The following is a 144,179-nucleotide window of genomic DNA, read 5'->3' as shown; positions in this document are numbered from 1 at the left end:
ACTGACTGGGGATCATTATTCAACTTTGTTATTTATATAATAGGCTGGGGCATTTGGGGTTAAACATGTTTTCGTAGGTAAATAATATTGTGGAACTTTTTTTTGTTCATGAGAGTGTAATAATAGTATATAGAGTATTTACTATTACTTTCTGTTTGGTGGAATAGTGAAATAGAAGTCAATACGTTCTTGCTCAATCCTGTGTCGCTTTGAAGGTTTCCTGATTGTCATGACATCCTCAGCCTAAGCAATGTGTATTACTGTTATTTGAATTTCAAAATGACCGAGTGCCGTTTTTTCAACGCACTGGTCAACTCCACCATAGCAAATCACATGACTTTGACAATCAGTAAATACCAGCGAAAAATATCTTTATAAGTAAAGAATTGTCGTATAAAAATTAAATACTCGGAAAATGGCAAAGTTCACGAAGTCTAGTCTGATTAATCATTTTACAAAAAAAAAAAAAATCCGAGCAAAGGGGGGGCGTACGCCCTCTACGCCCCCCTCTGAATCCGCCACTGAGCACACTGTGTAACTTAATTACAGTATATCTAATCAGTCATCATAATAATTATGTTGGTTTCTATTGTCAAATAAATTAGCCTGCTACAGAAAAATGTAAAGTATAATTACTCCTTGTGCATTCTCGACATAACACAAACAGATGCGTGTTTTGACATACAACAACTAGACATAGTTCATCATCGGGAAATTATCTAAGATAATAAAGTATACATAACGTAAGTACTTAGTCTATACTGATCTACTAAACAACGGGTATAACAGGATTAAGTGCAATGTACGTCCATGCCGATCTTAACTAGTATGGGGTTAGGGTTAGAATCGCCCTTCATTGAAACTTTTGTGGATTGTTGTCTTACTGTCTTGTTTGAAAGTTTGAGCTATTTTCTTTTATGCTTGCAATGAAAAATTATGTGAAATGTTGTCTATATCTGATTAAGCCTTGCTCATGAAACAGATAAATTCTGAAAAGTGCAAGGTCAAGAAAGACTATACTTGAGGAAAATCAATGGTGTTACACCACAATGGTAGTGTGCCTGATAAATACTGAATTAACAAATATATCTATATAGTATATACTCATATACGTTACAAATCTCCCCATTAAATAAATATTGAATATTAGTCTATATGTACAACTGTCATTTATAATTATCTATATAAGGACCAGACCAGAAGTTAGAATGGCTTGTTTCGTAATGCTACATCCCAATAGACCTCACAATTGTGACATTTAGAAATTATTCCAGACATCTGCCTTAAAGATGTTTTCAAAAAGCATTAATATTAATCAAATAAATGTTTTGGTAATGGACAACTTAGTTTGAAATCGTATGCTACATTTAAATATCGGTATTTTATTTGATGTATCAGATCCAGACACTAAATATAAGTTCTTCATGCAGCAGAAAACTATTATCATGCATGGTCATTGTTTATTGTTCTACTTCTATTTACTTAAATGTTTGACATGCGTAACATTTCTCAGAAATCTCGCGAGAGTTGTGGTTGATACGTGACCTGTCTACGAAGAGCACTATTTCCTGACAAAAGATCCACAATTAGTACTACGTTAAAGTGGAGCATTACATAATTATGTTATATTTCGTACATGAACCAGGCAGCTATTGTCTTTTAACCGTTTAAGCCGGCTGCTCAATACTTCTCGACTTTTGTACAAATTCAATTTTAGATATTGCGAAAAATTTTGTCCAAAATCAATTAAGATATTATCCAAAATGAATTAAGATATTGTTCAAAATCAATTTAGATATTGTCCAAAATCAATTTAGATATTGTCCAAAATCAATTAAGATAGATATAACATATTTTACTGCGTATCTAGGATCAAAGGTAATATAGAACCGTAAACATTGCACTGGTATTCATTATCATTTGTAATTCTCAGATTTGCATGTTTGACATGCGTAACATTTCTCAGAAATCTCGTGAGACTTGGAGTTGATGCATGACCTGTCTACGGAGAGCACTGTTTCCTGACAAAATTATCTGATAAAATTACATAACGTTATACTATAGATATATGCAGGGCTATTATATCTATGATTATATAAATACTATAGAAGGAAAATTGATGAATATTTCAACTAAATACTATCTTGTCCTATCTTACCCTAGCATCTTGAACTAATTTACCCAATATTAAAGCTTGTTTCAAAAACTATTCTCTTCTATAGCCACTTTCATCGAAATAAAGTCCGATCGAAGTAACAGGGGAGGGGAGGGCTGGCGCTAGGTCATACAACTTTTCCTTACATTAAACCTAAATATAGTACATTGTAACTATGTCAATTTTTACAATCTTCAAACCCTACGAAAGGGTTAAATTGTATTTTCATGCATATAATAATAAACCCCAGAAATGTGTTGCTCCAATCTTACAAGATAAAAAAAAACCACTTACCGACGACATGAGTCAAATGTCACTATATGTATACCATTAGCCTCTTACAATACACACATCTGTAGCCTTATATAAAAAATGAATGATTAATATGTTGCTTCTTTATTATCATATTTAGTACAAAGCCAAACACATGTGGTCGCTTCTTATTTAACTTTGTTGTATCTGAAATGAGTATGGAGTGCATCAATCCACAGTTTATAAAGTAAATAGTGCGATTCATTGATTTATGTTTGATTGCTTTTTTAGTGGTTTTTTTTTTTTATCTTTATGTAGTGCATTTAAACTAGTTAGATTGATTGATTGATTGATTATTGTATAAATGGTTTGCATCACAACTAAAGAGATTGTTTTGATTGATTGATTGATTGATTGATTGGCTGTCATTTTCATTGGGTGCATTAAAACAGAGACATATATATATAGAGTGCATAAAAAGTGAAATCTGATTTATGTTACTATTTTATTTGTGTCCAGTGGCAAATATTTCAGGCATGATCGGGACGAGTACAAAAGTAAATGAATAAACTCATCATAGATACCAGGTTTGAAATTTTATGTTAACGCCAGAAGCGCGTTTCGTCTACAAAATACTCATCAGTGATGAGCGAATAAAAAAAATGTTGAAATGGATTTAAATTCCTCAGATATATAGAGATTCTTAATTCGGAAATATGTTTGATCGAATAATGTTTACATGCAAAAACCTCACTTCGGTATATATGTTGCCTCCTTTTACTTTAAACATAAGAGAGCTACCATTTGATTTGTATGGGGGGGGGGGGGGCTAGGATGAAATTTGAAAAAAATAGGCAGGACAGGAGTTTTGAGTAATAAAAAAAGGCAGGATGAGACACTTGAACAAAAAAAGTCCGGATGACAATTTATGTAAAAAAAAGTCAGGATAAACTATAAAAAAAAAAGCAGGACCGGATAGAGTGAAAAATAAAAAGGCGGGAGAGAGATTACAACTAAAAAAAAAGGCAGGACAAAAATTTTCATCCTAGCCCCGCCATAAAAATCAAATGGTAGCTCCCTAAGTAGTTCTATACCTCTCGTCACGAAGCAAAGAATTGCACTCACTATAAGACCGAAACTCTATAGAATGGTACGTCATACCTCCGACGCAGACTACGTCACGGCAGGGTTGTTTTTAGACGAAGGAAAACAAAACATATTTACTTTATAAACTGTTGATTTGTACAGAAATATTAATAACTCAACATATGTTATATGCCTAGGATTAAGATAGTACTACAACAATATCAATCAACCCGCGTCTACTGGTACCTGCTAATGACAGATAATTGGGGGAAAGAAAGTACCACAACAGTATCGATCAACCCGCGTGCACTGGTTCCTGCTAAAGACAGATAATTCGAAAAAAATAACATTCTCTTTCTGCAATCAGTCATATACAGCAGCTAACGTCCTGCCATTCTCTTATGATTTTTAACACAGTAAGTTTAATCTATATGGCTATTTTCACTAAAAAATCTTGCGACTTTAATTCATCGTAAAAGAGGGGCGAAAGATACCAAAGGGACAGTCAAACTCATAAATCTAAAACAAACTGAAAACGCCATGGCTAAAAATGAAAAAGACAAACAGACAAACAATAGTACACATGGCACAACATAGAAAACCAAAGAATAAACAACACGAACCCCACTAAAAACTTAGGGTGATCTCAGGTGCTCCATAAGGGTAAGCAGATCCTGCTCCACATGTGGCACCCGTCGAAAGTTATACTGAAACGTTCATTACTTATACTAGTATACAACTGGTTTAACTTGTTATATTTTTTGTGCAAAAAAAGTCGTTGGTGTCCTTTTCGCAATCCGATCTCTATAAAAAAAAAAAAGGAGTCTGAGATGCGGTATGATTGCCACTAAAGTGAAAATGAAGTGGAATACAGGATTAAAAGCCATTGTAACATAAATTGGATTTTTTCCTTTGATGTTTTTATGAAATAATTTGCTTAAAAAGTGTGGTGAGGGAAAACCATGGTATATTATATGCAAATTAATGTTGTACCATACTTTGCTAATTAAATATGCAACTCAACTAGAATTCCAAGGGAAAAAGGCGGAGCTTCAGCCATGGTATAACATATTCATGATCATGTTATTCCATGGCTGAAGCTCCACCTTTTTCTTTTAAATGTATCCGCCTCTTTAATATTTAGGTAACTGTTAAACGTACTAAAAGGTCAAGATCCTCATTTGTTTTCATTTCATAACAAAAAGCAATTAATTATGTGTACCCAAATCTAAAGAAACCTTTTTCAAACTATATATGATTGTTACGAATTTCCCTAATTTTGGAAACAATTACTAAATGTTTCTTCTTTAAGTTGTGAAAAAAATGAAATGTGAAACTATCATTTCCTTTGCGAAGATCCAATTAAATTTCGATTTAAAAAAGGGGGTACCTATAGAAAAAGGAATAAATATCGACTACAAATATCTGTAAAAAAACATGATTTTTTTTGCGATCAATTAGGGACGACATCAAAAGTTCAATGTAGGATAAAAAACTTAATTTACATATTTTTTTCACTTATTATTCAATCCTTGTCCGACTCTGGAATCCGATATTTTTGTTTATCTCAGTCTGATCACATTATGAAATTACTTGCGCAAACAACCATACACGGGGCGCAAAACTAAATAAAAATCGGGAAAATCTTACATTTTCTAAAAAAGTTTCTTTTTGCAAATTCAGGGGTTCTATTTCATGAAATACACAGAAGATCATACACGAGGCGCAAAAGTGACTTGCGCGAGCTTCCATTTCATTGGATAAAACTGTAACGTGATCAATTTCTAATATTAGTTGGAGGTCTTGAAGCTGTCAATCATTTTATTTATATTACAAATTTTATATACCATGTGTCTTACTCATTAACATATTTAAACAAACTCATCCTTCGGATTCGTTTGTTTAAATATGTTAACTCGTAAAAACCATGGTATATATAGTACTTACAGGCAATCGTAATCAACAATGAGAACAAACGTTACCGTATAGTCAGCTTTAAAAGGTCCCATCAAAATATAAACTTAAAACCAATTTTTTTATAAGCAATTTATCAAAATTATATAAATAACAAACATAAACCAACGACAACCACTGAACTACAAGCTCCTGAGTTGGGACAAGCATATACAGACTGTAGCGAAGTTGGATTTATTTTCTGTGCTAGCATAGGCGGATCCAGGGGGCCCTCGTGGGAAAAATTTGGTTGATTATATAGGGTATCATTGAAGCATGACTAGAGCGGCCCCCCTCTTAGGTCGGTCAGAGGGCCCCACCCCTTAGAAAAAGTTCACAAGGTAACACTAACAGTTCGCAGGAAAACATATCACAATATTCGGACACAATATTTTGCATGACTCAAAGACGAGCAGACGAGGAATGTTCCAGCGGTCCCGTGGTCAAATCCTGAAGTTTTCTTACCAGCGTCGTTAAGCATGAACATGATAAAGAAACGAACTAACCCAACTTTCACGATTACACCTAACTGGGTTGCTAATAAAAGAAATTGATGAATAAATATCGACAGATCTCAATATGATATATAATATCAAAATATACTTGAAATAAGATGGTATTTATGTATGACCTTGCCAAATCGGGGTTGTATTTGTGTTTAACGTAATGATGAAGAATCTACTAGTTTTGAACAAGAATGTGTCCATAGTACACGAATGCCACACTCGTAATATCATTTCTATGTTCAGTGGATCGTGAATGGTCAGAACTCTAATTTAACATTAGAAATATCATATCATAGCAAACATGCGTACTTAGTTTCAATCAAGACAGACGGATGAACAGACGTACAGACCGCACAAAATAGTGCACCTTAGTGGAGCATAACAAATTGTCAGTTTAGTGACTGCACGAATACTCTAAGTGGAAAAGAGCCGAGAGGACAGGATACCAGCAAATAAAGTCATTAGGTACGAGTCCATGAAAGTCTCGAAAGTAATCACTTAAAGATTTATACCATCTTAAAAAAATAGAATGGAGTATTTACATGGTATCACAGAAACAATTTTTAACTCTTTTTGTGTAAATCTAAAAGTTAAAATTAAAAGTTTAGAATAAAACCTAATCTAAAACATAAATATAATATAATATACTAGTACTCAAAACATAAATACTCTTACATGTCTTTTCACAAACGGAACTTTGATTTTTTAAACCAACCCGTTAATAAATATTATCATTTGTGACATGCACATGTATATTTACGGAGTATCATCTATATATGTAAATTGTGTACGACTATCTGACTTGGCGAGGTGTTTTTAACGACCTTTACTGTCCATTAGGGTCTTGCACCGTCGGAAAACATAGGTTGTTTGATAAACCTTTGAAAATCATAAATACTAATGTATTAGATAAACATCTGTTGTCAACATCTTTCACTTTAAAGAATGTAATTTTACATTGAAGTTAAAATGTTTTGATTAGGTTATTTATCAGTGTCACCGTTAAATCAATATTGTGACAGTTCAGGGACAAATATCACAAGTTCTAATTCATCGGTTTTCATGTATTTTTATATGAAAGTTAAATTACCTATATATATATATCTTTGTGTGCCAAGATGATTTATAAATGATGCACGTAAAATCTTCCGTAATTCACAGTTATGACAATTTTTTAAATTATTTTCAATAAAATATATGCATGTAAGTTTTACAGTTGAATAAATCAATGGATTTGTAAAGGTTTACCTATAACTGTATACCACATAAAGATGTATAAACATTTCTCTGTATTTGTTGTGAAACAAATAAAAGGGTTTAGTGTACATGTATTTAAAGCCTTCTCCAAATAAAACATGTAAACGTTTATTGAAAATGCGTAAAACTATGTTTTAGGTACGGAATTCGCTCATTGTTGAATACCATGCGGTGACCTAAAGTTGTTAACTTCTATGCCATGTGTTCTCTGGTGAAGAGTTAGAGTGGTCTCATTGGCAATTACACCACATCTTAGTTTTATACATAATGGTCTACTTTTACAAACTGTGACTTGGATGGAGAGTTGTCTCGTTGGAACATACCACATCTTCTTACATGTATTGTGAAGTGAATTTAAGACCTGATATACAAGTTAATATATTTCATCTCGTATACATACATTATAACAAGTCATTGGAACTAACGGCGGGGGACTCTGGACTTTTTACTGAATAAAAGCTGATTGTGTATTTATATTTGTTTTATCTATAGTATACCTATTTTGCAGCTGTATGCTCGCCACAAAGTTTATATGGCAACGAACTTTTGATTGCATTTGAAGTCATTTTTAACCCCGCCTCATTATTTATGTATGTGCCTGTTCCAAGTCAGGAGCCTGTAATTCAGTGGTTGTCGTTTGTTTATGTGTTACTTATTTGTTTTTTGTTCATTTTTTTACTTAAATAAGGCGGTTAGTTTTCTCGTTTGAATTGTCTTACATCGTCTTATCGGGGCCTTTTATTTCTGACTATGCGGTATGGGCTTTGCTCATTGTTGCAGGCCGTACGGTGACCTATAGTTGTTACTGTTTGTGTCATTTTGGTCTTTTGTGGATAGTTGTCTCATTGGCAATCATACCACATCTTCTTTTTTATATCAATCTGTGTAGATATCAGAGACATGGGACATGTGGAAGAGGAAGCTTGCATGGAGGGCGTCCCTGCGACCTGCCGTTTTAAATAAAGTAACCTAGTGACCTTAGACAGTTTGTAAACATGACCTTTAAATAATCTTAAAGGGAAAAGTACCATATTAAAGCACAAGAAGAGATGACCATACAATTACAGCCTATATTAAAGCCCAAGAAGAGATGACCATACAATAACAGCCTATATTAAAGCACAAGAAGAGATGACCATACAATAACAGCCTATATTAAAGCCCTAGAAGAGATGACAATACAATTACAGCCTATATTAAAGCCCAAGAAGAGATGACCATACAATTACAGCCTATATTAAAGCCCAAGAAGAGATGACCATACAATTACAGCCTATATTAAATCCCAAGAAGAGATGACCATACAATTACAGCCTATATTAAATCCCAAGAAGAGATGACCATACAATTACAGCCTATATTAAATCCCAAGAAGAGATGACCATACAATTACAGCCTATATTAAATCCCAAGAAGAGATGACCATACAATTACAGCCTATATTAAATCCCAAGAAGAGATGACCATACAATTACAGCCTATATTAAAGCCCAAGAAGAGACCATACAATTACAGCCTTCCTTGCCAGTGATGAGACATAAATATGCAGATCATTTTCTTTACGACATTTTCGAAAATAAATCCTCAAAATAAATTGTACCAATATTCTACAAACGATTATTTGTACAAGATTAACAATTTTCTCTTTACATGTACGTAAAATAAACGAAAAACTAGATTTGATAAACGAGTGTTAAATTTTACTTTTCTTTAAAATTTAGCGTAACGATCAATTCTTAATTTACAACGTAAATTAGTGACTTTTAACGAGAACATTCCAAAATACATCTATTAAATGATGTTTCTTCTACTTTAAAAACAGCCAAGGTGCACATTTTAAAACAATTTAAACGAAGGAAGAGCACGTGTTTTTACTTCAATATAACAGGTGATCAACTGCTATAAGAGGAGAATAGACAACATCAAACACAAAACAATTAGTAATATTGCAATGCATACTGGGTAATATATAACACTTTAATAAATTAAGAACAGTTGTATTGAGATGCTCTCCAGTGATTGACATTTAGCAACTCTGAACTCTGAACTCGTTGTGGCACAAGATTTCAAGCATGGGGTAGAACAAGGAACTTGTACCGAACCACAACTAGTTTGTCCACTTCAGAAATGATTATAGATGGGTGGGAGTTTGGGCTATCTTTTGTTACCATGCAGTGGCGGATCCAGGGGGGGGGGGGTGGATCCGGGGGTTGGAACCCCCCCTTTTTTTGGCTGATCAATGCATTTGAATGGGAACATATAGTTGGACCTCCCATTTTTTTAAATGGCTGGATCCGCCACTGCCATGGGTAAGTCTCTTAAAATTTTATCCAGAATGAATATCGAACAAAACGACATGATATAAAAATGATGGAGGGTTTTGGATTTCTATGTTACCTCCTATATATGGTTATTTCTATGTTACCTCCTATATATGGTTATTTCTATGTTACCTCCAATATATGGTTATTTCTATGTTACCTCCTATATATGGTTACCTAATTTACGGAAGAAAACGCACGGTATCGTCATCAAACAAACGGTGTAATAATATTGTAATCAGTACCTGAGGAATAATCCAAGCTTATATATATACAGAATGTTTCTGCCGCTAACCTAACTATATAAAAATGTCACTTTAAACACACGTGTGTTGCTTTCTGTTTTTGATTTTGGCCAGAGACCGAGTCTTTGATTGATTCTCGGTCTCCATCCTTTATTCTGGGTTTTTTCCAAAAGGGTCTATACCATTTCAAGACTATAACAATTGTTTCCTTGTGTACCGTTATTTGGTATAATCTACTGACCATTGTGTCTCTGTGTACCGTTATTTGGTATAACCTACTAACAATTGTATAGGTAGCGTTAGTTGCTGAGTCAGACGATTGTTTCTATGTGTACCGTTAGTTGGTATAACCTACTGACGATTGTTTCTATTGTACCGTTAGTTGGTATAATCTACTGACGATTGTGTCTATGTATACCTTTAGTTGGTATAATCTACTGACAATTCTTTCTATGTGTACCGTTAGTTGGTATAATCTACTGACGATTGTTTCTATGTGTACCGTTAGTTGGAATAATCTACTGACAATTGTTTATATGTGTACCGTTAGTTGGTATAATCTACTGACGATTGTTTCTATGTGTACCGTTAGTTGGAATAATCTATAGACGATTGTTTCTATGTGTACCGTTAGTTGGAATAATCTACTGACAATTGTTTCTATGTGTACCGTTAGTTGGTATAATCTACTGACAATTGTTTCCATGTGTACCATTAGTTGGTATAATCTGCTGACAATTGTTTCTATGTGTGCCTTTAGTTGGTTTAGTCTACTGTAACTGATGATTGTGTCTATGTGTACCATTGGTTAGTATAATCTACTGACGATTGTTTCTATGTGTACCTTTAGCTGGTATAGTCTACTGACGATTGTTTCTATGTGTACCGATAGTTGGTATGGTCTACTGACGATTGTTTCTATGTGTACCGTTATTTGGTATAGTCAACTGACGATTGTTTCCATGTGTATCGTTAGTTGGTATTGGTTTACTTTTTAAATTGTTACTTGGATGGAGAGTTGTCTCATTGGCACTCACGCCACATCTTCCTATATCTATAATCTACTGACGATTGTTTCTATGTGTACCTTTAGTTGGTATGGTCTACTGACGATTGTTTCTATGTGTACCGATAGTTGGTATAATTTACTGACGATTGTTTCTATGTGTATTAATAGTTGGTATAGTCTACTGACGAATGTTTCTATGTGTATTAATAGTTGGTATAGTCTACTGACGATTGTGTCTAATTTTTTTTTGTACCGATAGTTGTGATAATCTGCTGACGATTGTTTCTATGTGTACCAATAGTTGGTATAATCTACTGACGATTGTTTCTATGTATATCGTTAGTTGGTATAGTCTACTGACGATTGTTTCTACGTGTATTGATAGTTTGTATAGTCTACTGACGATTGTTTCTATGTGTACCGTTAGTTGATATAATCTACTGACGATTGTTTCTACATGTATGTATACCGTTAGTTGGTATAGTCTACTGACGATTGTTTCTACGTGTATTGATAGTTTGTATAGTCTACTGACGATTGTTTCTATGTGTACCGTTAGTTGATATAATCTACTGACGATTGTTTCTATGTGTACCGATAGTTGGTATAATCTACTGACATCTGTTTCTATTTGTACCGTTAGTTGATATAATCTACTGACGATTGTTTCTATGTGTACCGATAGTCGGTATAATCTACTGACGATTGTTTCTGTGTGTTCCGATAGTTGGTATAATCTACTGACATCTGTTTCTATGTGTACCGTTAGTTGATATTGTGTACCATTTGATTTTGTCAGGTTTTATGGACAAGTTTCCCTCCTTTAATTCACTTGTTTAAATACTTTTTTCCCTTTTTACACTGCAAACTTTAACAATCATTTAAATCAATTGTCATTCTACACAATGAAGCATTGTGTGAATTTTACGAAAATAAGGTATTAAGTTGCCATTAAAAAGCAATCAGTGTAATTAAAGCACTGAATCTTTAAGCAATGTCAATACACATAATCACACTGCATGCTGGGTAATTCTCTCGACCCGCCACAGCACCATTGTAAAACATTTACGCTAACGACATTCTTATCGTCACAAATATTTATAGCCGATTTACCGCACGCACTCTTTTGTACAAGTGATATATCGTGTTATGCAATAGATCAGTCAATCATGGCCAGAAATAAACCATTTTTACCCATACAGACAAACACTCAAGTTATTAATTCTCATTAGGAAATGTCGTTACAATAATATGTTGTATCAAAGTCTTAAAATTCTAAATCAAGGTTAGTAACATCAAAATTAAAAGACATCGTTTTAGTACCATTATCGTATAGGAATCGTATCACAAATACGCCGTTGTCTTCTAAAGGGGTATTAGTTATGAAATATATATATTAAAAAAAAATATAAATGCATCCATAGTACATGGATGCCACACTCTTACCAATATTTTCTATGGTCAGTGGACCGTGAATTTCGGATCAAGACTCTAATTTGGCAGTACAGTTAGACGTGCACTAAGTTTCAATTAGAGTACCCGTCAACTTCATCAAAAACTTCCTTGACCGAATCCTTTAACCCAAGGACGAACAGTTGGGGGGAAAGGACATAGAAAACTCAAATCGCATGTAATCGTATTCTATTTATCTTTTTTTTTGAAATTTCAAAAATGAGGCTTAACGCCTTAATGTAGTTACGGCCCTGCTTTATGTTTCTATCTAGTTATGTGACCGTTGGCAGTCTTCGGAGGTCATATCAATAGTTATAAGATGGCGTCTAGACTTAAATACACACGAATAATGATACATATTATCGAGTATATGTTTTGTTTGTTCTTTATTTCAGAATTTTGTTATTTGGATAACCGTTAGAGTAGGTTATAAATTAAATTGAGAATTTGAGTCAAATCGGTGAACATGAACTTGACAGCTAATGCCCCTTTAAAAAAGCAACATGTGAACAAGAGATTAGAGATTGGCCATCAACATATTGTTGCTTAATTTGTTTACCCTTATTTCAAATAATTGACGGGGATAAAAGGAGTGCCGATGTTGAAAATATGTAAAAGTGTGTAGATTCTCAGACCAGTCACAATTAAAACAACGGTTGGATTATAGACGTAAAATAGAAACGTGTATTCAGCTACCAAGTTACTGTTCAAGTCTTGATAATTGTGTGTATAACTTGAGACTGAGAATCTTTTATCTGCGAATATCCGAGTGGCACATGGAAGATCTGCGAATATCCGAGTGGCACATGGAAGCTATCAAAACCGGCCAATATATATAGACTGAGTCTTGGCAGAAGTCAAAATCAAATGTCCAGCCGGCAGGGAAGATTCCACTATATAGTTTAGGGCCGCTTAGCGGCCCTCAATTCCTCCAGCGGCCCCAAAAAATTGTGTGAAAATAAATTCCCAATTCAGAAAAAAAATATTTTAAAATTGATTTTTCCGGAAATGTTTCCTGCACCGATTAAGGCAATTACAATTTTTCCCATTTGTCTTCAAAGTGTTTTAAGATCCGAATAAGAATGATGTAAACGAAAGATTGTTAAGATAAGATATGTTATCATTTTGTTATTATGTGTTTTTCTGAGACGTTTCTCAATACCTTTATTAGTTAGTTCTCGTAAAAGCAGACCTTTAAATGAAATATGCTTTAACTAGATCAAATACACCCATAGCATTTTCTTCAATTAAATTGAAGAAAATGCTATGGGAGTATTTGATTTCGTAAAAGCATATAGATTATAGATGCTTTTTGTCAAAAAGGGTCACAAATTAAAAGCAGACCTCGACAGGGAGAAAACTTATAAATTATCAAAATTCAATAGGCGCCGATTGCGTAAAGGTTCTGCCTGGCTCTCAAATTAAAAAAAAGACTGTCTGCGCATTTTTGAAAATCATGTACACGACAGATCATTTATGATGAAAAAGGATATCCACACACTATGAAACAGGTGAAACTTGATACAATTTCCGTTTTTACAGGAAAATGATATTATTTCATCATAGTTTTTATGCGGAAAAAAAATCCCAATTATAAGAAAATTCCCAATTTTGATGGTCAAGGGACCCATTTGAAAACAACTGGAATCATCCCTGCAGCCGTATACTCCCCTAATATCCGAGTGGCACATGGAAGCTATTAAAACCGTCCAATATATAGACTGAGTCTTGGCAGAAGTCAAAATCAAATGTCCAGCCATATACTCCCCTAATATCCGAGTGGTACATGGAAGCTATTAAAACCGTCCAATATATAGACTGAGTCTTGGCAGAAGTCAAAATCAAATGTCCAGCCATATACTCCCCTAATATCCGAGTGGTACATGGAAGCTATCAAAACCGGCCAATATATAGACTGAGTCTAGGCAGAAGTCAAAATCAAATGTCCAGCCATATACTCCCCTTTATACAGCCAAGTGTCTACATTAAATGACCAGCTATATATATAACCCTCTGTCTAGGCAAGTGTCCACATTGGATCCCCTCAATCTAAATAAGTGTCTCCATCAAATGGCTAGCTCTATATTCCCCTCAATATAGGCAAGAGACCAGTACATGCCCACTTCTATATTCCCCACAGTTTAGGCAAGAGACCAGTACATGCCCACTTCTATATTCCCCTCAATATAGACAAGAGACCAGTACATGCCCAATTCTATATTCCCCACAGTTTAGGCAAGAGACCAGTACATGCCCACTTCTATATTCCCCACAGTTTAGACAAGAGACCAGTACATGCCCACTTCTATATTCCCCACAGTTTAGGCAAAAGACCAGTACATGCCCACTTCTATATTCCCCACAATTTAGGCAAGAGACCAGTACATGCCCACTTCTATATTCCCCACAGTTTAGGCAAGAGACCAGTACATGCCCACTTCTATATTCCCCACAGTTTAGGCAAGAGACCAGTACATGCCCACTTCTATATACCCCACAGTTTAGGCAAGAGACCAGTACATGCCCACTTCTATATTCCCCACAGTTTAGGCAAGAGACCAGTACATGCCCACTTCTATATTCCCCACAGTTTAGGCAAGAGACCAGTACATGCCCACTTCTATATTCCCCACAGTTTAGGCAAGAGACCAGTACATGCCCACTTCTATATTCCCCACAGTTTAGGCAAGAGACCAGTACATGCCCACTTCTATATTCCCCACAGTTTAGACAAGTGTTAACGGTCTTTAGTCAACTTATTCTAGACAATTATGCACATTATTTAGTAAAAGTTCAGCACAATATCTCCTGCTTACTAGTATAATTATGTTTAAATTATGTAATAAAAAACCACAACTGAATACGAGGTTCAATTCAAACACGAACTCGTTAAGTGTACCAATTTGGTTTTTTATTCTTAATACATGTAGAACCTTTTTGTAATCATATAGTCTCTTCAGCCTTTACAATGAAACCCCTCTATCATCTTTAGTCGACCTGAGAATATCTTTATCACATTTAATTAATTCATTCGTGTGAATCAATGTGAACCCATCCATCAAAACATCTTGTTACTTCACAAAAGAAATGATTTATTATTTTATAATGATCTGTTAAATATGCATGTCTTTCCCTCATGTGTATTATTGTTATTGACTTAATTGAAAAACACAAATTTCTTAAGAAATGAAACCTTAATAAACTCCAGTATATCATCGTTAACACAAATGAGAATATTGATAACGAATAACTATCATCCATACACAAATGATATAGATTTAATTAGATCAACACAATTGGAAATAAGTGGGCTAGCCATAAAACCAGGTAAAACCCGAAAGTTTGGTTTAAATTCAGAAAGTACCAAGTCATGAATACGACAGTTGTTTCCATCTTATCAGCTGGTTTATTCAGTCTAACGTTTAATTTGGTCGAGGTTTTTAAAAGAAGTTTAACCTTTTTTAGTTTACGATTGAAGTTACTAATAGGTAGTTTTGTTAATAATTTTTTTATATAAATTTTATAAAGATATAGACTTCAGAGTGCATAAAATTGTTTACTGAATTGTACATTTCAAACGGACATCACCCCTGTAAAAATAATTGTACATTTCAAACGGACATCACCCCTGTAAAAATAATTGTACATTTCAAACGGACATCACCCCTGTAAAAATAATTGATCGGCACTTGTATCGAATTCTTCCAAGATATGGCTGATGTAAATATCATAAAATCCTCAACCATTTATTAAAAGGCTTGATATTATATATATGAATATTATTTATATATGTACGTATTTTTCAGGCGCGGATCCAGAGGGGGGGGGTCCGGGGTTGTACCCCCTTTTTTTGAACGATCAATGCATTTGAATGGGGACATGTAGTTGGACCCCCCCCCCCCCCCCTTTGTCCTGGGTTAGGAACCCCCTTTTTTAAATGACTGGATCCTCTCCTGTTTTTTTTCCAAAACCAAATTTTCAGGATTGTCTGGTCGACGCTAATTGTCTTACAAAGACTCACGAACACATGCACTGACGGTTCTATGAACCGTGTTGCAGTGGCGTAACGTGAATTATCTAAAACAAATGTTTATATATTATACTGTTATTGTTTATATATTTTTACTTAGCACTCACTCGACATAGAATAAAAGCTGAAGTATATGTGCAGCATCTGTGTACGCATCTGTGAAAGGATATATATATTATTAACATATGTAATGCTTACCTAGGGAAAATAATCCAAAACAATATTCATTCAGAGACAAATTTTAGATATAAATTTCATCCTTTCCATTTATGTAACTGTGTTCAACATTTAAATCTATTTAACCCACTCAACTGAAAAATGAAAAATAACCTAATTTATATATACAATATTATCGTGTATGGTAGAATTGGCTTGACATTGGTACAAAAGGTGAGATACAATAGAAAAGTAAATATCATTAGAATACTGACAGATTGCTTGTATGACGCTAGACATTCATCGTTTTAACATTCACGTACGTGTTATACCGCTGTTTGTTGTAACATTTCTCTGCGGTATTTGGAGATTCCTTTCATACCACAAAAATGACACTGTTCGTTACTGCATGGTTGTTTTAATATTTCTGAGTGCCAATGAGAAAACCCTCCATCCAAGTCAAATTTGTAAAAGTAAACCACTATAGTTTTAAGTACGGTCTTCAACAGGGAGCATCAGTGGCGGATCCAGAATTTTTCATAAGTGGGGGCCCACTGGCTGCCAAAGAGGGGCCTGATCGCTTTACACTTCAATGAATCCCTAAAGAGCAACCGATTTGTTTTCTCAGAAGCCCCCACCCCTAAATCCGCCTCTGAGCACTGATCCACACCGAACAAGCTATAAAGGTACCAAAAATATCTAGTCTAAAACAATTCAATCGGAAAAACCAACGGTATAGTTTATATAAAAACCGAGAAACACTTATGAACCACACCAAACATTAATTTATAATATTTATCAATGAAATGCACATTTATACTCCTAGGGTTTGAAGACAGTGCAAAATAAATATATAAACAAGCAGAAGTTATAACGTATTCAACATCATATTGAGTAGTAAAACAATTGATATTTGTTCAGGTCCCTCAGTGCAAATGAACGGAACAGTCAGCTGCATAAATATCAAAAGACGATAGAAAATTATATTAATCTATATGTTTCAGACAAAATAATACATAATTCTGGACATAATTATTTATTCAGTATTTATATCTTTTCAAGCAGATTACGTAAAGATCTATTAATTTTACATTTTAAGAAAACGTGGGTTACATCTTCAATCTCACTTATCACGTTTATAATGTGTGCTTTTATTTTAAATTTTTAATGTTTGTCTTTTTCTTTTTTAGCCATGGCATTTTGAGTTTATTTTCGATCTATGAGTTTGACTGTCCTTCTGGTATCTTTTGTCACTCTTATAGAATAATTGAAAAATATAAACGCTTTGCCATCAACATATATTTCTCTAAAAGGAAAAAAAACAATGTTTAAGAGGCTGGCCATGAAATTACAGGCAAATCCTATGATATGGGTGGCACAACATAATTTTGTTTCCATTGAATTTTTGGTTCTAATGCAATGCTTATATCATACAAAGGATATATATGTCAAAGATATTTTTGAATCAACAGTGGATGGCACAGAAAATGATTTTAAAGTTCACTAACAACGCAACAAAATTGTGTACAAAATGAAGAGTTATCTCCCCTTTTTAATGAATTTTCAGTGCTTTCTATGTATTTTTTTTTCTCTTTATTTGTTGCAGTTAATATAAAAACACAATTTAACTTTGAAAAAGAATGAATTTGTGATATAAAATAGATGAAAAAATTTTGAACATGTATCTACAGACAACCACTGTTGAAATGTCTGACTGAGGACTGAGGCACTTCTTTATTGTATAGATTCATTTACGTCCATGTCAAATGCACTTTTTCCTATGACTTAACGTTATCTGTAAAGATGTGGTTTGTTTATTAGAAACCGTTTTATTTTATTTTTATCTACATGTAACTAACCTTTTATTATACATTAACTACATATATACCTCTCTGTTGGCTCTGTAACCGTGTGATAATCGTGGGGGGAGTCAGACTAAAGACCATAAAGAAAGATATTAAATATTTAACCTTTCTTTCTACAATGATCTCCAATAGTTTAATACTTTTAAATAATTGATTAGTTTTTGTCAAAAATAATTAGTACACTCGCCCACGCCTCGATCATTTTAATTCAACGTCTAATAACATGGGTATTGTAATACTATTATTAAACTTGATATCTTCTACGAACAACTTTGTCTTTAATTACATTGACTTTTATTTATTCCTACAAGTTAACATTTTGTATAAAGGAAAGGCTATTTATGTCCGTTATCAAGGATTTTCACACGTTTAAGTTCCCCGTACAAACACACATTTATATAGAAACGATACAGAGAGTCAGTGACGCAAAAATCAGTCAGTTCTAATTCTTAATTATTAAAACTTGTTGATTCTAAATGATTTTTCTTCATAGTTATACATAGGGGTTGTCGCAGAAAGATAAATACAGCTAGAAGTATAATGACGCATCTGTCCTAACTTAATTCTTAGTCTTCATTCACAAATCGTTCTCCATGTTAAGTGCAAAGTATAATCAGGGAGGTTATATGACCTCCTTGGTATAATCATTGCAGCATATTGCAAATGGAAAAAAACACTCTTCTATTAAATGGATCACAATTTGAATTGGGACATATAGTTGGAACCCCCCCCCCTTTTTTTTTTAAATGGCTGGATCCGCCCCTGTATATCAATCTCAAATATTTGTTGGAATAACTTGAAGTTCAATATTATAACAGTGAACTAAGCAGGGATTTAAATTTATTTTTTCGTGTTTACTGTCATCATATCTTTAAATTCACCAATTACTTATGATTTCGTTCTCGACTCATTAAAAAATGGTTAATTCTTTTTTCAACGATCGAGGTTTATATTTATCTAATATAAAATATACTTTGATATGGAACATATTTGCAACCCATTTTTTTAAAGTAAACATTTTTTGTACTTAAATTATTTTTTGCAAATGTTTGAAATCTGATTTTTGTTTTTTTGAGAAAAAAAATATTGGCTCAAACTTAGTATATATCTTGGAAACGAGCGTGTTTAAAACAAAGAAAAAAGAAAGATACTGTGACAATAATCAAAAATGCTGCTGATAAATTCAGATAGCCTATCGTATTATCTACTTTTCAAGTATGTGGTAAAATTGTTACCCTTTATAATCATTATTTTTTTTCAGAATAGGTTATCTAGTACATTAACTTGGGAAATGCAATTATTCTAAATAAAAAGTTGGTCCAAAAAAGTTTATTTAGATAGCACAAAATTGTTTAAGCAAAAACTGTTTGTGGCTAGAATAGTTCAATCGCATTTGCAACATAGTCATTTCCGCTTTTTATAATTCGTTATTTCATAGATATTTCTACTAAAGTTAAATCTATACGTTTGACAAGATATGTGCGAAAGTATCACAAGCTAATATCGTTGAACGATAACATCTCAGGCAGACTGGCCTTTGGACATTGTTCTTCATTATAGTACGGAGACATAAAAGTGTGGGATGTGTTTATAAAGTACGTACTCCAAACACGTTACGTCTTTACGCCTCTTGCACAAAGCATTCTTATATACTAGTCAACAAAAGAAACGATACAAAACAATGCACTTTCCATATTTATAATGAAATTTGATACACTATATATGGTAAACTTAGAATTGAATGACTTTGCAGATATTTGAATTCTTAACTCTCATCTTTGAAATTATGTGCCACTTTTGTCATCATTTACCCCAAAATGAATTTGCCCCCAGTGTTCAATTCAATAAAATGGTATTTTCGCACTTTCCAATTTTATCTGATTCTTTTAATCATTTACTTTTGCTTTGCAAAAGAATGATTTTCAATGGTTAATTTAACCGTTTTTCTTATTTTATTTCATGATAAAGTTGAATTCAAACTTGTGTGTCGTTACTTTTGTTGACTAGTATATTAAATTCCCAAGGTAAACAACTAATTGGTCTATCTATTGTCTCCAGGCTCAGAAGTCTTAATGGTAGATTTGTAGGCGATCAGTTTTGACTATGTAGCATTTTATAAGCATAATGGTTCAAGCACTGTTGGTAATGCCTTGACTGACATGGATTTGAGGTCTATACAACTAACATATTTGTCAGATCATTCCCTGTATCTGTTAATATACTGAAATGTAATATATACCATACAGAACGCAAAAGTCATAAAAACTTTACTCAGATAGTAGCGAAATAAAGGTGGAAGAGTACAGCAAGAGACAAAATGATTGAAATTCAAGAACAAGGGGAAAATTTTATAATATAACAAATTAAAGAGTTGGAAGCGGTAAGGCAAGAACATGCATGCCGTATAATTGTTTGTTTGGAAAATGCGGGGTTAATATACTTGTTAGTTAGTAAAGCCATTCATTCTTCTTGTTGTGAAAAATGTTCTGCATTATCACTTAAAACGTATGTTAGTATGTAAAGCCATTCATACTTCCTGTTGTCTTGAGAAAAAAATGTTTTGCATAATTAATTAATAGGTATGGAATAACATCCCGTTAAAAAGTAGGTGTTAATTATAGATATGCCGTGATCTTTTAACCGGTCCATTCGTCTGTCAGTGTAACTCTTTAATGTAACACTCGTTCCACAAAAACGCCTGCTTGTTTGCGGTAATTAACGCTCAATTTTAACGTCACTGAAGACAGATTACAAAAATCATAAGAAAACAACATGAACGTTCGTTGACTTTTCATTATTTTTTCATATGTTAACACGAAGGTAAAGATATCACTTGTTCAGAAGTAATTTATTGTATAAAAATTGGAATGTCTGGTGAAATATAAGAAGATAATAAAAATAGTAAATACAGTGTATTGTAATTAGCCTTATGTGTTGTCCAAGGTCCGTAAACATAAAGTGTCCAAGGTGCGTGAATATGGAACGCCATGACTGTCTTCTGATTTTGATTGTTTAATATGTTCGGTCCTTGATGCATTATGTTCAGTAGTATGTATATTATGTTCAGTAGATTATCTATTATGTTCAGTAGATTATCTATTATGTTCAGTAGATTTCCTATTATGTTCAGTAGTAATTACATTATGTTCAGTAGTTATTACATTATATTCGGTGCTTTGGTGATTATGTTCAGTAGTTTCATTATTATATACAGTGGTATTCAAATTATGTTCGGTACTTCTGACATTATATTCAGTACATTTTTCATTATGTTCAGTACTTTCGACATTATGTTCAGTAGATTCAATATTATTTGCAGTACAACTTTATATTCAGTGGTTGTATCATTATGATGATGTAGTAAATGTCGGGAAGCCAATAACGGAAATTGTCGGAAAAAAACGAACGCGGATAGTTTCAGAGGATAACGCTTATTAGAGGAGTAACGAAAGATTTAAATATCGAAATACGTGTGAACATTGACGGAAATAGCCAGGCGCGAACCCAATTGGGGGGGGGGGGGGGGGGGGGGTTCTGGGGGTTGTAACCCCCTTTTTTGGACGAGTAATGCATTTGAATGGGGACATTTAGTTGGAACCCCCCTTTTGAAAATGGCTGGATCCGCCCCGGAATAGCTTATTTTGAAAAATGGAATGGGCTGCTGCAACCCTTCAGTCCCTAATCAAGGCAAAATTCATACACAAAATTAAAGCTTTTTGATAGAGGAATAGACTGGGTATAAACGATATGTGCCGCAATGACAATTAGAGGGGATACAGAGGACCTAAATGCCAAAATACGCATGAAAATAAAGAAATAGCCAATTTTGAATAATGAAAAAGATATTTTGAACAATGGAATGGAATGCTGCGACCCTTTAGCCCCCAATTATAGATAAACATTATACCTAATTCAAAAGCTTATTACGACAGGAACAAAAGGTTTATAGTCAATATGTTCCGCAACGCATATTAGAGGAGAAATGAAGGACCTAAATATCAAAATACGCTTGAACATGAAGAAATAGCTTATTTTGAATAACGGAATGGATTGCTACTACCCTTCAGTCCCTAATCAAGGTAAAATTTATACACCAATTTTAAGCTTATTGATAAAGAAATAAACTGAGTATTAACGATATGTGACGCAATGACAATTAGAGGGGTTACGGAGGACCTTAAATAATTATTCAAAATTGGCTATTTCTAAATTCTCACGCGTATTTTGGCATTTAGGTCCTCCGTAACCCCTCTTATTGTCATTGCGGCACACTCGACTTGGTTTATTTATAATTTATTAAAGGAGGAAGAATAGCAAAGGTCCAGTGAAAATTAGAAAAGAAAGACCACGTAGAGTATTTTAATTTTGAAAAAAGACTCAGACTTCTCTTGAATTGAATTTTAAATGTACGTATTATAATGCGTTTACTTTTCTACATTGGCTAGAGGTATATGGGGAGGGTTGAGATCTCATAAACATGTTTAACCCCGTCGCATTTTTGCGCCTATCCCAAAAGAAATTTCTGATAAAAATAGTTACGAAAATCCGCTAGTTTATCCTATGAAACTAGGAACTAGCAAATATATAAATTAAAAGAGTGTTTTTATCTAAAAAAATTTTTATATCAATTTGAATATTTGTTGGATAACACCAAAAAGACGAATTTAGAAATACGGTATATAGCTATATTGTCACAGTCATTTTTTTTTTATTTATTTTGTTATTTCACTATTCACCGCTTCAAGTTGAATGATGAAACATAAACTATTTCATTATTCATTTTTTAAACAGTGAATAGTGAACTATTTCATTATTCACTATTCACTATTGAATAATGAACTATGAATAATGGACGTACTTCAGCGCGGTGTAAAGGTGTTCATGAATAAAACGTCCGTCAAAAATATCCGCGTTCGTTTTTTTTCCGACAATTTCCGTTATCGGCTTCCCGACTTTTACTACATCATCATAATGATACAACCACTGAACATAAGGGTGCACGAACCAAATATAACACCGATCCTTTTACTGAACATAATGAATAATCTACTGAATATAAAGAAACCGGAACTACTGAAGGTATTACATAATTTACTGTAATTAATATTGAATCTACTGAACATAATGTCGAAAGTACTGAACATGATGAAAAATGTACTGAATATAACGTCAGAAGTACTGAACATAATTTAAATACCACTGCATATAATAATGAAACTACTGAACATAATCACCAAAGCACCAAATATAATGTTATAACTACTGAACATAATGCAATTACTACTGAACATAATAGGAAATCTACTGAACATAATGCATCAAGCACCGAACATATTAAACAATCAACATCAGAAGACAGTCATGGCGTGAACGTAAAGTGTCCGAAGTTCATGAACGCATAGTGTCTGAGGTGCGCAAACGTATGATATCCGATTGCAGGAACGTATAGTGTATGAGGCGCGTGATCGTATACTAGTGTCTAAGGTGTGTGAACGTAAACTATCTGAAATTCGTGTCCGTGAAGTGTCCGAGGTGCGTGTCCGTAAAGTGTCCGAGGAGGGTGTACGTATAGTGTATGAGGTGCCTAAACGTATAGTGTCCAAGGTGCTTGACCGTATAATGTCTGAGGTGCGTGAACGTATAGTGTATGAGAAGCGTGAACGTATATAGTGTGAGGTGCGTGACCGTAGTGTCTGAGGTGCGTGAACGTATATTGTATGAGAAGCGTGAACGTATATAGTGTGAGGCGCATGACCGTAGTGTCTGAGGTGCTTGAATGTATAGTGTCCGAAGTGTCCGAGACGAAGCGTGAACGTATATAGTGTCCGATGTGCGTGTGTAGGATTTAGTTTAAACATATTTGTTTATAGTGGATTGGGAAACAAGTTTTACAACTTATATTAATCCCTTTCCACTTTGCGGGTGCGAGTACTGCCTTGTAGCGGCAATAGCCTACTCTTTTTCGAAATCTACAAGGGTGTCTTTAACGTGCAAGAGATTTGGCTCTCTCTTAACACGGGTCAGCCATTTATCGTCCCCGTCCGACGGACTATCATCGTTTTCTCAAGACCATACTCGCAAATGGTGTCAAGGGAGAGCCGAAAATTGAGTTCCTGAAATGTTCATCCCAAACGGGAATCGAACCAGGAACCTTTGTGTTAGTAGTTTTTTGTAGGATTTAATAATGTTCCCAATGAAAAAGTGTCCACCGGACATTTTTTCTTAGTAAATACGGTCTCGGGACAATATTTACTTATTTATATGTGTCCTGGACACATTTTTATGATTCTATGAAAAACTGTCCTCAGGTATGAAAAAGTGTCCCTGAAAGTGGACATAATTAAATACTATACTTCAGTGATAAGATGTCCACCTGGACATTTTTGTCCTCCTGGACTGTTTTTATATATATGATTAAATAACATTCATTGCTAATGGCTTCCACTTTCATCATGACATATGAATAAAACAGCATGTAGCTTGTCACAGAGTACCACTAGTTTTTCCACATTTTCTTTTGCCTTCTTATCATAGCAAATATAGTGCAGCTCTTCAAATTTAATTTTAAACTTTTCACATTTCCTTCCTTTAGTTCTTCTTTCATTTAGATTTGTATTATCAGGATATTTCTTATAACTTATATAGTTGTAAATTTCTCTGTATTCCTTTCCATCCATTTTTTATTTTGTTTATATTAATCAATTTCTAATTAAACTTTCTTATTTCATTAAAATTCAAGCACAATAAAACATTATAATGACCATTGTTTTACTTCCCTTGGAAGACATAATTTGTTAATAATAGTAGGATTTAATATAGTCCACCATGAAATAATGTCCTCTATTACATAACATTCTGTAGTCAAGTGGACACTATTTCATAGATATTGCTATGCCAATCTGTCCATTTAGGGGAGAATAATCCATGGCAATGGACATTATTGAATACCTAAATTCTAGGAAATAGTGTCCATGTGGACACAATTTCCCAGGACACTAATGTGCCTTACACGTGACCGTAGTGTCTCAGGTGCGTGAACGTATAGTGTCCGAGGTGCGTGAACGTAGTCTCCAAGGTGCGTGGAAGTAGTCTCCGAGGTGCGTGAACGTAAAGTATCCGAGATGCGTGAACGTATAGTGTCCGAGGTGCGTGACCGTAGTGTCTGAGGTGAGTGAACGTAAAATGTCTCAGATGCGTGAACGTATAGTGTTCGAGGTGAGTGAGACGTATAGTGTCCGGGGTGAAGGAAAGTATAGTTTCCGTGGTGCATGAATGTATCGTGTACGATTTGCGTGAACGTATAGTGTCCGAGGTGCGTGAATGTAAATTGTTCGAGATGCGTGAACGTATAGTGTCCGATGTGCATGAACGTATAATGTCCGAGGTGCGTGAATGTAAATTGTTCGAGATGCGTGAACGTATAGTGTCCGATGTGCATGAACGTATAATGTCCGAGGTGCGTGAATGTATATTGTTCTATGTGCATGCATGAACTGAAGTCTCTGTGATGCATGAACGTATGTAGGTCGAATGCAGAATCGTAAAGTGTCTGAAAAGCATGGACGTATAGTATCCTAGATGCATGCAGAAACATATTGTGTCTGCGGTTCATGCAAGAACGTATAGTGCCCTAGGTGCATGCATGAACTATTGTTTCGGCAGTGCATTGACGTAAAATGTCTGATTGCAGGAACGTAAAGTGTCGGCAGTGCATGAACGTTTAGTGTCCCAGGTATGTAGAGCAACAGAAAGTGTCAAAGGTGCATGCAAGTATATATAGTGTCTGTGGTGCATACAAGAACGTATAATGTTCGAGGTGCATGCAGGATTATATAGTGTCTGCGGTGCATGAACGTATAGTATCCGAGGTCCATGCGGGAACATATGATGGCTGCGGTGCATGGCCTTATAATGTCATATTACAGGAACATATACTGGCTGCGGTGCCTGAACGTAAAATGTCAGATTACAGGATCATATAATGATTGGGTGCTTTGACGTATGATGTCAGATTACAGGATCATATAATGACTGGGTGCAGGAACGTATAATGTCAGATTACAGGAACGTATAATGGCTGCGGTGCAGGAACGTATAATGTCAGATTACAGGAACATATAATGGCTGGGGTGCAGGAACGTATAATGTCAGATTACAGGAACATATAATGGCTGCGGTGCGTGAACGTATAATGTCAGATTACAGGAACATATAATGGCTGCGGTGCGTGAACGCATAATGTCAGATTACAGGAACATATAATGACTGGGTGCTTTGACGTATAATGTCAGATTACAGGAACATATAATGGCTGGGGTGCATAAACGTATAATGTCAGATTACAGGAACAGATAATGGCTGCGGTGCGTGAACGTATAATGTCAGATAACAGGAACATATAATGGCTGGGGTGCATAAACGTATAATGTCAGATTACAGGAACAGATAATGGCTGCGGTGTGTGAACGTATAATGTCAGATTACAGGAACATATAATGGCTGCGGTGCGTGAACGTATAATGTCAGATTACAGGAACATATAATGGCTGGGGTGTGCGAATGCATAATGTCAGATTACAGGAACATATAATGGCTGCGGTGCTTTGACGTATAATGTCAGATTACAGGAACATATAATGGCTGCAGTGTATGAACGTATAATGTCAGATTACAGGAACATACAATGGCTGCGGTGCGTGAACGTATGATGTCAGATTACAGGAACATATAATGGCTGCGGTGCGTGAACGTATAATGTCAGATTACAGGAACATATAATGGCTGCGGTGCGTGAACGTATAATGTCAGATTACAGGAACGTATAATGGCTGCGGTGCGTGAACGTATAATGTCAGATTACAGGAACATATAATGGCTGCGGTGTATGAACGTATAATGTCAGATTACAGGAACAGATAATGGCTGCGGTGCGTGAACGTATAATGTCAGATAACAGGAACATATAATGGCTGGGGTGCATAAACGTATAATGTCAGATTACAGGAACAGATAATGGCTGCGGTGTGTGAACGTATAATGTCAGATTACAGGAACATATAATGGCTGCGGTGCGTGAACGTATAATGTCAGATTACAGGAACATATAATGGCTGGGGTGTGCGAATGCATAATGTCAGATTACAGGAACATATAATGGCTGCGGTGCTTTGACGTATAATGTCAGATTACAGGAACATATAATGGCTGCAGTGTATGAACGTATACTGTCAGATTACAGGAACATACAATGGCTGCGGTGCGTGAACGTATGATGTCAGATTACAGGAACATATAATGGCTGCGGTGCGTGAACGTATAATGTCAGATAACAGGAACATATAATGGCTGGGTTGCATAAACGTATAATGTCAGATTACAGGAACAGATAATGGCTGCGGTGTGTGAACGTATAATGTCAGATTACAGGAACATATAATGGCTGCGGTGCGTGAACGTATAATGTCAGATTACAGGAACATATAATGGCTGGGGTGCGTGAACGTATAATGTCAGATTACAGGAACATATAATGGCTGCGGTGCTTTGACGTATAATGTCAGATTACAGGAACATATAATGGCTGCAGTGTATGAACGTATAATGTCAGATTACAGGAACATACAATGGCTGCGGTGCGTGAACGTATGATGTCAGATTACAGGAACATATAATGGCTGCGGTGCGTGAACGTATAATGTCAGATTACAGGAACATATAATGGCTGCGGTGCGTGAACGTATAATGTCAGATTACAGGAACGTATAATGGCTGCGGTGCGTGAACGTATAATGTCAGATTACAGGAACATATAATGGCTGCGGTGTATGAACGTATAATGTCAGATTACAGGAACATATAATGGCTGCGGTGCGTGAACGTATAATGTCAGATTACAGGAACGTATAATGGCTGCGGTGCGTGAATGCATAATGTCAGATTACAGGAACATATAATGGCTACGGTGCATGAAAGTATAATGTCAGATTACAGGAACATATAATGGCTGGGGTGCATGAACGTATAATGTCAGATTACAGGAACGTATAATGGCTGCGGTGTGTGAAAGTATAATGTCAGATTACAGGAACATATAATGGCTGCGGTGCGTGAACGTATAATGTCAGATTACAGGAACATATAATGGCTGCGGTGCTTGAATGCATAATGTCAGATTACAGGAACGTATAATGGCTGCGGTTCGTGAACGTATAATGTCAGATTACAGGAACATATAATGGCTGCGGTGCGTGAACGTATAATGTCAGATTACAGGAACATATAATGGCTGTGGTGCATGAACGTATAATGTCAGATTACAGGAACATATATATAATGGCTGTGGTGCGTGAACGTTTAATGTCAGATTACAGGAACATATAATGGCTGCGGTGCGTGAACGTATAATGTCAGATAACAGGAACATATAATGGCTGCGGTGCGTGAACTTATAATGTCAGATTACAGGAACGTATAATGGCTGCGGTGCATTGACGCATAATGTCAGATTACAGGAACGTATAATGGCTGCGGTGCATGAACGTATAATGTCAGATTACAGGAACATATAATGGCTGCGGTGTATGAACGTATAGTGTCAGATTACAGGAACATATAATGGCTGCGGTGTATGAACGTATAATGTCAGATTACAGGAACATATAATGGCTGTGGTGTATGAACGTATAATGTCAGATTACAGGAACATATAATGGCTGCGGTGTGTGAACGTATAATGTCAGATTACAGGAACGTATAATGGCTGCGGTGTGTGAACGTATAATGTCAGATTACAGGAACATATAATGGCTGCGGTGCGTGAACGCATAATGTCAGATTACAGGAACGTATAATGGCTGCGGTGCATGAACGTATAATGCCAGATTACAGGAACATATAATGGCTGCGGTGCATGAACGTATAATGTCAGATTACAGGAACATATAATGGCTGCGGTGCATGAACACATAATGTCAGATTACAGGAACGTATAATGGCTGCGGTGTGTGAATGTATAATGTCAGATTACAGGAACATATAATGGCTGCGGTGCATGAACGTATAATGTCAGATTACAGGAACGTATAATGGCTGCGGTGTGTGAATGTATAATGTCAGATTACAGGAACATATAATGGCTGCGGTGCATGAACGTATAATGTCAGATTACAGGAACATATAATGGCTGCGGTGCATGAACACATAATGTCAGATTACAGGAACATATAATGGCTGCGGTGCGTGAACGTATAATGTCAGATTACAGGAACATACAATGGCTGCGGTGCGTGAACGTATAATATCCAATGTCAGGAGCGTATAGTGTACGAGGTGCAGTAACGTTAAATTACTCAGTGGTGGATGTATTTGATCGCCTTTTTAGCATAAAATCGTTCTTTTTTTCATCATATAATCCATTTTATGAAATTATGCCCCCTTTTAAAAATCGTGTATCCGCCTCTGCTTGTGTCAGAGCTGGCGGAACGTAAATTGTCTAGTTCTTACTTCTTTAATAACTATTTTACATTTTACCTTAACTGAAATTAACAAGCTTTGGGGCCTTGCATCATTTGATTTTGCCATTTGATTGGGGACTTTCCGTTTTGAATTTTCCTCGGAGTTCAGTGTTTTTGTTATTTTACTTTTTGTATAGATTGCTATACTGTATGAAGTTTGTTCATTGTTTAACTTGGTCGTACGAAGACCTACATAGTTGCTTGAAATCGTCTTTATAATTGTGTCTTTGGTAAATTCGTGTTTTAAGAAAATTTAGAAGTTAATTAAGTGACATTATCTCAGCAGCGTTAACCCATTTTAATCTGAAATAAAAAAAATATTTAAAAAATGCTCAATTAAGAAATAATTCATGGAAGCCATAGATTATTGGAAATTTACACATGGCCTGGGCCGTGATGTTCGAATTTTATCCTGAGCGTTAGCGAGGGATAAAATCAACGAATATCACGGCCCAGGCCATGTGTAAATTTCCAATAATCTATGGCTTCCATGAGTTATTTCGATTCTAATAGGACAAATACGATCATTAAAAAAACTGAAGCGAGGGTGGGTAAATCTGTGTGTATGGCTGTTCTTTTTTACTCCCTGTTAGATAAAGCTCATCATTTTAATAGATCCGTAGCTTGCACGGATTATTTCGTGAACAACCGCTGAAAAAAAAATGTTTTATTCTCAAAACCATGTTGATTTATATGTTTTTTCCCGTGAGCTACCGTCAAATCCAAAGTTGACATTTCGTAACCAATGAGCCGCCATGTTGACTTGCTGAAATTAGTACATATGCGAATAATGTAATAGAATAGAAAATCAAACATAACCTACCTTGATAATCAATTTTAATACAATTGTAAACGACATGTCAATAGTTAACGTAACAGAAAACGTTCAACTCTATAGAGTTTTCATTTGTATGACGTCATGTTTTGAAATGACTTAAATGCGCCAAAAACATTAATAGACTTTCGCGGAATTTTATTTAAATTTTATTTTGTTGGTTTCTCCGAGCTCTTATGCATTACTTCTTTTTATTATGCATCCGAATAAGAATAAAAATGATTTTGTCTTTTCTGAATTGCAATTTTTAAAACAATTAAATCGACAAAGGGTTTGCAAATAGGTTTCAATACATGTGGATTTACGTGGGAAGTATATTGTAACAGCCATTATTATGTACACCACGGAGTCTGCGCTAAGTATAGATATATCGAGAATTTTATCACAGTGTTGTTTACAAAGCGAAAGAAGCACGTCATATTAGAATATTGATGAGAAACTACTTTCTGTTAACTTAAAGTTACTTTTGTCGTGCAAGCATAGTATTACGTTTGTTCATACTGAAACAATAAATAAATGTTTCTATATGTTTTTGCCTCAAATAATGGCGATGATTATCAACTTTAAAAAACGTCATTTATGGTCTCTACATGATAGCTTTATTTACACCGATTTCAAAAATATAGTGTTTCTATATATATTAGGGATATAGGTACTTCCGGTTTAGTGAAATCCACTTCCGGTCTCAAATGTTAGGTTTATGTATGCATATTTTAAAAATATATAGTTTCAATGAGATAAGTGCAGACATAGCTACTTCCTGTTTACTTAGGTCACTTCCAGTTGATATTTTTCAAGGTCACTTGTCAACCAACAGTTAGAAAAATACCCTATGGCTTTCTCATGTCCCAAGTTGGAGTAATAGTAAATTAATATTGAATTGAAAATTCCATGTCCAATTAAGGAATGACTGTAATATTTTTTTCTGTCTATTAAACATTAAAAATTTGGTGCACACTGAATAACGCGCGTAGCGGGTTATTTATCAGTGCACACCACATTTTTTATGTTATTTCAATAGACAGAAAAAATATTACAGTCATATCATATAATTTAATTCTAAATTCCATTTTAAACCGTAGAAAACCATAAAAAAAAACGTTGATAACGTCACAATCACATGACTAAATCATGTCTATGGGCTCATACCAAAATAACGTCAGCCAATCAGAAGATGCGTTACATCCAAAATTAAATTATATCATTTTAAAAGTGACAGAGGAGATCAAGGAGCAATGAATTATTTCAAATGCCTTTGACAAAATATGTCTCATATGGAGTTTTCATATCGCTTCAATTTCGTCACAATTGGACAAAAAATACTGAGTATGTCACGGAATAGAAGTTCCTTCATAACATCAGTTCCAAAAGGATCATATATTCTGGAATATTATTTCCACAGGAATAAATATTACAGTATATGTTCCTAACGGAATAAATGGTATAGAATATGTGTTCCAACAGGAATAGATATTATGATAATGTTTATAACAAAGTTTCCATTGAAACTTCTGTTAGGCGGAACAAATATACGTTGACAAGTATATAGCGAGCAATTTGGTAAAATACATTTGTTTTTAAGGTTATAGAGGAGATTTCTTAACATAAAAAACAGTGTTTTTGGGAGATAACTCTTACAAAAAAATCTCTTCGAACTAACATGGTCAGTCTCAAAATTGCAATAACTGTTCAATATCATATGCAAACAATTGTGACACCACATTACAATTCACGTAACAAATTTGGCGGAAGAAGAAAGAAAAATAATCAGAACAAATACAATTGGTCTTTCAGTAGAAAAGTGGAAAGACCTAAATATTGTTACACAGAGACATCAAATCACTTGCTAGTACGGCGAGGTATTTAACATAAATCACAAACATAATTTTCGCACGTTTCCACCCATTTTTCTTCTAGAGTTATTTCCCTTTCAACGTAGATTCTCTTTCAGATCGACTCGGGACGATTTTTCTTTCAATGTAAATAATTTTCTTCGCAAATTAGGTTTGTCAAATCCATTAAAAAATTGTTAGACCCATATGGTCCAATGCAGCATAAAAATTGTCTTCTCGCTCTAGAGAGCGTTTTTCAAGCGTGTTTCTCTGCACGCACTTAATACATACGTTACAAGCGCGTTGATAAACGCTACAGATACGCTACAGATACAGACACGATTAGGGCAAGTTGTGTACGCCTCAAGATCGTTCGACTTTTACTAACACTATACTTTGACGTATGCGGGGCGTGTTTGTAACATACGCCTGACGTATTTTCAGCGTTCCGTGAACGTATAAAGCGCACCCGTTGCGTCTCAAAAACGTATTCTGACATTCAACGAAACTTGCTACTATGACATTTATATAGTGGGATACGTCTATGTATTTTCAATACCATGGTCACTATTAAGAAGTAGTACAAACAATAAAATTGAAAATGGTACACAGTACACTTAGTATAAGAACAAACTATAAAAATCAGTTGAAAAAGGCTAGCTGACTATGTGGTATGGGCTTTGCTCATTGTTGAAGGCCGTACTGTGACCTTTTATGTAAAATACTTTAAATCATGTATACATTGGTGAATAGTTCTCTCATTTGTAATGCTAAATCTCCTTCTTTTTTTAAAATCATATGTGTATTTTCTAACACTTATCAATCACCAATCAATCATTTTAATATAATATATTATGTTCACTAAATAAGGTATATATCATAAAGAGCACCATTATGAAAAAAAGATAAAATATTAAAAATGTGCATTCCTGATACCTTGGACTCGTTCCGTCTCGTGATCAGTGTCAAACGAAATCGAGGTTTTTAGTGAAAATCAGCTGAATATGATAACAATTCTTATCAAAATAAGTTATTTATATAATAAGCGATAGTACTGATACACACTTGTTTGTTTCATAACTAGGACATACCCCGTCAGACAGGGACATGCATGGGATTATTATTATAGTGACCATTTCTTTACTGGCAAGAACCGTTCAACTCGGTGACGCAGACGATATCCAAGATGTCATTGAAACGCGTCGATTGGTCAGATACATTAATTCTTCACCAAAGGAATATGCGAAAATAGCAAAACTCGTTGAAAACGCGGCGAATATAAACGGAATGTTCCGTACGTTGCAAACCGAACCATGGGAGGAATTTAGGAATGAAAACATTCCCGCTGTAATGGCGGACAACGTGACAGAATTACCCGTAACAACCATTCCTACTACTAAGCCTACCACAAAGAAACCAAAACCGAAGAGATTTCCAATATCCGAACTATGTGCCAACCATTCGGAAGCATTGAAACAAGGACTTGCAAGACAGGACGTCTGGGCTGTAAGAAGTAAGAAACTGTCATTATATGATAAATAATATTATATTTTATTTTCTCTTTCTATAATAATAACTTTTTTTCTTGTTTTATAAGGGAGCAACCATTTAACTTCAAAAGGGGGTAGGGTAGGGCTTTATGTCAGAGTCCCAAAATATTTTTCGCACAAAACGAAAGTTTTTAGTTTTTGCATTTTCCAACGCTATTCTCAATTATTTTTCAATATTTTACACTTTATTAAAGTATGGATTCAGAATACTTTTGTTTGTCTCCTGCTTTACCAAAATTTAATACATCAAATTGGGGAACAAAATATTTTTATTGAAAAGAAAACAACATTACACACACAACCCTCCCCATCCCCGCTACCACCGCCTAATTGAGGTTAAATGACCTTTCCCTAATTTGGAACCATATAAGTACCAATTTTTATGTTCACTGAGTAGGTTTCTGCATATTTGTACTGTAAAATATTAGCTTCTAGTAAGTTAAATTATATTAGCGATTGAGTGCAAAATTGCTTCATATTGTGGCGATCATTTAGAAAATGAATTGTATGATAACCAATAATTGGAACCGTATATGTCTTTCAACAGTTTTATTTCTGTCAAAGAACAAATATATTAAGATCATACAAGCTAACACCTGACATGGTTTATGACTTGGAATGTTGTGCGATGAAACTTCCATTTTGGTTTAGGAAAATACAAGTGTGGACACATATTAGTGTGGATAGTGTATTTTTTGGAAGTTTAACACGAACTTAACACTTTACCATTTCCAGTTGTCGAGTAGGTCTAACTGTGTTTACTTTGATAAGATACGCTCAAGCATTTGAAAGTCAGGGATGTATTGATATGTAGAAACGTGATGCGCATTTTGATCAGAAGTGACTTTAAAGTAGCAAACATCATCTCAGAATTTGCTTTACTCGAGAAATTTGAAGTTTCTTTCAAGATCTTAATTTTCACAATTGTTGGTTGGTCTCTAGTCATGTTTAACTACCGAAGCTGACATGATCAAAACTGACCTGCGTTAGCTGGAAAAAGATGGAATGTAGACAGACGACCTTGCGATATAAAGGTCACAATTGTGACCTTCAAAGGCCAGTCAAATGTTTACCCCTAGAAATGACCAGGTGACCATAGGTAATTTGGCCTACCTTCTGACCCTACATTCCCTTTCAATCAATATTAAGTATTTCGCATCACAACATCACAGCAACAATTAAAGGAAACAGCTGTTTGAATAAAAAAACAACCACGTGTGTAGCTTTGAGAACGTCTTTAACAATTATTTATATAAAAAAGAATATAAAACCATCTTTATATATATACAAAATATTATAGACTATAGTTATAATTATAATAATATAATATCTAATAAATATTTACTTCAGAAATCAAAATGATAATCTGAATGAATGTAAACAATTGATAATAATTATTTACTTTAAATTTTGCACTAAACACCTAGCTTATTGTTGATTAATTAATGTGCATGTGCACTTTGACCATTCTGTTCATGAATTACTTATCTTTATAGATTATCCTGCATTATTATAATATGACGTACATAGTGTATGCTGGCCATGTGATATTCTTTTTACTAGTCCAAAAAAGCTTCGATTATATCCTTCCAATTAACGAATTCAACCGCTGTTAAAAAAAGAAATTATAGATGACAAAATTAAACACACTGTAGTATACAATTGGTTGATGTGCTGCGCAACTGTTACAACGTAGATTTAAGTTACATCGATTTGAGCCAAGCATTTAGCAATAAACTTATCCGTCCGTGCGTCCGTGGATCTTTCTATCACAAATCATTTTCAATCTCTAATTTCAAAACCCTTGTAGTTTGTGACAATGAAATTTGACATGAAAACTCAACACTACTAGCAATGCATGCTAGAAACCCTTACATTGAAGTTCAAGGTCAAACACTTTAATCAACATAGTCATCCCCATGCATATATTTAGAACAATCGTTTTTGCATAGAGAATAGAAAAAAAAGACTAAAAGATAAAGAGAATAATAAGATGATAAAAAGTAAAGAATAACTTAAAAGTTTAAAGAATACAGGAATGAAGTACCCCCTCCCAACCTAGACCCTGGTGTATATGTACAAAAAATGTTTCATGTCTAAACTTTTAAGACTCATTGAAGTTTGAGGTTGAGATGCACATCAAATAATTTCTGTCTTCCATTGGTAAATACTGTCCAATATAAATGAACTCATCATAGAAACCAGGACTAAATTTTATATATACGCCAGACGCGCGTGACGCTCGAATCCAAAAAAAATCATGTCAGCACAAAAGGTGCTGACTACTGGGCTTGTGATACCCTCGGGGAAATAAATCTCCACCAGCAGTGGCATCGACCCAGTGGTTGTAAATAAACTCAGCATAGATACCAGGACTAAATTTAATATATACGCCAGACGCGCGTTTCGTCTACAAAAGACTCATCAGTGACGCTCGAATCCAAAAAAAATAAAGCCAAATAAAGTACGAAATCATTTTACCCATCACAATGTATGAGTTATCCACATTATTCTTTTCTCACTAATATTTCTATTGCAAACTACCAATAATGTATCGGTTTTCTATCAAATTTTGTAGTGAAAACCTTTGGACCAACAGTTGCACCTTTCGAGAACTCTATATTTTGAAACACATTTTCAAGCTGGAAGTTTTGAGCACATGCAGGGGCGGATACGGGTGATTTTTGAAAATGTGTGTGTAGTGGTGGTTGTGTGAAATTCTTACCCAGGATTAAGGTGGAATCCAAACATATGTCCCAATTCAAAAGCATTGATCGTGATAAACCCCGATCAATCATCCTTGGCGAAAGAAAGTCTTATTTGGTAAACCGTCAGCAAATATTCTTGGCGGAGGAATAGTTTGGCTTAAAATGTTGACTTTTATACTTTTAGTGATAGATGCAGTAGGTAACCCGCCAGCAAACAACTTTGGTGGAGGAATAGTTTGGTTTAATAAATTTGATGAATTATATACTTTTAGTGATAGATGCAGCCGGCAAACCGCCAGCAAACATTCTTGGCGGAGGAATCGTCTGGTTCGGAGATTTTGATGAGTGTCTAGCTATACAGGATGTTGCCACCAATGTTAGCGGCATCAAGTACAGATTTGATGCACAATACTGCAAAGCACGTGTTCCACTGAAGGGGCCTCTCAATAATATAATACCCGTAAGTAACAAAATATAATACCCGTATAAGTAAAAATGCAAATGTTCCACTGAAAGGATATAATACAGATAAGTATCAATACTGCAAAGCACGTGCTCCACTACCGGGACTTCTCGGAAATATAATACTCGTAAGTATAAATTTCGTTGATGCATAAATCGAATACAGAATAACATACTACCGTGAAGCAATTTACATTAAGGCTCTCTGTAAGAAGAAACAGCATATGGGGTTCACTATAGTAAATGAAGTTTTAAAACTTTTTGGGTCCTCAATGCTCTTCAACTTTGTACTTGTTCGGCATTTTAACTGTTTTGATATGAGCGTCACTGATAAGTCTTATGTAGACGAAACGCGCGTCTGGCGTATTACATTATAATCCTGGTACCTTTGATAACTATTTTAGCCTTGCATGACCATTTTGGTCTTAACATCGTCTGAAAAGTCGGAACAATACAGTCAGTGCAGTAGCTTTTAAAAAAATCAGAATGAAGCTGATGTGTACAGGTATATAACAACTATTGAACAGATCAACTGCAAGCAACTGTTACTATTGGTGTGTGTGTGCCTGGCAGGTGTTCGAACCTTTTACATATTCTTTCAGGGCAATCCGACTGTTGCTATTGGTGTGTGTGCCTGGCAGGTGTTCTAACCTTTTACATATTCTTTCAGGGCAATCCGACTGTTGCTATTGGTGTGTGTGCCTGGCAGGTGTTCTAACCTTTTACATATTCTTTCAGGGCAATCCGACTGTTACTATTGGTGTGTGTGTGCCTGGCAGGCGTTCTAACCTTTTACATATTCTTTCTGTTACTATTGGTGTGTGTGTCTGGCAGGTGTTCTAACCTTTTACATATTCTTTCAGGGCAATCCGACTGTTACTATTGGTGTGTGCGTGCCTGACAGTTGTTCTAAGCAGGACGTACAAAATCTGCTTCGTAAATGTAAGACTCTATAATCACCAATAAATTAACATCTTATCAACTTTGAATAAACATTCTTTTAAATAAGGGCACCACAAAATATTTTTTTTACACATGCATGTCTTAAGTCATACACGAAAACTTACTTCGGTGACCTATAGTTGTTAATGTCTGTGTCTTTTTGGTCTTTTGTGGATAGTTGTCTGATTGGCAATCATACCACATCTTCTTTTTTATATTCGCCTTCTTATTTTGATTGTTTGGAAACACTTATTATCTCATATACATTGTATTTGTTATTATTAAAAAAGAGTTAAATATATCAAAACGGAGAATCCGAACTCATTATTCGACCAGCGAGCGACAACTCCCCTTTCTAAAAACAAACGACGACATATCTTCTACTAATCAGACATTTATTGGTCAGCTAGCAGTTTATATTTCACCTCAATATTTTGGGTGTTCTCAAAGACGCTAGTTAACAACTTTTACTAAAAAAAAACATAATAAAAATATTAAAAATACCAAACTCCGAGGAAAATTGGAAATGGAAAGTTTCTTATCAAGTGGCAAATCAAAAGCTCAAACACATCAACGAATGGAAATACAACTGCCATATTCCTTTCTTTTGTACTGAACCTAATATAGTTTTCGAGGATACTAGATTTTGTGGTTTTGACCTTATACAGTGAAACCTGACTAAACCGAATCCTGTATAAACCGAAAACCTGTATAAACCAAATATGTTCGTAAGCACTGTCATATCAAATTATGTGCGTTGTGAACCTGATGAAACCGAACATCGGCCAAAACCGAACAAAATCCTAAATCCTGATGAGTTTCGGTGTAAACAGGTTTCACTGTAGTATTCTGCTGGAACTTTGTATTTCATATTACACACAAATTCGTATTGTATCAATACCTGATAAATAGGTTTACATCAGTATGACAAGAAATTATTCCAAAGCATTGGCGATTGAAAACTTCATTTCTGACGGTTAGTTGAAAAATAACCATAAGTATTACTATATGAAAACGAAGCTGTACAAATATATCGTCTTATTCAGTTTTATATGAGAATGTATCAACCGAATTGACAGCCAGTATACAGACCTGCGTAGAAACAGATATACCATACGATACAAGAGCTGAAATAGTACTGTAAGTTTTAATCTAAAATTATATTAGAATATGACTCAGCATGACAGAAACTTTAAAATAATGTTCCTTAGTAACGATGAATGTCAAAGAAATAAAAATACAGATCCATGTCAGAAAACATCATCGAGTTTAAACCAAAAGGCTCCAACAGAACAAAAAGTAAAATCTCAAAAATACTGAACTCCGCGGAAATTCAAAACGGAAAGTCCTTAATCAAATGGCAAAATCAAAAATTAAAACACATCTAACGCATGAACAACAACTGTTCAACAAACTTTTCAAAGCTTATGTCATCTTTATTAACGGGAGAGTGTAGCTTTCAGCTCAAATTAGACAAAGTCATAAATGGTATATATTATATGGTTCATTTGAATTGTGACATTTAATTTCAATGCATTGACTTTACCTCGGAGCAGTATGTGTTGTTTCCCCCCTAAAAGCGGTCTACTTTATTGTTTTTATGCCCCACCAACGATAGTAGAGGGGCATTATGTTTTCTGCTCTGTGCGTCCGTTCGTTCGTCCGGTCGTTCGTCCGGTCGTTTGTCCGTCCGTCCGTCCGTCTGTTCGTTCGTCCGTCTGTTACACTTCAGGTTAAAGTTTTTGGTCAAGGTAGTTGTTGATGAAGTTGAAGTCCAATCAACTTGAAACTTAGTATACATGTGCCCTATGATATGATCTTTCTAATTTTAATGCCAAATTAGAGTTTTGACCCCAATTTTACGGTTCACTGAACATAGAAAAAGATAGTGCAAATTTCAGGTTAAAGTTTTTGGTCAAGGTAGTTTTTGATAAAGTAGAAGTCCAATCAACTAGAAACTTAGTATACATGTTCTCTTTGATAATATCATTCTTATGTTAATGCCAAATTAGAGAATTTATTCCAATTTCACGGTCCAGTAAACATAGAAAATGATAGTGCGAGTGGGGCATCCGTGTACTGTGGACACATTCTTGTTGTATTGTAATGTAACAACTGATATTAATTGTATAAATAATTAAAATCACGAAAAAGAGCTTTCAAACAAGACTTTGACAAAATCCATATACTTATTTACGCAAACTAGTATTCGCAGAAAAAAAACCCTCATATTACACAAGAACCCAAAAAGATAAAACTTCCAATTAAAATAAAGAGGGACCAAGACTGATTATTTGTTGACCTTAAAGAGGTTCCTTTCTATATTTTAGGAACGACCAAAGTATTTCGAATTTTAATTAAGATTCATTTGAAGTTTGTACATTGATCTTTTGATAATTGAGACAAATGTTTTACAGGGTAGTTATTGGACTATTTATCGCCGCCATGCTATTCGGCACCGGATATGACCTCATTGTTATACAATGGCCAAAATGGCGACGGATAGAAGAAATCACCTCAAGTGAGGAGATCGCAATCGAAGCAAGTGAAAAACAGCAATTGATTGAAAACACAAAATCACGGATCAAAGAATATCAGCCCGGTATTACAAAATAAATTATAAGGTTCTTTACTATATTATAAGTCATGTGTTAACTGTGAAAAAGGACGAAGTTACGGGGCGCCGAATGGTACTCTTGTGGTTTTGTACTCGAAATTCAATTTTGTTCGGACAAAAGTGACATTTGTTCAACAAAAATGAGTTCAGTTTAACAAAATTTGTAGCATTCTACAAATTAAAAATTTTGTCATACAAAATTATCTTTCAGTGGACGACAGTCACTTTTGTCATGACAAAATTCATTTTTGTTACACATACTTGACTTTAGTTACCTAATTTGAAAATTGTGCGACAAAAGTCAATTTTGTATGCAAATTAGTTTAGTTTGGATTCTGTGAACTAGTTTGCATACCAAAAAGTAAAATCACAAAAATACTGAACTCAGAGGAAAATCAATTTGGAAAGTCCATAATCAAATTGACTTTTGTTACACAAAATTGACTTTCGTTACACAAAAATTCGTTTTTTGTCTCACAAAAGTCAATTATGTCTCACAAAAGTCAATTTTGTCTCACAAAATTGAATCTTGTCTCACACAATTGACTTTTGTGTTTTAATTTCCATATCAGGTAACGAAAGTCAATTTTGTATGCAAATAAGTTTATATTTGCATACCTTTTTGACATAATTGACTTTTGTCATGGACAAAAATGACTTTTGTCATGACAAAATGAATTTTGTCTACAAAAATGAATTTTGTCATCACAAAATTAAAGTTCTCATAAACCAAGTCTGTATCACATAGTTTTGTAAGACAAAAATGATTTTGTTATGACAGAATTGAATTTTGTACAAAACTACAAGAGTCCCATTCGGCGCCCCGTAGAAGTCCGTATAAAGATTTTTATTTTCATTTTGTTGTTGTCATTATATGGTAATCAGATATACCAATTTGCGAGAACTCTTATACATTAGAACATGGCAGAATAGGAACAGGTAAATGCGCAAATGCAAAAGTTAAAAAAGTTATTTAATTTAATTTGATAGAATAGGGATTTTTTATTGATTGTTTGCTTCATGTCATATTTTACTGTTATTGAGAACTTCGTCCTTATATTTATATTTCTCTAATTCTATGGAAATTTATCCCTTTTCGAACCCATTGTATAAAAAAATTTAAACAACCTGTGGTTGCTGGTGATCTCAGAAGATCATTGGATGATTTTGAGGGTCATGACCTTTTTGGCTGACTGGATGAACCAAAATGATAACAGGTGTTAATGAAATTGACAACTTCGTGCAATGTAAAAGGCACTCGAAGGGGATTTTCGGTAAACAAAAAAAGAAAATGTCTTTTTAATCATTAGAGAAACAGATTCTTACATAGTTACTCGTGGATTATCGGATTTATCCAATCTCGATAGTTAAATTATAAATTTTAAAGTACTCGCCGAGGCGGCTCGAACTTTAAAATTGATAATTTAACTATCTCGATTGGATAAATCCGATAATCCACTGGTATCAATGTAAGAATCTATATTTATTTAAATGTATACATGTAGACATCATCATTTTTATACAATTGTTATGGGTTCGTATTGCGGGAGATAAATACACGGCAAAGTTCGTTCACCCTACCGATGCACTCGGTCTCGCTCCTTTAAGAGTTCATTTTACGGTAGATTGTGTTTTAGATTGATTTATGATATTAGATCATTGGTGAAATAAATAAATGGCTTTTTTTTTCTGTAGTTGAATTAATAAGTATATCACTATTTGGGATGTACGAACTTTTCATTCTTTAAACATATCGTTGGTAAATTTTTGAAGTCAAAATATTATATCAAAAATTATTTCTTTTTAAGAAAAATATCTTCGACATTTTCTTAATACAACATACTAAGCATATGTTTATGTATTCCAGGGAAGCTGCTGTTATCCTTCTCAGTGTAGGATTAGGGTTAGGGTTAGGGTTAGGGGTATTCCAGGGAAGCTGTTGTTATCCTTCTCAATGTACTCTACTGGTTCTAAAAATCACTTCTTTTTACAGGTATTCCAGGGAAGCTGTTGTTATCCTTCTCAGTGTACTCTACTGGTTCTAAAAATCACTTCTTTTTACAGGTATTCCAGGGAAGCTGTTGTTATTCGTCTCAGTGTACTCTACTGGTTCTAAAAATCACTCCTTTTTACAGGTATTCCAGGGAAGCTGCTGTTATCCTTCTCAGTGTACTCTACTGGTTCTAAAAATCACTTCTTTTTACAGGTATTCCAGGGAAGCTGTTGTTATCCTTCTCAGTGTACTCTACTGGTTTTAAAAATCACTCCTTTTTACAGGTATTCCAGGGAAATTTGTTATTCGTCGCAGTGTCCTCTACTGGTTCTAAAAATCACTCCTTTTTACAGGTATTCCAGGGAAGCTGTTGTTATCCTTCTCAATGTACTCTACTGGTTCTAAAAATCACTTCTTTTTACAGGTATTCCAGGGAAGCTGTTGTTATTCGTCTCAGTGTACTCTACTGGTTCTAAAAATCACTCCTTTTTACAGGTATTCCAGGGAAGCTGCTGTTATCACTCCTTTTTACAGGTATTCCAGGGAAGCTGTTGTTATTCGTCTCAGTGTACTCTGCTGGTTCTAAAAATCACTTCTTTTTACAGGTATTCCAGGGAAGCTGTTGTTATCCTTCTCAGTGTACTCTACTGGTTCTAAAAATCACTCCTTTTTACAGGTATTCCAGGGAAACTTGTTATTTGTCGCAGTGTACTCTACTGGTTCTAAAAATCACTCCTTTTTACAGGTATTCCAGGGAAGCTGTTGTTATCCTTCTCAATGTACTCTACTGGTTCTAAAAATCACTCCTTTTTACAGGTATTCCAGGGATACCTGTTATTCGTCGCAGTGTACCCTACTGGTTCTAAAAATCACTCCTTTTTACAGGTATTCCAGAGAAACTTGTTATCCTTCTCAGTGTACTCTACTGGTTCTAAAAATCACTTCTTTTTACAGGTATTCCAGGGAAACTTGTTATCCTTCTCAGTGTACTCTACTGGTTCTAAAAATCACTTCTTTTTACAAGTATTCCAGGGGAGCTGTTGTTATCCTTCTCAGTGTACTCTACTGGTTCTAAAAATCACTTCTTTTTACAGGTATTCCAGGGAAACTGTTGTTATCATTCTCAGTGTACTCTACTGGTTCTAAAAATCACTTCTTTTTACAGGTATTCCAGGGAAGCTGTTGTTATCCTTCTCAGTGTACTCTACTGGTTCTAAAAATCACTTCTTTTTACAGGTATTCCAGGGAAGATGTTGTTATCATTCTCAGTGTACTCTACTGGTTCTAAAAATCACTTCTTTTTACAGGTATTCCAGGGAAGATGTTATTATCATTCTCAGTGTACTCTACTGGTTCTAAAAATCACTTCTTTTTACAGGTATTCCAGGGAAGCTGTTGTTATTCGTTTCAGTGTACTCTACTGGTTATAAAAATCACTTCTTTTTACAGGTATTCCGGGGAAGATGTTGTTATCATTCTCAGTGTACTCTACTGGTTCTAAAAATCACTTCTTTTTACAGGTATTCCAGGGAAGCTGTTGTTATCCTTCTCAATGTATACAAATGGTTCTAAAAACCACTATTTTTTACAGGTATTCCAGGGAAGCTGTTGTTATTCTTCTCAGTGTATACAAACGGTTTTAAAAATCACTATTTTTACAGGTATTCCAGGGAAGCTGTTGTTATCCTTCTCAATGTATACAAATGGTTCTAGAAACCACTATTTTTTACAGGTATTCCAGGGAAGCTGTTGTTATCCTTCTCAATGTATACAAATGGTTCTAAAAAACACTATTTTTTACAGGTATTCCAGGGAAGCTGTTGTTATCCTTCTCAATGTATACAAATGGTTTTAAAAATCACTATTTTTACAGGTATTCCAGGGAAGCTGTTGTTATCCTTCTCAATGTATACTAATGGTTTTAAAAATCACTATTTTTACAGGTATTCCAGGGAAGCTGTTGTTATCCTTCTCAATGTATACTAATGGTTTTAAAAATCACTATTTTTACAGGTATTCCAGGGAAGCTGCTGTTATCATTCTCAATGTATACAAATGGTTCAAAAATTCTAGATACAAAGCAAGGAAAAGGAGTCATTACATGTATAAATGGAATCCGATTCCTGTCAATGACGTGGGTCATCATTGGTCACGCATTCAGTGCTCCTAATAATATTGCAGGTAAATAGAATGCAATCAGTGCTCCTAATAATATTGCAGGTAAATAGAATGCAATCAGTGCTCCTAATAATATTGCAGGTAAATAGAATGCAATCAGTGCTCCTAATAATATTGCAGGTAAATAGACTGCAATCAGTGCTCCTAATAATATTGCAGGTAAATAGACTGCAATCAGTGCTCCTAATAATATTGCAGGTAAATAGAATGCAATCAGTGCTCCTAATAATATTGCAGGTAAATAGACTGCAATCAGTGCACCTAATAATATTGCAGGTAAATAGAATACATTCAGTGCACCTAATAATATTGCAGGTAAATAGAATGCAATCAGTGCACCTAATAATATTGCAGGTAAATAGAATACATTCAGTGCACCTAATAATATTGCAGGTAAATAGAATACATTCAGTGCACCTAATAATATTGCAGGTAAATAGAATACATTCAGTGCTCCTAATAATATTGCAGGTAATTAGAATACATTCAGTGCACCTAATAATATTGCAGGTAAATAGAATGCATTCAGTGCACCTAATAATATTGCAGGTAAATAGAATGCAATCAGTGCACCTAATAATATTGCAGGTAAATAGAATACATTCAGTGCACCTAATAATATTGCAGGTAAATAGAATACATTCAGTGCACCTAATAATATTGCAGGTAAATATAATACATTCAGTGCACCTAATAATATTGCAGGTAAATAGAATGCAATCAGTGCACCTAATAATATTGCAGGTAAATAGAATGCAATCAGTGCACCTAATAATATTGCAGGTAAATAGAATACATTCAGTGCACCTAATAATATTGCAGGTAAATAGAATACATTCAGTGCACCTAATAATATTGCAGGTAAATAGAATACATTCAGTGCACCTAATAATATTGCAGGTAAATAGAATGCAATCAGTGCACCTAATAATATTGCAGGTAAATAGAATACATTCAGTGCACCTAATAATATTGCAGGTAAATAGAATACATTCAGTGCACCTAATAATATTGCAGGTAAATAGAATACATTCAGTGCTCCTAATAATATTGCAGGTAATTAGAATACAGTCAGTGCACCTAATAATATTGCAGGTAAATAGAATACATTCAGTGCACCTAATAATATTGCAGGTAAATAGAATGCAATCAGTGCACCTAATAATATTGCAGGTAAATAGAATACATTCAGTGCACCTAATAATATTGCAGGTAAATAGAATACATTCAGTGCACCTAATAATATTGCTGGTAAATAGAATACATTCAGTGCACCTAATAATATTGCAGGTAAATAGAATACATTCAGTGCACCTAATAATATTGCAGGTAAATAGAATACATTCAGTGCACCTAATAATATTGCAGGTAAATAGAATACATTCAGTGCACCTAATAATATTGCAGGTAAATAGAATACATTCAGTGCACCTAATAATATTGCAGGTAAATAGAATGCAATCAGTGCACCTAATAATATTGCAGGTAAATAGAATATATTCAGTGCACCTAATAATATTGCAGGTAAATAGACCATTAGAAAAAATTATGCCTCCGAGGAAAATTCCAAATGGAAGTATCTAATCAAATGGCAAAATCAAAATGCTCAAATGAACTCATCATTTATATCAGGACTAAAATTTGTTTGTACGCCAGACGCGCGTTTCGTCTACAAAAGACTCATCAGTGACGCTCGAAACCAAAGAAGTTAAAAAGGCCAAATAAAGTATGAAGTTGAAGAGCTTTGATCACCAAAATTCCTAAAAGTGTTGCAAAATACAGCTAAGGAATCTATGCCTCAATATCAAAAATATCAAACGAATGGATAACAACTGTCCTAATAATTATGTTGAAAGACAATCACCAGATCGGTGTTAGTTTTACCTAGTGCGACAGAAATTCATGGTCGAATAGTATCTTTATACTAGTATCAAATTTCATTTTACCAATATTCAGTTATATATGAACGCATCAGAATGGGTACTGTTTATGTCCTTATACCAGATATACGATGTCATTTTATACCTTCAAATACGATGACAAAATAGTTAAACATATCGTAATGCTTTGAATTTCAGATAATATTGCAGAATTTATGCCACGCATGCTCAAACGATGGACATTTATGGCCGTTTGTAATGCATATGTATCCGTCGATTCATTTTTCACCTTAAGGTAAATATACAGAACTTATAAAACAAGAAGTAAAAGTTAAAACCACAAAAATACTCCGAGGAAAACTCAAAACGGAAAGTCCAAAATCAAAAGTCCAAACACATCAAACGAATGGATAACAGCTGTCGTATTCCTGACTTGGAACAGACATTGTCTTGTGTAGAAAATGGTGGTTTGAACCTGGTTTTATAGCTAGCTAAACCTCTCATTTGTATGACAGTCGTATCAAATTTCATTACATTGTCAACGATGCATGAACAAAACGAACATACCCAAAGAGTGAAAATGTCAGAAGTAGGGGTACAGCAGTCAATATTGTGTTATAATCTTAATCACTTCAAAAACAACAAATGTAACGAAGAAGCACAAAAAGGCATACATCACATTTAACATACTCATTTTGCGTATCTTTTACGACTTTATTTATCTATGTAAAGTCTACCCGTAAAGGATGGAAGGTTTTCAGTACTGGTGTAAAAAAGTTGAAAGTGTCGCACCTTGTACATTTTTAACATTCTTTTACAATAATATCACCTGCTCACTGTGCTAGGGATGTATAGCCAGCCAATGTCATTAAAACTTCCATCACCACTGCACGCATTTTGAATTAAATCATGTTCTGTATAATAAAAGAGGGATGAAAGATACCAGAGGGACAGTCAATAAATCGAAAATAAACTGACAACGCCATGGATACAAATGAAAAAAGACAAACAGACAAAAAATAGTACTCATGCCACAGCATAGAAAACTAAAGAATAAGCAAAACGAACCCCTCCAAAACTAGGGGTGATCTCTAGTGCTCCGCTAGGGTAAGTGTGCATACCCGGTATTAAATTTTGTCATTATTTAAGGACACATGTTTTCTTAGTGAAAATAAAGTTTTTTTTTCTACATGTCAAATTTTCCAGGGGTTGTGCCATTACAGCGGAGACAATCGTGTCATGGCTATATCTGTTTGGCCTATTTTACTCTCTATCAGAGTTGGATGGAGCTCATATTGCATTTCCCATACGTTTTCAAAGACAATTCCTTGGAGACAAAAGTTAAACTTTATACTACGTAGTAGTATCTATTGCTCTCAGGTTTAAAATAAGTGAACACGAAATAAAGTTTTTGACATAAATATATCTGAAAAATCGCTGCATTATGATTTTTCTTCATATTGTAGTGGACTTTTACTGACATATTTGGTGATGAAAGAACTTGATAAAAACAAAGGACGTCTTAAGTGGTTCATGTTTTATTTTCATCGATTTTGGAGGTAAGATATATACCAGTGTTAATGTTAAGCAATGTTAAGCAAATAGTGTCAAATCTTCTCTGCATACCAACATCCTTACATCCTTAGAGTGTATACCTTTTTAAAAGTCTTGCTGTTTTATGACTTTTTTGTCGTAACATACAAAAGTTTTCCGCTTAAAGAAGGAAGTTTGATCCAAACATTTAAAATAGAGAATAGTTATCAAGGTACCAGGATTTTAATTTGGTACGCCGGACGCGCGTTTCGTCTACATAAGACTCATCAGTGACGCTCAAATCAAAAATATAAACCCAAACAAGTAAAAGAGCACTGAGGATCCAAAATTCCAAAAAGTTATGCAAAATACGGCTAAGGTAATCTATACCTGGGATAAGAAAATCCTTAGTTTTTAAAAGTTCAAAGTTTTGTATACAGGAAATTTATAAAAATGACCACATTATTGATATTCATGTCAACACCGAAGTGTTGCCTACTGGGCTGGTGATACCCTCGGGGACGAAACTTCCACCAGCAGTGGCATCGACCCAGTGGTGTTAATAGTTATCAAGGTACCAGGATTTTAATTTAGTACGCCAGACGCTCGTTTCGTCTACATAAGACTCATCAGTGACGCTCAAATCAAACATATTTATAAACCCAAACAAGTACAAAGTTGAAGAGCATTGAGGATCCAAAATTCCCAAAAGTTGTGCCAAATACGGTAAGGTAATCTATGCCTGGGATAAGAAAATGCTTAATTTTTTCAAAAAGTTCAAAGTTTTGTAAACAGGAAATTTATAAAAATGACCACATTTTTGATATTCATGTCAACACCGAAGTGTTGACTACTGACCACATTATTAATATTCATGTCTTAGAAATCTCTCATGGATGTTATATGGTAGATTTATAAACCCTTTTTATATTTTCGAGTTGAACGAAGCAATGGTCGATTTATCATACTTTTCATTCAAAGTTTTGCGTTTTGTCTTCATTGTGATATATTTCACTAGTCTTTATTATCAATTTCTCAACACACTTTACAGGTTAACACCTCCTTATATGTTAGTTATCATGGTGTCTGTATCCCTGTTCCACTATACTGGAACTGGACCAAACTGGCCAACAGGTGGAATAGATAAAGGCTGCGAGAAGGGATGGTGGTACAATCTTCTGTATATCAATAACTTTGTAGAGGACAATAAGAAAAAGGTATGCATTATAACTTGAGACATGTGTTCTCGTGTCTTAGTGATTCAACAAAGTAAACATTTTGGCTATGCATGTATCACTAATCAAACTTAATGCAAATATAGTAGTGTCGCTACTTTAAGTGGCAAATCTAGGAGAAAAGTAAAAATCACAAAAATACTTGACTTCGAAAAAAATCCATGGAAATTACGATAATAAGGAAAAAACCTCAAACGATACCAATAAGTTTATAAATCAAAATGCCAAAAGCGCGTCTCGTCTACAAAAAAGAGTAAAATGACCAAACTATTGAACTCCGAGGAATTTCAAAACGAAAGGTCCATAAACAAATTGCAAAATAAAATAATAAAACACACCAAACGAATGGACAACAATTGTCATATTCCTGACTTGGTACAAGAATTTCCTTATGTAGAAAATTTTGGATTGAACCTGGTTTTATAGCGCTCAACCTCTCACTTGTATGACAGTCGCATACCATTCAATTATGTTGCAACGATGCAACAAAGAATCAATTTCATGCATTCAAATAAAAAAGTAGAGATTTTTTAACGTATCCGAACAACTAAGATACGTAAACGAAACAGACAAAGGCGGGGTGGAATTAAGTAGATTAAACCAATAGATAAAGTAATTGTATCGATTCAGGGATAACAACAAAAGTAGAATAACAACAAATACTGAACAACTCCGAGGAGTTCATACAAAGCACAGTTAATTTTCTGTATTAAACCTATACAGTAATTTTGTAAGCTTCTTGATCCGTTTTGCTACAAAGACTGGATATAATCTTTTTAAATAAATATGGTTTTCATTGCAGTGTTTTGGAGTTGCATGGTACTTAGCGAACGACATGCAGTTTTATATCCTTAGTCCACTCATACTTCTACCGTTATACCAGTAAGTGTATACATTATTAATATTGAATAGTATAAATCACGCCGATAGTTTGAAATGCAAAGTTCGTGATAAATTCATCATTTGTTCATGATAACAATATATCACACCAATAAACATTACAATTGACTGCACTTATGTGTTATTTAATCATATATGAAGGCAACAACAGTACAACGCTGTTCAATATTGTTAATTCAAAAAAGAAAATTGGGTATCAAACTAAATCCGAGTGAACAAGTCATCTATAAGAGGTAAACAACGGAATAACAGAAACACTGAAGTAAACAAAAAACAAAACGTCAACATACATAGAAATGCACTCTAGATAACAACTGCCATATTCCTGATTTGGACAGGACATTTTTTCTAATTCCTGCATATTTTATTTTGTCATGGTCAATTTCAGCTTCCATTTACTTGGTGTGGGTATTTTGATGGTGTTCCTGGTCGGCACTACTATAACAACAGGAGTTATATCAACTCATTATGATATTCCCGCCAATAATTTTGACGCGTAAGTTTTGGCTTTCTTTTATTTGATTAAGAATGATATGTTTATTTTCTGAGTTTTTTTTTAGTTTTAATTCATTTAAATATTTGAAATGTATAAAAGTGTATAGTTTATAATAACCAATTTAGAGTTAAGAGTACCAAATTGTCATTGAAAAGCGTGAACAGTGGAATATTTGTTAAATTTATAAAAAAAAACTTTATATATACCCCGAAAGGCTGTTGGATACGTGTTGATCTTTATTAAGAGCTTGATATTGTCCACAATTGGATCGAGAATTATTAAAAATGAATACTATTTGTGGAATTGTAGTGAAGTATCGATTTTCGATACCGTAAGCGACTCAGATGTACGGTAAAACAAAAAATGATGTAATCTCTTTTAAAAATTTATTCAGAGGAAATAGCAAAGACTGGTTCGCAAAAATCTACATTAAACCATACTGCAGAATGGGTCCTTACTTAGTGGGGATGTATGCTGGGTATCTACTATATAAAACCAACTGTAGACTTCAAATAAATAGGGTATGTTGATTCATGGTATATTATATATAAGAAAGGGCAAGTCCTCCACCATGTAATATCTAACTATTCATGTTTAGTGGAGACGCTACACATTGGAAGAAACTGTACGTTAAACCCTACTGTAGAATAGGACCTTATCTGGTTGGCATGTATGCTGGTTACATACTATATAGAACCAATTGTAAAGTTCACATCAATAGGGTAAGTTTTCGTTGGCTAATGAAGATAATTATCTGCCATTCTAACATGTCTGATGCAATTCGTATGAAAAGATAATTTCCTTTAAACGTTGACAAATATTTTTAGGGTTAGATTCCACGTTCTACAAGTCTGAAACTAAGGAAAGCCATCCTTTTCAATTCTGTTTATTTTTGTTGGTACTGGATACAATCTATTTAAACCAGTTGCAATATCATAAGAGTAAGTTTTCATTGGCTAATAAATATGATGATCTGCTTTTGGCCTATTTGGTTTGTAAATGGTAACGCTTTGATGGAAAAGATGCACATAAGTAGTTCTATATAATTTTTTTCAACAACTTTTCATCAACTTTAAAAACATTTCTTTATCTTAGCTATGGACTTAATATTCAGGGTCTGATATGGCCTTAATCGAACTTACTTCTTCAATATAAGAGAACCAGTAAACTACTGGAAAATATAGTAGAAAGTAAAATCACAAAAATACATAACTCCGAGAAAAATTCGAAACGGAAAAGTCCCTAATCAAATGGCAAAACCGAAAGCGATAAAGTAGATAACTTTTGTAAACATACATCACAGACATACAACACTGCTGACTAAAAAAATGCATTAAACATACAAATTAAGTCAACAAAAATAAGAACGAAACAGATCTCAGAAAGCATTCAATTCATAACTCAAATTACGAAATGCATACGCGTCTGGCGTACTAATTTATAATCATGGTACCTTTGAATACTTTTTAAAGCCTATATTCGCTGCTACGCATTTGTACAGGTAACAATTTTGTTAATAATATTTCTTTTATACAACTTTAATTAGTATCTGAACTTGGCGATCTGGTCAGCAGCTATTGGCACTGGAATGGCCATTGTTTACGGGTTATACGATGACATCAATAGTGAGACACCGCTTCCAACATCGGTAGCAGCCTTTTACAACGCTGTTCACAGAACAGCATGGGGCCTCTGTATTTCGTGGGTTATCTTCGCCTGTGCAACTGGAAATGGAGGTACTGTAAAGCATGGCAAACCTTTTTTCTTTAAGTGAAATAATATAAATTGACATTTGAAAATGACAATTTAACCATTTATATGATTATTTACATGTTCCCTGGCATTACTTTAAGTGACATACAGTAAAATTGCCTTTGAAAATTACAATTTAACAATTTATATGACTATTTATATCTCCCTCTGTATTACTTGTCCCTGTCTTGTAACGGATTACCTTACTCGTATAAAAATAGTAAGCTCGAAATGTAGTTTGGTTGCCAATGAGATCAAATGACATACAATTTATCTACTTTACCGTACGACCTGCAACAATGACGAAAAAACATACCGTATAGTCGGCTATAAAAGGCCACGACATCAAAATTGAATTTAATAGGGGGAAAATAAGGACCTAATTTAAAAAAAAAAAGCAATTCACTAAAAAAAAAACCAGTATGACAGACTTCCACCAGCAATCACAGAACTGCATGCTCTGACTTTGGACAGACGCATACAGATCATAAATAGACTTAAGCCTCCCCAATAATTTTCCAGATCTCATCTGAATGGGGTTTAATATTGGAATGAAACATATATATTTGATATAGCTTTTGTGTTTCATCTGCTACTATAAAAAGAAGTAGGAAAAAAGTCGAAATATGCAGAAGATAATATGTAATACGTGTATCGTTCATCGTGCAATACAAACAACAGGTTGCATGTCAGGATTGCATTAATAATAGCTGTTAAATATACAGGCAATGTAGCCCTGTGGTTAATGTCTTAAACCAAAAAGAATCAAACTTAGATAGAAGCGGTCAATATGAATTTTTTTTATCAGCCCTTGGAAACATATTCGGGCAATGTGCAAAAGAATAACATATTTTTAGGCAAAAGGGTTTTATATGGCGTCATAATTGATTCTTCTGGTCACATTTTGCTCATACATATCATTCCTGTACTAATGTGGTATATGTTGTATAGGATTTATCAACACAATATTGTCATGGAAAGCTTTTATCCCCTTGAGTCGACTGACATATATGGCGTATTTAGTCCACATGATGATACTAAACCATTGGAAGTACTCGCAGACGAAAACCATACACTTGTCTGATAGTGAATACGTAAGTATGACTCAACGCAATAGTAGTTTACCGCTGTAAAAATTGATTTAACTAAAACATATCCGGGTCACAAACCAAACTGAGGGAAACAAAAAGGAACAACAAAATCACTGAACCTTTCTACAAAAAGAAACGCCAGCATACATAGAAACAGACTATGTGATAACAAATGCCAAATTCCTGACCTGGTAACATTTTAAGACAAAATAGTCGGTTGAACCTGGTTTTATGGATAGCTAAACCTCTCTCTGGCTTATATGGCAATGTTAAAAGATATCGTTAAAATAACATAAAAAAACACAAAAAAATACAGCACAAACAAACGCTAGAACAAACAGCACAGAGAAACGCACAAATAAATAATCTTGAACGAAGAGAAGTATACAATATCCTGGTCATAAGAGAACAAAAAGTTAAACAAATAATATAAGATTATGTGTTTATTATTTTTATATTTTTCTTCATCTTTGCTGTTCAATGCAAAGACATAGTGTAAAAAATGCTTTTATCATATTGCTTTCATATGGTATAATGCTTATTTTGATATTGCTCTTTATATCACTGTTGTACTGGTGTTTATGTTTAGCAAGTTATTTTCTAGTATACAACGAACACATAAAACAATCCGTTTTGTTTTACAGATTTATGAGATTGTTGGACATATTGTGTTGTCATTTATGGCCGCTTTTGTGACGTCATTAGCGTTTGAATCACCTATGTTAGGACTTGAAAGTGTTATATTTAGGAGGAAACAGAACAAAAGATAACAATGTGTCAGATAGGAACAAAACAAAAGATAACAATGTGTTAGATAGGAACAAACTCAGTGTTTTAAACAACTATTAATATAATTATGAAAATTGTATGTTTTTGTCAATAATTTTTTAAATAAACATTTTAATGCCTTCCTTTATAGATTTAGGATAACTTTGTGCCATGATAGAAATTATATAACACACAACTTCTATCCTGAAATTACAATGGTATCACCGAAGTAAAAAAAATCACAAAAATACTGAAATTCAAGGAAAATTCAAAACGGTTACAATAGAAATGAAATGAAAGTTAAAAACTTTGATACTTTTTTATTAACATAAGCACGTTGGACATCCGTCTTTCGAAATCGTTACTCCTTTATTGCATGGCGCTATACATCTGACAGGAGCACATGTGATTTTGATAGTAGTTGGCGCTAGCGTCGACGTTTGTGAAACTGATGATGCTAGGAATGACAGAAAAAGAAAAAAATATTTTCATAAAGACATATATATACATAAATATTGAATTTAAATATTTGACAAATAATAAATTATATTATTTTTATAAAGTTAGTTTTTAAATCAGCTCTGATAAGTCAAACTCGATGAATGTCTTTTATATTTGTAATGTATATTAGTAAAAAAAAAGTTAGTATGTACGTCAAACAATGATATCAAAGAAAGCTCTAAATAATGGAACATTTGTTAACCTTCCGGAAGTTCACTAGTTAATATTTATTCATTTAGTTTAAGATCGTAGACAAAGGGGAGGCGAATTATACCAAAAAAACTCTATGTCGAAAATAACAGAAAACGTTATGACAAAACATTGAAAAAGTTCAAAAGACAAACACAGTAAACAAGAAACGCAACAAAGAAAAGAAAAGCCAGACCAAATATAACATGTATAACAATAGATCATATCATTTACTGTTGAAAATGGTTCGACTAGAATTCACACATGGTCATTATGCCGGTTTTAAACGGGAAAAGAGAGTATTTTTAACAGATAGTTTACCATAGACAAGTGTTTTAAAGGATTTCTTTGGCGCATAGACAGTGATAGAATTACAAAACAATGTAGTTTTAGAAAACAAACGTTTCAGTAGTGATTGGATTTGGATACTTATTTGAACATCCAGCATTACTAGACAACCAGTTTGCCATCATGGTAGGATTAGAAAGTCCAGAAACGCGAATGTCAAACCCCAGTTACCATGGTTACTTTTGAATCGAAATCTCAAATGTTTCAATGCTGGATGAATTTACATTAAAAAAAAATAATCATTTTTATCAAAGACAGAATATGTACATTTACTTACGTGGATGAGTAGACTTTAAAATTTGATCTAGTTTTATTCCTCCTCCAATTTGTATAGGTCCCGTATTTGGTCCATTTTGAATAGGTCCCGTATTTGGTCCATTTTGTATAGGTCCTGTATTTGGTCCATTTTGTATAGGTCCTGTATTTGGTCCATTTTGTATAGGTCCTGTATTTGGTCCATTTAAACCATTAGGGAGACCTCCACCAGGATTGCCTGGATTGAAATTAGGAGTATTGGGTCCATTTAGACTACCAGAGCCCGGTCCCGTGTTAACCGAATTACTATTGGGTCCATTTAGACTACCAGAGCCCGGTCCCGTGTTAACCGAATTACTCTGGGCTGGCATTTGGCTCATTTGATTAGCACTATTTCCCTGACCAGCCATTGGACCCATCTGACTCAGCTGAACTGGATTTCCCAAATTTGTTGCATGAAAAGGTGAATTTTGTCCAGTAGAAAATCTGCCACCAGTACAATCACACACCGTACATCCTCCTCTGTTCACCATACAAGGTTGTGGACATAACATTGGTACCTGGCTACATCCAGTATTCCGCTTACCTACAATAATGTACTATAGACTAATTACCGAGTTTGTACTAACATTGGCAACACGACGAATGCTACATGTGAAGCAGGATCTGCTTACCTTCCGGAGCAACTGCGATCATTTCCATTTGTGGTCGGGTTCGTGTTGCTTAGTCTGTAGTTATCTATGCTGTGTTTTGTGAACTATTGTTTTTCTGTTGGTCTTTATTTATGCCATGGCGTTGTCATATATTTTCGACTTGTGATTTTGAGTTTCCCTCTGGTATATTTTGTTTATAAAAGTTTGAATTTTTCGAAAAAAAACTAAGGATTTTCTTATCCCATGTATAGATTACCTTAGCCGTATTTGGCACAACTTTTTTGGAATTTTGGATCCCCAATGCTCTTCAACTTTGTACTTGTTTGGCTTTATAAATATTTTGATATGAGCTTCACTGATGAGTCTTATGAAGACGAAACGCGCATCTGGCGTACTTAATTAGAATCCTGGTACCTTTGATAACTATTGAATCTTTAACCTACATTTCACGTTGATGTGATTTTTATAAAAAAAAAAGTCACAAAAACATTTGCTCTACGGCGAAAACTACTTAAACTTCTGATTCCACCTTAACATCGAACCGATTCATTTAAGAAGCATGCATAACTTTATTTGATGTGAAAAACATGTATAGTAGCAATTAGTGATATAACAATATCAGAACGATTCAGCTCAAATGGTTTTATTCATTTAATCGACTCAATTTATATACAATACTGTTTAGGTGTCAGCTGAAGCACGCCTCCAAGGGCGAAATTGTCTCGCTGCATTGAAGACCCCTTGTGGACGTTATGCAGTTTTCTGCTCTTTGGCCGAATTGTTGTCTCTTTGACACATTCTCCGTTTCCAATTATAAAAATAGTGTATTGATATGTCTCATACCTATAACAGGTGGCGGGAGATCGTTCCTTGAAGACATACATTCCGAGTGGCATCCTTCCAAGTCAATTCTGCAGTAATGTCCGTTATCACATTCTGTGTCATGTAAACATTGTTTATGACAGTGTTTCTCACCTAGAAACAAAAAACTATATATTATTCTTAGCAGTAAATACGGGTGACAATCGTGATTATTAGCCATCCGATATCACGGTTACAAAGACTTTATCAAACCCTTAATCTGTATGACGTCAGTTTATCGATAGCAGTCATGGTTACAAAATATTTATTAAACCCCTAATATGTTATACGTTATGTCACATGCAAAATACAGACATGTAAGAGAGATTGGTTGTACTAGAGGTAGATGTATATAATAAAGTGTATACTAGTAATTATGATATGGCTTTTTCATAAACAACCCTCAACCAATATAAGAGCATTTGGGATTATATTAGTGTCTCGGGTTGATACAGTTGTGATATTGAAAAAGTTATATGATATTCTCTATGTATAAAATCTACGGAAATAATGAAAAGTTACACATTAAATTACGGAAAATAAGAAATACAGCGTCATGTTCAACGAAAAAATATGAAATACTTATGATAAAATAGATATGATAATAATGATGAATAAAGTATCCTTAAAAGTATGCCATAATCATTTTAACATGAGTATGCCTAACCCTTTCACATCCTTAATGTGAGTCTTCCTCACCATGATGTTCAATGGTTGTCGTTTGTCACATTGTGGCTGTCTAATGTTGGATAGTGTATTCATTGGAAAGTGTACCTTTTCTAAAGTGTCCTTATCGTTTTAAAAGATTTGCTTGACAATGGCATGATTATGACCACAATAATGTTTGTCTCTCGTATTTTATAAATTGCACTCTGAAGTGACGTGTATATAATAATTTTATTGAGACAAGTGTCACCATTATTGCACTGACGATTTATTAGTAATACGCATCCTTGAATTTTAAATATCTCATTTTGTCAGTGAAAGGTTAAGACAGCTAGCTATAAACCAAGGTTTAACCCACCGTTTTCTTTATCAGAAAGGCCTATACCAGGTCAGATATATAGCATTTGTTTTACATTCGTTTGATGTGATTATCGTGTTAAATTTTTTCTTGGAGTTCGACAATTTTGTTAGTTTACTTTTTTCTTTATACAAGAAGTGCAATTTATTCGATATCCCTAAAACCCTAATATTGTCCAGGAACACTACATGACTTTGTATGAATCCGTGATACTTCAAATAATCTTTCTGGTATATGATTAATATAAAGGCAACAGTAGTATACCGCTGTTCAAAACTCATAAATCCATGGACAAAAAACAAAATCGGGGCAACAAACCAAAACCGAGGGAAACGCATTAAATATAAGAGGAGAACAATGACACAACACTAAAATGTAACACACACACAGAAACGGACCAAGCATCAGACAAGATCCCACGAGAATAACAAATATAAAATCAAAACCAAATACATGAATTTGGGATAAACAAGTACCTTGACACGTCTTGTCGCAATGTGAATTTACACTAAAAAAATCAGAGAAAACAAACGACGCAACGTTAAAATGTAACACACACAGAAACGAACTATAATATAAAAATGGCCATATTCCTGACTTGGTACGTATACAGGACATTTTTAAAGGAAAAAATTATGGGTTGAACGTGGTTTTGTGACATGCCAAACCTCCCTCTTTTATAGCCATGTGAAATATAACATCAAAATGACAACACAACACCACAGGACTACAATATGAATAAATTGGAGAATAATATGTCATTCATTACAAATAATAAACCATTTGCTGTAAGTAAATCATTGCAATAATTATTTACTCTTTATTTCATAATCATAAATGTATGTCATGTTGAAGCAATACTTACCAGAAACAAATACTAATCCTACAACAACAAGGAAATGGATACACCCCATGATGTTAAAGACTCAATGTTTATACATGAAAACGTGTAAGATAATATAAACCGTGAGATGTCATACGAATTATGTCAAGAGATAAGGTTAACCCAATATAGATCATTAACACCATGATCCAGATAAAAAGACTGTAGGATATGGTCCTTCTTCTCATAAACACCGTCAAGGATTGGAAAAAACTGCAACAAAATATCGCCTAATATAAAAAAGAAGATGTGGTATGATTGCCAATGAGACAACTATCCACAAAAAAAAAAATGACACAAACATTAACAACTATAGGTCACCGTACGGCCTTCAACAATGAGCAAAGCCCATACCGCATAGTCAGCTATAAAAGGCCCCGATAAGACAATGTAAAACAATTCAAACGAGAAAAACTAACGGCCTTATTTATGTAAAAAAATGAACGAAAAACAAAATGTAACACATAAACAAACGACAACCACTGAATTACAGGCTCCTGACTTGGGACAGGCACATACATAAATTATGTGACGGGGTAGATATATGAAGATGTGTTATGAGTGCCAATGAGACAACTCTTTATCCAAATAACAAATTTTAACAGTAAACCATCATAGGTCAAGGCACGGTCTTTAACACGGAGCCTTGGATCACACCGAACAGTTAGCTATAAAGGGTCCCAAAAATTACTAGTGTAAAACTATTCAAACGGGAAAAGTCTATTGTGATATTCAAGTTTCAAGTGACCAAAACTTGAAACTAAATCAACAGCACAATTTGTTTATAACCTGTTTTAAATACATTGTAATGCATAAGTTGTCAGAATAATCATCAGATTGAATTTTGCCGGTATTTGGGAGCAGAAGAAAACATCTTTAAAGGACTTTTGATTTTGTTGTGTTCCTTTAAAACAACATCCACTAAAACTACGACAACATTATTAAAATGATCATTATAATATTATATTATCTAAGTCATAGTGATTAAGATTATAACACAATGTTGACTGCTACACACCTATTGATGACATTTTTAACTATTATTTCTGTTTGTTTTGTTCACACATCGTTGTCAATATAATGGAATTGTACGTGACTATCATACAAATGGAGGTTTAGCTAGCCATACAACCAGGTTGATTCACCATTTCTACATAAGTAAATGCCTGTACCAAGTCAGGAATACGACATTTGTTATCCATTCGTTTGATGTGTTTGAGCTTTTGATTTTGCCATTTGATTAGGGACTTTCCATTTCAATTTTCCGCGGAGTTCAGTATTTTTGTGAGATTACTTTTTATGCCTTTTGTCAGTCATTATACGGATTCAGCATAGTTATAAATGGTAATCCGGATCAGAATGTAATTTTAGGACCATTATGTTAAAACTGTTTGATATAAACAGATGAGATAAAATGACAATAACACTTAACAACATTTGGTTAGTTCGAAAATAAAAATATAATACTTTATAAATTTGCTGCATACGAACACAAATACAAACATATTTAATATAGATACTATAGATAGTGGAGAATTACAAAAATAAACATAAAAAAACATAGTTATAAATGGTAATGTAACCTTTGATGGACATGAACCTCATTTTCACAATTCTAAAGACTGCTTTATAAAGTCACCAACTTCTGTCAAAAGCTCAGATTCAGGATTTTAAAGCTGTTTTAGCTTTAAAAGTGGTTGATAATTTGTATAATCATGGTTTATATTATAAATGTTTCAAAAATAAGCAATCTCTTAAAATTGAGCTCAGTTTAATAAACCAGGAATATTATATATACTGTTCCCTGAATAAACTCATCATAGATACCATGGTTACAATAAAGCTAAGACTGATATCATACATATAGATTTTACCACTGGATCGAATTTGATACAATATTTCTCCTCTCTGGTCAATTTTTATTTTTTATTTTATTTAAACAAGAGCGTGTGAATATCGTTTTATACGAGATTTGGTTGTAAAATCTGTTTTGCTACACTGATTAGTTATCAGTTTATGAATAAATTTTCCGTCCCAAAAACGTTTAACAAAGATGAACTTCTAAAAATCTTTTAAACGGTAAATATTGACATTGATTTTTTTTAATATACGAGAAACAAGAGAATAAACTTTTTTTTCATGTTACCAAGGACATATATAAGTGTATAGTTGAATGAATCAATATTTTTGTACAGTCGGCATGGTTAATATCGAATATTCAAACCCATATTAAGATAATATAATCTTGATTTATTTCAGGCTCGAAAGGTCAATATATAATATATATATGAATACATGACCAAATATGTTCTGTCTTAACAAGTAACATTGGTTAAATGGTTCAATTATCTTCATTAATAATAAAAAATAAAAGTTATAAACAAATGCTTGGATAAAAAGGGGTGACAATGTGTTTTTTTTTTTTGTTTTTTTTTTTTAATTAACTGGTAATTTTCTCTATTTTTATGAATATAGTATAATCAGATGATTTTTAGCTCACCTGGCCCGAAGGGCCAAGTGAGCTTTTCTCATCACTTGGCGTCCGTCGTCCGTCGTCGTCCGTCGTCGTTAACTTTTACAAAAATCTTCTCCTCTGAAACTACTGGGCCAAATCAAACCAAACTTAGCCACAATCATCATTGGGGTATCTAGTTTAAAAAATGTGTGGCGTGACCTGGTCAACCAACCAAGATGGCCGCCACGGCTAAAAATAGAACATAGGGGTAAAATGCAGTTTTTGGCTTCTAACTCAAAAACCAAAGCATTTAGAGCAAATCTGACATGGGGTAAAAATGTTTATCAGGTCAAGATCTATCTGCCCTGAAATTTTCAGATGAATCGGTCAATCGGTTGTTGGGTTGCTGCCCCTGAATTGGTAATTTTGAAGAAATTTTGCTGTTTTTGGTTATTATCTTGAATATTATTATAGTTAGAGATAACCTGTAAACAGCAATAATGTTCAGCAAAGTAAGATCTACAAATAAGTCAAATGACCAAAATGGTCAGTTGACCCGTTTAGGAGTTATTGCCCTTTATAGTCAATTTTTAACCATTTTTCGTTAATTAAAGTAATCTTTTACAAAAATCTTCTCCTCTGAAACTACTTGGCCAAATTAATCCAAACTTGGCCACAATCATCTTTGGGGTATCTAGTTTAAAAAATGTGTGGCGTGACCTGGTCAACCAACCAAGATGGCCGCCACCGCTAAAAATAGAACATAGGGGTAAAATGCAGTTTTTGGCTTATAACTCAAAAACCAAAGCATTTTGAGGAAATCTGACATGGGATAAAAATGTTTATCAGGTCAAGAACTATCTGCCCTGAAATTTTCAGATGAATCGGTCAATCGGTTGTTGGGTTGCTGCCCCTGAATTGGTAAGTTTGAGGAAATTTTGCTGTTTTTGGTTATTATCTTGAATATTATTATAGATAGAGATAAATTGTAAACAGCAATAATGTTCAGCAAAGTAAGATCTACAAATAAGTCAAATGACCAAAATGGTCAGTTGACCCCTTTAGGAGTTATTGCCCTTTATAGTCAATCTTTAACCATTTTTCATAAATCTAAGTAATCTTTTACAAAATCTCCACTGAAACTACTAGGCCACAATCATCTTTGGGGTATCTTGTTTGAAAAATGTGTCCGATGACCTGGCCATTCAACCAAGATGGCCGCCACGGCTAAAAATAGAACATAGGGGTAAAATGCAGTTTTTTGCTTATAACTATGAAACCAAAGCATCTAGAGCAAATCTGACAAGAAGGTAAATTGTTAATCAAGTCAATATCTATCTGCCCTGAATTTTTCAGATGAATTGGACAACTGGTTGTTGGGTTGCTGCCCTCCAATTGGTAATTTTTAAAGAAATTTTGCCGTTTTTGGTTATCTTGAATACTATTATAGATAGCGATAAACTGTAAACAGCAATAATGTTCAGCAAAGTAAGATCTACAAATAAGTCAACATGACCTAAATGGTCAATTGACCCCTTAAGGAGTTATTACCCTTTATAGTCAATTTTTAACAATTTTCATTAATTTGGTAAATTTATGTAAATTTTTACCAAATATAGTTCTCTGTTACTAATGGGCAAAGTTCATGATAGATATAATTGTAAGAAGCAAAATCGTTCAGTAAAGTAAGAACTTCAAACACATCACCATCACCAAAATACAATTTTGTCATGAATCCATTTGTGTCCTTTGTTTAATATGCACATAGGCCAAGGTGAGCGACACAGGCTCTTTAGAGCCTCTAGTTTTTTTATATAAATCTATTGTTCTTGTTGTTTCTTCTGAGCGCTTCTTGTCTCTAAAAATTCTTCTTGTCTCTAATTAGTGAGACCGCGGAAATACAGTTCCTCACTGTTTGGTTTTCGGTTTATAAATAAATCTTCTCCTCCGAAATGTTTAACAAAAGGAGAACTTCAACTAATCATTTAAAGTAAAAATTGACATGAATTGATCTTGCTCCACTGATGAAATTTGGCGAAATATTTTCACGTAAAATTCAAAATGAAATATATCAACAATAAGCCCATGACTTTTTGTGTGTAATAGGTTCGTATACGTCTCAAAGACAAAAGTTAAATTTCAGAGTTTGCTGTCGTGTATTTTATAGTGGATTCGCCAATCTGGTTGTTATTTATAGTCACCGTTAGCTGCGGAATCGTAGCTCTTTAGGTCCTTTTGTAATTTTTTGACTATTTGCGGGTCCGCAAATAGTCAAAAAATTACAAAAGGACCTAAAGAGCTACGATTCCGCAGCTAAGTCACCGTCAGCTGAAATTCGTATGGTTAGGGCTAAACTAGTCCAAGATTACTCTGACCACCAATGGCTGTTTTGCCAGACAACCTGGGGACATAGGACGTCAGAGCTCATCTTATATCAAAAAGTGGATATTTTGCCATCCAAAATAGATGCACTGCTTTGTCGCTTCTGTTCTGGTGCCAACAGCCTTGGAATTATATAAATCGAGTATCAATTTGTTCATTTTTCATTTATCTCTTCATTTATGTAAGCTTCGCCTGCCTGCCACCCTTTATTTTTCCATATTAAATTCAGACATTTTTACTTTTCAAAAGGACGTCAAGTTACCAGAGATTTCGTGACCTCGAGACTCAAATATGAAACTACTTTTTTTTCACCTCCTTGATAGGAGATCAATGTTTGACATTTAGTAACCAACCACAATTTTCCGCTTCCTTTACAGGAGATTGGTATTAAGCATTTAGTGCCAACCATGTAAGGCATAAAAGTGTCCTATGAAAAAGTGTCCACCCGGACAGATTTTCATAGAATTTTGGTATTTAATAATGTCCATTGCCATGAAATATTGTCTCCCAAGTGGACAGATTTTTACTGCAAAAGTAATGAAATACATTTGTCATGTTTGTAGTGTCAACCCACAGGACAAGTTTTCATAGTAGTTGCTATCAAATTGTGTCCTCCAAGGAAAGTAATACAAAGGTCACTTAAAAGTTTTATTATACTTGAATTTTAATAAAATCTGAAAGATTGATTACACATTGATTAATATACAAATTAATGTAAACAAACAAATAATGGATGGAAGTGAATATATAGAGACACTTAACATGTTTAAGGTCTAAGAAATACCCAACTAACATGACTAATGTTAATGACAATGAAAGAAGATCAATAAGAAGGAAGTGTGTACATTAAACAATGTTGAAGTATATAATAAAATGTGAAGAACTTTACCATATTTATTATTAGAAGGCAAAGAAAAATAGAATTTTGGTATTAATTTATGTCCATTGCTATGAAATATTGTACTTTAAGTGGACAGCATTTTACAGCAACAGTTATGAAATATGGTCCACCTACACAGGGCAATTTTTTCGTGGTAATAGTTTATAAATTGTGTCCTGCAAGGAAATTAATACTGAACAGCATCTGTAACTTATTTGAATTTAAATCATAATACATGTATATATATATTAAAAAATATAAATAAGAAGATTAGGATGGTATATACATGATATATGAGTGCCAATGACAGTCAGAGATATAACTCTATAGGGTTATTACAGAAAATAACTTGCGTGTGTTATTACAGATATTTTCATGAGTTGTCTACTCTTTATTCCTACATTTTCTAAATCTGTAATAACATATGCTTGTTATTGGTAAAATTATTTCATTTATAATGGGCTCTAGGGAACTCTTGAGACTTTGCGCAGAAACTAATTGCATAGCCTTGATAAATAATTTTTTTATTAAATTAATACATTTTTGATTGACCATGGTAAATCAATGAGTCCAGGCTATTAAGGGATAAACTTAGCTGTGATAACAAGGCTAAGTTATTAAAGAAATGTAACTTATTATATAATGCACTTGGGAATTACTGAGAAACTTGCGCAGAACCTCATCACATGCTCTGATCATTATTTCTTACAATAAATTTAAATACATTGTAATTAAGCATGATGAATGTCTGAGCAAATGCTTTGAAGTGATATTGAAAAGCTGTGATAACACCGTTTAGTTATTACAGGCATATTTTTCTGTAATAACATATCTATGTGTTCTATGCAAAATTGACAAAATGAACTGTTATATCTTTAACTAGTAAAATATACATATAGACAAAAGTAATGTCAATAGAACTTGTATACATTTTAACTAAACTAATGATGTATATTGTCCCTTGGAAACATGTAACATATGTATGTTATCACAGTTCTTTGATTTTTTAGTCCACAATAACAAATGTATGTTATTTTCCTGTAATAACCCTATAGAGTTATATCCCTGACTGAATGAGACAACTCTCCGTATTAAAGTTCGCAATTATAGGTTAAAATACTTCCAGTAATAACAAGGCAATGCATATCATTTAATTCTTAAATCATTTCAGAACATGTTCTGTTGGACATAATGTCCTGTGAAGAAATGTCCACCTGGACAGAATTATAGTATTAAATTATGTCCATGTTCATCATGTTCATGGACACTTTTTCATACCCGAGGACATATGTTCATAGGAAATTGTGTCCAGGACACATTTAAATGAGTAAATATTGTCCGATGGACATTATTTCATGGGGGACATTATTAAATCCTACATGATAACAATCTGAAGCTCTCGGACATTTAGATCACTTGCATCGTAAATGAACGAGGTGTTCGATTAGGGTCATTTGCATAAATCATCACTTTTTTCTTGTGGTCACAAGATAATCTTGACATCCTTTTGAAAATAAATGAGGTGAAAAAATGCAAAATATTTGCATATTTGAGTCTTGAGGTCGCGAAATCTCTTGTAAGTTGATGTCCTTTTGAAAATAAAAGTAAAAATGTCTGAATCGATGGGTCACTGTTAAAACTGTTTAAATATGAAAAAATAAAGGGTGGCAGGTAGGTGAAGCTTACAAATGAAAATTAACAAATTGATACTCGATTTATTTAATTCCAAGGCCATTAGATGGCACCAGAAGCTACAAAGCAGCTTATCTAATTTGGATGGGCAAATATCAACTTTTTGATATAGGACGAGCACTGACGTCCCAGGGCCCCAGCTTGTCTGGCAAAACAGCCATTGGCGGTCAGAGTAATCTTGGACTAGTTTAACCCTAACCCTGTTTATATGAAACTCTACATAATCATAGATCATATGTACATGTAAATTATAAAAACTGGGCTCAATCGATACTACATGTAGGTTCTTTATTGAATGCTTCATTGAAGTTGTAAAACTCAGATAAAAAAAAGTTGATGCCATCAAAATGGACAAGTTTCAGTTCCAAGTTCTAACCACCTTCATTCTGGTCGACCCCTTCTTCTGGACTTGCCTATTGTATTTATTGCTAATAAACTCTCAATCTGAAATGTTTGCCACTTGACAAAAAGTTAAAAAAAAAATTTAGTATTTTTTTCTTTCTTTAACTTTATATAAACATGATAAATAAGGCCTTTAGTTTTCTTGTTTGAATTGTTTTACATTGTCATTTCGAGGCCTTTTATATCTGACTATGCGGTATGGGCTTTGCTCATTGTCGAAAGCCACACAGGGACCTATAGTTGTTGATTGCTGTATCATTTTAGTCTTTTGTGCAATCATACCACATCTTCTTTTTTTATATTATCTGGTTTAGCTTCATATGCAGTGTTCTCCCCAGATATTTCATTTAGCATCCTGGTGAACAGGGGAAATTGAAATACCATCTTGTTTCTAAAAATTATAGTATCACAGTCATAACCAGCCAGAGCTCAGACATAAACAAGTTGAGTTTTGTTTTTGACTTACATAAGTAAAAAAATGTATTTATTATAAAAATGTACTTTCATTTTCAGACTTATTTAAGTCAGAAAATGACAGACTTGTTTAGGTCTATTTATGTTTATGAAAAGACTTAATATTAATTGGTGGCCAAAGTGCACCACCTATGACATCCTAAACCTGTCTGAGAGTTCTCAAGGACCTGAGCTATCTATATTTAATTATCTAATTGAACATTTTTACTTAACATAGATTATTTTCCTCATTTTGTGTGATTACAGATGGTTGCATTGTAAAGTAAATAAACATTATCTGTGATTTTTTAGGCTCTCATGCATATTTTTCCTTTGAAGACAAAGCATTGTCTTTCACTGTTGTCATAATTTCTTGAGATGCATGACCTTTTTATAAATATGCATGGGTCTTGAAGTTGACCAATTTTGGTAACTTATTGACTTGTAGGAGTCAATATTTGCAACTCTTCAATTTAGGTCAAATATTTCTTGCTAACACTAATTGACTTATTCAATTCTAAAGTCATGAAAGTCTTCATTTATACACTCCTCCATTGTGACTTGGAGATCGAAAATGCCGACCCAAGCTAAATACACTCGACCCAAGCTAAATACACTCGCTGACACATTCATCAAAAGTATGACAAAAAGATACATTGTCCTAATTATATTACTTAGTTATTAATAGTTATCAAAAGTACCAGGATTATAATTTTATACGCCAGACGCGCGTTTCGTCTACATAAGACTCATCAGTGACGCTCAGATCAAAATAGTTAAAAAGCCAAAATTTCACCAAAACGGATAATTTTGGAAAAAGACGTCAGGGCAGAAGGGCGCTGATGAAGGCACACAGACTATAAAGGCATGGCGTCTAGAATTTCGACAAAATTAGGGCAGGGCGCCAAATTTTTTTCCCAAAAAGGGCAGGGCGTCGAGTAATCGCGGCAGGGCGCCATTACACTCCAAAACCACCTGTAGGAAACACTACCATAATGTGTCTTATTTTAAAGGCAGACAAATCTTGAAACCTTCTAATTTAGACCTCTATGAGTCAAAAGCAGATTTAGACTTATTTATGTCTGAGCTCTGACTGATAACATAATCTTTAAGAAAAACCACTTCAGATAGCATCACATTATCATGATGCTAAAAGGCCCTGGGGAGAACACTGATATGTTGAGGAGTATTCATTTGACCTGTTCCTGCGATATTAATACTAGTAGTGGTTTCCGTGTCTGTTTAGATCTGAATATCTTTTATAGCAAAATAGAAAACATATCTTTTGATTTTATACCATACTCCAAAATCTTTATGATCTCATCTATTTTCATTGCAAGGAAATTATTGAAATAAGGTCTTGATAAAACTATTATATTGCTATATTCCCCAGAGAATGTGTGGTAGTACTTTGGTATCAGGTCGTTGGCGTCGTCGTCGTCAGCGTAGTCCGAAGACGGATGGTTTCCGGATAATAACTTTAGTATAAGTAAACAGAAATCAATAAAATTTTAAGACAATGTTTATAACCACAAAAGAAAGCTTGGGATTGATTTTGGGGGTTATGGTCCCTAAGGTTTAGGAATTAGGGGCCCAAACGGCCCAAAAATAGCATTTATCTAGTGTCAGAACAATAAGTATTAAAGATGATAAGTTGTGTATAAGTATTTCAATTGTTCTGAAATTGTACCACAATGTTGAATACCATAAGTAGAAGGTTGATATATATTTAAAGGGTTATGGGACAAACAGTTTAGGAATAAAGGGCCAAAAACAAACATTTTTGTAGTTTCAAGTCAATAAATTGGAGTTATCTTTGTTTGTCCAGAATGGTTGTTGAATCACCTAAAACCAATGCTTTATATAATCTTCTTTGAAAATTGGAGTTATCTTTCTTTTACCAGAATAGAAGTTGAATAAACTTAAACCAATGCTACAATATACAATGCAATTTTCACTTTACTACCAACTGATAAATTAAAGCAATCTTTACCATTCAGTGATAACAAGCACTTTGATTACCATTCTAGGGTTATGCCCCTTTACAAGTGGAAAAATTGAAGAATTTTTTAGTTTCTGTTTGTCTCAACTAACACGACTAAATTTAATGAAATGTGTATAATGCTTATTACCTCTAAACTCAGTTTAAGTTCAATTTTTGGCAGCTTCAATTTTACAGTTCTTGAGTTATGTCCCTTTATAACATTATATGCTAGAGGGGCATCATTCATCTTTGTCCTTTTGGACACATTCCCCATTTATTTTTTTAGAAGTTACTATTAATTAATATTAATTTTAACCATGACTGTATGAAATTTTATATTTTAAGATGTAATTAAATGAGTAGTTATTGTTGCAAACTCCATTAGAAATTTGAATTGAGATCATTTTTGGAGATTTCAGAATTTAAAAAGAAAATTTCTTCAAATATTTCTTCTTTGAGAGCCAGAGAGGATTACTATTCAGCAGCATAGTAAATTGCTCAAAAGCTAAAAAAAAAAATTAAGTTCATTAGACCACATTCATTCTTTGTCAGAAACCTATGCTGTGTCAACTATTTAATCACAATCCAAATTCAGAGCTGTATCCAGCTTAAAAGTTGTGTCCATACTTGCCCCAACCGTTCAGGTTTGACCTCTGCGGTCATATAAAGCTGTGCCCTGCAGAGCATCTGGTTTTAAGTTGCTGTGAGAGTAACTAACTTATATTATCATATTTATTCCAGGTTTATAGAATGTCATTCTATCTGCAGTGTAGAGTGTGTAGGAATCCTGTTGTGAAGGAAGATCAGCTTGTAGATAGTTACAAAGCAGGATTCAAAGGTTAGATTATTTTTAAGACGTGGCGGTTTTAAGAGTCTAGATTATAGTCATGATAATTTAAAATGGTATATATCAAATCCAAAAAAAGCTGTCTTGAGTAAGGCAACACAAAAAAAACTTGCTTTTCTGTAAACCTACCCAAAATGTGCCTAAAGCTACCATAAAGATTTTTAAAAAATTTGAACAAGCACTATTCAAGTTCAACTCTTTCCCCTGGTTAAACATTTAGACATAATTGGTTGACAGTAAGCTACAATAATTGATTTCTGGAAAAGAGTTGATACAGTGTAGACGTGAATGCAATGATTTATATAATTCAGTATGTTGTAATTTATATGTTTTAGTATGTGACAATAGCACAGTATGGTATATAAGAGAAGACAGTATGCCTGATTGGGTGTCTGAGGCAGTCATCAAGGTATGGCTTACCTCATGTCAGTTTTGTTGACTTGTTTTGCTGAGAATACTACTATTTTTCTGGCAATGTCAACATATACTTTACCTCCATGTTCACCCAAGATAACAAAATGGAGTAGGTTCAGTCACCGTTCAGTAAGACCCCTTTTTGGCCCCAAAATATAGCAGTTTTACAAAGTTGTGAAAATGTAATCTTTAAGCTATATTTTGGAAAGTAAGATGGTTCTGCTACATAAATATTGGCTGTTTTTGACAATACAATGCACAAATATCGCATACTAGCATCAATAAGTCATGCTAAATTACTGAAATCTTCATAATCATAGCATTTTGGTTAATTTTTAGACGGTTTCCATCTAGAATGAAAGTGGCCGCATTCGTGTTCATTCATAATATTGAAATGTAAGTTGTATTTGATGATAATACAAAACATATATAAAGGTTGAGGCCACTTTCATTTCTGACAAAAAACATCTGAAAAGTGACGTTTTTTGGCATAGGTGATAGATTTCTCATATTTAAGCTTGAATCAGAGCGTTTTTAATGACTAAATCAGTTCAAATCTTTCACATAAACTAATCGAATCAATTAAAATAGACACTTATTACTTAAAGTGTTTAAAAAGTGCCCAAAAACTTTCGTAAGATGAACCTGGAATTTGAGGCCAAAATCGGCCCTTACCGGACCTAGTCCTTTGCAGTGGAAAAGTTCATGATTAAGCAAGTCAGTCTGAGTCACAGTCATCTGTCAGTTGGTAAGAGCTTGACTTGTCAGATCAACAGGAAGCCATAAACATAACAACTGGTAATAAAGTGACAAAAAAAACCAAGAAATATGAAAACTCACAGTGTGAAAGCTAGTTCAAAGCTAATTACAACCAATAAATGAATCATTTTTATTCCAGACAAAACAGTCTGAGAAAAACACCATCTTATACAATGCTTAAATATTTGATCTTGTTTCAACAGGGTTTTTCCTTTATGAACATGTTAAATTGGGAATTTTAACAAAATATGACAATTAAAAACCAATCGTTCCTCTGAACAATTGAAGGTCTTTCCACAAAATAAACCAAGTGATTTGACATGAAAATAGTAAAAAAAAAATGCCATTAACAGCATCAAATGATATAGCTTATATTACACAGATTCAAAAAAATTATGGTTTCTATACAATATTTTTTAAATAAGGGAGATAATTTGTTAAATTGACACTTATTCCAAAAGTATATTGTTTTTTATACTTTTACATTCAAAAAGTATAAAAAAAAAATAGCTACTTCGGGTTTAGAAAGGGTCACTACCCTTTTTTCAAGGGCATATGGCTTCCAACTTAATGCAAAATGTCCCATGGCTTTATCATGCATACATATGAGGTAAAAGCAAAGGTCAAAATCTATAACATCAAATTAACATATGACCTTGAGCTCAATTTCAAGGTCATCAACCAAGGACCTCAAATCAAAAGTCCTTAAGTCTTAATTATATTTAGTTGATGAGTTATATCACCATACACATTTATAAATAAATGAGGGGGTAAACTCTAATTTTATGTTAGTGTTCCATTAAATTTTAATACCATTATCTTTGTGTATCGACATGTAAATCAATATCTTATATCCTGTTTGAAAAGCGGTGAAAATAAGTCTAAATCTAAATGAAGAAATAGAATTATAGTTATCCCGTACCATTGTAAACTCGTACCAACGTCAACTCGTACCACTTTACAAAAACTCGTACCATTGCAAACTCGTACCACTGCTAACTCGTACCAACTTATTTAAATGCATTTAAATGGTGTTTTATGATGTATGTAATTTACTTTCACTCAATACCTCTCAAGTCTGTAAAATGTATATAATTTGAAAGTACAATGACCAATTTGTAGCTAATGTTCCCTGTCTATAAAAATTTGGATAGAAAATACCGTGGCAGATTTGCTTTGTTGTCTCTTATGAAAAGACTTTTTTAAACTTTTACTGATAATTATTGAATTTAATTTTTAATCATTCCAAAGTAATTTTTCATGAATGAAATTCTTACTTTTTAATAGCAAGTTACAATGAAATGTAACCGTTTCCTGTTCCCGAATTTTCCCGCCAAAAAGCACATGGCTTTCAACAATTGTAAACAAAGCATTCAATGTGTGATCATGGATTACAGCATTAATTAATTTAATTTGGATATAGATATTCAACTTAAGGTACAGTTAAAGCATTTTTTTTTCTTTCTTCTGGATTATAACTTCTTTGAAAGATCAGCTTAAAAAATAAAGCTTTTTAGAAAAAAAAATCGGATTTTTGTCTATAAAATCCAGTATAAAATTCAAGTAATTCAACATTAGTTTTATTAAGTTTACAAAAAATATTCTTAATATTTTATATATTTTTGATGGTACGAGTTTGCAGTGGTACGACTTTCCTGTGTTACGAGTTAACTTTTTTGGTACGAGTTAACATGGTACGAGTGTCCGTTGGTACGAGTTAACTTGCTTCCAAGAAATAACCTTGACCTTTGACATTGACCCTATTTTCTTTTTTATGGACCAAGGATCTCTAATCAAAAGACACTAGGTCTCTATCACTTTAAGGTTTACAAGCTTCAACTACATTTTTCTTATTAAAGGGAAACTTTGCGAAAAAATAAAAAAATGATATTATGTCCATTCTGTATAAAAATGCTCAAATTCATAGATATTAAAGTTTTATTTTGCTAGATAAGAGATGATCATCGATTCTGGTGTAAAGAATATTATTTATAAAAATATAAATAATACCAAAAAAAAAAAATTTGATGAAATAAAAATATATTAACATATTTTTTCCAAGGGGAAATTGGGGAAAATATAATATATACTCGTGGTCAATAGTGATGGACAGATGGGAACATACCAGAAATATTGATTTAAAAAAATGTACGCACTTGTCAACCATTCGTTTATACGCTTGGATAGAAAGTTAGGGAACTATAGCACAATTTAAAATATATACATGTATTCATTTAACATAAGAAAGAAACATACATTTTGTGCAAATTGGGGTAAAAGTTTTGTAAATAGAATAGTCTACGTATGCCAACAGTATGTAATCATCCAATGTCGATAGACCATTGTATACCAAACGAAGAAGAAGAGAACCAATTTGATTTAAATACAGGTCGATATATAACTTGCTTTGGTTCATCGAAATTATGAACATAGTAAAATCACAGATTTATATATCAATTAGATTGTTCTTGAATAAAGGAAGAAATTTGTCATCATCGCAATTGTTCCGACATGCATGTAATATATACATGATATATGCAACTGTACGTACACTAATAATCCCCAAGGGATGTGAATATTTTCCAGGGAAAACTATTGAGTATCAAAGTTTTAAATCAATTTCAGGATTTATTTTTTTCTTGATTTTCAATGACAGAAATTTAAATAATAAACTGCTTGTCCGCTTTAGGGGTATTCTTGACAGTTTAAACAGACTTATAATTACATTCAAAAATAGGGAAAGATGACATTAAATTCGTTCTGTCTTTTTATTTAAACATCGTTGGTCAAATAGATAAAGTATTATATGTTGTGAGACGAAGACTATTTTAATAAGGACATTCACGATTATGTATAAATTTTGTTGATGTTTTTCACACTTGAAAAGAATATCTGTTCATAATTTTTTGATTCCATTCCAAGAAGATCCTTAAATTTCCTGTCAATTTTTTAAAACATCTTTTTTTCAAATAGCTGAAGTATTCATGCATTGTGAGATTTAAAATATTTTGATGAGAACATTAATTCCTAAATAGGTAAATGAAGATTGCTTTGGATGGACTAAATTATATAATTGCAATTGTTAATGATCTGTTTTAAATATCAAAGGTTGCCGATTCTAATTTAGAATAGTACAATATTTAGTTCATACACTCCTGTTTAGAAGGCTATTTTTATTTATAAATTTATTCAATTAAAATAATTCAGTATTTTATCATTACAAAAGTAATCAGAAGTAATAACTCATTTAAAAGTGAGCTTATGCAAAATATAAAAATATACAACAGCTATCCAGTTATTGTGTGACCTTATTACTCCCGTATATTAATTCTTTGCATTTCTGTGTCTAAAACTATCACTGACTCCCATTTATCATACATAGGAAATGTTGTTCACACTTGAAATGGTGAATTGTGATGCCTAGATTTCACTGAACGAAGATCGAAAGATTAGAATTACATAATGCTAATCTTTTAATTACCTTGAGTTAAACTACGCATTCAACATTCACTAAGTGTCACAAAACAATACACATTTTATTTCCACAGTACAAGTAAGTGAAAATGTTTGCTGGAATGAAGCAAAAAGGTCAGAATACAAACATGTATTTTTGATACACTATCGATCATGTCAGTTTCATATGTTTGTTAAAAGTATTTGTAGAAAAAAAATCATAAAAATGTTTTATTGTATGATTTACTTTTATTTGTACTAAAATTTGTATAAAAAAATCCACAGTCACATAAGTCCTACAATCTAATTTTAAAAGTTGCATGGCTATCACTTATTTTTCTTTGGTTAATAGCTACACCAAAAGTCGTCAATGCACTTTTAATCGCGTTATTAGATGGTTAAGGAACAAGACTAAAATGAGATTAAAATCACTCCTGGCATGCAAAAAGACTTAAAGTACGTCACATAAGTCAGGAAGTTTGAAGAAATAAAATTAATAATTCCCAAATTTCTTCTTTATTAGTTATCATATTTCAAAATAAAACTTGGTGAATATGTTTTTTTATGGTATTATGAACATTATAAGATGAAAAGTGAAAAATTGCGAATTATCCCTTTAAAAATACAAAAGGAGAAATAACTCCCATATGAAGTCTCCGGCTCGCTTTGCGAAACAAAAAAGGATCATCAGGAAAAAGTGGTGGAAGAAGAAAATAATAATAATAATCAGAAGAAAAACAATAGGTCTTTCCACAGAAAATTGGAAAGACCTAAAAATACATTATCAATTTTCAATTAATTAGAGTTGTCTCCCTTTATCCTATCATTTCAATGTATTCTCAGGTACACTATTATGGCTTTTCATTGGTGGTTTGAGGGGGGTCCATGGGTTGGAACCTTCCCTTGTATTTGGACAATAAATGCATTTGAATAGGGATATATAGTTGGAACTCCCAATCTATCCTGGGTTTGGAACCCCCTCTTAAAAATGACTGGAACCACCCTTGTTTTTGTGAGTATATGCATTCCCGTTTGAATGGTTTTACTCTAGTAATTTTTGGGGCCCTTTAAAGCTTGCTGTTTTCGATGTGAGCCAAGGCTCCTAGTTCAGTCAATCTAGCATAAATTTGACCCTAACCCGAAAGTAATTGCAACAGAAGATTTTTAAGTTTTAATCTTTAGCATTATACCCCAAATATACATAGAAAAAAGTCCCATAAAATCTAACTTGAGGAAGAGTAAAAAAAATCACAATTTAAAATTCCTATTGAAATTTGCATTAAAAAGGGAGATAACTCTTGCAAAAAAGGCAGAAATATCAATAAAAATTGATACAAAATTATAACTTTAATGCTTCTATTCTTCAGAATGTATTGATTCTTGATTTTTTAGCAGTCTTTAGAGTATAACAAACAACTCTAAAGGTGTTTTCATATATTTTATCAAGCTATAATCTAGATTTCGTAATTCATTAGTTGACCGTTTATTGAATTTTTCAACATGTCAAGGTAAAGAATCTCAAATTTAATAAAAATGATTAAGCATGTATTCTTTTTTTTGTAGTTTAAAGTTTCTTTAGATAAGTAAGTTGCTAAAAAAATATACAAAATGTAATATGAAGATATAAACAATACCAAATTTTCACATTATTTTTGGTTACAAAGCTTCAAATTTGCAATTTTCTTTAATGAAAAATGCATGAAAAAAATTAAACTACCTAAAACCATGATAACACTTCGGTTTTGAACATTTAATGAGCAGAAGCTTATATAATTTAGTCAAATACAAACTTATAACCCCATCAAAGTATCATACTATATTACATAAATTTCAAGAAAAACAACCAAAAAAGACTCATTTTGCCAGAGTTATCTCCCCTTCCAGTGTTAATTTCTATAGGAAATTAAAAATGCTGATTTTGAGTTTTCCTCAAGTTAGATTTTATGGGACTTTTTTCTGTGTATATAAAGGGCATAATGCTATAGATTAGAACTAAAACATTTTCTGTTGCAATTAGTTTGATGTTAAATCTTAGTTTGACTGGACTATCCGTGTTGAAGGCCATACCTTGACCTATATTGGCTTACTTTTAGAAATTGTTATTTGGATGGAGAGTTGTCTCATTGGCACTCATACCACATCTTCCCATATCTATCAGTGTTTGATTTTGGGTTGCTGCCTCAATGACATTGAAAAATACATGTGAATTAAAGCATACAGCAAGGAATCACTTTCTTCTGCTAGATCATTAAATTTGTTCATTTCAATCTTTCCAATAAGTAGGAGTTGTACTTTTGAATATATATGTGCTTTATAAATAATAAATCCAGATGCAGATCCACTTAAAATTCTCAAAACAAATGAGAGGTGAAAGGTACCAAATGGAAACTTAAACTTATAAACTGACAACACCATGGCAAAAATAGAAAAAATAAACTTATAAACTGACAACACCATGGCAAAAATAGAAAAAATAAACTTATAAACTGACAACACCATGGCAAAAATAGAAAAAATAAACTTATAAACTGACAACACCATGGCAAAAATAGAAAAAATAAACTTATTAACTGACAACACCATGGCAAAAATAGAAAAAATAAACTTATAAACTGACAACACCATGGCAAAAATAGAAAAAATAAACTTATAAACTGACAACACCATGGCAAAAATAGAAAAAATAAACTTATTAACTGACAACACCATGGCAAAAATAGAAAAAATAAACTTATAAACTGACAACACCATGGCAAAAATAGAAAAAATAAACTTATAAACTGACAACACCATGGCAAAAAAAGAAGAAAGTTCAAATGAAATGAAAAACAACAGTATACAAAACACAACATAGAAAACTTAAGACTCAGCAAAACAAACACCACTAAAAACTGGGTGTGATCTCAATACTTTGAAAAGATTAAGCTGTCAAGACATACACAAATCATATTTTGACAATTTGTTTATTTATTGTAGGAATCGTGGCAGAAAGGGAAGTTGTGTTGTCCAAAGTGTAATGGTAAACTGGGATCATTCAACTTTATCAAGATACTTACATGTCAACAATGTGACAATCATCAACTGCCACCTGTTCATATACTTAGAGACAGAGTGGATAAAAAGATTTTAGCAGTCACGTCATGTATTTCTCCAGATAATGCCACTATTGGAAGCCTGCATCAGGTATTAACACCTTCAAGTGAAAGCCTGCATCAGGTATTCACACCTAGAATTTATCCTGATGGAACCAATACATGTAGTAGAACATTGATTGGTATGGATCATCAGCATGTAACTTCTTTGCTGGGTGCTCATGTTGTTAACTCTAATGAACTTCCAGTCAGTCCTAAAATGGTGGCACAACACAAAACAGATTCACCCAATCATGATTGCTATATGATCAATAATAATGATCAATCTGTGATTAATGATGAGGTCATGATTGATCGGGTTGATGAATATGGATCAGATATTGATGATACAAACTCTGATTTTTGCCCAGAAGATTTTATCAAGATTAGGGATGCAGAATGTTTAGATGAACCCACATCTGAGTCAAAAAGAACTATCTTTGATCCGTACAAAGAAATGTCCCAGAATGATCTCAATGGCTTTCAGGCTCCATCAAAAGACCATTGTGTAGATCAAGCAGTGACATTTTCCTGTTTAAGAGTTGCTGAGGAAAATGTTTTAGCGACACATAATGATGAAATGGATGAATGGAATGACAGTAATCTTGAACAAGACAAAAGCAATGAAAAACTTGAGAGAGTTCAGGATTTTGGGCAGACAACTATGGCCATGTCTTTCAAAACCGACTGTGATACTTTTCAAATGCATTCTCTTCCTAGTGGCAATGAACACAAAAGTACTAATGTCACTCATATACAAAGTGATTCTGGTGAAGATTATACTTTCACCAGTAATACACACCATTTACTACAAGATTTCAGTTCAACTGTTCTTACTGAATCTAGTCAAATTATCAATAGGACATATGAAGAAGAAACTAATGGCCTTCAGATGGAACAACAAACAAATGTAATCCTATCTGAACCATTTGATACTTATCAGGAAAACATAACCCATTCAGATTCACGCGGGCTTGATGAGCAACACTTTATAGAAACAAATGCAGAAATTCTTACTGAAGAGTTAGAAAGCCAGGCGCCAAGTAATAGCAGGCTTCAGAGGTCCGTAGATACCATTATAGGTGACCAGTCTGTATTTGAGGAAAGTCGTGCACCAAATGGAGAAGATGAAAGTCTTGTGCCAATTTCATTTGATGAAAATCCTGTGCCAAATTTGTTTGAGGAAAGTCCTGTGGCAAATGAAGATGATGGAGACATAGATGTAGATGTGGATATACCTGTTGATTTTCTGACGTTCTCTGAGAATGCTGAGAGGAGTAGGAGGAGGAGACCAAACAGGAGATCAAGAAGGGAAAACAAGGGTACATACAATAGATATTTAATTTCTCAATAATAACCATAGCAGTATTAGCTCTAATTGTGATTTTTCAAATGTGACACAAGTAGATATGAATGCTTCCCTGCTTACTTGATTACCTTGTCTCAATGTTTAATTTCATTTTTTTAGACACCCATGACCGGAAGAGGTATAGTATAACTAAGTTTGGTTTCGGGTGAATGCTTTAATGGCGACACTAGACTGGCTATAACACCTGCCACCACAAGGATGGCAGATTACCTTCCCGTCCGGCTTGTGACCACCGTCCGAAAGTGAAAATAGTTTTGTTGTATGATTGCCAATGAGACAACTGTTCACAAGAGACCAAAATGACACAGACATTAATGACTATAGGTCATCATACGGCCTTCAATAATGAGCAAAGCCAATACCGCATAGTCAGCTACAAAAGGCCCTGATAAGACAATGTCAAACAAATGAGAAGTGGAACAGCCTTATTTATATAAGTACTAGAACACACCCGTGATCTCACGGGTCCGTGACTGAATTAAAGCATATAACTATGCGCAAGCCTTATTTTAGTATTAGTATTGTCATCTGATAAAGTCATGCCGATTATAAGATACACAGTTTTCTCTGCTTTCAAATCTTTCTGTTTGAACTCGTCGAACTGGAACTTATCAATTATTGGTAATATTTATTATTTGGAAAACAATAGGTTCTGGAATGGAGTCAACAGCATTGTCCTATATTAGTTATAAATAAAGTTGAATTCTTTGTTTCGCTGATTTACGTCATGCCCACTAACAAATTGAAAACTGTACCTAAACGCCTTATTTTTAGTCCAGATTTTTAGTATTCGTATTGTTATCTTAGAAAGTCTTACTGATTAAAATACTACAATAAGTAACAATTTGACAATTTAGTAGAGTCAACCTTGTGATTATGACCCGTATATATAGCAAATTAATCCTGAATACACCGTTTGGTGGTGCACCTGTCAGATGCGGAACGTACAGATAAGGTAATAGGTAACAGGTGAATATACTATTGGTTTCGGTATCAGACTCGACCCGGAACTTCTTAATTATTGGCAATATTAATTACGTAGAAAACAAAAGGGCCTGGAGTGGTGTAATTTTTAATCTACACCTTTGTACTATATTAGTTATATTTAAAGTTGAATTCTGTGATTCATCGTTTTTACGTGATGACGGCTGACAAATTGGACATCGTAATTTTAGTTTAATAGATGTTTGATTCATTTTAGGAAAAAGAAAAGAGAAAAAAGAACTGCCAAAGACTGAAAATGTGGTATGTAGTTTTAATATTACATTTTTATCTAATAGGCCAATATTATTTACAGTTGATGCCCAAAATCATGAAAATTCCACTAAAATCCTATTTCTAGGTATTAAAAGTCATTAATACAACAAACCAACCTCACAAAAGATCAACAAAAATCTATAGTCTTTAATCATACTTTTGCTATTTGATGATCACAATCATTGAAACATTGAAACATTTTATTTCACTAAAGGCCTCACATGAGGCATGATAGTATAACAATATAACGAATTATGCATGAACAAACATATTTACCAATGCATAAATAAATGGGCAATCACAAAGTTAGCAGTTTACTCTGTATAGGGGTTATTGCCCTTAGATCATGATAATTGTTACCAAATTTCAAAATTTGGACAAAATCTATAGTAGAAAGAAACTAAACATTAAAAATGATTAGAAAAATAAAGAATATTAGTCTAGACTGTAATGATGGAGACACTTATCAAAGGTACCAGGATTATAACTTAGTACGCCAGACGAGCGTTTCGTCTAAACGAAATCGACTTATCAGTGAAGCTCAGATCAAAATAGTTATTAGACCGTTGGTTTTCCCGTTTGAATGGTTTTACACTAGTAATTTTGGGGCCCTTTATAGCTTGTTGTTCGGTGTGAGCCAAGGCTCCGTGTTGAAGGCCGTACATTAACCTATAATGGTTTAATTTTTGAATTGTTATTTGGATGGAGAGTTGTCTCATTGGCACTCACACCACATCTTCCTATATCTATATAAAGCCAAACAAGTACAAAGTTGAAGAGCATAGGCCATTGTTGAAGATGCTCTTATACTCAGATTATCAACACTTACTAAGTCTTTATATTTTATGTTATAGTATTTCAGTATGTGTATGAAACCTGGGTTGAGTTCAATATTGTAGCAGCTAGGTAGCGGCTATGTAGCTGCTATCAATATCTATATAATAACTAGTCTATAGCTACACGTTCAATAGTCAAAATCTACGTAGCACTACGTAGCAGCTACGATATTGAATGCGGCCCTGGTTGATTAAAATTGAGAATGGAAATGGGGAATATGTCAAAGAGACAACAACCCAACCATAGAAAAAACAACAGCAGAAGGTCACCAACAGGTCTTCAATGTAGCGTGAAATTCCCGCACCAAGAGGCGTCCTTCAGCTGGCCCCTAAACAAATATATACTAGTTCAGTGATAATGAATGCCATTCTAATTTCCAAATTGTACACAAGAAACTAAAATAAAATAATACAAGACTAACAAAGGCCAGAGGCTCGACCTGACTTGGGACAGGCGCAAAAAAAGCTGTGGGGTTAAACATGTTTGTGAGATCTCAACCTTCCAAGAATTTATCTACAAGTAAGTCACATTGCTGGAATTGTCAGTCTACTCCTTACAGGACTAACAATGTCTTTATATTTCATGTTGTAGTATGAAACCTGGTTTGTTGATTTCCCAGATGAACATTTATGTCCCGTCTGCTTTGACTTGTTTTGTGAACCCCATGCCTGCTCTCCATGTGACCATGTGATGTGTGAAGCATGTCTGAGACGTGTTGGTCACAAGAACGTTTACAATACTCCATGTCCAATGTGTAGACAGCTGATTGTACAGTGTATCAAGAAAATAGGTTTGTTATTACAATATTGGGATAATATTTAAATTCCTTTGTTCAGATTTCAGAATTTAATGAATTCTGGGAAATCTTTTCAAAAGTCTACAATAAAACATTGTGATTGGCTTACAACTTCATAAACAATGTGAATTCAACCAATGACTTGACATTATTTTCATAACAATAAAATTACCCACAATCCTTTAGATTCAGAAACAGTTTATTGCAATTTATTTTTACAAACTGTTTATATATTATGTGATATAACTTGGATGTAAAGCAGATTAATCAAACTTTCATCTTGAAATAAATCATCAAAATTATAATATCTCAAAAATTAATTGATTGAAAGTGTTTCCAAAGGGAGAAATGTTTCACAAAAAATTAAAATCATGAAAGAATTTTACATTGCATATCAAGAAATATGTATTTTTTTAATCAGATAGAAGTATGGTGTGCATGAATAAAAGTAATATGAAGATTATTCATAATTTTATAAAAAAAAATCACCAAATTGTGTCTTGCTTTTTTTTAAAAAGTCTGTCATTCCAGTTTGAAAATAAGCCTGAAAGGCTATAAATTTGGCTTGTTTTAGTGGATATGTTTAACCCTTTAGAAAGGATAGCTGGAGCCTGCTTCTGGGAGCTAGATTTTCTATTTGTGTATTGAAGACCTGTTGGTGACCTTGGGCTGTTATCTGCATTTTGGTTGAGTTGTTATCTCTTTTGACACATTCTCCATTTTCATTGTCAATTCTATTACAATATTTTCTCCATTGATTGATATACCATGTTGTTTTATTACAGAACTGGTTAAAACTTTGAAGGATTTTTACCCTGAAGAGTACCGAGCCAGACTACGGGAACAGAGAAAGTATCTAAATGACAGGTTTAGTCCACTACCTCATAGGAGAACAGCATTAGCCCAGAGTCAAGAGGACATCAGAAACAGGATTCTAGGACAAAGAAACAATCTACAACCTCACAGAGCCAAAATATATCTAGCTGGTTTTGTCCTCCTTATAATGATAGTACCAGTGATGTCATTGGGAAAAGCTGTTGTTAACTCTGCCATAGGTTTGGTGCAAGATATCTGGACATGGTTATGAAATGGCATCTTTTATTCAGAAATCATGCATTGTATATCAATTTTTCATGGAATTTGTGGTTGCAGGTCAACCAAGAAATTAAATGTTCAAAGAATAACAAATTTGCCATAAAGATTATATTATGTAGATTTTGGCAAAACCAGGAAATTGATGTTTTCCTACCGGTTATTCCACAAAAATAGAAGAAGTCACAGTATACTGTAAATTCAGAAATTATTGCTTCCATTTATTATTGCTATTTATGAAGATTAGAGAAAAATGCTAGATAAGTTATTTGGATTTCTGCTAATCTGCATACATAATATACAGATATATGTAACCAATATCAGAATCTGAGTTCTTCCAATTGTGGTACACACAGAGTGACATTAATGGCAAAAAAACAAACTTGTAATAATTTCTGAACTTACAGTATACGACTATTATTGTGATATTGTTATATGCAGTATGTGAAGTGTGTTTGTTATATATGCAGTGTTTTAAGCAATGAGGCTTTTCATTTGAAGTCAAACAGTATGTACGTTGAGGGTGTTTTGCATAATTATTTTTGGTCACAAGCTGAACATATTTTCGTTAGAAATCAGGTTTAAGTTTATTCTTTCTTATGATTGAATTACACATATTTTTGCTGGTAGCCCCTGGATTTGATACATTAGTCATAATTTCTAGTCAAAATGTTTAACTTTGCGTATAAATTTATATCAGGCATTACGGTACATGTTTTATTTAAACATCTTCCCCTTCAGTTTTCAACTCAGATTACATAAACTTCACAGCAAGATTGCACATTAAATGAAGTATGTATGCTCATGTTTTAATGATTTGTTATATGATTTTTTATCTCACTTTTTCCAGGCTTTGGAACTTAATCATTTTACAGTATGATTTATGTTCTTCATCTATAATATATATAATAAAGATATTCTTTGTCCCCCTCATGTAAAGGCATCTTCATTGTTTAGGAGACTTGCAGGTACAAAAAATTCAGTAAATATTTTAACATTTTTTTTTCATTACAAATTTTATTTATTACACTAATAGTTGTAACTTTATGATAAAGAACAAAACTAAACCTAAACTAGAGGCTCTAAAGAGCCTGTGTCGCTCACCTTGGTCTATGTGCATATTAAACAAAGGACACAAATGGATTCAATTGTATTTTGGTGATGGTGATGTGTTTGAAGTTCTTACTTTACTGAACGTTCTTGCTTCTTACAATTATATCTATAATGAACCTTGCCCATTAGTAACAGAGAAAAATATTTGGTAAAAATTTACATAAATTTACCGAGTTAATGAAAATTGTTAAAAATTGACTATAAAGGGCAATAACTCCTTAAGGGGTCAATTGACCATTTAGGTCATGTTGACTTATTTGTAGATCTTACTTTGCTGAACATTATTGCTGTTTACAGTTTATTTCTATCTATAATAGTATTCAAGATAATAACCAAAAACGGCAAAATTTCTTTAAAAATTACCAATTGGAGGGCAGCAAGCCAACAACCGATTGTCCAATTCATCTAAAAATTTCAGGGCAGATAGATATTGACCTGATAAACATTTTTATCCCATGTCAAATTTCCTCAAAATGCTTTGGTTTTTGAGTTATAAGCCAAAAACTGCATTTTACCCCTATGTTCTATTTTTAGCCGTGGCGGCCATCTTGGTTGGTTGACCGGGTCACGCCACACATTTTTTAAACTAGATACCCCAAAGATGATTGTGGCCAAGTTTGGATTAATTTGGCCCAGTAGTTTCAGAGGAGAAGATTTTTGTAAAAGATTACTTAGATTTATGAAAAATGGTTAAAAATTGACTATAAAGGGCAATAACTCCTAAAGGGGTCAACTGACCATTTCGGTCATGTTGACTTATTTGTAAATCTAACTTTGCTGAACATTATCACTGTTTACAGTTTATCTCTATCTATAATAATATTCAAAATAATAACCAAAAACAGCAAAATTTCCTCAAAATTACCAATTCAGGGGCAGCAACCCAACAATAGGTTAACCGATTCATCTGAAAATTTCAGGGCAGATAGATCTTGACCTGATAAACATTTTTACCCCATGTCAGATTTCCTCTGAATGCTTTGGTTTTTGAGTTATAAGCCAAAAACTGCATTTTACCCCTATGTTCTATTTTTAGCCGTGGCGGCCATCTTGGTTGGATGACCGGTTCACGCCACACATTTTTTAAACTAGATACCCCAATGATGATTGTGGCCAAGTGTGGTTTGATTTGGCCCAGTAGTTTCAGAGGAGAAGATTTTTGTAAAAGTTAACGACGACGACGGACGACGGACGCCAAGTGATGAGAAAAGCTCACTTGGCCCTTCGGGCCAGGTGAGCTAAAAAATCAATTTGTTTTGGCCCCAGATGACTTTTAAATGTTAATATCATTGAAAAAGCTCCAAATTTATATCTACCTTTGGTGAAAAAATGCCATTTTTTTGCATTAAATTTTAATGGAATTGAAATATCTTTTTAATTCATCGTTGACCTATATCTTTTATTATTATTTTCAAACAATCTTTACTTAAACAAAACTATTATTAAATTTAAGCAATTTCTGTAATTTAGTTCTTTATTTTATTTAAATGTCACCTTTTTTCTCCCATTAGTTCAACAGAAAAAAATTACATAAACAAAAATGCAAGTTTCTTTTGAAGGCAGATTGTGTGTGAGCTTAAATTAAAGGTGATCCCATATTTTAATTTTATTTTCTATTAGGTATAGGCAAAAGTTTCTTTATCATGTTTATAGAAAATAATAGCAAAATCCTATGTTAGAAAGAAAAAAAAAGATTTTTACCTGCAAGCCCCCTTAACATTATACATTGATAAGTCATAATATTTTAATCTGGTCATTTGGTTGGGTTCCATATTTTATACGACAGCAAACATTTTTTAGTGTTCATATTATACTATGATGTCTGCGTAGTGTCTATTTTTGTCCCAACTGTTCAGGGTTGGACCTCTGCAGTCTTATACAGCTGTGCTCAGCATAGCAGTTTCTTATATACAATAAACAAAACTTTTATAAATGTATGAAAATTGTTTAAATTGAAAAGTGCTTATTTTATTATTTAAAATATAATTAAGTATGTGTATAACCACAAGCTGATATTAACATATGTTCATTTTCATCTGTGATCATGTTCTAACTTTTATGGTTGAAGAGGGTTGAAAAATAAACTTTTCATAAAAAAAATCTAAATTTGAAAAGTGATTATTGTGAAATAAATAAATTTGGTGTTTTTACTGTCTTCTGATTGGTTAAAATTATTAGTTTTATTTTCAATGTTGTCAATTTTGATGGCGACACGCCCACTCTGACGTTGAGTATTCATACGCCAACATGTGTGTACGTTGTTATTGTTTATATAAATAATATAAAAAGGTCTTTGAACCTTATTTTTGATAGAGATTTATTTATAATGAATGGCAATAATTTATTTTGATTTTATTGAACCATAAAACTAATTTTTGACTCTTCACATTTTACATAATCTGCTTCGCGGATTATTCAATGTGAAGAGTCAAAAATTAGTTTTATGGTTCAATAAAATCAAAAAAAATGATAGCCATTTATTAAATAATTTCTTTTTTCATACAAACATTTACAACTACATTTTTCATAGATTTATTTATTTTTGTAATATTTCTGACCCTTTAATACTAATTTGTGTTAAAAAAAACACATAAAATTACTCCACTATCTATAGTGCTGTAAATTTTATGCATTTTAAGACGAATTTTGAAAAAAAGTTTGTCACAATTCTATGAAAGACTTCCTCAATGAGACCAAAGTTAACCTGTATTTTTTTTTTTTAAACACATAAATGATATTATGATATGAGTATATAATTTGACTAAAACAGGAAATTATTCACAATTTTGTAACCTGGTCTTATCAGTAAGTAGCTTTGTCAAGGTGTACTTCCTGTTGAAGTGAATGTTGTTAGACAATAGGATATGTTCTAGTCAATATATATATATATATGATATACCAACCGACTGATTTAGATAATACTATGCAATATAAAAAAAAATAATTTAAGAAGGATTTAAGAATAAATTGTAGTTACAGTACAGTCACTTTAAATATAAAATAATGGAGTTATCTATCTTTGTATAGGATGATTCACATTTAAGCTAGTTTCAGCTATTAGGTTACAAGAGCGCAATTATTTGTTTACATTTTACCGGCAAGTTTGTTTACCCCATGATCGTACTCAGAATAGCTCCTTTACATATCGTTTTTCCCTCTTTTGTGTAGTCTTTGAGAAAAAAAAATACGGAACACTAGTGGTAGTTATTGTGGTACCCTATGGAAAATGCATTATGAATAATTGCGCTCTAGTGAACAATTATTGGTTTTACTGTAAGATAATGGAGTTATCTATCTTTGTATAGGATGATTAACATTTTTAAGATAGTTTCAGCTATTATTGGTTTTACTGTAAGATGATGGAGTTATCTACCTGTGTAGAGGAAGGTAGTTTCAGCTATTATTGGTTTTACTGTTATTGTTAAGTTTTATTGTTATCGCTAAGCTTATTTTAATGAACCAGGATATTATAGGTTGAAATTTTATTTATTAATAAATATGAAATAAAAGAATATGAAATTTCAAAATGTTATGTTTACTGCCCATTATAACACAAGAAAATGTAGACTACTGTTGGTGTTTTTTTTGTGAACTAACAATTCAGGTTTTGAACAAAACCAGGATCACATATCTACAAAAGTATGATTATTTTTTAATCATTTAAAAATGGTACCAAAAAAAAGGCACACCACACTAACAACATACAAGAGTGTACATGATGAAATGAAGGCCTTCTTTACTAATCGTTGATATTATGTTGATGTTGTTATTACAACTGTCACACAAACTAAACATTGACCAATGAACCAAGAAAATGAGGTCAAGGTCAGATGAACCATGCCAAGCAGGCATGTACAGCTAAACATTCTTCCATACAACATATGTAGTTGACCTTTTGCTTATAGTTTGAGAGAAAAAGACCAAAACACATAAACTTAACACTTAGCAATGAACCGTGAAAATGAGGTCAAGGTCAAATGAAACCTGTGCGATTGACATACATATCATGAAATATTTCAATACACCAAATACAGTTGACCTTTTGTATATAATATAAGAAAAAAAAGACCAAAACTCAAAAACTTAACTTCGACTATTGAACTATGAAAATGAGGTCAAGGTCAGATGACACCTGCCAGCTAGACATGTACACTTTACAATCATTCCATACACCAAAGATGGTAGACCTATTGCATACAGTATAAGAAAAACAGACCAAACACAAAAACTTAACTATAACCAATAAACCATGAAAATAAGGTCAAGGTCAAATGACATCTGCCAGTTGGACATGTACGACTTACAGGTGGCACAGTAGTATTTTCATTCCAGAATTAAGGTTGCTCTTTTGTGTACTCTACCTTACTAAGTCAATGTATCTGAACAGTGTGATTGGACAAAACATACAGTATTAACTGAAATACTTTCCCCAACTCGGGGATGAATCAGGTGTAGATATAAATATGTAAATATGAAATTATTTTACATACAGATAAAGAATTTTGGGGATTTTTTTTAAATTTTGTGTTCACTGCATGATAAAAGACTTAAAAGCACAAGTGGCCAAAGGTTTTATAAATTGCAAAAAAGAAAACAGTCATAATACACAAATTCATTTCTGAATAGTAAAATGAACTGTGAATGTATAATTTTTCGTGGTGTTAGAAATGGGTGAAAATTTATCCCCTATGGACCAGGAAATACTACCGTGCCACCTACAGTCCTTCCATACACCGAATATACAAGACCTATTGCTTATAGTATCTGATATATGGACTTTACACCAAAACTTAACCTTGTTCACTGATCCATCAAATGAGATTGAGGTCAAGTGAAAACTGTCCATCGGGCATGAGGACCTTGCAAGGTACGCACATGCCAAATATATTTATCCTATTACTTATAATAAGAGAGAATTTATCATTACAAAAAATCTTAAAACTTTTTTTTCAAGTAGTCACTGAACCATGAAAATAAGGTCAAGGAGATGACTGATGGTAACCTTGTAACATGAGTCATCCATATACCAAGTATGAAGTATCCAGGTCTTCCACCTTCTAAAATACAAAGCTTTAAAGAAGTATGGGACTATGTTATCATGCAATAGTGTAAATGATCATCAAGAAGAAAGATATATTTTAAGAAGAAAATTGAAAAAAAACCTTCATTGCAGAAATTGAAGAAATAGAAACATTATGCCCCAGATCTAACATTCAATTTTCCATTGGCAGTCCTTTTGTAGTTATTCAGAAAAAAATTGTTACTAATTAAATGAGAAGATAAATACTTTATCTGGAAGGATTGTCTCCCATGGAAAGTTGTCTCAAAGGAAACCATAACACATCTGAATTTTATATTAACAGAGATTATGTTTGTAGTACGCTCAAACAACACCCAATACCTGATTTCAGAATATTCCATTTTTCAATTTGTAATTCATCTAATTCATCAGAAGTACAGATCTACTTCTGCGAGATTAATTGAAGATCTAATGAGCAAAGCTATCAACAAAATAGACTACTTTTAGATTTCTGATTTGAAAGGCCACTTCTAACCTATCAAGATGTGACAAAAAGGTTCACATTACCCAGTAAATCCCAAGATAAACAAAGTCTGTTTTCAAATGGCAAAATCAAAAGCTTTAACGCATAGAGCAAATGAATACCCGACTAATGGTACAGGCATGTTCTTGTGTAGTAAATGGTGGATAAATCCTGGTTTTTATAGCTAGCTAAACCTCTCACTTATGACAATCCCATCAAATTCCATTGTATTGACAACAATTTGAGAACAAAACAAACAGACATAATAGGTCAAATGCTTACAAAGTATGGCAAATATAAACAACAAGTTAAATGTTAACATTTTTATTCTATCAGTTTTGTTTATAAAATGTACCCTCCTCAACTCTCACATACACTCGTACAGACATACGATAAACAAGCATTTGTGATGAAAAAATAAACATATATTTACATTATAATCACAGTAAGATCAGGCCATACATAAAATTAAGGTTGTTTTATGTTGCCTACCTATCCATACACCCACCCTAAAAAAAAATTACACAAATAAGTTATTTTTTTTTTAAAGTTCTTTCCTGCTTCAAAATTGTCTTCTCGTTTAATTCATAATTTAATTTGTCAGCCAAACAACTTAATTCGCTTCTTGACCATGCAAGGTATGGGTAGGCAACATATAACAGATATTTTTTTAAGAATGGCCTCAAAGTTGTTTCCACAGCTCTTACAGTCCTGGCATTATACGACCAAAAAAGACTGTTTACTATAATTCATTATATCATCTTTTATTACTTAACTCATTTGATATATTTTGTCTTGAAATCTTTCCAACATAATAAATTTATCAATGTATCATGACATTGAAGGCAGATTAAGAAAATACCTATGAATCGAACATGTGTCCTTTCCCACTGGACCATAAACACATGAGCTGAAATGTGTAATCAAAGCCCACTAGAAATTTGACTGTATAGGACTATAAGGTTTTTTAAAAAGAATAATTTATTATAATCTCATACAAGATTTTTACATCAAATATTAACAAATATACACAGTAATAATATTGAGTTAATTAAGCAATAACAAAAATATACCAACATGCTAGCAATGAGGTATATTGTACAATGTTAGGGTAGAAATAAAGGGTGCTGTCACTTATTCAAAACATGTAATTATTGGATTTATATTTTAGTGTTTTTCCCCCTTTTTGTTACTCAATTTCAGAGGTGTATTTAGGGGGAGGCCCAGGGCCCTCTTCTCTAGGATTGGTTGATTATATAGGGAATCACTGAAGCATGACCATAGTGGCCCCCTCCTAGGCAGTCACTTATGATAATTTCAGGATCTGCCACTGCATTTAATGGCAGTCTTCTTTACCAATACTTAAGCATTTTACCTCAAGTCAATAAACAATCACAGCCACATTATTAATGCCAGTATACACTTAAAACAAAATTTACTTTTCCCTAATTCATGATTGATATTTCAGAAACAATTTCTAAACTTTAAATATCAAGCAACCAAAACAATTTGATCTTTTGTTGTACAGAGTTTTCATGACTTCAAAAAGAATTTTTTTCCTAAACGGTAGAAACCACATGAAAAAAGTTGATGACGTCACGGTCACATGACTAAATTATGTCTATGGGCTGATAACAAAATAACATCAGCCAATCAGAAGAGGTGTTACATCCAAATTAATCTATACACAAATGCATTCATTACCTGTACTTTTTTTATGTACAGACTTTACCTCAAAACAAATGGAAATTTGAGAAACAACATCAACAAATAGCCAGACTATTATAAGTCTAGCTGTATAATAATTACACAATCACACCCACACATTCTTACATCATTTAAATAAAATACACTCACACAAATTGTACAGATTTGTTTAAAAATATGTGATATAGCTATAATAGATAAACAGATTCTACATGTTGACTTCATTCTACATTATATCTAACCATACCAGTCAGTCACAATCAAATAAATAAGGCTTGTCCTGGAGCGTCATAAATTATACCCAGGACTGATTACAGACTTAAGGTTAATTCTTCAATACATTCAAGGTTTTTAAATGCACTTTCTATCTTACACACAGTAGCAAAAATATAAAAACCACCACCCTTTATTCTGAATTTAAAAATATGTTCGTTATCAGTCTGCACCAAGATTTTTTCTAACTACTTGTTGGAACACCAATATTCAAACATTTACGGTACAGGGGTTGAAGCCATAAAACTTTGCTAAGTGATCAGAGCACAAAAATTATGCTTGAAACATGAAATACAGCATTTTGATTGGTTGATTCTTGAGTACAAAAATCGTGCATCAAAGTTTTATGACTGCAAGGCCAGACTGTTAAAATCATAAAAATACATTTTACTGGCAGTCTTTTAGTGTAAAACAAGCTTAATTTACAACAATACAATCCAGTTGTATCAACAAACATTTCCATAGGAACAAAACATGGGAATTCAAGTTTACATTCAAAACCATTAGCGGAATGTTATACGTGATGTTTGAGCCAATGATTCTTTCTTGTACAATGAAATCTATAGTTATCTAGTGAATAAAGAATCATGCAAATTAATGGAGATATGAAATTATTGAGTTGAAATTAGTTAAGTTGTGGGTATAGTGAAAAATAAGTTCGTTACAAGAACAACAGTTATTATGGATCTCCATTATTGTTATATATCACAGTCATGACAGTATGTAATGAATACGACTAGCAAATCAGAAAGCTTAATTACAACGTATAAAAAACAAACTTCAATCATTCATATAGTCTCACACATTCTAGTGAAGATTAATGGACTCAAAATTTTATTTCTTTACAACTGATAATGTATTCATGAATAAAGCCAAAAGGGCGTAAAGAAGAAATGGTAAAAGAATGTCTCCCAAAATATGTCCCAAGGAAAAAAACAATATTTTTAAGTTTTGAGTCGACTTCTATTTGTCGGGTTTTTTTTTTTAATTACAGAGTAGAATAAGTATAAACCATCATGAATAATAAAATTAAAATATGTTAAACATTAACACAATGTAACAATCGCACCATATAACCATTATCATTTAAACACATGTTGATATTACAAGATATTACAGAAACAAGCCCCTTTTACAATGCAGAATGTTGTCAAATGAGAAACTGTGGAGTTCTTCCCCTTTCTTTAGTAACATATCGTTCAATATGATGTCATAAAGACATATCATTGGTCTTATTAATTGTTCTTTCTAACCACGCGACTCTCATACATTACAGCATGACTTAGACTTTGGCGTGGAGCTATCTGTAGGTCCGACTATGATATTTTGTACATTGTTGCTAGGTGTGTTGTCGTCGTCAGGGCTGTCCCGGATTTGTTTCTGTGATACTATTTTATAAATTTCTGAAAAAAGAAAAATAATTTGATGGATTAGTATTGACATATAAATATTTAATAATAAAATCCCAACAAAGCAGTTCCCTAATCACCATGTAAATACAAGCAGCACAAATTTCTGGGTACTTTTGTCAATATTATAAAACATGGGTTACATAATATTTCTTTTAAATTGGATGAATTTGTTTAAAGCCATATAAATGAAGATGGCGTAAATTTACTAGCATATGTATGCATTTTTATTTTTCTAGTGACAATGCCAGTCTCTCTATATAGATTAGCCTGCAGGCTTAACTGTACAGTTGTCTGGGTAAATTGGTGATTTTTTTTTGCTTCAAAATAGCTATGTCCACCCTTTTATATACTACTAGAACACACCCTTAATATCGCGGGTCCATGACTGAATTAAGGTATATAACTATGCGCAAGCCTTATTTTAGTATTAGTATTGTCATCTGATAAAGTCATGCGAATTATAAGATACACAGTTTTTCTCTGCTTTCAAATCTTTCTGTTTGAACCCGTCGAACTGAACTTATCAATTATTGGTAATATTAATTATTTGGAAAACAAAAGGTTCATGGAATGGAGTATTTTTTAATCAACAACGTTAACATTGTCCTATATTAGTTATTAATAAAGATGATTCTTTGATTCGCTGTTTTACGTCATGTATGCCCACTAACAAATTGAAAACTGTTCCTCATTTTTAGTCTTGTTATCTTAGAAAGTCTTACTGATTAAAATACTACAATAGGTAGCTATTTGACAATTTAGTAGTGTCAACCCTGTGATTATGACCCGTGTATATAGCGCATATTAACCCTGAATACATCGTTTGGTGGTGCGCCTGTCAGATGCGGAACTTACAGATTAGGTAATAGGTAACACAGGGATGATTCCAGTTGTTTTCAAATGGGTCCCTTGACCATCAAAATTGGGAATTTTCATCAAATTGGAAATTTTCTTATAATTGGGATTTTTTTTTCTGCATAAAATCTATGATGAAATAATATCATTTTCCTGTAAAAACGGAAATTGTATCAAGTTTCACCTGTTTCATAGTGTGTGGATATCCTTTTTCATCATAAATGATCTGTCGTGTATTTTCAAAAATGCGCAGACAGTTGTTTTTTTATTTGAGAGCCAGGCAGAACCTTTACGCAATCGGCGCCTATTGAATTTTGATAATTTATAAGTTTTTCTCCCTGTCGAGGTCTGCTTTTAATATGTGACCCATTTTGACAAAAAGCATCTATTATCTATATGCTTTTACGAAATCAAATACTCCCATAAGAAAATGCTATGGGTGTATTTGATCTAGTAAAAGCATATTTCATTTAAAGGTCTGCTTTTACGAGAACTAAGGTATTGAGAAACGTCTCAGAAAAACACATAATAACAAAATGATAACATATCTTATCTTAACAATCTTTCGTTTACATCATTCTTATTCGGATCTTAAAACACTTTGAAGACAAATGGGAAAAATTGTAATTGCCTTAATCGGTGCAGGAAACATTTCCGGAAAAATCAATTTTAAAATATTTTTTTCTGAATTGGGAATTTATTTTCACACAATTTTTTTGGGCTGCTGGAGGAATTGAGGGCCGCTTAGCGGTCCTAAACTATATAGTGGAATCATCCCTGTAACAGGTGAATATACTATTGGTTACAGTATCGGACTCGAACCGGAACTTCTTAATTATTGGCAATATTAATTACGTGGAAAACAAAAGGGCCTGGAGTGGTGTAATTTTCAATCTACACCTTTGTACTATATTAGTGATATATAAAGTTGAATTCTTTGATTCATCGTTTTTACGTGATGACCGCTGAAAAATTGGACTTCGTAATTTTAGTATTATAGATTTCCATCAGTATTCACCAGTTAGGGATTAAGTTTTTGTTATTTTATCAGTTCCTGGGTATTAAGTTTTTTTGTTGATAATTCTGCACTTTTTGAGAGGTTTAGAGTTTTGATTTTATTTGATTTTTTGTGTTTTTAACGCCACTTTTAAGCACCCACTAAGCTATTACCTGGCTGCCAGTTTCATTTGGTGGAGGAAGCCACAATGCCTAAAGAAAATCACTGACCTTTGATAGGAAAACTGACAATCCTAGTCAATAAAGATTGGTATTGAGTGCACATGCACCAGTTTGTTCAAATACACATCCTTAGTGTTGACTGGCTAGTGATTACAGAAATAACTACTTAGGATCACTAGGACACTGAGTTTTGAAGGAAAATGATTAAAAACTACCACAAACCTGTTAATATATTTTGAAATGCTGACTCCACATTAGTTGAGTCCAATGCTGAAGTTTCAATGAAAGACAGGGAGTTCTTTTCTGAAATAGAAAATCAAATATGAAAATACATACTTTTAAAAGACACATCGAAATACAAGTATAAAGCAAAAGTTTTTCTCAAAAATTTGACTGAAATGGAAACATGCATGATTCCTGTGGCAATTTATAGTTGCTTACATCTTTCTCATTTTGTTTTTGTTGGATAATAGTCTCATTAGCGAATTAATCAACTCCAATCTATTGTCATGATTGTAAACTGACTTGAAAATTCTCATTTAGCTATTACAACAGTTTAAAATAGCAATATAATGTAATTTTTCTAGCACAATTGTTTTGCAAATTACCTATATCATGTATATAGCTGTAGCTAGTTATTTCTGTTTCATTTGGATAGTTTTCTCATTGGCAATCATACAACATCTTTTTTATGTTTATTAAAGAAGAGTTTCACAAATTTTTTGTTTCACCTCTCCAGTTTATATCAGGTATTGTTATTGTTGTAGTGTATAAAGTTTTATTACTATGTCAATGTAATTACATCTCTCCCACTTTTATTTTCAATTAACAAGTCAGTTATAATGATTCACGAGCAACACCATGGGGGCCACATCTGTGGAGCAGGAATTCCCCTTCCAGAGCACATGAGATCCTCCCCAGATTTTGGTGGGTACGTATCTGTGGATCAGGAATTCCCCTTCCAGAGCATATGAGATCCTCCCCGGTTTTTGGTGGGTACGTATCTGTGGGGCAGGAATTTCACTTCCAGAGCATAGGAGATCCTCCCCAGTTTTTTGGGGGTACGTATCTGTGGAGCAGGAATTTCCCTTCCAGAGCACATGAGATCCTCCCCAGTTTTTTATGGGAAATGTATCTGTGGAGCAGGAATTCCCCTTCCAGAGCACATGAGATCCTCCCCGGTTTTTGGGGGGTACGTATCTGTGGAGCAGGAATTTCACTTCCAGAGCACATGAGATCCTCCCCGGTTTTTAGGGGGTACGTATCTGTGGAGCAGGAATTCCCCATCCAGAGCACATGAGATCCTCCCCAGTGTTTGGTGGGTACGTATCTGTGGAGCAGGAATTCCCCTTCCAGGGCACATGAGATCCTCCCCAGTTTTTTGGGGGTACGTATCTGTGGAGCAGGAATTTCCCTTCCAGAGCACATGAGATCCTCCCCAGTTTTTTATGGGAAATGTATCTATGGAGCAGGAATTCCCCTTCCAGAGCACATGAGATCCTCCCCAGTTTTTGGTGGGTACGTATCTGTGGAGCAGGAATTCCCCTTCCAGGGCACATGAGATCCTCCCCAGTTTTTTGGGGGTACGTATCTGTGGAGCAGGAATTTCCCTTCCAGAGCACATGAGATCCTCCCCAGTTTTTTATGGGAAATGTATCTATGGAGCAGGAATTCCCCTTCCAGAGCACATGAGATCCTCCCCAGTTTTTGGTGGGTACGTATCTGTGGGGCAGGAATTTCACTTCCAGAGCATAGGAGATCCTCCCCAGTTTTTTATGGGAAATGTATCTGTGGAGCAGAAATTCCCCTTTCAGAGCACAGGAGATCCTCCCCAGTTCTTTTTGGGGTATGTTTTGCTTAGTCTTTTATTTCCTATGTTGTGTTTTGTGTTCTATTGGTTGTCTTTTTCTTCTTAAGCCATTGCTTTATCAGTTTATTTTAGATTTATGAGTATGTTTGAAACTTTTCTACCCTAAAATAATCTCTTTTTTAATAATCACATGACAACCTTGAAGAATTGTAAATGATTTTTACCTGCAAAGGCCCTTGCTTCGTCTGTAGGGACAGCTCGTAAATGCCGTAAATCACTTTTATTTCCTACTAACATAATGACAATGTTACTGTCCGCGTGGTCTCTTAGTTCCTTCAGCCATCTTTCTACATTTTCATATGTCAAATGTTTAGCTATGTCATACACTAATAATGCGCCAACAGCACCTCTATAATATCTGTAAGAAAACAAAATCATTTCAATGTAGGATAAACATGATAAAACATCTTTACAAGTATGACAACGCATAAATTGAAATGCAAATTAACTAGAAATTATCATTTTTTTTAATCAAAACTCTTTTTCTTTATATACTAAAATCAGTCTGCACCAAAAACTTTTTCAACTTCTAGTCCGAAGACCAATATCCTGACATTTTTCTTATCGGTCCAAAAAAAGTTTTGCAAAAACTTACTAGTCTGAATGAAATTTTACTAGTCTGGGGCATCAGACTAGTGGCTAACCGTGCAGACTGTTCAAATTTGTATTCATAGATCATTGATTTCTAATCCATTTTTTTCCCATTCTTTGCAGAACAGAAACAAGATTAGCAGAACAATCAAAAGTATCATAAGAGGTTTAATTATGTTCTCAGGGAAGATTTCAAAAGGGTCAAATTAAATTAGAGGTATAAGGGGAGGGTTGAGATCTCACAAAACATGTTTAACTGTCATGACTGTGATGCATTTAATTTGTTCTCCTGGTCCGAAGTCAAGAACCTCTGGATTTTGTTAGTCTTGTAGGTTTTTTTAAATTTTGGTTTCAGAGTTTCATGTCGCATCCGTTTTCACTGAATCCAGCAAAAGTCACCTGCACCGTCTCTGACATTCTCAATACTAAATTGTATAGACTATAGTACAAACCTGATCTTGATACTACACATTGCTAACCATAAAATGTACTTACGCACTAGTTATAGCCCTGTATCGTTCTTGACCAGCTGTGTCCCAGATCTGGGCCTTTATCACTTTACCTTCAACCTGTATGCTCCTGTATAATTATAAAGGTTTATCATTAAAATTGTGTTTATTTTTATTAGTGTCACTGCAAATACATTGACAATTTATTTGAAAATCATTTGTGAGCATTTGATAACAGACATGACAGATAAGTCTTAATTCTATAAAAGACATACTGTCTCTAGTGAATAGTTTGTCAATCGTTTCAAATCTTAAGTTCTGACAATTTGATTTATTTGAAGTTCACATTATCTTTCGCTCAACTTTGTTAAGTGAAATGGTCACTGCAAAACTGTTTAAGGGCATGATTGAGCCTAATTGAAATTTAACGGTTTGCAACTTAATAATCTTTAAATTTCTGTCTTACCAATTGATTTTTTGTCTGACAGTCATCATCCTTTTGTTTTCATTCAGTAATTTGTTATATGGTAAGGAAAACTTATAAAACTTATTTTCTGATGTACTAAAATCAAACCTTTGTCCTCGGACTTCTCTTGAACTGAATTTTAATGTGCATATTGTTATGTGTTTACTTTTCTAAATTGGCTAGAGGTATAGGGGGAGGGTTAAGATCTCATAAACATGTTTAACCCTGCTCCAATTTTGCGCCTTTCCCAAGTGAGGAGCCTCTGGCCTTTGTAAGTTTTGTATGATTTTTAATTTTAGTTTCTTGTGTATAATTCAGAGTTTAAAATGAAGTCCATCATCACTGTACTAGTATACATATTTTTTAGGGGCAAGCTAAAGGACACCTACGGCTGCCGGAATTCAGAAATTCTAGCTACATTGAGGACCCATTGGTGGCCTTTGGCTGTTGTCTGCTCTGAGGTCGGGTTGTTGTCGCTATGACACATGCCCCATTTCCTTTCTCAATTTTACTTTGTATAATTACCTTGTGGCAAATTCCACACCAATGGTACTTTTACTTTCTAAGTTAAATTCATTTCTTGTGAATCTTGACAACAGGTTACTTTTTCCTACGCCAGAATCACCAATCAACACAACTGTAATAGAAAAATATACATTAATACTAAAATATGCTTTCTTACATGAAATTAGAAATTAAGCAACTGTTTTAATTATTCATACAGCAGACTCGTCTGTTCTAGTCATTCAAGTGAAAATGTCTGTGTAAATTTAGTTTTCTTCAGTTTACTATGGCCACTGATCAGATTTTGTAATTTTTTTCCAAACTGGTCTTATTAAAGTTTAGTTGACCAGAGTTTCAGGAATCAACATAATTTTAAGCAATTTACAGGTAAGAGTTTAAAAACAGTCAGAAGAAAAGTGGGGCTCCAAATAAGAAGACCAAATAAATCAATTTGTGTGCAAAAGTCTTAAGATCTTTTGATTTTAAATATGCACAAGTTCAATATTTATGATTGTTGTTTAAGCATGTTTAGAAAGAGTTATATCAGACATTTTTTTTAAAAATATATACAAAACCGTAATGATGATTTTTTTGGGTCAGTTTGGCTTAGTTTCAAAGGACAAGATTTTTCTAAAAGTTAGCCTAACAGACACGCTACATGTAATTTATAATTTTTTTTTGTATGTTAAAAAATGTTTAATGTAACAACAGGACTTGTTTGTGGTCAATGAACTGTACTACGTGTATATGTATTGTTGTTAATCCTAATATCCTGAAAACAGACAATCTTCTTACTTGTCTATATATTAAGTAATACAAATAAAGATTTAGTAAAACATTTAAAAAGGAATCTTTTGTTCAACAATTTTTATCTTTCTTTTAATTTTGTTTGATATGCATATCAATCTCCCTCCTACTAAAAAGTCATATATATTTGTTCATTTTCCATCGAATTAGACTCAAATTATCAGACCGGGCTATTATATTTCAGAATTGCGAAAGTATTTATTTTTATTTTTGACAAGGTCCTTACCTTCTGCTGTTTTTTCTATGGGTGGGTTGTTGTCTCTTTGACACATTCCCCATTTCCATTCTCAATTTCATTTTATATGTCATGTATGTAGTGACTATACATATTTTTAAGTAATTAAAGTAGTTTATTTTTTAAATTACATTTTACCTCTTGGAAGGTTTTATGATGTTAAGCTGACAATACCAAATTTAAAAATCTCTAAATGTTCCCAACTTTTCCCCAAATTTTCAAGGTAAATTTAGCTATAGGTGAACCCAGCATTAAATTTTGAACCTTGACAATATACTTCTTTAAGAAGCCTGTATTTTTGTCATTGAAATATATAGCTTACCTTTTGTTATATAATCAAATTCATCATCCATATAATAAGTATAAGCATTGCTTTTTATTTTACTCTGACAGTAACGACATTCAGTTTTCTTATCCTTTTCTCTTTTGTGCAAAGCCATTTTGTCAAAAATTGAATTTTAGTGAGCAAGAATTTGCAAAGCTGACAAGACCACACTAACTCAATAAAATTAATATTTTATATTGTTAAGTTTATTTAAATATATATATATATATAGCCTGCATTTATGATTCATTTTTTTATTTTATTTTATTTTTAGACCTGATCGTTGGCCATGTCACTTTGTTTACAAACACAACATGACTCATTTTCTCCAGGAAGTAAATTAGTCAAAAGTTCAGATAACCATTTACGAACCACATTCAGGACATTGCTAAATATATCTTCTGTAAAATTCTTACTTTTTATCTTGAAATCAGTTCATGTTTACATGATTGTAGCATTAAACCATTCAACATGTTCAAGGGTAACTGGTCAGTTTATGTTTATATTTCATTCATTCATTGCAAGTTTTATTTTAAACAGCTAAATTATATTTAAGAGTTATAAAAGAGAAATGAGAAAATATATTTTTCACAATGGACCACAAAGATTCAATGGTATTGATATACATGTATAGACTTTCTAGCTTTGTATGCCATAACCTGTCAATGTCATATACCTTATCACTAATCCCGGCTGAACCGGCCCCTTGAACTTTTGACGCAAACAACAATTACTTTTCCATTGAGGTGTCAGATATTTTGTTTCATGACTTAAAAGATATCCAGTAATGGCGGACAAATAGCGTTAAGGTGTATTGTAGCTGTAGGTGTTTCCCATGTAGAAAAAAATGACACAATAAAAAAAACAAAGATCAATAAATGACACTACTATATTTTGAGTATAGCAAACTTTCATGTCAGTGTTACTTATACTCAAGTCAAGAATTAAGGGACAAATTATTTAGCGACCAAATTTTTTTTCAATTCTTGTTGAACACTAGCCTAGATGCCCTTCATTTCAAAAGTAAACAAATGTCAAATCAATTGATGGAAATGGGAACTCTCTAAAGTAATAAGCCGATAAACATCTACAGAGAAAATGTTTAAGCTGTCACTCAACAAATAAGTTTTTGACATTTCATTTCCTGTAGTAATGACAACAAAACAAAACATCAACAACATTACATCGGGGTGCGAACAAAGCTTCAAGTCGTTCATGGTGATGTAAACTGTAAATATGATAATGAATGTAAGACTTTATCACACAAATATAAGGGCTGTACCTTTAAATAAGTAATCGTACTCGTCATCTTTACTACCCATTTCTTTCCGGAAGTTGGCGGAAGCAGGAATTCAGATGAAGATTCTTCTGACCCCTTCCTCAAATTCAGACAATTAAGTCGATTTTCAAAGTCTTGAACCAGTTGACTTTGTGACCTGTTGATAACTAAATACTTTCAACTTCTGATGTTTGTGATTCCAATAGATTTGTCAGGTGACCCTATTTCTGTCAACAACTGTAGCAGCCAATATGGCGATTTTGACGCCCCTTGTTCTGCGCAACCAAATGACGTCACCCGCGCAAGAGGAAATGCAAAAAACAGACTGGGAAAGTTTCAAAATACGAAAAACTTACCGGAAGTTCATTAACGAGAACATATGACGATTCTTACATTTTAAGGTTATATAAAAATGGAGCAAATTCTACCACATTTTGCAGAAGGAAAAGTTGTGAAAGGATTTGGACGGGGCAGCAAAGAACTAGGAATACCCACTGGTATTGAATACAGTTAATTTTACACACACTTATATCTAACTTATTGGAAAAAATGATAAAAAACAGGAGTGTCAGTGACCAGGTTCTTCATAAAATTATATCTGTGTCTGGTGTAATACGAGTCCAAATAATTATGTCGTTTTGGAAGGCTATTTTATTTATTTTTCTGGGACGCCGTAGAAGCAAGGCGTCCCAGAAAAAAAAAAAAATAGCCTGGCCAGACGTTATAATTATTTGGACTAGCTAACTATACAAATCCTTGGACTAGTGTAATACTGGCTTGTGTAATTTATGCATGTCACAAAATATTCATAATATCTTTTGAGAATATCTTCATTTTTTGCTTCGAATCATGGTGTGCAGCTATACACTTAATAGCTATTCTCAGCGATTCCATGACAAATCGCCCCACTGACTTTTTCCTTGTGACGTTAGATATTTTGGATTTTTACGAGAACCTTTGACAGTGTGTAGTCCTACAACCAAGGACATATATATTAGTTATACGTCCTTGCTATAACATATGACTTTGCATTCTCATTAAATTTTTCACGTTTTTATACTGATATTTTCATTTTTTTATTTTTTAAATGCGGGTGGCACATTAATGGTAAAAAAAAATTATCAGAACAGTAAACAGAAATAGTAAATAATGCCCCCAATGGTCATATGTTATAGGACTATAACAGTGTGATGTCCAGTAATGGCGGACAAATAGCGATAACATGGATAAGGTGTATTAGTTTCAGTCAATAAAAATATGTACACGCCATCTTAAAATAGTTCTTATATAGTACTTTGAACTGATACACTGTTTCGTCTATCTTAAACCTTAGGTATTATTGATGTTTTGGAAAGATTGGTTCATGTATGTAAATATTCATCTTGTAAATTGAGAGAACAAGCCCAGTCTCCTTTCTTGACTAGATTTAGAACCTTGGTCATACTTTTTGTTTTATCGCATTCTATATCGCCAACTACAAAAATAAGGGTTAAAATTGCTGATGAGACTATTCTATATGACATAGAAATTAACATATATTTATCATGTTTATAGGTCAACCGTCTTTTGTCCTCATTATGTATACACAAATTGAACTTTCTTTCACAATTTCCAAAAACTCATAAAGACTAAAACTAACTGACAAAAATAAAATACCGTTATTGCATCCGTTTTGGCCAAAGAAAAGATAACATGTTAACAAGACATCATCCAGACAACACCATTAAATAAATCATTAATTTATAAACAAATTCTTCTGTCTTTGCTTCTGTTATATGTAATTCTAGACTGACTAAAGTACTGTTCTACATTTCAGCTAATTTCCCAGAAAAAGTAGTAGAAAACTTACCCAAAGATCTTCCCGGTGGTGTGTACTACGGCTGGGCCAATGTTGATAATGGTGAAGTATTGAAAATGGTCCTAAGTATTGGATGGAACCCATACTATCATAATACAAAGAAATCTATGGTAAATATGTAACACTCCCAAATGTGTCCTTCCCCCCAAACGTGTCCAATTCTCCCAAACGTGTCTTTTCTCCCTAAACGTGTCCGAAATGTACAATAATCCCCAAACGTGTCCGACTTCACAACTCCCAACGTGTCCGATAATTGTTATTCACCAAAACGTGTCCAACATTTAACCCTAAAACGTCACATGACTTTTAGCGCTAATACATGTATCTCCTCAATAAAATCGCTGATAACGTTTATGGCAATTCTATGATGGGACACAGATGATGAAGTTGTCATTTATCAGATTAAGTTAGTTCGATGTAGGTTTTTAATGATTATAATAATTGCAAAATTAATCGGTTATTATACAGTAACTTTGACTGCAGTTGCGTATTGTCCAGTTGCAAGTATTTCATATTCATTTAGTGCGAACATACCTATAGTATTGGAGTTGAATTAATCGTTAACTTTGTTAATTATTTTGTACTTATAAACTCCGATGACGCCTTTTATATTTATCTGAATATTGCATGGCGGGCTTTTAACAGTATTTTTTTCCCCACTTTTGTCAATAGTTTGTGTGTATTTCAAAACCTCATCAAATCATAAACTGGTTATCCCGGTTGTTTTTTTTAATAAATTGCAGGTTTCCAGCATCACTAAAGACACATAATAAAGAGACATAACGTCCAGTGCCAAATATTTTATGCATAGGTTTTAAAGATTCTTTTTTTATAAATATAATTGTAATGTGATCAACGCTGGTTTTAATTGCAAAATTATTTTGTAGTGTATAAATAAACTTTAGACTGTTGACTACGTATTGTCCAGTTACAAGTACTTTATGCATATTTAGAGCGCACAATAGTTTTGTAAGTTTTAATGTTTTTACAGTTGTACTGTACAAATTAACTTTAAACTGATGATCGCGTATTGTCCAGTTGCAAGTATTTTATGCATATTTAGAGAGAACATACGTCAAGTTTTAATGTTTTTGCAGTTCTATTTCGAGAGAACATAGGCTATCTGTTTTTTTTTACATTTTAACATACATGTTTTAATGTTTTTACTGTTCTTTTGTTAAGAAAAACTCTAGACTGATGGTTGCGTATTGTCCAGTTGCAAGTAGTTCATGCAAATTAGAGAAAACATACAAGTTTAAATGTTGTTTTTTTTCAGTTCTACTGAATAAATTAACTTTAGACTGTTGATTGAGAATTGTCCAGTTGTCAGTATTTCATGCATTATTAGAGAGAACATTAAAGTTTAAACGCGCAGAGAAAGGGACACTTTGACCCGTTAACCATGTTAACTGTACAGTTTAACTCAACATGTTTGCTTACAATTTACACACGAAATGACGCCCAGTTTAATTCTTCCGTTTTGAAAAAGTACTAACGTGCTTATGTATACTTTTAATTTTAATTTTTAATGAAATGGTAAAATTAGTATTCGTTAAAGAAATAGCAATAACCAAATAACGCTTGATATGGACACGATTTGGGGATTGGACACGTTTGGGGGTTAGTTGAGAAATGGACACGTTTGGGCGTTTATACAAAGGACACGCTTTGGCGCAGTTTTCAACTAGACATGTTTGGGGGAATCAGACACGTTTGGGGGGAAGGACACGTTTCTGAGTGTTACAAATATAAAAAAAATAAGAAGATGTGGTACAATGTATAATTGTCGAAAAGATAAATCTGTGCCAGTGACCAAATTATGTACACTGTTCAGCCTTCATCTATGAGCAAAACCCATGCCACTTAGTAAGCTATAAAAGGCCCAACAATAACAAATGAAAAAAAAGAAGAGAAAACTAAATTATGTTCAAAACAAAACATTTAAGTTGTGTTCACTTTATTGTCTTTATGCATGAAGCATGTATCATACATACATTTAAGTGTTGTTCTCTCTTCAGGAAACACATGTTATTCATACATTTAAGTGTTGTTCAGGAAACGCATGTTATTAATAATTAAGTGTTGTTCTCTCTTCAGGAAACACATGTTATTCATACATTTTAGTGTTGTTCTCTAATTTCAGGAAACACATGTTATGTATACATTTCAGTGTTGTTCTCTGTTTTCAGGAAACACATGTTATGTATACATTTTAGTGTTGTTCTCTGTTTTCAGGAAACACATGTTATGTATACATTTAAGTGTTGTTCTCTGTTTTCAGGAAACACATGTTATGTATACATTTTAGTGTTGTTCTCTGTTTTCAGGAAACACATGTTATGTATACATTTTAGTGTTGTTCTCTGTTTTCAGGAAACACATGTTATGTATACATTTTAGTGTTGTTCTCTGTTTTCAGGAAACACATGTTATGTATACATTTTACTGTTGTTCTCTGTTTTCAGGAAACACATGTTATTCACACATTTAAGTGTTGTTCTCTGTTTTCAGGAAACACATGTTATGTATACATTTTAGTGTTCTCTATTTTCAGGAAACACATGTTATGTATACATTTTAGTGTTCTCTATTTTCAGGAAACACATGTTATTCATACATTTTAGTGTTCTCTATTTTCAGGAAACACATGTTATTCATACATTTTAGTGTTCTCTATTTTCAGGATACACATGTTATTCATACATTTTAGCGTTCTCTATTTTCAGGAAACACATGTTATGTATACATTTTAGTGTTCTCTATTTTCAGGAAACACATGTTATTCACACATTTAAAGAAGATTTTTATGGATCCACATTAAAAGTAATTATGTTAGGATATATACGACCAATGAGAGACTTCTCCTCTTTAGGTAAGTTTTTATTTAGATGTAGCCATTGATCATGTTGATAAGGGTTAAAGCAACCTATCAATGGATATTTGTAAGAAATATATATCTTTAGGTCCTTTAAGGTTGTACTCAACACTTTCACTAAAATTAATTTGGCTTGTTTAATTTTCATGAAATTAACCAAAAATTTAAACATCTAAAAAAATTTGAACCAACTGTTTTGTCAGAAAAATTACACTGGTTATATAGCAATTTGACAAACACCAATTTTGATCATTGAGAAGCTTAATATTCCTGTTACAACTCAATGTAATTAAAACGTAAAGCCGACTTTACAGAGTTATCTCCCTGAAGTGTTAGGTACCATCTTAATGGAATTCGACTCTGAAAACATGAGTCATTATCTCATATAAAAATGTGGTATCATTGCAACTGTAATACTTGTCCAGAGCCCATTTTAAATAATGTAGAAGTTTATGACAGTAGTTCATGTTTAAGAATAAGGAGTTTGGGTTTAATTGACAACTTTCCACTAGAGTCCAAATGAGTTGTTGATATATGTTAATTGTGTTCTATTTTGGAATATCAAAATAAGTCTTTAACACAAAGATGAAAGTTACAAAGATAGGAAAAGAACATTGAAACTCATAAGTTGACAATTAACTAACAACTCCTTTGTTAAAAAATAAACAGACAAACAACTGTACACAAAACACAACATAGTCAACAAAAGACTGAGCAACAAGAAACCCACTATTAAACTTGGGGTGATCTCATGTGCTCTGGAAGGGTAAGTAAATACTACTGGAAAAAAATATGTTTATAAACATACTATCATGGCTATAGGAAACAAAATGACTTTTCAGAGAAAACTTAACTGATAAATATTCTAGATTTTTGTAAACACACAGATGTATTACACTCTGACATGTCTTAATTTTATAATGTGGCAACATAAACTATTTTTTTTAAAATTATCTCCCTTGTTTGCAGCCTATTTTATAGAATTACACTTCTTTACCAACGAAAATTAAAAATATGAATTAAGAAACCTGTTTAAACCACTCATTTTGTGAGTTTTCTGTATAATCAATTTGTGGGTGTCAATTTTAGAAGATACATTGAAAACCGTTTTATAATTTTAAGACTTATAATCAAGTTTTTATTGCTCTAAATTAATGTTTTTTATTATACAGATGAACTTATAGATGCCATAAATGACGATATACAACAGGCTAAAGACAAGTTAGATTTACCAGAGAATACATCGTACAAACAAAATAACTTTTTATTTGATGAAATCAAGGAGGATGTTTGATGTTAAATTATCTTAGATTTTTTATTTTTTTTATTTATTTACAGACTGACTGTTTTAAGTGAGACTGGTTTAATGTTTGTTGATGGTCATTTATTTGGCAATGTCACAATTAGAAATATTTTGGTTTGCCCAAACCCTACCCAAAGGTTGAGACAGTGGGTAGGTAGGTAGGCCTTTTTTTAAAAAGAAATTGAGGTATCAGATGTTAATTAGTCTTCATGCCTATCTGAGTAAAAAAAACCTTCTTCAAATCAGGACAATAAAAGAATTTGAGTAGGCAGCTTTTTTCTGGGTAAGTAGGGTTTGGGCAAACAAACCTATTCTTTTTTATGGCCTAATGTGGTATGAATATTTGAGCTGCATGAGATAGAGATTGGCTTTCATGCAAGTGCATGAATATGTACATGTATAAACCTTTGGACAATTTTAGAACATTCAAATACAAACTAAAAGATTAACTTTGGTCTGTGATGTAGGGTTCTTATACTAAATAATTTTGTCACCTTGATACAGCTATGTGTACTGATGCTGCATAAAGCAATAATCACAAATCAAATCAATTTTAAAACGCTACAGACGTTCCATAGAGATTTTTCAACCTAATATTAGTCAACATATATAATATATTGGAATACATTTGCATTGAGTTGATCTCTATCCCACACAGCTCATATATAATGAAATAATTCCTGGTGAAGTTTTATATAAATCCTTCAGATGTTCAACCAATTGGCCGTTTCAGAATCTAAAGCATCATGGGTAATTTCATTGTTCGTACCTCAAAGTGAAATTAACGTCACTTCATTGGTTATATTTCCATTGTTTATGACATGTTTAACCAATCACAACGTTTTGGTGTACATTTTTGAAAATATTACCCAGGGTGCATTAGATTCTGAAAAGGCGAATTATTTTGTTGTGAAATGTCAAATATTTATGTGTTCTTATGCATTAACTTATGTTTTATTTTTTATGTCACATATATTTCGAACAACAAAATAATGTCTTGTTTGAGTTAACAGCTGTTGTGTTTAAATTTTTCCAATGCATTTTTTTTCCTATACATGTATCTTTTTGTGTTGAATATTATACAGATGTCAAAAAAGAGTAAAAGACATATGATATTTTGCTGTACCACTGCCTATTTTCTTTATAATATCTCAAAGTTTGCTTTCATAGGTATTTAAAAAATTTGAAGTTTGTTTCTTTTATCAGACAATCTGTCTCTTAAATTTGAACTTTTACTATTTCAGAATTGTAATGGAATTCTTTTTAAAAAAAATACCACCGTTTTTATTTTAGTCCTGACTTGCATTTTCAGATTTGTTTTTCAAGAGTTATTGGACTTTGATTGTTTAACATTGTTCAACATACTTGGTTTCATGATGGCAATAATTGTTTCAAATTAGAATGATTTAGATTTCATACCACATGTTCTTGTGAGACTTTAATTATCAAATTAAGCTAAGTTAATTTTTTTTTCAATCCTTTTATTAATTCATGTTAACAGAAGATGCTTTTTGTATTTTTTTTAATACTTTTTGATTATTAACTTTATTTAGTCATGGGATTTTATATCATTAAATGGTAAAAATGGGGATATTCTGTCATATTTCTGGAACATTGTATTATATACAGTAGTTTATTTGTGTAGTCATATTTTTATACTGAATAATGTACCATACAAAACCTGCCTCTTTGACCAGAATTATTTGTAAAAAATAGTTAAGTCTGGAAAATACTATTATGTGTATTGCACAATTCATCTTGAATATTCTGTGTGTGTGTGTTTGGAGGAAAGAAAGTAGTTAAACAGGACTTTTAAAGTTTAAACATACCATGGTGCACTGACCATATAAATCATAGAACTAATTTTATTATGAGGGACAAAATAAGCAAGAAAAAACTATTCAGGAATTATATAAGGGCTATTCCAGAAAAAAATGTATGGGGTTGGGGGGTTGGAAAGCAGTTTTTGTCAGCACCCACCATTCATACAATTGTAATTGAAAATTGTAGTGCATTATAGTGTGAAAAGTTGCTCTGATACCCATCACCCATGTATTATTAATACAAAGTGCCTTCCAACCCCCCATACATTTTTTTCTGGAATAGCCCTAATCTAAGCAGGAACAGCAGATTAATTATATTGAGTGTATAAGCAGTTCATTAGTTTAGCAGCTAACACTAATGTTAAGGGACCACATCATTGTTAATGATTTGATTGGTTGTTTTAACCATCCAGTCATCACACAGCAGATGATAATTTAATGTTTGCTTTAACATGTCAAAAGTTAACTTGAGAGCCAAAATAGGTTTATTGATCAATTTATCTGTTATAATTATATGATTTCAATTATGTCTAGTAAATAGTAAAAATATTTAATAAGCTCACGTCGCAATATAGCCTTTTTGTGCTCATGCATTGTAAAGCAAACAACAATGAATGATGTTTGTATTAAACATGTGCTGAGGAGATCTGATGTCTTACAGCTGAATATATCTAACTACTTATTTTATATCTTTATGAATTGTCAATACTAAATAAGAGATGTGTTAATTATATTCCTTTGTACTGGCCTTTATAAGTACTATGGTTGTCTCAGCTTAATATTTTTGTTATCAATTACGATAGTTAAAAATGCTGGTTCTTGCCACTTTATCATCTATTAAAACTGTAACAGTACTCTAATTTTTCTACATCTTTGACTTTGAAACTTTTGCAAAGTTTTAAAATGTTAAAATTTATAAGCTAAAAGTTATTTCGACAACATTAAATATTACAATTTACTGTCACAAATCATAACAGAAAAGAAGTGTTTCTAACGGTGAACAGAAAAACATTTGCCCTTTATATTGAGTGGAGGGGGCATAGGGTATGTAATAAAATTGAGAATGCAAATAGGTTATGTGTCAAAGAGACCATAGAAACTTGCTTGTTCTCAGAAATGTATGTTTTCATTTGTTTTGATAGCTATAAGATCAACGAAATAAGAAGCTAAATTATTTCAAACCACAAAATCGATAGAACAAGAAGTAATTTACATATAATCCACCGACCAAGCTTTTGAGATTCATGATTATATTGGATATATCATGAAGATTGTATAGATAACTTACATGTTGATGTATTAACCCTTTCCTCCATGGATTTTTTTTTTCTCACATACTTGATTCGCATAGGATTTTTCCAATAAAAAAAAAATCTTCAGATTTAAAGTATTAATGCATTGTGAAAACGAATATTCCATCAATGAAATTCAAGTCAGATATTCTTATAAACGTCCTTTTTATATTGGATACTAATTTTGTTAAGTCTGATGCAGACATTTTGTATTCAAAGCGTTTCAAGTGAGGTACTACACAGGCGTTAAAAGGTATCATTATGGAGGAAAGGGTTAACAGTTTATTTGTTACTGGTATGTCATAGATAACTTACATGTTGATGTATAAACAGTTTATTTGTTACTGGTATCTGTTTGTTACTAGTATGTCTGTTTGTTATTGTTGTTATTCAGAGCTATAAATGATGTTACCATGGTTACATCATATAAAATAAAGGAGATGATTTTGTAGATTTTGTTTTTTATTGTTACTTTTGTATAAGTAAAAAAAGAAGATGTGGTATGATTGCCAATGAGACAACTCTCTACAAGAGACCAAAATGACACAAACATTAACAACTATAGGTCAATGATTAGCAAAACCCATACTGCATAGTCAGCTATATAGCAGTTTATTACACATTTTATGTGATGTCAGTTTTGTTTATATTAAAAGACTGACAGATTTGAATTGATTTCATCATTTGTTATTCTATTCCTAGCAACCATGTATAGGATTCAAATCAATGAACTAAGTTCAACTTAGGGACACTTGATGCAAAAAAATATAATTAAAGAGATAATGTTAGTCATTTCAGTAAAGTTCAAGTTCCATCAGGAAAAGCATATCTTGAAAACCAAAAGGGATTTTTTTTTCTAATCACTCCAAGAAACTATATAAAGTTTGTAGAAACTTGAGTAAGTGTGCTACATGTGAAACATTCCCTTCTCTAACATTTAAACTCTTGAATAACTAATGGAACATTTTCAAAATCAATCTTGTATTATCGGAACATACTTTAGTAGATGTGTTACATGCACACTGTGACTTGATTGTAAGTGATGCTCTACACTTATTGTAGTTTCTTCAAAGATCTGAGAGAGCTGACCACAAAATTTTTGAAAAAGACTTATACATGAGGTATTTTACAATAGAAAAAAAAGTGAGGACCAGCAGATTTTCTTTGGAGAACCACCAGGGGGAAACAATTGAGAAATATGCTCTGAACAAATCATAACTTGTTGAATTAACTTGTCAGATTCAACCAACTACTGTCGAACCCATAGTCAAGTCAGAAATCTGCATGGTGATAAAATAAAGGGTCCCTGTTTACTGTGATAAAGAAAATGCTGATAAACTAAAGGGTCCCTGTTTACTGTGATACAGAAACAAAACAAAACACTTCAAAATCAAAACAAAATATGTCAATTCGAATCTTATCACATTGTATTTCTATAAAACTTCCCTAATTAAATGTAATATTGTCATTGACCTTAACAAAGTACTTGAACCCACAAAATACCACTTAACAGGATGATGTAACCACAAAATACCACTTGACAGGATGATGTAACCACAAAATACCACTTGACAGGATGATGTAACCACAAAATACCACTTAACAGGATGATGTAACCACAAAATACCACTTGACAGGATGATGTAACCACAAAATACCACTTGACAGGATGATGTAACCACAAAATACCACTTGACAGGATGATGTAACCACAAAATACCACTTGACAGGATGATGTAACCACAAAATACCACTTGACAGGATGATGTAACCACAAAATACCACTTAACAGGATGATGTTACCACAAAATACCACTTAACAGGATGATGTAACCACAAAATACCACTTCACAGGATGATGTAACCACAAAATACCACTTGACAGGATGATGTAACCACAAAATACCACTTGACAGGATGATGTAACCACAAAATACCACTTAACAGGATGATGTAACCACAAAATACCACTTCACAGGATGATGTAACCACAAAATACCACTTGACAGGATGATGTAACCACAAAATACCACTTAACAGGATGATGTAACCACAAAATACCACTTGACAGGATGATGTAACCACAAAATACCACTTAACAGGAAAATGTTACCACAAGACAACCAACAACATCCCACTTGACACGCTGATGTTACAACCAGACAACCAACAACATCCCACTTGACAGAATTATGTAACCACAAGACAACCAAAAACATCCAACTCGACAGGATTATGTAACCACGAGACAACCCACAACATCCCACTTGACAGGATTATGTAACCACAAGACAACCCACAACATCCCACCTGACAGGATTATGTTACCACAAGACAACCCACAACATCCCACTTGACAGGATTATGTAACCACAAGACAACCAACAACATCCCACTTCACAGGATTATGTTACCACAAGACAACCTACAACATCCCACTCGACAGGATTATGTTACCACAAGACAACCCACAACATCCCACTTGACAGGATTATGTAACCACAAGACAACCAACAACATCCCACTTCACAGGATTATGTTACCACAAGACAACCTACAACATCCCACTTGACAGGATTATGTAACCACAAGACAACCAACAACATCCCACTTCACAGAATTATGTAACCACAAGACAACCTACAACATCCCACTTCACAGGATTATGTAACCACAAGACAACCTACAACATCCCACTCGACAGGATTATGTTACCACAAGACAACCCACAACATCCCACTTGACAGGATTATGTAACCACAAGACAACCAACAACATCCCACTTCACAGAATTATGTAACCACGAGACAACCCACAACATCCCACTTGACAGGATTATGTAACCACAAGACAACCCACAACATCCTACTTGACAGGATTATGTAACCACAAGACAACCAACAACATCCCACTTCACAGGATTATGTTACCACAAGACAACCTACAACATCCCACTCGACAGGATAAGTTCACAAGGAACTTAACATTTACATGAAAAAAACATGTTCAAAATAATGTACATTTTTGCTCAATGTTGAAGACCTCACTGTGACTCTAGAATAATCAACAGCATTTAAATGTGTTCCTTTCTTTTATTTGTACTTCGCTGTTCAAATGTACTGATTTTGTGTGAAGCATTGATATTCCATATATCCTTTCTTTTCTATTACGTAATTCATCAGACCACATTTTCATATCTAAGCTGACCCATCTTTGCTCTCATTTCTGTCATATTCCTGTATCACACATGCTTGGCTGATTATGATACATGTGATATGGCTGAGGGACACAATTTTAAAAATTATGGTTTTACTTTACATGTACATGATGTACCATCAAACAAATAAAAAAGGAGATGTGGTACAAACAATATATATATATATATGATTACCAATGGGACAACAACCCTCCAAAGAGACGAAAATGATGTACAAACATATATCCTTAACATTATAAGCATCCTACATACATGACATGTATAACCATAAGACTATTTGCATATTACATGTATAAAGTAGATTGGAAACAGTAATATTAAACAATTATGATGATAATACTAAGAAAAATCTAAAATTTCTAAATTTTATTTGCTTCCTTGAGCATGACATTAAGCACATAAAGCATGTGAGACTTGCTATATTTTCAAAATTATAAATTGTATATATCCGTCATGTACGTTTACCATGTTTACTACCATAGATAACATATCATGATCATGATGTGTATGAAACATATCATGATCATGATGTGTATAATTTCATAATAATAATTTATTGCCTCTTGTGTAAATTACAAAATTAAATAGACCATACATTTACATTTACATCTAGATAAAACTAGTAAATGTCACAACTGTCAACATGGTCAATAAAGAACTTCTTGATTTTTGATTGGAGCGGCTAATCCTCTCATCCCTGCACCAGCTGGTGGAACTTTATTTGTTAGAACTACTTCAAGTTCCTGAAATTCACACAATCTTTGAACATCTTTGTCTTTTCTTAAAATTGTATTGGGCAGTTTTCTGATCTTGTTTATCAATCTTCGTTCGACTCCTAATTCTTTACACATGACTGATTTTAGCGATTCATATGTCAGATTTGATTTATCCATTTCGACCTCAATAAAATCTCTGTCATCTAAATAAGCAACTCTTATTTTCAGAACCAGTTCATTCTCATTTAAACCTTGCATGGTTGGTGCTGTAGTTTTTTGTTGAGTATAAACGATCGGTGCTGTATTTTTCACTTCTATACTTTTATGTTGAGTTAGAGTATGAACTGAGTCAACTCCGTTCCGATTGGTACTCTCTAGATCTGCAACTGGTTGTGTATATGGAAAAACAGGATTTGCTAAATAATTCGGTGTAAAGCTTGACTCGTCCTTTTTAAGGATAGCTATGCGATTTCCCGAACCACCAAGCAGATTAAATAAGTCCTCACTTGTTGTTAAATCTACAGGTTTTTCCCCTTTTGCTGTAAGTAAGTCTTTATTTGCACCTTTTTGTAAAAGGAACTCTATGACACCTTTGTGGTTTCTTTTACACCCCCAGTGAAGCGCAGACCACCCGTTTACAGGATTCTGAGAATTGACATCGATAGAGAATGTCTCCAAGAGTTGTTTTAATGAGTCTTTATCACCATTGCACGCTGCTTCTCTAAATGATTCGTTGTTTTCACTTGTTGCAGTCATGCCTCGTCAAAGCAATAATTGGACAAAGAAAATGAGCGTGGTGAATAAGTATTTTCTGCCCTAATGAGTTTAGCAAGCTGCAAAATCACAACAAGGATGTTGTTAATTCATAAATAAACGGAAAACTAAAACGGGTTTAGTTTCCGTAATTTTAAAACTAAAGAAAAGTGACATTTCAAGTGTAAAAGTGATTTTATATATCCTTGATGTTCTAAATTATGTATTGTTGTATTTAAACTTGTTCATACGAATATTTTAGGTAGACAAAATTTTTCAAGAACTCCCCCCTTTATTCATCCTCAAAACCGGAAGTCCCATGCTTTCTCTAGTTTCAGTTTCAATTTGACTACCCTTGCTGATAATATTGTTTGTATTTTGTAAGCTTATTTGTTTTAATGTTTATCTAATATTAACAGATCATAATTAAACATAAGGCATAAACATGTCAAAGAGGAAGCAGTCCTTATAAATTCATTTGATAATTACTGATTTCTGCAATGTTCAACAACAAAAATTTATGAGCCTTAAGCAGTTAAGTGCACATGTGGAAATATTTTTTTTGGTGTATACATTTACTAGAAGACCACACAATTTTAACTTACCAACTTTTTGTTCATTGAATTATAACTTTACTATTTAAAAGTCTGACATGAAAATAGAGCCACCTTTTAGTTATTTTTTTTTATTTTCAGAAAAAATGTTAAGACTTACCATACTTACTTAGCATCAACCAGCTACTGAAAATGGAATTGACGACAAGGAATAAACTTCTGCTACTGATTGGTGCACCTACTACATTACTACTAGGTTACTGGTTATTACGCAGTGCAGACGATGGTATGATAATTTTTATCTTTTTCGCCACCTCAGTGTCCATAAGGCCATCATATGTTTTCCACCTCAGTGGCCATAGGGCCATTCTTTGTTATACTTTGTTACAGTCTATTATCTGTTTTTGAATCTTCTCCTCTGAAACTTAAGTTTTCCTTTATACCCCATGGCTTCTTTTCTATTTTTTTATCTTGTGATTCTTTATTTTTATTTGTTTTAGTCATTGTTAATCATGTTAATTATATCCCCTTTGTTTAGTGAATACTTTACAAAAAAACAAACCTATTTGTTTTTTTATCTCATTGAAGACGATGAAGAAGAAGAAACTGCCGAAAAGATGGCCACCTCTCGACAAACAGTTATTGATGTAAAAGTTCCACCGAAAGCTGTAGGAGCTGTTATTGGTAGACAGGGAGCTATGATTAAGGAGGTACACATTATATAATTATACATATTATCTTATTTATTTAAACTGACTTATTAACCAAAAAATGTTAGGTTTTTTTAAAAACTTAATAGTATAATGACAGCCGTGGTGTAGTGGTTAGTGCATCCGACTACTAACACAAAGGTTGCTTATTTGATCTCTGCTCCAGGGAATAATTTCAGTATGGTCTTGAAGAACAATAATAGTCTGTCGAAAGGGGACAATATATGGTTGACTCATGTTAAGAATAAGCCGTATCTCTTGCACTTAAAAGACACCCAGGTAGATTTCGAAAAAGAGCAGGCTAATGCCACTATAAGGCAACACTCGCACTGGCAAAGTGGAAAGGGATTAATATAAGTTGCAATAACTTGTTTTCCTATCCACTTTTAATAAATTTGTTTAGACTAACATAGTATTTCTTTTTGCTGAAATTTGCTATTCCAAATTAATTCATGTCTGGAGCCAGTGTTAATTTCTATTTATAGATTCAACAGGTCTCTGGAGCCAGAGTTAATTTCTATTTATAGATTCAACAGGTCTCTGGAGCCAGAGTTAATTTCTATTTATAGATTCAACAGATATCTGGAGCCAAAGTTAATTTCACAGATAACAAGAGAGATTCTCAGGAAGAAAGGGGAGTTGTTATCAGAGGGACACCTGAAGCTGCTCAGATGGCAGAAAATATGATCAGAAAAATCATTGGAGAACTTCCTGTTATTGTTACTGAAGAAATGGTGGTTCCTGGGAAATGTCTCGGTAGAATTATAGGTAAATAAAAATTGATAGTTATTGTTTCTGAAGAAATGGTGGTACCTAGGAAATGTCTCGGCAGAATTATAGGTGAATAAAGGATCTGTTAAAAGGTGTTTGAATTTATAAATGCTGCATACCCAATTATCCTCTAGAAAAAAAGTATAACAAAAATACCAAGACAAATTCAAAAAGGGAAAAATCCATAAAAAGTAACAATCAACCACTACCAAACCATAGAACAAATGATGAATAACTGACAAATAAATACTCTGCATATAGTTCTATATAAAAAATCTTGAATGAAAATAATAAATGTGTGATAAATCTTTAACAGGTAGAAATGGTGACACTATTCGTCAGATGTCACGAACTTCTAAAGCCAAAGTTTACGTTGACAGAACATGTGATGATTATAGAGAATCTGAGAGAACTGTTACCATTACTGGTACCAAAGAAAACATAGAGCTGGCTAAGGTGAGTTAAAAAGGGAAAACAGGGATTCAGAAAAATAGTGACCTATTACTGGTACCAAAGAAAATATAGAGCTTGCTATAAAGATGAGTTAAGAAGGGGAAACAGGGATTCAGAAAAATAGTTACCTATTATTGGTATTAAAGAAAACATAGAGCTAGCTACAGTAAGTAAACAAGAGGAAACAGAAATTCAGTAAAATAGTGACCTATTATTGGTACTAAAGATAACAGAGCTAATGTGAGTTAAGGGGAAACAGGGATTCAGACAAATAGTCACACATTACTGGTACCAACGAAAACAGAACTGGCTAAGATGAGTAAAGAAGGAGAAACAGGGATTTGGAAAAATAGTTACTTATTACTGGTACCTAAGAAAAAAAAGCGTTTGCCATATACTGTAGTTAAGTTAATTAAAAAAATGAAAGTGACATATTTCTGGTACTAATGAAAATATAGAGCTTGCTATAAAGATGAGTTAAGAAGGGGAAACAGGTGAGTTAAGATTCAGAAAAATATTTACCCTGGTTCAAGACTATTTATTAATTCAACAGAGAAATGTAATGGTATTTCATCAGAAAAAAGAGATGTATTTATTGTAAAGCACAGACAACTTTCCAGATGTAATCTACTCTTCATAATTTTTTTAAAATCAGTCAATGTTCTGTTGAAGGGAGATAACTCTAAAGCATACAATTAACTCTATTCCAGTCTATGATACAAGAAAAGATAGATGATGAGGAATTATTCAGAGCCAAGAAAGCTGTAATGGAGGCCAATAGAGAACAAAGACAAAAACCAAAACAACACGTACAAGACAAGCAGACGGAAGGAAGGACAGATATGTCTTCTAGTTACCATGGTAATACAGGTCATTGTAACATACTGTGGATTCATTTGTAATTTCATAAGTAGAAGTGATATTTTATGTTTTTCACTCCCAGTATTTGCAAGTTTCTCATAAAGAAATAAGAAGATTTGAAATTATAGCCAATGGGACAACTCTACATTGAAGACCCAGGGTTTAAGCTAGGATTTTAAGGGCTTTAGTCACTTTGGCAAAATATGAAAATCAACTTTATTTTGTATTACAGCAAGGTACCAAGGATGTTTATTAATAGCTATACATCTTTGTAAGACTTTAAATGACTTAGGCACGATTGCCAGTTATTGCATGATTTGACTTATTTAGCCTTTATTATGAAAAGATTCTGATATAGAATACAGAAATCTAGTTGACAATTTCACTTCAGTTTTTTCCAGGGGACATTCCTGGTCAATAAAAGTTGGATTCCATTTTTTTTAAAAGAAATCAAAGCAGATTCACAGTCATTTTGAAAACCATTTCATGAACAGGTTAATGACAAAACTGATGAGGGCTAGCAAAATCACTGCAAAGACCAAACAACTTAGGGCTGTTCCAGAAAATACTATGTCCCCCCCAGGGAAGGCAATTTTTTTTAAATATTATGTGGGTGGTTGTAGTTGAAATACCAAAATGCAAAGGGAGTGCTGTTCTAATTCAATTTTATTTCTGTGGGTGGTGGGGGTTAAAAAAAAGTGCCGTCCCTGGGGGGAACATAGTATTTTCTGGAACAGCCCTTAGAAGTTAACAAGTTATCTGTATAGATATGTGTTTAAAATTAGAACATAGGAACTGATTATTACAGTTTGAAACAGTGATATTTAAAATTTAATGTATAAGGCTATTAACTCAGACCTTTCTATTTACAGATGAAGCTAATGGAGTCCCAGAGCCCACTGAACTCCAACAGGTCCATCCAGCAGTGAGAGGATGGCCCGCAGGCAGGGACTATATTGAGGTCTATGTGTCCGCCGTGGCTAACCCAGGACTGTTCTGGGTCCAAATTCTATCTTCTATGTCTGTTGAGTTGGATAACTTGGTCGATAGAATCACTTCATTTTATACCTCAGAAATGCCACAGGTTTGTAAATGATGTCAGTCAAAAGTACATAGGGTCTAGGAAAGGAATATTTCATTTTATACCTCAGAAATGCCACAGGTTTGCTAAGGGCTATTCCATTATAATGTATATGGAGGATAGGACGGGACTTTTAAAATATCCCTGAAACCAAGAACTTTTTTTTAAAGAATTTTGCATAATGGTAATAGATGCATACTGAAAAAAGACTCATGACCCACATTCAATAATTAAACTTCCCTTCCTACCCTCCTGCATACATTTTAATGGAATAGCCCTAAGGATAGTTCTACCTATTGGATTGAATTACAAAATTTTATACCTCCTACAAATGTCAGAAATTAATTTCTAAGCTAAAAACAACATGAAAAATTGTTTTTGTACAGAACAAACAAAGAGACAAAACAGCTTTTAATATTTTTTACTATTATAATAAAATATAAATTCATATAGATACATTTATCTCGGACCAAACTATCAAACCTCTATCCATATCTATCTGGATATATTTTAGCCTTACCAATCTAAGTAAAGGTTGTGTCCCTTGGTCTGTCAAATTTCTTGTATTTGTTTGAATTGAACTACATTTAGGTATATAAAAAAATTCTCTAGTAAGGCTGACTTCCAAGATAATGAAAATCAGCTGTATTTCTTTGCATTTTTCTTTGAGTGTTATCAATTTTAAGAGTCTCTGATAACCCATTATTTAGTAAGCAAGAGTTCAGTGGTTTGTTATTTCTTGTTTTGACAATGTAATATGTTTAATAGCATGTACTTTTCATGGTTATAATGTTTAATAGCAGGGTTACTATGTTTGATAGCATTTATCATTCAGACTGAGACTCAGTCTAACGATGTTAAGTGGTGTTTATCCTAAAGAGTTGTGTTGTTTAACAGCCTTTATTTTACAGGGTTACGATGTTAAGTGGTGTTTATCCTAAAGAGTTGCGTTGTTTAACAGCCTTTATTTTACAGGGTTACGATGTTAAGTGGTGTTTATCTTACAGAGTTGTGTTGTTTAACAGCCTTTATTTTACAGGGTTACGATGTTAAGTGGTGTTTATCTTACAGAGTTGTGTTGTTTAACAGCCTTTATTTTACAGGGTAACGATGTTAAGTGGTGTTTATCCTAAAGAGTTGTGTTGTTTAACAGCCTTTATTTTACAGGGTTACGATGTTAAGTGGTGTTTATCCTAAAGAGTTGCGTTGTTTAACAGCCTTTATTTTACAGGGTTACGATGTTAAGTGGTGTTTATCCTAAAGAGTTGCGTTGTTTAACAGCCTTTATTTTACAGGGTTACGATGTTAAGTGGTGTTTATCCTAAAGAGTTGCGTTGTTTAACAGCCTTTATTTTACAGGGTTACGATGTTAAGTGGTGTTTATCCTAAAGAGTTGCGTTGTTTAACAGCCTTTATTTTACAGGGTTACGATGTTAAGTGGTGTTTATCCTAAAGAGTTGCGTTGTTTAACAGCCTTTATTTTACAGGGTTACGATGTTAAGTGGTGTTTATCCTAAAGAGTTGCGTTGTTTAACAGCCTTTATTTTACAGGGTTACGATGTTAAGTGGTGTTTATCCTAAAGAGTTGCGTTGTTTAACAGCCTTTATTTTACAGGGTTACGATGTTAAGTGGTGTTTATCCTAAAGAGTTGCGTTGTTTAACAGCCTTTATTTTACAGGGTTACGATGTTAAGTGGTGTTTATCCTAAAGAGTTGCGTTGTTTAACAGCCTTTATTTTACAGGGTTACGATGTTAAGTGGTGTTTATCCTAAAATGTTGCGTTGTTTAACAGCCTTTATTTTACAGGGTTACGATGTTAAGTGGTGTTTATCCTAAAGAGTTGCATTGTTTAACAGCCTTTATTTTACAGGGTTACGATGTTAAGTGGTGTTTATCTTACAGAGTCACGTTATTTAAAAGCCTTTATTTTACAGGGTTACGATGTTAAGTGGTGTTTATCCTAAAGAGTTGCGTTGTTTAACAGCCTTTATTTTACAGGGTTACGATGTTAAGTGGTGTTTATCCTAAAGAGTTGCGTTGTTTAACAGCCTTTATTTTACAGGCTTACGATGTTAAGTGGTGTTTATCTTACAGAGTCACGTTATTTAAAAGCCTTTATTTTTCAGGGTTACGATGTTAAGTGGTGTTTATCTTACAGAGTCACGTTATTTAAGAGCCTTTATTTTACAGGGATAATAATAGCATTTATTTTACAGGGTTACGATGTTAAGTGGTGTTTATCTTACAGTGTTGTGTTTTATAATCGTGAGCATTTATTTTACAGGGTTACGATGTATCAAACCCATCAACAGGAGATCTGGTAGCTGCACCATTTGAGAATGATACCTCATGGTATAGAGCCAAGGTGATGGGGGTAGAGGGCGACACTTTAGATCTGTTGTATGTTGATTATGGAGACAGTGGTTATCTCCCCTTCAACAAGGTTCGAAGACTGAGGTAAATAGATATGACTTCCTTTGAGGTTCAAATTTTATTCATCTAAGCATTGAACATATACAATAGAAGAAGTGGTATGATTGCCATGAGACAACAGAAGACCAAATGACACTGAAATTAACATCTATAGGTCACTATACGGCCTTCAACAATGAGCAAAGCCCATATTCAGATATAAAAGGCCCTGGAATTACAAAATGTAAAACAATTCAAACCAAAGAACTAACAACCTTATTAATGTACAAGAAATTGAACGACAAACAAATATGCAGCCACAAATGACAACCACTAAATTACAGGGTCCTGACTTGAGACAGGCACAAACACACAGAATGTGGCAAGGTTAAACATGTAAGTGGGATCCCAACCCTTCCCTTACCTGGGATAGTGGTGAAACAGTACAACATAAGAACTAACTATGAAAATCACTTGAAAAAGGCTTAACTCATCAGATAGATACAAATAAAAATACATGTGTTTTGTTTAAATAATATTCTTGTTGAATATTGCAAACTATCAAAACAGCTAAACTCATTCCCTGTGTCTGCAGTTACTTTGTTTTTGTCTTGTTAATCTTGTGTTTTTTAGGACAAAACTCTGTCAAATTCATTAAAAACTGTCCTTCCATTCCCTTTGTGTCTTTTTTTTACACCATTTATGGGCATAATGTTTTCTGTTCTGTACAGCCATTCTTCTGTCAGTCCTGCTTCAGGTTAAAGTTTTTGATAATGGTAGTTTTTGATGAAGTTGAAGTCCAATCAACTTGAAATTTAATCATGTTCCTTATGTAATGATCTTTCTAATTTTAATGCCAAATTAGAGATTTTATCTGATTTTCAAGGTCCAATGAACATGGAAAAGGATATTGCGGATGGGGCATCCTTGTACTTGGGACACATTCTTGTTTATCATCTATTGTCTTTTAACTCTTTAAATATTTTTTTCCTCTTTTTGATTGGAACAATTCTTGGTCACAATCATATATATAAAGTTTGAAATGAAAAATTAGCATGTCTGTCTACTTTTATTAATTTAAAAAAAAATTAGAGGCAACTTTTATATTTGCAACAGACTACTTTGGTAACCATAACTTAATGAAATATTTATCTGTGGACTCATTGAAGCATTGAATAAATATGAAAAGTAATTATAGTCATTATCTCCCCTTGTTCAATGATATTGATCATTGTTTACTTGCTGTGTCCATCACCAGTAATTTGACACAGGTACCATGAGATTATTATAGTTTTGTTCTTTCAGATCTGAATTTGAGGCCTTGCCATTCCAAGCTATAGAGTGTAATCTTAGTTTTGTTCTTACAGATCTGAATTTGAGGCCTTGCCATTCCAAGCTCTAGAGTGTAATCTTAGTTTTGTTCTTCCAGATCTGAATTTGAGGCCTTGCCATTCCAAGCTCTAGAGTGTAATCTTAGTTTTGTTCTTCCAGATCTGAATTTGAGGCCTTGCCATTCCAAGCTCTAGAGTGTAATCTTAGTTTTGTTCTTTCAGATCTGAATTTGAGGCCTTGCCATTCCAAGCTATAGAGTGTAATCTTAGTTTTGTTCTTCCAGATCTGAATTTGAGGCCTTGCCATTCCAAGCTATAGAGTGTAATCTTAGTTTTGTTCTTTCAGATCTGAATTTGAGGCCTTGCCATTCCAAGCTATAGAGTGTAATCTTAGTTTTGTTCTTTCAGATCTGAATTTGAGGCCTTGCCATTCCAAGCTCTAGAGTGTAATCTTAGTTTTGTTCTTACAGATCTGAATTTGAGGCCTTGCCATTCCAAGCTCTAGAGTGTAATCTTAGTTTTGTTCTTACAGATCTGAATTTGAGGCCTTGCCATTCCAAGCTATAGAGTGTAATCTTAGTTTTGTTCTTTCAGATCTGAATTTGAGGCCTTGCCATTCCAAGCTATAGAGTGTAATCTTAGTTTTGTTCTTCCAGATCTGAATTTGAGGCCTTGCCATTCCAAGCTCTAGAGTGTAATCTTAGTTTTGTTCTTTCAGATCTGAATTTGAGGCCTTGCCATTCCAAGCTCTAGAGTGTAATCTTAGTTTTGTTCTTCCAGATCTGAATTTGAGGCCTTGCCATTCCAAGCTCTAGAGTGTAATCTTAGTTTTGTTCTTTCAGATCTGAATTTGAGGCCTTGCCATTCCAAGCTATAGAGTGTAATCTTAGTTTTGTTCTTTCAGATCTGAATTTGAGGCCTTGCCATTCCAAGCTCTAGAGTGTAATCTTAGTTTTGTTCTTCCAGATCTGAATTTGAGGCCTTGCCATTCCAAGCTATAGAGTGTAATCTGGCTCATGTTAAACCTGTTGGTAAGTACTGTAAATTCAGAAATTATTGCGATGTTTTTATTATTGAGAAAAGAAGCCACAGGGTTCTAATCTCAATAATTTAAATTTGCATTTTGAAGTTTTTTATATGAAGTAAACAGGATTTTTTTCAATGTCGCAAAAGTTAAAATCACATTTAATTTCAGTCTGCACTGTTAGCCAATAGTCTGCTGCCTCAGACTAGTAAAATTTCATTCAGACTCAGACCTGCCAACTATCCCGATTTTCGCGGTATCATCCCGATTTTTACCCCTCAACCCGAATCCCGATATCGGGATTGTAAAATTAGTCAAAATCCCGATTATCAACAAATATACCCGAAAAAATTATTGTTTACCGATTTTGAAGTTTTTCTGATCAATTTTAAAAAATCAATCATTTTACCTGGGGACATATTATGACAAGTCAATGACCCTAAGCTAATCAACAGTCACAACAGGTGTCATAATTAGTGGTTGTATGTAATCAGATTACCTAATGGGTCGTAACAATCCTCAAAATTAATTTGTATTAATTTGGTGAAACCTTTCAATTTTAATCAATTTATCATACAAGCACAATTTGCAACATTTGCCATAGTTCCACAGCAAAATCATAATTAATTGAAAGATGAGAACTGTAAAGAACTCTCAAGAAAAGATCGTTTATCTTGAAATTTGTTTAATTTGTGAAAGCAGACATCGTGTGTCTGTTGATCTAAAATCGACGCCATTTTGTGTACACTTCTACTGTGTTACTGTATAAGCCTCCGCAGGTAAGAGCACCTCTGAATACAAAGAAAGATAACTCAAATTGAATCCATTTTCTCATTGATACTGATATAAAGACCATGAGTAAGACTAAATCAAAATATGTCTTCATCCTTCTTACTTTAGGACATGTAGTTTTAGGTGTTTTGAGTCAAGGTTCATAGATGAGAAGGTCTTTGGAGGGAGGAAAGGGGGGTCTCTACTTTGAATCCTTTATTTTTAATGCCATTTTCTCTATTCCTCAGTTATTTTGTCAATTCTATAATTTAATAGTACAAGAATCATGCAAATAAAAGTAACCAAGGCCTACAAGCTCATCATTAGTATACCAAAAGAAAAAAGAAGAGAACTTAGACTATTTTAGGAGTAAAAAACATTGCTCACAGAAATTGTAACCCTTAAAAATCTTGTCGCGCGCTAAATCCCCCATGGAGATTTTCAAAAGTTGGCAGGTCTGCAGACTAAAAAGTTTTGGCAAAATTTTGTTTTGACCTATAAAAAATTGACAGAATATTGGTCTACCGACTAGTAGTTGAAAAAGTTTTTAGTGCAGACTGCATTTTAGTCTAGAATGACAAAATCGGAGTAATAAATGCACACAATAATTTCTAAATTTACAGTAAATCTTAATTATATTGGTACATATCTATCTGACAGCTAAGTGGAAGTTATAGAATGTATAAAATATTAACTCTGAGGCGAAGGGTTCAGTTAAAAAAAATGCCTAAAAGTGAAACAACATGAAATGGGGGATAGCTGTTTTCAAAATTTTAAAGTGTAGCACAGTCCATGTTTCCAGGATATTTCAAATATTGTAGTCTAAAATTTAAAACCATATCATTAGAATATAATAGAGCCTTGCTTTATTTAAGCAGAAGATTTCATAACAAATACATAGTTATCTCTTAAAGGAGGGGGCCGGATCTTTTTTGGGACGTCAGGTTCAGGTGTTATTAAGCTTGAGATTTTTGAGATTGATCATTTCGGAATCAGGGTATTCTTTTTTTGAATTTTGGGATGGAGGGATTAAAATTTCTTTAAATTTGGGACATGAGGACTTCCTGTTTTTAAGCTGGATTTCAGAATCAGGACCTCTTGAACCCCCCTCTTTAATTGCAAATATGTTATAGAATAGAATAGAATAGAATATCTTTTATTTCCATAAGAGGTACCCTCAAGGGGCATAAGTGCATATACATAAATTACAATATAAAGTTACAAACAATTACAAATACAATAAAGCAGAACAGCAAAACAGTATGCTTTAAAAAGTTAGACATTTTAAATATTACTTACAGTATCCCAGTGTTATATTATAAATGTTTACTGCAGGTGTTTTGATAAGAAATAGCCAAGTTGTTTTAAAATATTAATAGACTCACAGTTTAATAGCCAAATAAATTTATTGACCATATCCAAGGAGTAAATTTTTTTACATTCTTTAAATAACAGGTCTCTATCCTTAGAGTATACAGGACATTCTATAAGAAAATGAAGTATATACATGTATAAAAGCTTATTTATAAAAGAAGTTTATAAAGCTACATGTCAAATCTCAGTTAATGACAACCTTTACATTTTTAATAACAAACATGGAAGAATGTAAGGAAACCTTGCGAAATCGTGTTTTTCTCTTATTTCTTTCTTATAATACTCTATAATCTGCACCCCTGTCTGAAATGAGGTTTTGAAATTTCTATAGCACAACGCTGTAGGAGAGGTATCTATTTCTAAGATTGTATAAATTGATCTTTAAGTTTCTGTCCAACACATTTTGAAGGATGAAAATATAACTTAATGTTGCCAAATTGGGTCAGACATTTAAGATCTTAACAAGGTTAAACTCCATTAACTTGAGATAGTGGTGTAACCAAAAATCATGTAAATAAACTGTTGAAATGACTGAAATTATCAGTTTCCAAAAGAGAACAAAACAATTGTTACTAATTTTACTGACAAAGGACACACAGGTCCAAACTCAGAGAACTCTTACTGAAATCATTGAAAAACAAGTACCTAACAAATAATATTGAATCCACAGTAATAGATTGGTACTTAATGAATAATAATAAAAAATCCAACGTAAACAATTTTTTTTTTATTATACTCCCCTGCAACGAGTTGCAGAGGGTATAATGTTATTGACCCGTCCGTCAGTCCGTCTGTCCGTCAGTCCGTCCATCCGTCCGTCAGTCCTGTTTCTTGTCATCACAACTCCTCTCAAACAACACAACAGAATTTCACGAAACCTTTTCAGATAATAAGGACATACTACATAGTTGTGCATATCGACGGGAAATTGCGATTCATTTTTTTTTCTAGGAGTTATGCCCCTTTGACCGTATTTACTTTAATGTACTACTGCAACAGGCTGTCATCACAACTCCTCTCAAACCACACAACAAAATTTCACGAAACCTTTTCAGATAATAAGGACATACTACATAGTTGTGCATATCGACGGGAAATTGCGATTCATTTTTTTTTCTAGGAGTTATGCCCCTTTGACCGTATTTACTTTAATGTACTACTGCAACAGGCTGTCATCACAACTCCTCTCAAACCACACAACAAAATTTCACGAAACCTTTTTAGATAATAAGGACATACTATGTAGTTGTGCATATCGATGGGAAATTGCGATTCATTTTTTTTTCTAGGAGTTACGCCCCTTTGAACGTATTTACTTTAATGTATTACTGCAACAGTCTGTCATCGCAAATCCTCTCAAACCAAACAACAGAATTTCACGAAACCTTTTCAGATAATAAGGACATACTATGTAGTTGTGCATATCGACGGGAAATTGCGATTCATTTTTTTTCTAGGAGTTACACCCCTTTTAACTTATTTGCTTCAATGTACTACTGCAACAGTTTGTCATCTCACCTCCTCTGAAAGCAGTGACAACAGAATTTCATGAAATTTTGTAGATAATAAGGACATACTATTTAGATGTGCATATTGGCAGGAAATTAATTTTTCTTATACAATTTTTTTTTCTTACACTTATTTAATTTCTCCAATGACAATGTGGGGACGTGGGGTATGTATGCGTGCTCACTAAGGTTCTTTAATTGAAAAAATATTTGACATTGAATTGTAAATTTGTTTTATCAGGTGACACATGGAGTGAAGACTCGATAGAAGTATTTGATGAGTTGACATATGCTGCAAAATGGAAAGTTTTAATGGCCAAGAAAATAAACCATCACCAATCTAGTATGGGTATTATACCTGTGTTAGAACTTATGGATACTAATACAGATAAGGTAAATAATTCCCTGTGCCAGGGGCAAATCCAGCCACTTTAAAAAGGGGTTCCAACCATATATTTCCAAACAAAAGAATTAGAAACCCTAGAATACTCTCCTGAGTCTGCTACTGTATGTGGTATGACAGCCAAAGTTATAAAACATTGGTTCTTCAGAGTTCAAATAATTCAGATATCAGTTACTAGAGGTCACCCTACAGCCATTAATAATGACCATAACTAATACCATATGTAATGTCATTTCTGCCGTGGACATTGACAAAAACTCATGCAGTATACTAATTATAGTTAGCTATAAACTTTTCAAATGACAACCACTTAATTACGGGCTCCTGACTTTGAACAGGCACATATACCATGTATGTAACTCAAAAAGGGTCCTAAAACAGTAATTATGTGAGAAATAAAAGAATTGGACATTTATGATTATAATTCAGATCTTTAGATGTATGATTTCATTTTATTATTAAGAAGTTAAGTCTGTAATGGAATGCATAAACATCGTATAAAAAAGAAGATGTACAAATACACATCATTCTAAAAAACAAAAATTACAAGTTGATATTAAGCATTATAAATAACCATTACTTTCCACATAAGAACAGTAGACTGTCTTGTTCGTGGTTGGTAGGTTGGTTAATACAGACAAGGAAGTAGTACAGAGTTCGCTTTTCAGTGTGAGGTCAAACTTTGAATAACATTATGAAAGGCCCTGATTATGTTCATATACTGTGGATTCGTTACTTTTTGTTGGATACCAATTTTTGTGGGTACAGGTGAACCACGAAATTAAATGTTCAACGATCACCAATTTTTGCATAGGCCTGAATGCATATTTTGGCTAAACCACGAAATTGAATATCCACGAACATGCAAGTTTTCCTGAACCCACGAAAATTGGTACCCACTAAAATAAATGAATCTACAGTACCATTTAGAATACAAAACTGATTAATTTGACAACCAATGAATTATTTATTAAACAGGATGTAAATATTGCTCAAGAAATGGTGAAACGAGGATATGCAATGTGGGATGAATCAGACTGAAATAAATTAAAGTGCCATACTAAAGATAGACAACTGTATCAACAGAAAAGTTTGAAAATAATGGATGTGAAAAATGTGATTGTCAGGCATCAAAAGATTTTTAAAAGTATTAATACAGCATTGTGTTTTTGGTGCTATATGTTTTATATATTGTTAAGTTGTTTTGTAACAGTTTTGATACAAATGTTAGTTAAAAGTTTTGATGCTTGGCATTTTGTAACATTTTGTAAAAAAGACCATAACAAAACAAATATAGGTTAATATGCATTTATAACTGAAATATGAAAATCATGAAATTATCATTATTTAGTTCTCCCTATTTTTTGGACGTCTATTACCTGTAAGACATTGGTGTTATGTTTTATACTTCTGATTAGGTCCTTTATGGAATAATTACTTACCATATATCATTATTGCATTATCAACCATTTATTTAGAATAATTATATGAAGTCATTTAACACTAGTCATGTTGTAAACTTGATGTTTTCTGATTTTGGTGTATTTGTTACTATTGTACATAATTTGCTGTTGCTCTACAGAAAGAAATAAGTATTACTTTATTCAATTGCAATTTTTAAGAGAGTTGTATTTCATTTAAGTGCGTAGCAGCCATACAATTTCATTCTACTTATAAGGTTGTAAACTCAGGGCATTATGTTTTCTAGTTTGTGAATCTTTACTGTATCCGATTTTGGTCAGTGTAGTTAACCATTAAGTTGTGGTCAAATTGAAACTTAATACACATAGATATAAGAAGATGTGGGATGATGAGTGCCAATGAGACGTCTCTCTATCCAAGTCCTTATTTGTAAAAGTAAACCATTATAGGTCAAAGTAAGGCCTTCAACATAGAGCATTGACTCACACCATGTTCATTATGATGTTAACTGTGAAAGCTATATTCAAATTTTGCCCCAATTTCATGAATCACTGAACCATACCGGCCAACTTTTCAAAATGCCCATTGGGGTTTTGCATGCAAGATGGCTGTCATAGTCCTAAAAAAACCTTCAAGGGGTCCAAAAAATACATTTTAATGTTGTTTTTAGGCTTTAATATTCATTCTTTTATAAGCCTAAAGTCATTGTAAAATTAATTGTTTTGTTTAAATTGTGGACAAAATTGCTCTTTCAAATTTGGGAGCCTCCATTGGGGAAATCCCCTGTAAATAGTGACAGTTGGCAGGTATGTGAACCTAGAAATGTGATAGTGTAAAACTAAAATATTCTCAGGATAGAATTTTAAGCTAAGTTAGTTAACTATGCATTTTGGTCACTAGAACTTAAAACTTAGGGCATTATGATTATGATTTTTTGTTCACAGAATATATGCTAATAGGGCATGTTGTCCTATGAAAATATATATTTTTGTGATAAACATGTACACATATCACATCTATTTTTTTTATTTGAATGATTGATTAACAATGTAGATCATCATTCAAAATGTCCTTCCTTTGTCAAGCACCCTCTGTTTGTATTGTCCAATCTAATGAAGTTGAAGTATGTCTTATTTTTTACTTTCAGTCAGATATTCTGAATCCTCTAGTTATATCCATGGACATGTAATTTTTTTCTACTTTAAGGTTCTGTTTTCAATTTCATACCTGCCAACTTTTATGTGCAAGATGGTTCTTTTAGTCCTACAAAACCTTCAACATGTTTAAGGGGGCCTTCAAATATATTTTAATGTTGTTTTTTTGGTTTCTTCATACTTTTACAAGCCTATAGCTATTGTAAAATTAATTGTTTTATTTTAAATTGAGGACAAAATTGCTTTTTAAGCCATTAGGAATAGTGACAGTTTTTTTGTTTATTTTTTAGAAATATGTTTCTTTGATGAGAGAATTAATCATCATTTTTATAAAATGGAATAAAGATAAATCATTTTACAACATATGAGTTATCTTTTTTTTATGCCCCATTTATGTGCCTTATGTTTTCTGGTCTGTCCATCTGTTCGTCCGTATGTCCATCTGTTAGTCTGTCTGTTCGTTCCCCTTCAGGTTTAAGTTTTTGGTCGATAAAGTTTTTGATGAAGTTGAAGTCCAATCAAATTAAAACTTAGTACACATGTTCCCTATAATATGATCTTTCTAATTTTAATGCCAAATTAGAGCTTTTCCCGCATTTTCACGGTCCACTGAACATAGAAAATGATAGTGTGGATAGGACATACATGTACTGGGTACATATTATTGTTTCGCCATGTTGGACAAAGTTAGTACCTTCTTTATATAATAAAATCAACTCCTACAATTATCAAACCCTTTTCCTTACAATAAGATTGTAGATATGTTGAATTTGTGCTCTTGCTTTTATGTAATTGTTTGAGGATTTTTTTCTCAATTTTTGAAACATTTAAACTAAGTCATATATCAGCAACATTTAGTCGCAAATAATACAACCTGGCCATTTGCTACTGTGGCCTATTTTTATTATCAGATCAGAATCCAGTGTAAGGAGATTATGTGTTTTTGTCACCGATGCAGTTACCAATGAAAAGAAGAACATCTATAAGTAAAGGTCTTCAACAATGAACATACACGTCTTGAATGCCACAAAACAAAATTCAGGCAATTATAGAAGAATTGGTGTATCAGTTTCAAAAGTCTAGTGCACAACTTTTTATGCCCAACCTAGAGGCATTTTTTGTTTATTTGCTGTGCGTTTGTCAGTCTGTCCCACTTCAGTGTTTGGTCACAGTAGTTTTTGATGAATTTGAAGTCCAATCAACTTAAAACTAAGTATACATGATCCAATTTCATGGTCCATTAAACATAGAAAATGATAGTGTGAGTGGGGCATCCTTGTACTATAGACACATTCATTGAATTTGATATCGGGTTAATGAAATGCATCATGGACTGGGTGTGTGTCATATACTAAAGTCAGGTCACTCTGATCTTTACTTGGACCTTTGACACCCATTTAAGTAAATCCTTGCTAAATGCATGTCCATTTCACAACTTAGGTACAGTAAAACTTATATAAACTTAGATGGCTAGTGGAGTTGTATGTAAATGTGATCCTTTTATAAGATATTCTTTTTCCAATTGTTGTCTGGATCATAACTTTTGTACAGTAAAACTTATATAAACCAAACTTATTACGGGGAAGCTGAAGGACCCCTCCGGGTGCGGGAATTTCTCGCTGCATTGAAGACCTTCTGCTGTTGTCTGTTCTATGGTCGGGTTGTTGTCTCTTTGACACATTTCCCATTTCCATTCTCAATTTTATTGGTTTGCAGTTGCATTTTTGGCTAGGAGTGTGCCATTGTAAAGCAAAGTGGGGACATTTTGACCTTGTCTGTCATGAACCTAACTTTTGAACCATAGAACTTAAATTAACCACAATTTGGATGCTGGTGCAACACAGAATGTGGTGTATCATCTGCTAAAGACATGTTGTCAGGTCATTCTAACCTTTGATCCCCTGGATACTCAAGGTTGACCTAACTTGGTAACTGATGCTTCATGGGTGACCTAACGTGGTAGGCCAATGCTTCACGGTTGACCTAACTTGGTATGCTGATGCCTCATTGATAGGTGTGTTATATTTCCGTCAGGTTACTCCGACCTTTATTGTGACCATTGACCCCCTTCATAGATAAGTGTTATATTTCCGTCAGGTTACTCCGATCTTTATTCTGACCTTTGACCCCTTTAATAATGAATCTTTTTTAAATTTGTGTTCAATGCATAATTTTCTTACTGTAGCACTTTGATTGACAATACTTTGTATGCAGAAACATCCTACTGTCCTTGACCTTTGACCCTTGACTCCTGACTTGCCTTGATTCTGAATTTCACAGCAGCTAAAATGCATTTAGATGGGGGTATTAGCCTCCCTATGCAGGTGGATTTATTTTGTTTATATTTTATGAATTTTGTAATATGTAAATTGTGCATACTCCATGTATATTTAAAACGAGTTGTGAGGTGGAGCCTTTACTGTATTACTTGATTTGAATGCTTTAGTTTTGACTTCTTTCCTACTTTTTGTGCATATGAATTGTATGTCTGAATAAGCAATGAAATGGTTTCTTCACTGTCAGAATGAAAACAGGAATATGTTATTCATTCAAGATGGCTGCAATCAGGGTAATAAAACATAACACATAATTTGTCATTAACTGACCTTTTTTTATTTGTGATGATATGACTTGAGCATGGATGAACAAACTTCAGGTACAGTGTGAAGTCTCTTGTTCTCAATAGCATTTCATATATACAAAATATAATCATGTCTGGTCCTCAACCGATTTGTTTCTTAAAAAATAATCTGGCAATGAAAAACTCCAGGTACAAATATGACAATTTTCAGATTATTACAGAATTTGACTAATTTAACCGTTTTACTAAATAATGAAGAATGAATAACCATTATCATAAAAAAAATAAAAAATCCAAATTAGTTTTGAGAACATTTCTCTTGAAAAGAATCCAATGTAAGGGTAGCTTATGCCAGCCAATTAATAAGATGAGGACCATTATTATAATAATTTAACTAAACTATATGATTATATACAGATGAATTTAAGTACATATTGAATCATTATATTCAAATTTAAGTTCATGAACTTTTTAAAATTATAAATTCAAAACTTCATCAAACTATATAAATTATGAACAATATGACTCATTATATACATTACACATTAAAACAAATTATGTAAATTTCAACCTTGACTTTGACAAGTTCAAAGGTCAAAAGGTCATAAAATCTGAGATTTCTTTGTCCTCCAAAAAAACTAAAACATGTAAAAAATAATAAATATTGCACCACTTTAATAGACAAAATAACACCACAGAATTCTATATGAAGATGTGAATATATGGAATAAATATTCCTGTAAAAAGTAGGTCAATGACTTGAAATTATGTCAGATAGAAGGGAGATAACTGACAACAGATGAAATAGTTATAGATGTCATGTGACAGGTTAATTTGGTCCCATTTAAAATTTATACATTTCAAACTCATAAGTTAGTCAAAAAGTGATCAGAATCTATTTCAACTGTAAAGATAAAAACAAAGATTTTTTAAGAGATTTTTTTTTCAGAGACATTTCAGAAAAGAAGGAATTCTGTGGTGAAATTTGTGACTAGAGACATTTTATTCTAAAGTAATATTGCACTTATACTAAAACTCTGCTAAAATACCCACAACAGTGTGTCAAAAACTTTGTTCTTAAACGGCTCACTCACAACATATAAAACTGTGACAATCTATATTACCATATAAGGTAACACAAAAGTCTATTTTTAGATTAAAAAAAACGACAGATAGTTGATTGTCTAGAGTTAAGAAATTTAGTACACTTATTTGATTTGTAAAAGTAGATACAAATATTTAATAAATTCTCTTTCTATTTTGTATAAAAAAAAACATGTGCTGAAGACTACAATCACTTTATGATACAATGTAGTGGAAAAACACCGTCCCATGAAACACATAGTTAATTGGAGCACATTTAGGTTTGTAGAGCAGCAGTCAGTCCTAACTTATACTAGATATTACAAACTTTTATATTATTCTTAAAGTCACAAAAAATTCTTCATAGCATTATAAATTCATGTTCAAGAATTTCAGCAATTGCAAATTTTGTGTTGATTCTATCAAATGCCAAACTTAACAAATAAATATTAAAATGTATTCATGTGAAATATAATTATTTTCTAAATTACAATGTGGAATATTTACTATAAAAAGTAAATGAAAGTTAACTGTTTTTTTTTTCAACAGGGGAAGTAACCCCCAAGCAGAGTTAAATTGATAAAAAAAAAAAAAAAATGAATGACTGCTGCTCACCAAGCATAAATGTCCCCTTACATCTAAAGCACTAACTGTGTGGAAATTTAACAATATGCTATTACATTGTACCATGATTACAATATTAAATTTTTTAACCATTTCATTTATATCTAAAACCATGATTACATATTAAATTTGTTAATCATTTCATTCATTAACTTGTATACAGAAATTGACTAGTTACGTTACAATGTTTTAACATGGCAAGGAGTATGTTCTCTCATTTTATTGCAACCTGGCCCGATTTCTTTTTATAACAGTGAGGCCTCCATAAGGGATAATCTAAATATGGTCATTTATTATTCAAAAGATGTGGTATGATTGCCAATGAGACAACTTTCTACAAGCATGTTAAGTCCACTCGTATTCTATTTTTCTTTATTTCATTTCTTTTTTATCACAAATAATAATAAATTACAATTATCCTTATGGGAGCCTCAATAATTTTAAGCTCAAAATATGTTCACAACGATAGTAACAGAATACCCAAATAACAAAAGTTTAACAGTAACAGTTCCTGATCAGATAAACTATATCAATTCTGTCAACAAACATAACCTACACACACTTAAAGTTTAATTTCTTGTGAAACTGACTGATAACAGTTATTTCCCCTTGTTTGTATGGATTATGTCCCCTTAGTTTATGCAATTCTGTCAACAAACATAACCTACACATATTTAAAGTTTAATTTCTTGTGAAACTGACTGATAACAGTTAAGTCCCCTTGTTTGTATGGATTATGTCCCCTTGTTTGTATGGATTATGTCCCCTTAGTTTATGCAATTCTGTCAACAAACATAACCTACACACATTTAAAGTTTAATTTCTTGTGAAACTGACTGATAGCAGTTATGTCCCCTTGTTTGTATGGATTATCTCCCTTAGTTTCATACAGAATTAGATTTATAAGGGATGCAGAATAGCAAAAATAATTAAGCAAATAACCTTTTATAACAAAATTATCCAAGATAAAAGAAACAGATTTAATGTGGAACTTTGAATCTCAACTAAATTATAAGTTTTGGTCTATTTGAAATATGTCTTGTATGAAAACCAGAATTAATATATATATTTCAATATGGTATCATTTTTAAGGAATTTGTACAGCAAAAATAACAAAATAGAATCTTTAATATTTCTGATGATATAAAACTGTCAATCATTTACACCCCATGTTTGACAAAACAATGAAATCTTTTCAAAACCCAGTGAAAGCTATAAATCTCTTTAACTTCCTACAGGACTTAATTTAAACCAGGTTATAGAAAGTTTTCATCATTTTTGTCAACTTATCAAGCATTTTTTCAACAATATAAAACATCTCAATGATACAGATGATCCATGTCATGGACGCTCTCTAATTCAATGATAATATGATGAATAATAAAATAAATAAGTTTTCAATAAATAATAAACATGACTTCATATTAATAAGGAATGCAAGAGAAATATATACAAAAATAATTTTTATTCAATGCCCTCTTCAATTTAAAATTAAAATGATAAAATTTAAGCTATTTAATTACCAAACTTTACATAAGGGGGTAGACCTTGATCCAGGGAGATAACACTTTAATTCAGTAATGCGTTTGTAAAAGTCAAGTTTTATTAATGTATTTTAAGCATTTACCTGAAACAGATTGAAAATAATCTATGTATCCTAGAAGCTTAGAACGTATTTATGAAAATGGCTGACTTAAACGTACTGATGATTTTGAGTTATTTCCCTTAACCTAGGTCTACCCCCTTAAAAGACAAATATAAAATGTGATTGAACAACAACATTCAACACTTGGTGTTACCATAGTCACAAAAAATAAATAAATTGACCAATCATCTTATCTAATACATCCTAAATGCCTTGGTTACCATGACAACAATGAATGTGTCACGTGACAGACAACAACCAATAGAAAAGTATGTCTCACAAGAGTTTAAAAAGATAGATACATCTTTACAAATACACAATTTTACTCCATAACAATGAACTGTTTCACAGATTTTACATACCAATATAAAAATGGAATGTCTTAAGAACTTAATCCATCTAAACTCTGCTTGAAGAGGGCATGAACTTTAACAAAGATTGTAAAATATATAAATATTATCAATTTTTAACATCATAATAAATAAACAAATAGTAATCTCCTTATAAATATTCATAACAATTCTTAAAATAGAATCTTTTTTGTCCACCTCTGTAAGCACACAATCTATAAAATGTTTTAAATTGTTCATTCACGTTTAAAAAACATACCGTAATTGGTTGTATATACCACACTTATCAGTTGTTAATATTGGATGCGTATTGTACAAAACTGTAGACGGTAACCAGCATTAAATTTTGAAATTTGGTATGTTTCTTCTCTCTTTCCTTTCACAATACCAATGGCTAATACATCTACTTAGCTTAATTTAACATGTTATACTTCTAAAAAATCACCAAGACTGTATGCTTACAGAAGGCATGATAAAAAATCAAACTTTGAATTGTATTCAAATTAATAATTTAAGGTGGACTAAATGCTAAGATAAATAAATTAAGTATATCTATTCTATGTATTTACAAAACCTACAATGGTGGGATTTCGTTCGTGAAAAATAAGGGTCTATATACAAAATTTGTTCCATAACTGGTAACAAACCAATAACCTTGTGATTAGGCCTCTTCTTAAGTACTCTTGTGCCATTGGGGTCCCATTTGGGGTATCTGGAAGAGAAAAGGAACTTGCTAAAATCATGTTTGAATAATTTAGACTCATAAGCAAAAAGTTACTATGTAAGCAGGTGTAAGATGTGCTTAACACAATAAAAATCATCGGAAAATGTTTAATGGTTATTCTGCTTAAAGTTCAGGTTAGAAATACTTTTTTCTCAACATGTCTTTTGTATAAACATGTCAAAGTGTACACAATAACATTATCTCCATGAAAAGAAAACAAATGTAAAAGTGACTAAATATCAACATCTAGAATTATCTGGGGTAATTTTAGGATGCAAGGCTGAAACAAAGCAAGAAATCATTAAAAGTGTAAATAGGAAATAGGAAATATTTCATTAAAATTATGTACCGGTTCTAAAATATTAAACAAATAAAGAGAAGGAAAAAAGTATCTATTATAAGAGTTTCAAATATCTAATATTTTGAAAGTTTTAAAAGTGTTAATTTTCTATTAATGATATCAACATGCAAAAATTCACAAAATATGTACAATATCAAAACTTCACAAAATTTATATGAAAAAAATCTAAAAAAAATTGAAAAAAATATTGTGACCACAAAGCCGTGAATGAAATAAAATTGGGTGTTATAAAAATGCTCACGTCGACCAACTAAATCTTAGTGATTAGAACATTGAAAAAAAGTTGGAAGACATTTTCTGAATAAATCTGTAATAATTTTTTTTATTTTAAATTTGGCACTATATTTGGTGCCGCTAACCAGGTTTTTCTATAAATAGAACATATATTACAGATTTAACTCCAATATCTTTTGCAAGATCTAAATATCCATTGTTTAAATCTTCTCTTCTGACAATATTTAACATTCCTTTTAAAATGTTTACCAATGAGAAGATTTAAACAGTTCATAAAAATATTTTAGAAATCATATGTTTTATCAACAATAGCTGACATTAGAAGGACTAAATGACACAGAAATAAAAATCTTACTTTTTTTAAATATAAAGACAATTTTATTATCAACTATTTAACTCAAATATTGTGTTCTTAGCCTCGGTCTCTGATTTTCGAAAAAAAAAATAGTTGTTGGTTTTCCTTTCGAAAATCTAAAATAGAAGTTCATGTATAAAAACAGCAAAAACTTTTGAATTTTGAGAAATTAATGTTCATAATTCTGATTAATAAGAAACCGTCATTCTTTCCTCTTATGTACAGCTTTATTGTAAATAACAATCAAAGGTCACATGGTCTGATATCCGTCACCTTTATAACATGGTAGAGATGATGACACCTTACACCAAAATAGGGGGGAAAATATAATGTGGTAGGAATGATGACACCTTACAGCAAAATATGTGGGAAAATATGTGAAACAAGTGGCCGCCTTACACCTAAATAACGGGGAAAATATGTAAAACAAGTGGCCAAGAGAATTATTACCCATACATAATTTTCCGTAAAAATTAAACTTTTAGTTATCTAAATACTTAAAAAAAAAAACAATTTTCAATCTATTTATGTAATTTTTGTGAGTAGAAAAAAAGTGAAAATAATTTGTTATAAAAACCTCCCACTACAAGAATGTTACGGCTGAAAAAGGACAATTAATAATATGTTCTTGAAAATAAGATGCTTAAAATTAATTCAAAATTATTATTCTGCCTTTGACTTTATGATTTTTTTTACTAAAGTTAATATAAAGGAGAAAAAAGTTTTAATAATAACACTGAAGACTATGGTCTCCAACATATACAAAAATGAAGCAGTGCTTTTTATTTATCATCATCTCTCTACCATGTTCTAAACCATGTGACTTGTCAAACTCAGGTCATGTGACTTCTGATGGTAAAATAATCTTGAACACCATACAATTGGATTAATACCAAGAAGCAACAATTTTCACCAGATATACTACACGAAAGATTCATCTAACACCTTTTACAACCGACCAACACCGTTCACCCACTTACACATTTTTCTATTACTATCCTGTAACCCCTACATGTCCTGAAGTTTTGGACTTGTCCAGTTGTGCTACAGAATAGGGGAATATCATGTGATCAAATGTTACAGAATAGGGGAATATCATGTGATCAAATGTTACAGAATAGGGGAATATCATGTGATCAAATGTTACAGAATAGGGGAATATCATGTGATCAAATGTTACAGAATAGGGGAATATCATGTGATCAAATTTTACAGAATAGGGGAATATCATGTGATCAAATGTTACCACACACAGAATACCTTCTATTTTTAGAGGAAACAAAAAATCAATTGAAAAGTATGTCTTTGATTTTTAGAATAAACTGAATTGAACAGTGCCTTTTTTTAGAACATAAAACAGAATAAGTTATCAATGATATTTTGATATCATTTGCTTTTTTAGTTATTTTCTGAATTGTTCTTATCTAAAAAGAATTTAGGTTGTGTCTGAACATGTAGGTTGCCATAAATTTTCAATTTTTTATCACACGAAAAAATAAACATGATCATGACAATAGGAAATAATTAGGTGATAAATATCTAATCTAGAAAGCCTAAATTTTCAGAGAGAATATGTCGTTTTTTACCCACAATTCAAGGACTAAAATCTTGTGTAAAAACTAAGGAAAAAATTAACACTGGTTTTCTCAATAAGGATTTTTGAACACTCATTGAACCAAAAAGTCTTTTCCAAAAATATTTAGCATAATTAGTAAACATTTTGAGTCAAAACATCTAATATTATACCTACCGATTAAGAACATTGCTGTCTAATATGGTCTGTTGGCATCCTTTGGGCGTTTAAGCTGTACCTTCAAACGTTTCATACCAATCTGGAATCCGTTCATAGCCTGGATAGCAGCCTGAGCGCTTGTTGGATTATCAAAACTGACAAATCCTGAAAAAAGTCAATTAATGATGAAGTTTTAACACCAACTTCCCGCAATTTGTCATGCTTTGTATAAGGAACTCATTTTCAAAATTTTAATTTAAACAAGAAAAAGTGTGTGATGCATTGAAAACATTATTTGCATATAATGGTGAACAAGATTTGTTAGAGTAATTTTCATAGTAATTGAAGCTGAAAGAAAAGTCTGAAACATCTTTTTAAAAATGAAAATCTTGCTTACTTAGCTACAATAATTTACTTTCATGAGTAAAGAGATAAAATAAAGTATGCAGCAAGAAAGGTTTTGTATAATTTGAACATCTATGAGTGATCTGCAAATATTCTCTTTCCTGCAATCCTGTCTCCAAACTTTAAAATCAACATCTACTCACTTCTTTATCTAATTCTGATTTCAAACTCTAAAAATCAACCCCCCTTTTCAAAGTCTGTCTTTAAACTTAAAAATCATCAAACTCTTCCCTATCCTTGTTTGAACAAATCACTTTCTTTTTCCAACTTGGAAAATAATGAATGAATGGTAGTATCTTGAAAGAAAGCAAGCCCCCCTCCCCAAACACTAAAACTTAACTCAAGCCTAGAACCAACAGATTGCAACCCCCACCCGTTTTAAAGTTATCACCTTTTCCATTGCAAAATTTAGACTTAATCCTTACTCATCCCATTCAAAGTATATCCTCTCCCCCAACACAAAATCTACACCTAACCCCAACAAACAGACTACAACCCCCACCCCCATTAATGTATATCAAATTCCTAATTCTTCACACAATAAATAAATAGTCAAAATATGGGTACATCAGTCATCATTGTATAACAATTTTAAAAGGAACAATTTAACAGAACACAAAAACATCTATCTACAAACATATTCATTGACCCCCCACCCACTTTTAAAGTATCAGAATTCTTACCAAAGCATTTGCTTTGATTAGTAGCACGATCAACGTAAACTTTAGCACTAATAACTGTTCCGAATGGCATGAACATCTGAGCGAGTTCTGCATCTCCGAACTCCTGTGGCAGGTGGTATATGAACAGGTTACATCCCTCTGGACCTGTAAGTATAACTGTTGGGTATATACAGAATTAAAACGGGTTCACAACAGAGTCAAACACTACAGTATAGACAACATAGGAATCACCTGTCTTATAAACCTGGGCCTTACCTGGCTATATCCACCGTGGGAGTCAAGGGCAGGGAACATCTTGTCTTATCAACCAGGCTATACCCACCGTGGAAGTCAAGGGCAGAGTATTACTTGTCTTATCAACCAGGCTATACCCACCGTGGAAGTCAAGGGCAGAGTATTACTTGTCTTATCAACCAGGCTATACCCACTGTGGAAGTCAAGGGCAGGGAACATCTTGTCTTATCAACCTGGCTATACCCACCGTGGAAGTCAAGGGCAGAGTATTACTTGTCTTATCAACCAGGCTATACCCACCGTGGAAGTCAAGGGCAGAGTATTACTTGTCTTATCAACCAGGCTATACCCACTGTGGAAGTCAAGGGCAGGGAACATCTTGTCTTATCAACCTGGCTATACCCACCGTGGAAGTCAAGGGCAGAGTATTACTTGTCTTATCAACCTGGCCATACCCACTGTGGAAGTCAAGGGTGTAAAACACCTCTGTAGGAGCAAGGTTAAATGATTGAAAAGGGACTTTATCATTGATGGATGAAAAATATTAAATAATTGAAGAAATAAAAGTACTTTTTTGTAGATTTATATCTATTTTGGGTTGTAAAAAGCTTTTTTAAGAAGTTTCAGTTGATCATTTCTGATTATCAACCATGGTTCTTCAGGAATTTCATGTAAGCCATTGTAAGGTAGTAATTTTTCAAAGATTTTGTAGGATGATGATACAGTCGCCCTGGTAAATCTTTTAATCAATCGGGATAGCAATAACTTTACTAAGAAATGGAAGCTGGAATTGTAGGGCTGGTAATATTTCATGGGTTATAAGACTGCAGTGAAACCTAAATATAACATGAACTGTTTCAAAGTATGAAAATCTGATCATACTTTGTAACGATCCTTGTATCCAATATGCAAATACTGTACAACAAACTTGAAAGACTCTGTCACGACAGTTAGAAGTTAGTGTTACTATGACAACTAGAAGTTAGTGTAAGTGTCTATGACAACTAGAAGTTAGTGAGTGTTAATTTCTATATACATGTATATAAATGTAGATTTGTCAATTATCTCTGAAAACATTTACCTTTTGTAGTGAGTTTTGAAATAATTTCATTGATCTTTGATGACAGTGCATCTTTTTTATTATCTTGTTATCTTACTGGAATATTTAAAATGAGGCTTTCATTGTCTCTTTGTCAAATAGTCGATTTTCTTTTGTAAACTACATACACTAAATTTTTTGGCATCTTGACTTTTGTGACAGATTTATAGCTTTAAAATGTGAGAAAATGTCTGTAGTTTCATTTATTTTACCAATTAGGTCTCTGAACTGATTTTTTTAATGAGTTATACAAATTAAATTTCTTCTTCTAGAAACCAAGATAAGTGCTGTGTAATTGTGTTGTA

The 144,179-nt window shown here is 33.1% G+C and overlaps 8 protein-coding genes across 20 annotated transcripts in view; 5 read left to right on the top strand and 3 right to left on the bottom strand.

The window, feature by feature from the left end:
- Positions 1–33,494: 33,494 nt before the first annotated feature.
- On the top strand, positions 33,495–40,745 carry LOC134718099 (O-acyltransferase like protein-like). Its single transcript, XM_063580592.1, has 5 exons — positions 33,495–33,980; positions 36,998–37,185; positions 38,051–38,129; positions 39,176–39,269; positions 40,547–40,745. Exons 1-5 carry the CDS (start codon positions 33,575–33,577, stop codon positions 40,743–40,745), a joined length of 966 nt encoding a protein of 321 aa, XP_063436662.1. The 5' UTR covers positions 33,495–33,574.
- Positions 40,746–44,762: 4,017 nt separating this feature from the next.
- LOC134718939 (nose resistant to fluoxetine protein 6-like) lies at positions 44,763–54,618 on the top strand. Its single transcript, XM_063581798.1, has 10 exons — positions 44,763–44,920; positions 46,996–47,092; positions 48,264–48,356; positions 49,382–49,547; positions 50,368–50,447; positions 50,854–50,961; positions 51,560–51,683; positions 52,508–52,697; positions 53,665–53,807; positions 54,449–54,618. Exons 1-10 carry the CDS (start codon positions 44,785–44,787, stop codon positions 54,572–54,574), a joined length of 1,263 nt encoding a protein of 420 aa, XP_063437868.1. The 5' UTR covers positions 44,763–44,784; the 3' UTR covers positions 54,575–54,618.
- A 9,140-nt stretch (positions 54,619–63,758) lies between these two features.
- Positions 63,759–83,717, top strand: LOC134718938 (uncharacterized). Its single transcript, XM_063581797.1, has 7 exons — positions 63,759–63,847; positions 70,276–70,372; positions 70,717–70,790; positions 77,984–79,460; positions 80,709–80,752; positions 82,193–82,391; positions 83,183–83,717. Exons 2-7 carry the CDS (start codon positions 70,285–70,287, stop codon positions 83,482–83,484), a joined length of 2,184 nt encoding a protein of 727 aa, XP_063437867.1. The 5' UTR covers positions 63,759–63,847; positions 70,276–70,284; the 3' UTR covers positions 83,485–83,717.
- A 6,736-nt stretch (positions 83,718–90,453) lies between these two features.
- Positions 90,454–102,405, bottom strand: LOC134718937 (ras-related protein Rab-11A). The gene is made up of 6 exons (XM_063581796.1): positions 102,101–102,405; positions 99,473–99,584; positions 98,528–98,611; positions 97,606–97,799; positions 95,794–95,874; positions 90,454–93,528 (listed from the first exon to the last, which is right to left on the bottom strand). The coding sequence occupies exons 1-6, from the start codon at positions 102,138–102,140 to the stop codon at positions 93,389–93,391; spliced, it is 651 nt and encodes a 216-aa protein (XP_063437866.1). The 5' UTR covers positions 102,141–102,405; the 3' UTR covers positions 90,454–93,388.
- A 43-nt stretch (positions 102,406–102,448) lies between these two features.
- On the top strand, positions 102,449–109,753 carry LOC134718936 (riboflavin kinase-like). Its single transcript, XM_063581795.1, has 4 exons — positions 102,449–102,594; positions 103,914–104,065; positions 106,725–106,827; positions 108,003–109,753. The coding sequence occupies exons 1-4, from the start codon at positions 102,510–102,512 to the stop codon at positions 108,122–108,124; spliced, it is 462 nt and encodes a 153-aa protein (XP_063437865.1). The 5' UTR covers positions 102,449–102,509; the 3' UTR covers positions 108,125–109,753.
- Positions 109,754–115,104: 5,351 nt separating this feature from the next.
- On the bottom strand, positions 115,105–116,036 carry LOC134718935 (ankyrin repeat domain-containing protein 40-like). Its single transcript, XM_063581794.1, has one exon. The coding sequence runs from the start codon at positions 115,935–115,937 to the stop codon at positions 115,113–115,115; it is 825 nt and encodes a 274-aa protein (XP_063437864.1). The 5' UTR covers positions 115,938–116,036; the 3' UTR covers positions 115,105–115,112.
- A 182-nt stretch (positions 116,037–116,218) lies between these two features.
- On the top strand, positions 116,219–130,308 carry LOC134718934 (tudor and KH domain-containing protein-like). 2 transcript variants are annotated; one of them, XM_063581792.1, is made up of 11 exons: positions 116,219–116,314; positions 116,630–116,774; positions 117,077–117,198; positions 117,768–117,966; positions 118,286–118,425; positions 119,133–119,283; positions 120,156–120,367; positions 122,650–122,822; positions 125,075–125,139; positions 129,027–129,178; positions 130,167–130,308. In XM_063581792.1, exons 2-11 carry the CDS (start codon positions 116,681–116,683, stop codon positions 130,227–130,229), a joined length of 1,371 nt encoding a protein of 456 aa, XP_063437862.1. In that variant the 5' UTR covers positions 116,219–116,314; positions 116,630–116,680; the 3' UTR covers positions 130,230–130,308. The 2 variants fall into 2 exon arrangements, with proteins under 2 accessions (XP_063437862.1, XP_063437863.1); XM_063581793.1 differs by having other exon boundaries at positions 116,232–116,303.
- A 4,046-nt stretch (positions 130,309–134,354) lies between these two features.
- The window catches only part of LOC134718932 (CUGBP Elav-like family member 4), a 22,446-nt gene continuing 12,621 nt past the window's right edge, over positions 134,355–144,179 (bottom strand). For 7 of the 12 annotated variants that reach the window (XM_063581779.1, XM_063581783.1, XM_063581785.1 and 4 more), the window contains 3 exons: positions 142,542–142,697; positions 141,472–141,618; positions 134,355–138,759 (listed from right to left, as the gene is read on the bottom strand). In XM_063581779.1, the coding sequence (XP_063437849.1) occupies positions 141,491–141,618; positions 142,542–142,697 (284 nt within the window). In that variant the 3' untranslated portion in view covers positions 134,355–138,759; positions 141,472–141,490. Of the gene's footprint in view, positions 138,760–140,701; positions 140,766–141,471; positions 141,619–142,541; positions 142,698–144,179 lie in introns of all 12 variants that reach the window. The other 5 variants (XM_063581780.1, XM_063581784.1, XM_063581789.1 and 2 more) reach the window with 2 other exon arrangements.

Source organism: Mytilus trossulus, chromosome 5, assembly GCF_036588685.1.
Source record: "Mytilus trossulus isolate FHL-02 chromosome 5, PNRI_Mtr1.1.1.hap1, whole genome shotgun sequence".
Lineage (NCBI taxonomy): Eukaryota > Metazoa > Mollusca > Bivalvia > Mytilida > Mytilidae > Mytilus > Mytilus trossulus.
This window is presented reverse-complemented; position numbering and strand designations above follow the sequence as displayed.

Coding starts and splice junctions, on each gene's coding strand:
- LOC134718935 (XM_063581794.1), bottom strand. CDS start 115,937: ATGACTGCAACAAGTGAAAACAACGAATCATTTAGAGAAGCAGCGTGC.
- LOC134718939 (XM_063581798.1), top strand. CDS start 44,785: ATGTATACAAATGGTTCAAAAATTCTAGATACAAAGCAAGGAAAAGGA. Junction 44,921..46,995: donor TGCTCCTAATAATATTGCAG/GTAAATAGAATG, acceptor TTTGAATTTCAG/ATAATATTGCAGAATTTATG. Junction 52,698..53,664: donor CTGTGCAACTGGAAATGGAG/GTACTGTAAAGC, acceptor TATGTTGTATAG/GATTTATCAACACAATATTG.
- LOC134718099 (XM_063580592.1), top strand. CDS start 33,575: ATGCATGGGATTATTATTATAGTGACCATTTCTTTACTGGCAAGAACC. Junction 38,130..39,175: donor ACAAAATCTGCTTCGTAAAT/GTAAGACTCTAT, acceptor CGTCTTATTCAG/TTTTATATGAGAATGTATCA. Junction 39,270..40,546: donor ACAAGAGCTGAAATAGTACT/GTAAGTTTTAAT, acceptor AATGTTTTACAG/GGTAGTTATTGGACTATTTA.
- LOC134718936 (XM_063581795.1), top strand. CDS start 102,510: ATGGAGCAAATTCTACCACATTTTGCAGAAGGAAAAGTTGTGAAAGGA. Junction 102,595..103,913: donor AGAACTAGGAATACCCACTG/GTATTGAATACA, acceptor TCTACATTTCAG/CTAATTTCCCAGAAAAAGTA. Junction 106,828..108,002: donor GAGAGACTTCTCCTCTTTAG/GTAAGTTTTTAT, acceptor TTTATTATACAG/ATGAACTTATAGATGCCATA.
- LOC134718934 (XM_063581792.1), top strand. CDS start 116,681: ATGGAATTGACGACAAGGAATAAACTTCTGCTACTGATTGGTGCACCT. Junction 116,775..117,076: donor ATTACGCAGTGCAGACGATG/GTATGATAATTT, acceptor ATCTCATTGAAG/ACGATGAAGAAGAAGAAACT. Junction 122,823..125,074: donor AACAAGGTTCGAAGACTGAG/GTAAATAGATAT, acceptor TTGTTCTTCCAG/ATCTGAATTTGAGGCCTTGC.
- LOC134718938 (XM_063581797.1), top strand. CDS start 70,285: ATGTCATTCTATCTGCAGTGTAGAGTGTGTAGGAATCCTGTTGTGAAG. Junction 79,461..80,708: donor ATCAAGAAGGGAAAACAAGG/GTACATACAATA, acceptor GATTCATTTTAG/GAAAAAGAAAAGAGAAAAAA. Junction 82,392..83,182: donor ACAGTGTATCAAGAAAATAG/GTTTGTTATTAC, acceptor GTTTTATTACAG/AACTGGTTAAAACTTTGAAG.
- LOC134718937 (XM_063581796.1), bottom strand. CDS start 102,140: ATGGGTAGTAAAGATGACGAGTACGATTACTTATTTAAAG. Junction 97,800..98,527: donor TACAGGGCTATAACTAGTGC/GTAAGTACATTT, acceptor GTTTTCTTACAG/ATATTATAGAGGTGCTGTTG. Junction 93,529..95,793: donor ATTTCAAAATATATTAACAG/GTTTGTGGTAGT, acceptor TTCTTTTTTCAG/AAATTTATAAAATAGTATCA.